Source organism: Ranitomeya imitator, chromosome 1, assembly GCF_032444005.1.
Source record: "Ranitomeya imitator isolate aRanImi1 chromosome 1, aRanImi1.pri, whole genome shotgun sequence".
NCBI classification, from domain to species: Eukaryota; Metazoa; Chordata; class Amphibia; order Anura; family Dendrobatidae; genus Ranitomeya; species Ranitomeya imitator.
Window position 1 is genome coordinate 1,006,995,345 of NC_091282.1, and position 144,179 is coordinate 1,007,139,523.

The following is a 144,179-nucleotide window of genomic DNA, read 5'->3' on the forward strand; positions in this document are numbered from 1 at the left end:
GTATATATACAGGGTAGTGGTACTGTGCAGTGTATATATACAGGGCAGTGGTACTGTGCAGTGTATATATACAGGACAGGAGGAGCAGTACTGTGCAGTGAATATATACAGGACAGTGGTACTGTGCAGTGTATATATACAGGGCAGTGGTACTGTGCAGTGTATATATACAGGGCAGTGGTACTGTGCAGTGTCTATATACAGGGCAGGAGGAGCAGTACTGTGCAGTGTATATATACAGGGCAGTGGTACTGTGCAGTGTATATATACAGGGCAGTGGTACTGTGCAGTGTATATATACAGGTCAGTGGTACTGTGCAGTGTGTATATACAGGACAGGAGGAGCAGTACTGTTCAGTGAATATATACAGGACAGTGGTACTGTGCAGTGTATATATACAGGGCAGTGGTACTGTGCAGTGTCTATATACAGGGCAGGAGGAGCAGTACTGTGCAGTGTATATATACAGGGCAGTGGTACTGTGCAGTGTATATATACAGGGCAGTGGTACTGTGCAGTGTATATATACAGGACAGGAGGAGCAGTACTGTGCAGTGAATATATACAGGACAGTGGTACTGTGCAGTGTATATATACAGGGCAGTGGTACTGTGCAGTGTATATATACAGGGCAGTGGTACTGTTCAGTGTATATATACAGGACAGGAGGAGCAGTACTGTGCAGTGAATATATACAGGACAGTGGTACTGTGCAGTGTATATATACAGGGCAGTGGTACTGTGCAGTGTATATATACAGGGCAGTGGTACTGTGCAGTGTCTATATACAGGGCAGGAGGAGCAGTACTGTGCAGTGTATATATACAGGGCAGTGGTACTGTGCAGTGTATATATACAGGGCAGTGGTACTGTGCAGTGTATATATACAGGGCAGTGGTACTGTGCAGTGTATATATACAGGGCAGTGGTACTGTGCAGTGTATATATACAGGACAGGAGGAGCAATACTGTTCAGTGAATATATACAGGACAGTTGTACTGTGCAGTGTATATATACAGGGCAGTGGTACTGTGCAGTGTCTATATACAGGGCAGGAGGAGCAGTACTGTGCAGTGTATATATACAGGGCAGTGGTACTGTGCAGTGTCTATATACAGGGCAGGAGGAGCAGTACTGTGCAGTGTATATATACAGGGCAGTGGTACTGTGCAGTGTATATATACAGGGCAGTGGTACTGTGCAGTGTATATATATACAGGGCAGTGGTACAGTGCAGTGTATATACTTCAGCAGCCGCCCAGGCCCCCAGCACCTGTCCTGTATATATATTATATATACTGTCATGCAGGCTGTACAGATACAGTATATACATATACAGGACGGGTGCTGGGGGCCTGGGCGGCTGCTGAAGTATATAATATACAGTATATCAGCTGTGGCCGCCCCAGGTCACCCAGACTGTCAGAATACCTCAGGGCGGCAAGGAGCTCCTCCAGAATCTGCCTGTCCTGATAAGTTCAGCAGCCAGCGAGGGGCGGGCGGGAGAGCAGAGCAGGAGAACTCTCCGCCCACAAACAATGTCACACTGGCTGCGTTCTTAACCCCTATGTGCCTGCACTGCCTGAAAAGATGCTTGTGCCAGCAGGGCTAGATGCCCGCCCCCTGCATTGTGCCGCCCGGGGTGGTAGCTGCCGCTGTTTGTTGGCCTAGGTCTTCAGTGTGTTTTTGTAACTCCACCGCGTGCCTGGTCCGCACATGTTTCCACATATTTGTGGTATTGAGGTTGCTGACACCTTTACCTCTTTTGACTTTCTGATGACACAGCTTGCATTTGACAAAACAAATGTCATCTGCAACTGTGTCATAAAAGGACCAGGCACTGCAAGTCTTGGGAGCGCCCTTTTTGGCTTTTGGAAGAGACAAGCTCCTAACGGGTGCCAAAGTGGAGGCTACAGGCTCCGCAGTCTTCCCCCTCCCTCTCCCTCTTTGGCCCGTTAGAGGAATCTCTTCCTCAGAGCTGCTCCCACCACCTTCCTGTTCCTCACGCCACGATGGGTCAAGGACTTCATCATCTCCACTACCCTCTGCCACCAACTGCTCCTCCTGGGTAGTCTCGGCAGCACAGTACGCACCAGAAAGCGGCACCTGAGTTTCATCATCAGATGCGTACTGTGCTGTGGTCACCTGAGGCACTGGCCTACCCGCCTCTTCAGAGTCAGAGAGACAAAGCTGTTGGGCATCACTGCACACTGCCTCTTCTTCCATTTCTCCAATGCTGCTTGGCTGGCCCCCTGTTTCCAAGCCAAGAGATTCAGAGAACAGAAGTAGAGACGGCTCCTGTCCTGGGCTCTCTGACTGCCTGGCCAATTTGGCAGGTGGTGAAGAGACAGATGGCTGCTTTCCAGTGGTCTGTGCCTGAGAGGATGTGGCACTAATTGAAGTCGATGCCGATGCGTCAGCTGCCATCCATCCGACAACGGCTTCAATTTGATCTTCACACAGCAGCGGTGCACGGCGCTCTCCGACAAAGCTGTGCATGAAGGACTGTTCCCTGCTGAAACTGAGTGATGATGAGTCACCCGCAGCAGGCACAGAATCACCACATCCTCTCCCTGCTCCTCTCCCTGCTCCCACGCCCACATGCCTTACTCCCTGCCCTCTTCATCTTGGTTCACAGATAAAGATAAGCAGAAAAGTACTAAGGCCTTAGTGTGCTTATTCCTGAAATGCTCCTCCTAACAGGTGTAAGAAACACTAATGTTGTAAAGTGTGGACTAGACTTTATTTTTGATCAAATGTGGCCTACACAAGTGTTAAGTGGTGTTTGGTGAACTTTACTTTTTTTTTTTCTGCAGATCGGGCTACAGAGCAAGTTTAACTCCCACGGGGACCGTACAGACAGCCGTAAACGGAGCTGCAAGGCCCAAAAACACTCCTCTAGGTTATCCTATGTAGTGTTTTTCCACAATTTAGCTGGAGACGGGTGGAAAGACACTAATAGGAAATTTTAGAAAAAATTTGCAGCAGGCTGCACTATTTGCAAAAAAGGACAAGTTATTTTACGGTATGAGGCAGTGACGCACCCTGAGCTGAATACAACCGGCTGTGGCTGCACACAGACTACAGGGCGAGCTGCGCTCACACGGAGACCGTGCAGACAGCCGTAAATGGCGCTGCAAGGCCCAAAAACCCTCCTATAGGTTATCCTATGTAGTGTTTTTCCACAATTTAGCTACAGACGGGTGGAAAAACACTAATAGAAAATTTTAGAAAAAATGTGCAGAAGGCTGCACTATGAGCGAAAAAGGACAATGGATAGAACAGTATGAGGCAGTGTGAACCCCCCCTGAGCTGAATACAACCGGGTATATGGCTGCACACAGACTACAGAGTGAGCTGCACACACACACACACACTGAGAGAGACCTTGCAGAACGCTGTTAAAACAGCGCTGCAAGGCAAGAGCAAGGTGAACACACAGCGTTTGCTAAATTAGCCTGGGAAAAGCGCAATGAAGCAATTCGCTATCTCAACTGGCCCTCAGTTAGAACACAGCGTCCTGTCCCTAACTGAAATCACAGCAGAGTGAGCGCAATGTGGCGGCAGCGTTTTTTATAGTGCAGAGTGACATCATTCCAGCAGCCAATCACAGCCTTGCCAGTACTTACATGCCCACCATGCTAAACAGGATGTGCCCACACTTCCAATCATTCCTCATTGGCTGCTGCGTGCAGTTTTGAATTCTGGGAACTTCCGATTCCGGTATCCGATACGCGGGAAATATCGTAATTCGGTATCGGAATTCCGATACCGCAAATATCAGCCGATACCCGACACTTGCGGTATCGGAATGCTCAAGTCAACACTAATCCTAACACAGTTGGTTCTGAGCTTCCGATATAAGCAGGCTTTACCACGTTATTAGCCATAGGTAAGTGTTCACACTAGGCAGTCAGCTCAGGTACCCATCCGTTCTGAGATTACCTTGACGATTGGTGGATGGGCTCACAACTTTTGGCCAAATCTTGTGCTAAGAATATCATGTGTTTTTTCATAAATTTCACAAGCCATTATGCTATTCCCATTTCATGTATCGCACATTTCCTTGCTCTAGCACAGATTAATTTTGAGTGCAGCCATTAATCTATTTGCTATATGACTTTTTTGGTTATGCACCAGTTCAGATTAGATTGCTGTTCGGCCAGTTTTTCTATATTTACTATGTACTATTTTTTCTGACTTGAACGCCACACCCTTCACCATGCTGTGATTTTAATTACATCCTAACACAGTTGGTTCTGAGCTTCCTATATAAGCAGGCTTTACCACGTTATTAGCCATAGGTAAGTGTTCACACTAGGCAGTCAGCTCAGGTACCCATCCGTTCTGAGATTACCTTTATGATTGGTAGATGGGCTCACAACTTTTGGCCAAATCTTGTGTTAAGAATCTCATGTGTTTTTTTTCATATATTTCACAAGGCATTATGCTATTCCCATTTCATTTATCGCACATTTCCTTGCTCTAGAACAGATTAATTTTGAGTGCAGCCATTAATCTATTTGCTATATGACTTTTTTGGTTATGCACCAGTTCAGATTAGATTGCTGTTCGGTCAGTTTTTTTATATTTACTATGTACTATTTTTTTCTGACTTGAACGCCCCGCCCTTCACCATGCTGTGATTTTTATTACATCCTAACTAGTGTTGAGCGATACCTTCCGATATCGGAAAGTATCGGTATCGGATAGGATCGGCCGATATTCAAAAAATATCGGATATCGCCGATACCGATACCCGATCCCAATGCAAGTCAATGGGACCAAAATATCGGAATTAAAATAAACCCTTTCTTGCCTTGTAGGTTCATTCTACATGAAGGAAAACAACTAAGAATAATGTAGGATGTATTGTGGGAGGTGGCGGAGACATTAAAGGCAATGAGGTTTAGCCCAATCAAATAGAATAGCATGTTTTTTTTTTTTTTTAAGACGTTCGGAGTGAAAAAGATATTGAGTATGTAAATTTTTTTTTATTTTGTCAGATATTGATGTTTCACTATTCCACGCCCTTCCCCTTCTTTTTTTTTCTTTTTTTTTTTACTTTTCCCACACTTTCATCTTCATCATCATCAGCATCTTTGATATCAACTTCTTCTTCACCTTATTCATCTTCTTCTTCATCTTCTACCTATTTTTTTTTTATTACATTCTTCATATTCATTTTATTCAACTATTATTATTCTTCCTATTCTACATATTCTTTTTATTCCACTGTTATTATTCTTCCTATTCTACTTCTTCATCATATTCTCATTTGTGACAGGCATTCCCGTAGTTGTTATCTATAAAAGTTGGAAGATTACACCTTCCGTTCTGCCAGTCACAAAAGTTACATTTGTCCGCGTTCAGTTTGGCCTGCAGCATCAGGCTTTATCCAGGGGCACCACGAGGAGGAACGGACTCACCCCCATACACTGCTTAGTCTTCTTCAGCATATAATTTAGATAATATCTTTTGCTCTGATATTAAGTCTTATGCTTAATGTTCTTCTGCTCTTTGTTCTGCAGCCTCTTGTTCTTCTGCTTCTCGGTCTTCCATGTCGTCGTCTCCAGGGTCGTCGTCTCCAGTGTCGTCATCTCCGCCGTCGTCGTCTCAGCCGTCGTCGTCTCCGCCGTCGTCGTCGTCGTCATCGGGGTGGTCTTCCGGGTCGTCGTCGTCGTCATCGGGGTGGTTTTCCGGGTCGTCGACTTTAGGGTCTTCAACTTGGAAATGTAGCAGAAGGTACAAGAAGGCTGAGAAAATGCCAAGAACCAGCTGATGGAACTGGAACTCGGATGGCTACCCGAAGGTTCAAGAGCCTATGGAACTACCGAGGACCAGCTGACGTTACTGGAACCCGGTAACTAAGCAGGAGGTACCCGTGCTAAAAAGCACTACCAAGGACCGCCTGACGTTGGCGGAACTCGGATACCCAGAAGGAGGCACCTAAGCCAAAGGCTCTGCCCGAACCAGCTGACGGTACTGGAACCAGGATGGGGAGCAGAAGGTACAAGAGCAAAAGACACTGCCGAGAACCAGCTGACGGTACTGGAACCCGGATGGGTAGCCGAAGGTCCAAGAGCCAATGGAACTACCGAGGACCAGCTGACGTTACTGGAACCCGGTTACTAAGCAGGAGATACCCGTGCCCGAAAGCACTACCAAGGACCACCTGACGTTGGTGGAACTTGGATACCCAGAAGGAGGCACCTAAGCCAAAGGCTCTGCCCGGAACCAGCTGACGGTACTGGAACCAGGATGGGGAGCAGAAGGTACAAGAGCAAAAGACACTGCCGAGAACCAGCTGACGGTGCTGGAACCAGGTGGTGGACCTGAAGGTCCACAGGAGAGGAGAGAACAGCTAGGCCGCGAGGCAGCCGCAGTTACCGAACCCCAACAGTCCTACAGGGGGAGCTGGGCCTACTGGCACTACAGAACCAGCCTTGACTACCAGTTCACGCAGCCCACATAGGAAGCTCCTAAACTGGAGGCACCCTGGAGTTGGCTAACCCGACCGCACCACGACGGGGCAAGCATAGGCGTCTCAGTGAGCTTGACACAACCCGGAAACAGCTGGCGGTGCTGAAACCAGGCTTGGCACGAGGGAGTACCTGTGACAAGAACACTGCCGAGAACCAGCTGGCGGTGCTGGAACCCAGATGCGTTGCCCCAGTGTGCAAGAGCCAATGGCACGACCGAGGACCAGCTGGCGGTGCTGGAACCCGGTTACTAAGCTGTAGGTGCCCGCGCTTAAAAGCACTACCAAGGACCGCCTGACGTTGGCGGAACTCGGATACCCAGGAGGAGGCACCTAAGCCAAAGGCTCGGCCTGGAACCAGCTGACGGTGCTGGAACCAGGTGGTGGACCCGAAGGTCCACAGGAGAGGAGAGAACAGCTAGGCCGCGAGGCAGTCGCAGTTACCGAACCCCAACAGTCCTACAGGGGGAGCTGGGCCTACTGGCACTACAGAACCAGCCTTGACTGCCAGTTCACGCAGCCCACATAGGAAGCTCCTAAACTGGAGGCACCCTGGAGTTGGCTAACCCAACCGCACCACGACGGGGCAAGCATAGGCGTCTCAGTGAGCTTGACACAACCCGGAAACAGCTGGCGGTGCTGAAACCAGGCTTGGCACGAGGGAGTACCTGTGTCAAGAACACTGCCGAGAACCAGCTGGCGGTGCTGGAACCCAGATGCGTTGCCCCAGTGTGCAAGAGCCAATGGCACGACCGAGGACCAGCTGGCGGTGCTGGAACCCGGTTACTAAGCTGTAGGTGCCCGCGCTTAAAAGCACTACCAAGGACCGCCTGACGTTGGCGGAACTCGGATACCCAGGAGGAGGCACCTAAGCCAAAGGCTCGGCCCGGAACCAGCTGACGGTGCTGGAACCAGGTGGTGGACCCCAAGGCCCACAGGAGAGGAGAGAACAGCTAGGCCGCGAGGCAGCCGCAGTTACCGAACCCCAACAGTCCTACAGGGGGAGCTGGGCCTACTGGCACTATAGAACCAGCCTTGACTACCAGTTCACGCAGCCCACATAGGAAGCTCCTAAACTGGAGGCACCCTGGAGTTGGCTAACCCGACCGCACCACGACGGGGCAAGCATAGGCATCTCAGTGAGCTTGACACAACCCGGAAACAGCTGACGGTGCTGAAACCAGGCTTGGCACGAGGGAGTACCTGTGACAAGAACACTGCCGAGAACCAGCTGGCGGTGCTGGAACCCAGATGCGTTGCCCCAGTGTGCAAGAGCCAATGGCACGACCGAGGACCAGCTGGCGGTGCTGGAACCCGGTTACTAAGCTGTAGGTGCCCGCGCTTAAAAGCACTACCAAGGACCGCCTGACGTTGGCGGAACTCGGATACCCAGGAGGAGGCACCTAAGCCAAAGGCTCGGCCCGGAACCAGCTGACGGTGCTGGAACCAGGTGGTGGACCCCAAGGCCCACAGGAGAGGAGAGAACAGCTAGGCCACGAGGTAGCCGCAGTTACCGAACCCCAACAGTCCTACAGGGGGAGCTGGGCCTACTGGCACTACAGAACCAGCCTTGACTGCCAGTTCACGCAGCCCACATAGGAAGCTCCTAAACTGGAGGCACCCTGGAGTTGGCTAACCCGACCGCACCACGACGGGGCAAGCATAGGCGTCTCAGTGAGCTTGACACAACCCGGAAACAGCTGGCGGTGCTGAAACCAGGCTTGGCACGAGGGAGTACCTGTGTCAAGAACACTGCCGAGAACCAGCTGGCGGTGCTGGAACCCAGATGCGTTGCCCCAGTGTGCAAGAGCCAATGGCACGACCGAGGACCAGCTGGCGGTGCTGGAACCCGGTTACTAAGCTGTAGGTGCCTGCGCTTAAAAGCACTACCAAGGACCGCCTGACGTTGGCGGAACTCGGATACCCAGGAGGAGGCACCTAAGCCAAAGGCTCGGCCCGGAACCAGCTGACGGTGCTGGAACCAGGTGGTGGACCCCAAGGCCCACAGGAGAGGAGAGAACAGCTAGGCCGCGAGGCAGCCGCAGTTACCGAACCCCAACAGTCCGACAGGGGGAACTGGGCCTACTGGCACTACAGAACCAGCCTTGACTACCAGTTCACGCAGCCCACATAGGAAGCTCCTAAACTGGAGGCACCCTGGAGTTGGCTAACCCGACCGCACCACGACGGAGCAAGCATAGGCGTCTCAGTGAGCTTGACACAACCCGGAAACAGCTGACGGTGCTGAAACCAGGCTTGGCACGAGGGAGTACCTGTGAAAAGAACACTGCCGAGAACCAGCTGGCGGTGCTGGAACCCAGATGCGTTGCCCCAGTGTGCAAGAGCCAATGGCACGACCGAGGACCAGCTGGCGGTGCTGGAACCCGGCTACTAAGCTGTAGGTGCCCGCGCTTAAAAGCACTACCAAGGACCGCCTGACGTTGGCGGAACTCGGATACCCAGGAGGAGGCACCTAAGCCAAAGGCTCGGCCTGGAACCAGCTGACGGTGCTGGAACCAGGTGGTGGACCTGAAGGTCCACAGGAGAGGAGAGAACAGCTAGGCCGCGAGGCAGCCGCAGTTACCAAACCCCAACAGTCCTACAGGGGGAGCTGGGCCTACTGGCACTACAGAACCAGCATTGACTACCAGTTCACGCAGCCCACATAGGAAGCTCCTAAACTGGAGGCACCCTGGAGTTGGCTAACCCGACCGCACCACGACGGGGCAAGCAAAGGCGTCTCAGTGAGCTTGACACAACCCGGAAACAGCTGGCGGTGCTGAAACCAGGCTTGGCACGAGGGAGTACCTGTGTCAAGAACACTGCCGCGAACCAGCTGGCGGTGCTGGAACCCAGATGCGTTGCCCCAGTGTGCAAGAGCCAATGGCACGACCGAGGACCAGCTGGCGGTGCTGGAACCCGGTTACTAAGCTGTAGGTGCCCGCGCTTAAAAGCACTACCAAGGACCGCCTGACGTTGGCGGAACTCAGATACAGAGGAGGAGGCACCTAAGCCAAAGGCTCGGCCCGGAACCAGCTGACGGTGCTGGAACCAGGTGGTGGACCCCAAGGCCCACAGGAGAGGAGAGAACAGCTAGGCCGCGAGGCAACCGCAGTTACCGAACCCCAACAGTCCGACAGGGGGAGCTGGGCCTACTGGCACTACAGAACCAGCCTTGACTACCAGTTCACGCAGCCCACATAGGAAGCTCCTAAACTGGAGGCACCCTGGAGTTGGCTAACCCGACCGCACCACGACGGGGCAAGCATAGGCGTCTCAGTGAGCTTGACACAACCCGGAAACAGCTGACGGTGCTGAAACCAGGCTTGGCACGAGGGAGTACCTGTGACAAGAACACTGCCGAGAACCAGCTGGCGGTGCTGGAACCCAGATGCGTTGCCCCAGTGTGCAAGAGCCAATGGCACGACCGAGGACCAGCTGGCGGTGCTGGAACCCGGTTACTAAGCTGTAGGTGCCCGCGCTTAAAAGCACTACCAAGGACCGCCTGACGTTGGCGGAACTCGGATACCCAGGAGGAGGCACCTAAGCCAAAGGCTCGGCCTGGAACCAGCTGACGGTGCTGGAACCAGGTGGTGGACCTGAAGGTCCACAGGAGAGGAGAGAACAGCTAGGCCGCGAGGCAGCCGCAGTTACCAAACCCCAACAGTCCTACAGGGGGAGCTGGGCCTACTGGCACTACAGAACCAGCCTTGACTACCAGTTCACGCAGCCCACATAGGAAGCTCCTAAACTGGAGGCACCCTGGAGTTGGCTAACCCGACCGCACCACGACGGGGCAAGCATAGGCGTCTCAGTGAGCTTGACACAACCCGGAAACAGCTGGCGGTGCTGAAACCAGGCTTGGCACGAGGGAGTACCTGTGTCAAGAACACTGCCGAGAACCAGCTGGCGGTGCTGGAACCCAGATGCGTTGCCCCAGTGTGCAAGAGCCAATGGCACGACCGAGGACCAGCTGGCGGTGCTGGAACCCGGTTACTAAGCTGTAGGTGCCCGCGCTTAAAAGCACTACCAAGGAACGCCTGACGTTGGCGGAACTCGGATACCCAGGAGGAGGCACCTAAGCCAAAGGCTCGGCCCGGAACCAGCTGACGGTGATGGAACCAGGTGGTGGACCCCAAGGCCCACAGGAGAGGAGAGAACAGCTAGGCCGCGAGGCAGCCGCAGTTACCGAACCCCAACAGTCCGACAGGGGGAGCTGGGCCTACTGGCACTACAGAACCAGCCTTGACTACCAGTTCACGCAGCCCACATAGGAAGCTCCTAAACTGGAGGCACCCTGGAGTTGGCTAACCCGACCGCACCACGACGGGGCAAGCATAGGCGTCTCAGTGAGCTTGACACAACCCGGAAACAGCTGACGGTGCTGAAACCAGGCTTGGCACGAGGGAGTACCTGTGACAAGAACACTGCCGAGAACCAGCTGGCGGTGCTGGAACCCAGATGCGTTGCCCCAGTGTGCAAGAGCCAATGGCACGACCGAGGACCAGCTGGCGGTGCTGGAACCCGGTTACTAAGCTGTAGGTGCCCGCGCTTAAAAGCACTACCAAGGACCGCCTGAAGTTGGCGGAACTCGGATACCCAGGAGGAGGCACCTAAGCCAAAGGCTCGGCCTGGAACCAGCTGACGGTGCTGGAACCAGGTGGTGGACCTGAAGGTCCACAGGAGAGGAGAGAACAGCTAGGCCGCGAGGCAGCCGCAGTTACCAAACCCCAACAGTCCTACAGGGGGAGCTGGGCCTACTGGCACTACAGAACCAGCCTTGACTACCAGTTCACGCAGCCCACATAGGAAGCTCCTAAACTGGAGGCACCCTGGAGTTGGCTAACCCGACCGCACCACGACGGGGCAAGCATAGGCGTCTCAGTGAGCTTGACACAACCCGGAAACAGCTGGCGGTGCTGAAACCAGGCTTGGCACGAGGGAGTACCTGTGTCAAGAACACTGCCGAGAACCAGCTGGCGGTGCTGGAACCCAGATGCGTTGCCCCAGTGTGCAAGAGCCAATGGCACGACCGAGGACCAGCTGGCGGTGCTGGAACCCGGTTACTAAGCTGTAGGTGCCCGCGCTTAAAAGCACTACCAAGGACCGCCTGACGTTGGCGGAACTCGGATACCCAGGAGGAGGCACCTAAGCCAAAGGCTCGGCCCAGAACCAGCTGACGGTGCTGGAACCAGGTGGTGGACCCCAAGGCCCACAGGAGAGGAGAGAACAGCTAGGCTGCGAGGCAGCCGCAGTTACCGAACCCCAACAGTCCGACAGGGGGAGCTGGGCCTACTGGCACTACAGAACCAGCCTTGACTACCAGTTCACGCAGCCCACATAGGAAGCTCCTAAACTGGAGGCACCCTGGAGTTGGCTAACCCGACCGCACCACGACGGGGCAAGCATAGGCGTCTCAGTGAGCTTGACACAACCCGGAAACAGCTGACGGTGCTGAAACCAGGCTTGGCATGAGGGAGTACCTGTGACAAGAACACTGCCGAGAACCAGCTGGCGGTGCTGGAACCCAGATGCGTTGCCCCAGTGTGCAAGAGCCAATGGCACGACCGAGGACCAGCTGGCGGTGCTGGAACCCGGTTACTAAGCTGTAGGTGCCCGCGCTTAAAAGCACTACCAAGGACCGCCTGACGTTGGCGGAACTCGGATACCCAGGAGGAGGCACCTAAGCCAAAGGCTCGGCCTGGAACCAGCTGACGGTGCTGGAACCAGGTGGTGGACCTGAAGGTCCACAGGAGAGGAGAGAACAGCTAGGCCGCGAGGCAGCCGCAGTTACCAAACCCCAACAGTCCTACAGGGGGAGCTGGGCCTACTGGCACTACAGAACCAGCCTTGACTACCAGTTCACGCAGCCCACATAGGAAGCTCCTAAACTGGAGGCACCCTGGAGTTGGCTAACCCGACCGCACCACGACGGGGCAAGCATAGGCGTCTCAGTGAGCTTGACACAACCCGGAAACAGCTGGCGGTGCTGAAACCAGGCTTGGCACGAGGGAGTAACTGTGTCAAGAACACTGCCGAGAACCAGCTGGCGGTGCTGGAACCCAGATGCGTTGCCCCAGTGTGCAAGAGCCAATGGCACGACCGAGGACCAGCTGGCGGTGCTGGAACCCGGTTACTAAGCTGTAGGTGCCCGCGCTTAAAAGCACTACCAAGGACCGCCTGACGTTGGCGGAACTCGGATACCCAGGAGGAGGCACCTAAGCCAAAGGCTCGGCCCGGAACCAGCTGACGGTGATGGAACCAGGTGGTGGACCCCAAGGCCCACAGGAGAGGAGAGAACAGCTAGGCCGCGAGGCAGCCGCAGTTGCCGAACCCCAACAGTCCGACAGGGGGAGCTGGGCCTACTGGCACTACAGAACCAGCCTTGACTACCAGTTCACGCAGCCCACATAGGAAGCTCCTAAACTGGAGGCACCCTGGAGTTGGCTAACCCGACCGCACCACGACGGGGCAAGCATAGGCGTCTCAGTGAGCTTGACACAACCCGGAAACAGCTGGCGGTGCTGAAACCAGGCTTGGCACGAGGGAGTACCTGTGACAAGAACACTGCCGAGAACCAGCTGGCGGTGCTGGAACCCAGATGCGTTGCCCCAGTGTGCAAGAGCCAATGGCACGACCGAGGACCAGCTGGCGGTGCTGGAACCCGGTTACTAAGCTGTAGGTGCCCGCGCTTAAAAGCACTACCAAAGACCGCCTGACGTTGGCGGAACTCGGATACCCAGGAGGAGGCACCTAAGCCAAAGGCTCGGCCTGGAACCAGCTGACGGTGCTGGAACCAGGTGGTGGACCTGAAGGTCCACAGGAGAGGAGAGAACAGCTAGGCCGCGAGGCAGCCGCAGTTACCAAACCCCAACAGTCCTACAGGGGGAGCTGGGCCTACTGGCACTACAGAACCAGCCTTGACTACCAGTTCACGCAGCCCACATAGGAAGCTCCTAAACTGGAGGCACCCTGGAGTTGGCTAACCCGACCGCACCACGACGGGGCAAGCATAGGCGTCTCAGTGAGCTTGACACAACCCGGAAACAGCTGGCGGTGCTGAAACCAGGCTTGGCACGAGGGAGTACCTGTGTCAAGAACACTGCCGAGAACCAGCTGGCGGTGCTGGAACCCAGATGCGTTGCCCCAGTGTGCAAGAGCCAATGGCACGACCGAGGACCAGCTGGCGGTGCTGGAGCCCGGTTACTAAGCTGTAGGTGCCCGCGCTTAAAAGCACTACCAAGGACCGCCTGACGTTGGCGGAACTCGGATACCCAGGAGGAGGCACCTAAGCCAAAGGCTCGGCCCGGAACCAGCTGACGGTGCTGGAACCAGGTGGTGGACCCCAAGGCCCACAGGAGAGGAGAGAACAGCTAGGCCGCGAGGCAGCCGCAGTTACCGAACCCCAACAGTCCGACAGGGGGAGCTGGGCCTACTGGCACTACAGAACCAGCCTTGACTACCAGTTCACGCAGCCCACATAGGAAGCTCCTAAACTGGAGGCACCCTGGAGTTGGCTAACCCGACCGCACCACGACGGGGCAAGCATAGGCGTCTCAGTGAGCTTGACACAACCCGGAAACAGCTGACGGTGCTGAAACCAGGCTTGGCACGAGGGAGTACCTGTGACAAGAACACTGCCGAGAACCAGCTGGCGGTGCTGGAACCCAGATGCGTTGCCCCAGTGTGCAAGAGCCAATGGCACGACCGAGGACCAGCTGGCGGTGCTGGAACCCGGTTACTAAGCTGTAGGTGCCCGCGCTTAAAAGCACTACCAAGGACCGCCTGACGTTGGCGGAACTCGGATACCCAGGAGGAGGCACCTAAGCCAAAGGCTCGGCCTGGAACCAGCTGACGGTGCTGGAACCAGGTGGTGGACCACAAGGCCCACAGGAGAGGAGAGAACAGCTAGGCCGCGAGGCAGCCGCAGTTACCGAACCCCAACAGTCCTACAGGGGGAGCTGGGCCTACTGGCACTACAGAACCAGCCTTGACTACCAGTTCACGCTGCCCACATAGGAAGCTCCTAAACTGGAGGCACCCTGGAGTTGGCTAACCCGACCGCACCACGACGGGGCAAGCATAGGCGTCTCAGTGAGCTTGACACAACCCGGAAACAGCTGACGGTGCTGAAACCAGGCTTGGCACGAGGGAGTACCTGTGTCAAGAACACTGCCGAGAACCAGCTGGCGGTGCTGGAACCCAGATGCGTTGCCTATTAAAGATTGTCTTCCTAGAGCCCCAACTAGCGGTGTTGGAGCTAAGGGTAAGCAGGGGGAGCAGAGTGTAGGCCGAAGCCTGCACTGGAGGCAGCTTTGTGTCTGCGTTGCGTTTGCAGGACTCTTTGCCGGCTACACAGTGGGGGAACAGCTGGCGTTGCTGAACCCCACTAACACAATGGCGTGTGTTTTTCTCTGTGCAGCTAGCACTTGCGGTCAAAAACTAGCGATGTTAGAGCCCGTGTTGAAGCAGGAGGAGGAGTAGAGGAGCAGAGTGTAGGCCGAAGCCTATTTGAACCAATTTCAAAGGAAACCTTTAACCCCCCCTCAGGTGTTACAAAGTACAAGAGACACACCTTGTGCAGTATTAATGCTGCACAAGTGAAAGGTTGCTCTATTAATTTGTCTACTTGCACACGCTGAATGAAAGACGTACACAATTTAGCCCATTCTACAGTCAAACTGTAGTGGATGCGTGACTTGGCTTTTTAAGGAGACGCAGCACAGGTGTCCCAAATAACGCCTTGGTGCTTGGCGCAGCTTCCTGAGCGTTGTTATTTGCTGTACAGGAGTCTGCGCTCTTGTGTTATCCCTTGGCAATGCCCTGTTAGAGCTGCCCGTCTTATGACCTCATTTCATGTTGGCCGGTGCGGTTAACGATGGCCATAAATCCCAGACCCACAGTGCCTTTTCATAAAGTCACACTGCGGTGCTGTGATTCGTGGCCTTGAGCAGTAAATATTTTGGCCGCTCACACACGTCCTTACACCTGCTTCAGACTGGGCGGCCTCTGCTGATCCCTTCTCGCATGCCGCGGCCATGAGGCTGCACAGTCTGAAGAAGGCGGAAGGAGATGAGTTAAGACAGGTGAAGATATGCACTGCTCGTGCCCATCAATCACACCCTCGCAGTCAAAATAAGACAACGAGGAGCATTGTTTCAGGCAGGGCGGACGCACAGGTGCAACAAGCCAACCAATGATGTCAGAAGACGGGAAGCGCTACCAAGGGGGGTGCTGCGTATCATTAGAAAGGAAAGTCACACCTCAGGGACAGTGGAATGGTCTCAATGAGACACATTTTGTACGTTTTGAGTTCCACGTGGGCAAGGACAAAAAGTCAGCCACCTTGTACAAATGCAGCAGTACTGCTGTACAAGGTGGCTGTTATACATAGAAACACCTGGGGGTGGGGGGCAGGCTCCCTTCAATTTCAGTTCATGTGCCTGCGTGGCGTTTGCAGGACACGTTGCCAGCTACACAGCAGGGGAACAGCTGGCAGTGCTGAACCCCACTAACACATTGGCTGGTGTTTTTCTCTGTGCAGCTAGCATGTCCGGGCAGAAACTGGCGTTGTTTGAGCCCAGGGTCAGCAGGAGGAGGAGAGGAGCAAAGTGTAGGCCGAAGTCTGCACTGGTGGCAGCTTTTGTTCAGTTGTGCCAGCGTGGCTTGTGCTGGACACGATGCCGACTACACAGCAGGGGAACAGCTGGCGGTGCTGAACCCCACTAACACATTGGCTGGTGTTTTTCTCTGTGCAGCTAGCATGTCCGGGCAGAAACTGGCATTGTTTGAGCCCAGGGTCAGCAGGAGGAGGAGAGGAGCAAAGTGTAGGCCGAAGCCTGCACTGGTGGCAGCTTTTGTTCTGTTGTGCCAGCGTGGCTTGTGCTGGACACGTTGCCGACTACACAGCAGGGGAACAGCTGGCGTTGCTGAACCCCACTAACACATTGACTGGTGTTTTTCTCTGTGCAGCTAGCAGTTCCGGGCAAAAACTAGCGGTGTTTGAGCCCAGGGTCAGCAGGAGGAGTAGAGGAGCAGAGTGTAGGCCGAAGCCTAGTTGAACCAATTTCAAAGGTTACCTTTAACCCCCCCCTCAGGTGTTGCAAGGTACAAGAGCCACACCTTGAACAGCATTAATGATGCACAAGTCAAAGGTTGCTCTATTTAATTTTGCTCCTTGCACACGCTGAATAAAACACGTACACTATTTAGCCCATTATACTGTCAAACAGTAGTGGAGGCGTGACTACTAGTCTTTTTAAGGAGATGCAGCACAGGTGTCAAAATTTACTCCTAGCTGCTGTGCGCAGATTCCTGAGCGTTGTTATTTGCTGTACAGGAGTCTGCGCTATTGGGATCCCTTGGCCATGCGCTGTGAGCGCTTCCTGTCTTCTGACCTCATTTCATTTCGGCCGTTGCGGTTAGCGATGGACATGAATCCCAGACCCACAGTGTGTTTTCAAAAAATCACACTGCGTGGCTGGGATTCGTGGCCTTGTTCAGCAAATATGTTCACCGCTCACACATGTCCTTACACCTGCTTCAGACTGGGCGGCCTCAGCTGATCCCTTATCGCATGCCGCGGCCATGAGGCCGCACAGTCAGAAGAAGGCGGAACGAGGGGATTGAAGACAGGGGAACATATGCATTGCTCGTGCCCATCAATCACACCCTCGCAGTCAAAATATATGAGACAACGGGGGGCGTTGTGTCGGGCAGGGGGGACGCACAGGCACAGCCAGCCAACCAATGATGTCAGGAGACGGGCAGCGCTAACAATGGGGGTGCTGCGTGTCATTAAAAAGGAAAGTCACACCTCAGGGACATTGCAATGGTCTGTAATGAGACACATTTTGTACTTGTTGAGTTCCACGTGTGCAAGGAGAAAAAGTCAGCCACCTTGTACAAATGCAGCAGTACTGCTGTACAAGGTGGCTGTTATACATAGAAACACCTGGGGGGGTGGGGGGCAGGCTCCCTTTAATTTCAGTTCGTGTGCCTGCGTGGCGTTTGCAGGACACGTTGCCAGCTACACAGCAGGGGAACAGCTGGTGGTGCTGAACCCCACTAACACATTGGCTGGTGTTTTTCTCTGTGCAGCTAGCATGTCCGGGCAGAAACTGGCGTTGTTTGAGCCCAGGGTCAGCAGGAGGAGGAGAGGAGCAAAGTGTAGGCTGAAGCCTGCACTGGTGGCAGCTTTTGTTCAGTTGTGCCAGCGTGGCTTGTGCTGGACACGATGCCGACTACACAGCAGGGGAACAGCTGGCGGTGCTGAACCCCACTAACACATTGACTGGTGTTTTTCTCTGTGCAGCTAGCATGTCCGGGCAGAAACTGGCGGTGTTTGAGCCCGGGGTCAGCAGGAGGAGGAGAGGAGCAGAGTGTTGGCCGAAGCCTGCACTGGTGGCAGCTTTTGGTCGGTTGTGCCAGCGTGGCTTGTGCTGGACACGATGCCAACTACACAGCAGGGGAACAGCTGGCGGTGCTGAACCCCACGAACACATTGACTGGTGTTTTTCTCTGTGCAGCTAGCATGTCCGGGCAGAAACTGGCGTTGTTTGAGCCCAGGGTCAGCAGGAGGAGTAGAGGAGCAGAGTGTAGGCCGAAGCCTAGTTGAACCAATTTCAAAGGTTACCTTTAACCCCCCCCTCAGGTGTTGCAAGGTACAAGAGCCACACCTTGAACAGCATTAATGATGCACAAGTCAAAGGTTGCTCTATTTAATTTTGCTCCTTGCACACGCTGAATAAAACACGTACACTATTTAGCCCATTATACTGTCAAACAGTAGTGGAGGCGTGACTACTAGTCTTTTTAAGGAGATGCAGCACAGGTGTCAAAATTTACACCTAGATGCTGTGCGCAGATTCCTGAGCGTTGTTATTTGCTGTACAGGAGTCTGCGCTATTGGGATCCCTTGGCCATGCGCTGTGAGCGCTTCCTGTCTTCTGACCTCATTTAATGTCGGCCGTTATGGTTAGCGATGGACATGAATCCCAGACCCACAGTGTGTTTTCAAAAAATCACACTGCGTGGCTGGGATTCGTGGCCTTGTTCAGTAAATATGTTTGACGCTCACACATGTCCTTACACCTGCTTCAGAATGGGCGGCCTCATCTGATCCCTTATCGCCTGCCGCGGCCATGAGGACACCCAGTCTGAAGAAGGCGGAAGGAGATGAGTGAACACAGGCAAACATATGCACTGCACATGCCCATCAATCACACCCTCGCTGTTCAAAAAAATAAGACACCGAGGGGCGTTGTTTCGAGCAGGGCAGACGCACAGGCGCAGCCAGCTAACCAATGATGTCAAAAGACGGGCAGCGCTAACAAGGGTGGTGCTGCGTATCATTAGAAAGGAAAGTCACACCTCAGGGACAGTGGAATGGTCTCAATGAGACACATTTTGTACGTGTTGAGTTCCACGTGGGCAAGGAGAAAAAGTCAGCCACCTTGTACAAATGCAGCAGTACTGCTGTACAAGGTGGCTGTTTTACATAGAAACACCTGGGGGTGGGGGGCAGGCTCCCTTCAATTTCAGTTCATGTGCCTGCGTGGCGTTTGCAGGTCACGTTGCAAGCTACACAGCAGGGGAACAGCTGGCGGTGCTGAACCCCATTGACACATTGACTGGTGTTTTTCTCTGTGCAGCTCGCATGTCCGGGCAAAAACTGGCGGTGTTAGAGCCCAGGGTCAGCAGGAGGAGGAGAGGAGCAATGTGTAGGCCGAAGCCTGCACTGGTGGCAGCTTTTGGTCAGTTGTGCCAGCGTGGCTTGTGCTGGACACGATGCCGGCTACACAGCGGGGGAACAGCTGGCGGTGCTGAACCCCACTAACACATTGGCTGGTGTTTTTCTCTGTGCAGCTAGCACTTCCGGGCAGAAACTGGCGGTGTTTGAGCCCAGGGTCAGCAGGAGGAGGAGAGGAGCAGAGTGTAGGCCGAAGCCTGCACTGGTGGCAGCTTTTGGTCAGTTGTGCCAGCGTGGCTTGTGCTGGACACGATGCCGACTACACAGCAGGGGAACAGCTGGCGGTGCTGAACCTCACTAACACATTGACTGGTGTTTTTCTCTGTGCAGCTAGCAGTTCCGGGCAAAAACTAGCGGTGTTTGAGCCCAGGGTCAGCAGGAGAGGAGCAGAGTGTAGGCCGAAGCCTAGTTGAACCAATTTCAAAGGTTACCTTTAACCCCCCTCAGGTGTTGCAAGGTACAAGAGCCACACCTTGTGCAGCATTAATGCTGCACAAGTAAAAGGTTGCTCTATTTGTTTTGCTCCTTGCACACGCTGACTAAAACACGTACACTATTTAGCCCATTATACTGTCAAACAGTTGTGGAGGCGTGACTTGTCTTTTTAAGGAGACGCAGCACAGGTGTCAAAATTTGCACCTAGGTACTGGGCGCAGATTCCTGAGCGTTGTTATTTGCTGTACAGGAGTCTGCGCTATTGTGATCCCTTGGCCATGCGCTGTGAGCGCTTCCTGTCTTCTGACCTCATTTCATTTCGGCCGTTGCGGTTAGCGATGGACATGAATCCCAGACCCACAGTGTGTTTTCAAAAAATCACACTGCGTGGCTGTGATTCGTGGCCTTGTGCAGTAAATAGGTTTGCCGCTTACACATGTCCTTACACCTGCTCCAGACTGGGCGGCCTCAGCTGATCCCTTATCGCCTACCACGGCCAGGAGGCCGCACAGTCTGAAGAAGGCGGAAGGAGATGAGTTAAGACAGGCGAACATATGCACTGCTCGTGCCCATAAACCACACCCTCGCTGACAAAATAAATATGACAACGAGGGGCGTTGTTTCTAGCAGGGCGGATGCACAGGCGCAGCCAGCTAACCATGATGACAAAAGACGGGAAACGCTACCAAGGGGGGTGCTGCGTATCATTAGAAAGGAAAGTCACACCTCAGGGACAGTGGAATGGTCTCAATGAGACACATTTTGTACGTGTTGAGTTCCACGTGGGCAAGGAGAAAAAGTCAGCCACCTTGTACAAATGCAGCAGTACTGCTGTACTAGGTGGCTGTTATACATAGAAACACCTGGGGGGGTGGGGCCAGGTTCCCTTTAATTTCAGTTCATGTGCCTGCGTGGCGTTTGCAGGTCACGTTGCCGGCTACACAGCAGGGGAACAGCTGGCGTTGCTGAACCCCACTTTCACATTGGCTGGTGTTTTTCTCTGTGCAGCTAGCACTTCCGGGCAAAAACTAGCGGTGTTTGAGCCCAGGGTCAGCAGGAGGAGGAGAGGAGCAGAGTGTAGGCCGAAGCCTGCACTGGTGGCGGCTTTTGTTCTGTTGTGCCAGCGTGGCTTGTGCTGGACACGTTGCCGACTACACAGCAGGGGAACAGCTGGCGGTGCTGAACCCCACTGACACATCACCTAGTGTTTTTTCTGTGTAGACAACACTTCCAGGTGGCAACTGACAGTGTTGAAACCCAGGGAATCAAAGAGGAGCAGAGTGTAGGCCGAAGCCTGCAGTGGAGCAAGTGTAAAGGGAACCTTTAACCCCCCCCCCAGGCATTTGTTGCTGAAAGTGCCATCTTGTACAGCAGTAATACTGCACATGGAAAATGGTGGCTCCGAAAATTATGCTCCTTGCAAACGCTGAAGTACACACTCATATAATGTGTCCCCTCACACCGTCAAACCATCCTGGAAGTGGGACTTTCCTTTGTAATGTGACACAGCACAGCCGTCATTCCAACCCCCTTGGTGCCAGGCGCCACCTCCTCAACGTTGTTTGGTTCTGTCACGGAGCCCGCGCTGTAATGTTATCCCTTGGCCATGCACAGTTAGCGGTGCCCATCTTCTGACATCATGTAGGTGTCAGGCTGGCAGTGCCTGTGCGTCCAAGCTGCCCGAGATCCAACCTTGCAGTGTCATCTAATGTAGTCCCACTGCGGGCCAGGGATCCATGGGCATGCGCAGTGCATATCATCGCCTCTCACTCACCTCCTTCCTGCTTCTTCAGACTGTGCGGCGTCACGGCCGTGGCATGCTATTAGGGATCAGCTGACGCCGCCTAGTCTGAAGAAGCGTGAAGAAGGGGAGTGAGAGGCTAGTATATGCACTGCGCATGGCCATGGATACCAGGCCCACTGTGGGATCACATTAGACGACACTGCGAGGTGTGATTTCGGGCAGCGTGGACGCACAGGCGCAGCCAGGACGACAACAAATGATGTCAGAGGACGGGCAGCGCAAACTGTGCATGGCCAAGGGATAACATAACAGCGCAGGGTCCATGACGGAATCAAACAACGCTAAGGAGGCAGCGCACGGTGCCAAGGGGGTAGCAATGACGGCTGTGCTGCGTCACATTACAAAGGAAAGTCCCACCTCCGGGACGGTTGGACGGTGTGAGGGGACACATTACATGAGTGTGTAGTTCAGCGTTTGCAAGGAGCATAATTTCAAGAGCGACCTTTCCCTTGTGCAGTATTAGTGCTGCACATGGTGGCTCTTTCAGTAACAAACGCCTAGGGGGGGGGGGGACAGGTCCCCTTACATTTTAGTTGTGCCAGCGTGGCGGTCGCATGACACGTTGCCGGATACACAGCTGGGGATCAGCTGACGTTACTGAACCCCAATAACAGAGGAGCGACTGTTGACTGTGCACACAGCACTTCCAGGCACCAACTGGCGGTGTTAGAGCCCAGGGACAGCAGGAGGAGCAGATTGGAGGTATTGCCGCACACACAGCTGGGGATCAGCTGATGTTACTGAACCCCAATAACAGAGGAGCGACTGTTGACTGTGCACACAGCACTTCCAGGCACCAACTGGCGGTGTTAGAGCCCAGGGACAGCAGGAGGAGCAGAGGAACAGAGTGTAGGCCGAAGCCTGATTGGAGCAAGTTGAAAGGAAACCTTTTACCCCCCCCCAAGACGTTTGTAGCTGAAAGAGCCATCTTGTGCAGCACTAAGGATGCAAAAGGAAAAGGTTGCTCTTTTAATTATGCTCCTTGCAAACACCGAAGTAAACACTAAAAATGTGTCCCTTTATACCGTTAAACCGTTCCGGAGGTGCGAATTTCCTTCGTAATGGGACACAGCACAGCTGTCATTCCTATCCCCTTGATGCCGTGCGCTGCCTCCTCAGCGTTGTTTTAAGCTGTCACGGAGCCTGCGCTGTTCTGTTAGCCCTTGGCCATGCCCAATTAGCGCTGCCTGTCTTCTGACATAATTTGGTGTCAGGCTGTCAGTGCCTGTGCGTCCACGCTGCTCCAGATCCCACCTCGCAGTCTCGTCTAACGTAATCCCACTGCGGGCCTTGGAACCATGGGCATGCACAGTGCATAACCTCGACTCTCACTCCCCTCCTTCCCTCTTCTTCAGACTGTGCGGTGTCACGGCCGTGGCATGCTAGGGATCAGCTGACGGCGCACAGTCTAAAGAAGGCGGAGGGAAATGAGCGAGAGCCCGAGGGGAAGATATGCACTGCGCATGCCCATGGATCCCAGGCCCGCAGTGTGACTCAATCAGAAGACACTGCGAGGCGGGATCTCGGGCAGCGCGGCCGCACAGGCGCAGCCAGCCTGACACCAAATTATGTCAGAAGACAGGCAGCGCAAATAGGGCATGCCCAAGGGATAACAGAACAGCGCAGGCTCCGTGACAGCTTAAAACAACGCTGAGGAGGCAGCGCATGGCACCAAGGGGGTAGGAATGACGGCTGTGCTGCGTCACATTACGAAGGAAAGTCCCAGCTCCGGGACGGTATAACGGTATCAGTGAACACATTTTATAAGTGTTAAGTTCTGCGTGTGCAAAGAGCTAAAAAAAAAGAGCTACCTTTTCCTTGTGCAGCATTACTGCTGCACAAGATGGCTCTTTCAGTAACAAACGACGGGGGGGGGGGGACAGGTTCCCTTACATTTAGGTTGTTGTGCCAGCGTGGCGGTCGCAGGACACATTGCCGGCTACACAGCTGGGGATCAGCTGACGTTACTGAAACCCAATAACACTGGGTCGTATGTTTTTACTGTGCAGCCTGCACTTCTGAGCCGCAACTGGCGGTGTTGGAGCACAGGAATAGCAGTTCAGGTGGTAGAAAGATGAACACAGCAGGAGACCTGGATGACACCCAATTACTTAATCAGGCAGAGGAGTGGCAAATTCCTGCGAGATCCAGGCCTGGTTCATTTTCAGGAAAGTAAGCCGGTCAACGTTATCGGAGGATAGTCGCATGCGACGGTCTGTTAGTACACCACCTGCGGCACTAAAGACACGTTCCGATAAGACACTAGCCGCAGGGCAAGCTAGCACCTCCAATGCATACTGGCTTAGCTCTGGCCATGTATCCAGCTTAGAGACCCAAAACTTGAACGGGGAAGAGCCGTCTGGGAGTACAGTAAGAGGGCAAGCCATGTAGTCTGTCACTATCTGACGGAACCGTTGCCTCCTGCTGACTGGAGCCGCCGGTGATGGTGTAGACATTTGGGGCGGGCACACAAAAGTGTGCCAGAGTTGTGCCATACTGGGCTTGCCTTGGGCAGAGGCACTGCTTCTGCTCCCTCTTTGGGCAGAGCCTCCCCCACTGCCTCGACGCACTGAGCTGCTTTGTAAAGCACTAGCAGCACTCCTCTCAGTTGGACAGGAGAAGATGATGGAATTCACCAGTGTGTCGTGGTACTCCCGCAATTTACGCTCCCGGGTCAAAGCAGGGATGAGGTTTTGGACGTTGTCCCGGTAGCGAGAATCGAGGAGGGTGAACACCCAATAATCAGGCATGTTGAGAATGTGGTCGATGCGGCGGTCGTTTCTCAGGCACTGCAGCATGAAATCCACCATGTGCTGCAGAGTGCCAACTGGCCCAGAAACGCTGTCCCCTGCTTGAGACATGATCTCTGCCCGCTCGTCATCACCCCACCCTCGCTGTACACACTGACCACTGGACAATTGTGTCGCTCCCTCCTCTGGACGGAGCTCTTCCTCCTCCATTGACTCCTCCTCATCCTCCTCACAAATTGGCCCCTGCGTACCCCTTTGTGAGGAACCACGTGGCGCTGACTCTCCAGAAGCTGATGGAAAAGGTGACTCCTCATCCTCCACCTCTTCCACCACATCATCCCTTAACCCTTGCAAAGTTTGCTGAAGCAGGCAGATAAGGGGGACAGTCATGCTGACTAGTGCATCATCTGCACTTGCCATCCGCGTGGAATAATCAAAAGGACGCAAAACCTGGCAGACGTCCTTCAGAGTGGCCCACTCTGTGGTTGTGAAGTCTGATCGGCGCTGACTGCGACTTCTTTGCACCTGATGCAGCTGGTACTCCATAACTGCTTGCTGCTGCTCACACAACCGCTCCAACATATGTAACGTGGAATTCCACCGGGTAGGTAGGTCACATATGATGCGGTGTTCCGGAAGGCGGAATCGGCGCTGCAGAGCAGCAATGCGGGATCTGGCCAAGCTGGAACGCCGCAAGTGAGCACACTCTAGGCGGACCTTGTGCAGCAGGGCATCAAGATCCGGATAGTCCCTCAGAAAACTCTGCACAACCAAATTGAGCACATGTGCCAGACATGGGATGTGAGTGAGGTTGCCAAGGGCCAAAGCTGCCACCAGATTTCGGCCATTGTCACACACTACCATGCCTGGCTGGAGATTCGCTGGCAATAACGACACATCGCTCTCCTGCTTGATGGCATTCCAGAGCTCCTGCGCTCTGTGGCTTCGATGCCCCAATGAAACTAGTTTCAAGACGGCCTGCTGACGTTTGGCCACGGCTGTGCTCATGTCGGTCATAGGTAAACGTTCACGGGTCCATGTGGAGGTGGACTGTGACGGATCCTGCAGAGAGGAATCAGAGGAACTGGTGTAAGAGGAGGAGTCGATGCGTACAGACTGGATTCCTGCAATCCTTGGAGTGGGCAGGACACGTCCTGCGCCACTCGCACGATCTGTACCTGGCTCAACAACATTAACCCAATGGGCAGTGAGGGAAACATATCGCCCCTGTCCATGCTGACTGGTCCACGCATCGGTGGTGAGGTGGACCTTGCTACTGACGGTGTTCAGTAGCGCATGTTTTATGTTTGCCTCAACATGCCTGTGCAGGGCAGGGACAGCCTGCCTGCTGAAGTAAAAGCGGCTGGGCACCTTGTACTGTGGGACTGCCAATGCCATCAAGTCACGGAAGCTGTCAGTCTCCACCAGCCTGAACGAGAGCATTTCCAGGGACAACAGTTTGGCAATGCCTGCATTCAGAGCCTGTGCTCGGGGGTGGTTGGCCGAGAATGCCCGCCTTTTCTCCCATGCCTGGACTACCGATGGCTGTAGAGTAGACTGGGAGTGTGAGGATGACTGGGAAGGTGGTGCTGTGGGTGGAATTACACTAGGTCTCTGGACAACAGTGGAGGAAGAGGCAACACGAGATGAAGAGGTGGTAGCTGCCGCTGTTGGTTGGCCTACGTCTTCACTGTGTTTCTGTAACTCCACCGCGTGCCTGTTCCGCACATGTTTCCACATATTTGTGGTATTGAGGTTGCTGACACTTTTACCTCTTTTTACTTTCTGATGACACAGCTTGCATTTGACAAAACAAATGTCATCTGCAACTGTGTCAAAAAAGGACCAGGCACTGCAAGTCTTGGGAGCGCCCTTTTTGGCTTTGGAAAGAGACAGGCTCCTAACGGGTGCCAAAGTGGAGGCTACAGGCTCCGCAGTCTTCCCCCTCCCTCTCCCTCTTTGGCCCGTAAGGGGAAGCTCTTCCTCAGAGCTGCTCCCACCACCTTCCTGTTCCTCACGCCACGATGGGTCAAGGACCTCATCATCTCCACTACCCTCTGCCACCAACTGCTCCTCCTGGGTAGTCTCGGCAGCACAGTACGCATCAGAAAGCGGCACCTGAGTTTCATCATCAGATGCGTACTGCGCTGTGGTCACCGGAGGCACTGGCCCACCTGCCTCTTCAGAGTCAGAGAGATAAAGCTTTTGGGCATCACTGCACACTGCCTCTTCTTCCATTTCTCCAATGCTGCTTGGCTGGCCCCCTGTTTCCAAGCCAAGAGATTCAGAGAACAGAAGTAGAGACGGCTCCTGTCCTGGGCTCTCTGACTGCCTGGCCAATTTGGCAGGTGGTGAAGAGACAGATGGCTGCTCTCCAGTGCTCTGTGCCTGAGAGGATGTGGCACTAACTGAAGTCGATGCCGAGGCGTTAGCTGCCATCCACCCGACAACGGCTTCAAGTTGGTCTTCACGTAGCAGCGGTGCACGGCGCTCTCCGACAAAGCTGCGCATGAAGGACTGTTCCCTGCTGAAACTGAGTGACGACGAGTCACCGGCGCCCGCAGCAGGCACAGAATCACCACGTCCTCTCCCTGCTCCTCTCCCTGCTCCGCGCCCACGCCCACGTGCCTTACTCCCTGCCCTCTTCATCTTGGTTGACAGATAAAGATAAGCAGAAAAGTACTAAGGCCTTAGTGTGCTTATTCCTGAAATGCTCCTCCTAACAGGTGTAAGAAACACTAATGTTGTAAATTGTGGACTAAACTTTATTATTTTTCAAATGTGGCCTACACAAGTGTTAAGTTGTGTTTGGTGAACTTAACTTTTTTTTTGGTGCAGATCGGGCTACAGAGCTAGTTTAAATCACACGGAGACCGTGTAGACAGCCGTAAACGGCGCTGCAAGGCCAAAAAACCCTCCTCTCGGTTATCCTATATAGTGTTTTTCCACTATTTAGCTGGATACGAGTGGAAAGACACTAATAGGAATTTTTTTTTTCAAATTTTAAACAGGCTGCACTATTTGAAAAAAAGTAAAATTTTTCTCAAGGTATGAGGCAGTAACGAACCCTGAGCTGAATCCAACCGGCTATGGCTGCACACAGACTACAGGGCGAGCTGGGCTCACACGGAGACCGTGCAGACAGCCGTAAACGGCGCTGCAAGGCCAAAAAATCCTCCTCTAGGTTATCCTATATAGTGTTTTTCCACTATTTAGCTGGATACGAGTGGAAAGACACTAATAGGAATTTTTTTTTCAAATTTTAAACTGGCTGCACTATTTGAAAAAAAGGAAATTGTTTTTCAAGGTATGAGGCAGTAACGCACCCTGAGCTGAATCCAACCGGCTATGGCTGCACACAGACTACAGGGCGAGCTGCGCTCACACAGAGACCGTGCAGACAGCCGTAAACGGCGCTGCAAGGCCAAAAAACCCTCCTCTAGGTTATCCTATATAGTGTTTTTCCACTATTTAGCTGGATACGAGTGGAAAGACACTAATAGGAATTTTTGTTTTTCAAATTTTAAACAGGCTGCACTATTTGAAAAAAAGTAAAATTTTTCTCTAGGTATGAGCCAGTAACGAACCCTGAGCTGAATCCAACCGGCTATGGCTGCACACAGACTACAGGGCGAGCTGGGCTCACACGGAGACCGTGCAGACAGCCGTAAACGGCGCTGCAAGGCCAAAAAACCCTCCTCTAGGTTATCCTATATAGTGTTTTTCCACTATTTAGCTGGATACGAGTGGAAAGACACTAATAGGAATTTTTTTTTTCAAATTTTAAACAGGCTGCACTATTTGAAAAAAAGTAAAATTTTTCTCAAGGTATGAGCCAGTAGCGAACCCTGAGCTGAATCCAACCGGCTATGGCTGCACACAGACTACAGGGCGAGCTGGGCTCACACGGAGACCGTGCAGACAGCCGTAAACGGCGCTGCAAGGCCCAAAACCCCCCCTCTAGGTTATCCTATGTAGTGTTTTTCCACAATAGAGCTGGAGACTGGTGGAAAAACACTAATAGGAAATTTGAGAAAAAATGTGCAGCAGGCTGCACTAAGAGCAAAAAATGACAACTGTGTGAGGCAGTGTGAACCCCCCCTGAGCTGAATACAACCGGGTATATGGCTGCACACAGACTACAGAGTGAGCTGCACACACACACACACACAGAGACCTTGCAGAACGCTGTTAAAACAGCGCTGCAAGGCAAGAGCAAGGTGAACAGTGAAGAACACACAGCGTTTTGCTAAATTAGCCTTTGGAAAGGAAAATAAAGCAATTAGCTAGCTCGACTGGCCCTCAGTTAGAACACAGCGTCCTGTCCCTAACTGAAATCACAGCAGAGTGAGCGCAAAATGGCGGCAGCGTTTTTTATAGTGCAGAGTGACATCATTTCAGCAGCCAATCCAAGCCTTGCCAGTACTTACATGCCCACCATGCTAAACAGGATGTGCCCACACTTCCAATCATTCCTCATTGGCTGCTGCGTTCAGTTTGAATTCTGGGAACTTCCGATTCCGGTATCCGATACGCGGGAAGTATCGGAATTCGGTATCGGAATTCCGATACCGCAAATATCGGCCGATACCCGATACTTGCGGTATCGGAATGCTCAACACTAATCCTAACACAGTTGGTTCTGAGCTTCCTATATAAGCAGGCTTTACCACGTTATTAGCCATAGGTAAGTGTTCACACTAGGCAGTCAGCCAAGGTACCCATCCGTTCTGAGATTACCTTGACGATTGGTGGATGGGCTCACAACTTTTGGCCAAATCTTGTGCTAAGAATCTCATGTGTTTTTTTCATATATTTCACAAGCCATTATGCTATTCACATTTCATGTATCGCACATTTCCTTGCTCTAGCACAGATTAATTTTGAGTGCAGCCATTAATCTATTTGCTATATGACTTTTTTGGTTATGCACCAGTTCAGATTAGATTGCTGTTCGGTCAGTTTTTCTATATTTACTATGTACTATTTTTTTTGACTTGAACGCCCCGCCCTTCACCATGCTGTGATTTTAATTACATCCTAACACAGTTGGTTCTGAGCTTCCGATATAAGCAGGCTTTACCACGTTATTAGCCATAGGTAAGTGTTCACACTAGGCAGTCAGCTCAGGTACCCATCCGTTCTGAGATTACCTTGACGATTGGTGGATGGGCTCACAACTTTTGGCCAAATCTTGTGCTAAGAATCTCATGTGTTTTTTCATATATTTCACAAGCCATTATGCTATTCCCATTTCATGTATCGCACATTTCCTTGCTCTAGCACAGATTAATTTTGAGTGCAGCCATTAATCTATTTGCTATATGACTTTTTTGGTTATGCACCAGTTCAGATTAGATTGCTGTTTGGTCAGTTTTTCTATATTTACTATCTATAGCAGGGGGTTATTTTTCTGGCATATTTCTGCTGTTATACTTTTAGAGCCATCCTTATAGAGACAGACCACCAGACATTTGACAAGGTTCGAAAAAAAGATTTTTGTTTGAAATAATAATTTTCTCTTTCAAACTTTGCTTTTGTCAAAGAATGCTCCCTTTGCAGAAATTACAGCATTGCAGACTTTTGGCATTCTAGCAGTTAATTTGCTGAGGTAATCTGGAAACATTTCACCCCATGCTTCCAGAAACCCCTCCCACAAGTTGGTTTGGCTTGATGGGCATCTTTTGCGTACCATACGGTCACGCTGCTCCCACAACAGCTAAATGAGGTTGAGTCCTGGTGACTGCGCTGGCTACTCCATTGCAGATAGAATACCAGCTACCTACCTTTTCCCAAAACTGCCCTTGCATAATTTGGAGGTATGCTTTGGGTCATTGTCCTGTTGTAGGATTAAATTGGCTCCAATCAAGCACTGTCCACAGGGTATGGCATGAAATGGAGTGATAGCCTTCCTTATTCAAAATCCATTTTACCTTGCATAAATCTCCCACTTTACCAGCCACAAAGCAACCCCAGACCATCACATTTCTTCCACCATGCTTGATAGATGGCGTCAGGCACTCTTCCAGCATTTTTTCAGTTGTTCTGCGTCTCACAAATGTTCTACTGTGTGATCCGAACACCTCAAACTTGGATTCGTCTGTCCATGACACTTTTTTCCAATCTTCCTTTCTCCAATGTCTGTGTTCTTTTGCCCATATTTATCTTTTCCTTTTATTAGCCAGTCTCAGATATGGCTTTTTCTTTGCCACTTTGCCCTGAAGGCCAGCATCCCGGAGTCACCTCTTCACTGTAGACGTTGACACTGTCGTTTTGCGTGTACTATTTAATGAAGCTGCCAGTTGAGGAACTGTGAGGCATCGATTTCTCAAACTACAGACTCTAATGTACTTGTCTTGTTGCTCAGTTGTGCAGCGGGGCCTCCCACTTCTCTTTCTACTCTTGTTAGAGCCGGTTTGTGCTCTCCTCTGAAGGGAGTAGTACACACTTTTATAGGAAATCTTCAGTTTCTTTGCAATTTCTCACATGGAATAGCCTTCATTTCTAAGAACAAGAATAGTCTGTCGAGTTTGACATGAAAGTTTTTTATTCTGGCCATTTTGAGAGTTTAATGGAACCAACAAATGTAATGCTCCAGATTCTCAACCAGCTCAAAGGAAGGTCAGGTTTATAGATTCTCTGATCAGCCAAACTGTTTTCAGTTGCGCTAACATACTTGTACAAGGGTTTTCAAGGGTAATCTAACCATCCATTAGCCTTCTTACACAGTTAGCAAACACAAATTACCATAAGAACACTGGAGTGATGGTTGTTAGAAATGGACCACTATACACCATGAAGATATTGCATTACAAATGATGTTTGCAGCTAGAATAGTCATTTACCATATTACCAATGCATAGAGTGTATTTCTGAACCATATAATGTTAGCTTCATTGGAAAAAAAAATGTTTTTCTCTCAAAAATAAGGAAATTTCTAAGTGACCCTAAATTTTTGAACAGTAGTGTATGTGGGCATTCATAGAGCGGGTCTGAGAATGTCCACTTTATCTCCTCTTTTGCAGAGCTCACAGAACCTGTGTGAGATCATAATCAGATGGTTAGACACATGATGGAAAGAGTCACATGTTCTGGGGTTTAAATAACTGAGCTGTAGAGGCAGTCTTTGTTCAGCAAGACTTAAGAGAGCATTCTCCATTGTTTTTTGTGTCTTGTGAGACAGTGTTCTTATTTTCTACCTCTGTTTACCGTCACATGAGTCGAACTACCAAATTACCTACCAACACGATTCTCCAGGTCATTTTAATGCAACAATGTTTATTGATATCAGTTTGGGGTGCACTGCACAACATTTTAATAGCTTTTTATCATAATTTTAGTGGGTGTGAGGCAACCAAATAAATGTTTATCTCTCTGCCTAGTCCTCAAGAAGAAGGCACAAATTTACCTCCACTTTTACTTCAGCTTCTATATGATATACCATTGTGGGTCTGCAGTAGCCTACAGCTATTGAAACTAATTGTTGTGATTTTGACAACATCGCCAGGTGAGCATTTCCTCCGCCTTTGACATTCTTTTTAACTTGGATAAGACCTTATTGCCCTCCATATTTTCCTTTATAATCATAATCCTATTTTCCATAGAGGCTGAGGCATTATTGTTTAAAAATGTTTATGCTTCTGTCAGAGAAGGTTTGTTTGTGGTTTCTTCTTTTGGGTATAAAATTTGGAGTATTTGCATACACCCTACATAGATTGAATGTATTATTTAGTCATTAGAGGGGTTTACTTTTGGATATTCACTCCTCTCATATATTCTGAAGCATCTGATCACATTTGATCTACGCTAACTGCCTAGTCTATTGTGGATTCCGGGGTGGGTACTATTGGTATTATCTGTTTTAAATGTTTGTATGTGTTTGTTTTCTATGATGTTCAATAAAGTGAAATATATTTTATATTCATTTTTATGTGTGCTCATCACTTATGTACTGTCCTTCCTCTCCCCATTTACATGTAATCTAATACTTTACTTGACACAGCACCCTGTCTGCACTCATCAAAGTGACCAATGACCTTCTGACATGTAATGGAGAACACTTTCTGCTCATTCTTCTCGAACATTCTGCAGCTTTTAACAGTGTTGACCACCATCTCCTACTCTCTAGGCTCCAGTCACTAGGCATTAAGGACACACTGCCCTCTCCTGGTTCTTCTCCTATCTTTCTGACAGCTACTTCAGTGATTTGTTCGCTGGCTCAACTTCATCCCCTATTCCTCTCACTGTTGGGGTACCTCGGGGTCCAGTTCTTGGCCCCCTTCTCTTCTCTCTCTACACAGCCCCAATTGGACAGACCATCAACAGATTTTGCTTTCAGTACCACCTTTTTGCTGATAAAACACAACTATATACTTCTTCCCCTGACTTTACCCCTGCTGTACTACAGAACGCCAGTGACTGTCTTTCCGCAGTCCCAAAACTGAACTTCTCCTGGTCGCGCCGTCTACTTACCACCCTAAATCTGACATTGCCCTCTCCATGGGTGGCACCGTAATAACACCCGTCAGCAGCCACGCTGTCTGGGTGTTACGTTTGACACCAATTCTCTCCTTCACCTCCCATATACAATCTCTTGCCCACTCTTGCTGCCTACACCTAAAGAACATCTCTAGAATCTGCCCTTTTCTCACCATGGAAATAACAAAAACCCTCACTGTTGCCTTGATCCACTCCTGCCTGGACTACTGTAATGCTCTGTTAATTGGCCTCCCCCTAACTCGACTTTCCCCTCTCCAGCCTATCCTTAATGCAGCAGCTAGGGTGGTCCATCTGGCTAATCGGTACTCGGACTCTTTGCCAGTCATTACACTGGTTGCCCATTCACTACAGAATCCAATTCAAAGTACTTGTTCTCTCCCACAAAGCTCTCAACAGTCTGGCACCCCCTTATGTCTCCTCCCTTATTTCTGTCTATCGGCCTAGCCGATCGCTGCGCTCTGCAAACGACTTTTGGCTAACCTCTGCATTAATCCGTACCTTCCACTCCCAACTCCAAGACTTCTCCTGTGCTGCGCCAATCCTCTCAAATGCTCTACCCCAAGAAATTAGGACCATCCACAACTTGCATAGTTTTAGGTGCTCCCTCAAAGCACATTTGTTCAGAGTGGACTATCACGTTCCCTAATCAAAGTCATTTTATGTGTGAGTGTGTGTGTGTGTGTAACCCATTCCCTATCTCTCTGTCCCCCACTCCCTCAAGATTGGTGGAGCATCATTGTAAATGCAAACCTGTACTTTGTATCTCCCCCACCTCATTGTAGATTGTATTAGCTCTCACAAGCAGGGTCATCCTATTTTGCTTCAATTATTGGATTGTTAACGTTGTTACTTATGACTGTTGTGTTTGAAAGTTAAACTGTAAAGCGCTGCGGAATATGTTGGTGCTATATAAATAAAGATAATTATTATTATTATTATTATTATTATTATTATTATTATGCCTGCATTTTGTGGTACAATATGGGTACCATCACATTAAGCGACGCTGCAGCGATATAGACAACGATGCCGATCGCTGCAGCATCGCTGTGTGGTCGCTGGAGAGCTGTCACACAGACAGCTTTCCAGCGACCAACGATGCCGAGGTCCCCGGGTAACCAGGGTAAACATCGGGTTACTAAGCGCAGGGCCGCACTTAGTAACCCAATATTTACCCTGGTTACCTAGAAAAAACAAACACTACATACTTACATTCCGGTGTCTGTCGCGTCCCTCGCAGTCAGCTTCCCGCGATCTCACAGCAGGATCCTGATCGCTGCTGCGTGTCAAACACAACGATATCGCTATCCAGGACACTGCAATGTCACGGATCGCTATCGTTATCGTTCTAAAGTCGCTCAATGTGAAGGTACCTTATGTTCTATACATAGTCAGGTGAGCAATCACTGCACATTGTCAAGCACATCAAAGGAACTTACTTGTCAATTAATAGGTGTGAGCCAGATAATGATTCCCATTTTTCCATACTCCCAGGGGAGGGAAATATGCAGGTCCACAGACAGCTGAACAAACCCTCCTTATTCTACTGGTTTAGGAATTGGTGTCATACTAACACCTCAGCAGTTGAGATGACACTGATACTTACACTTCTGCAGCACAGGTGACATTGAAAATTACACCTCAACCCCTGATTCCTGTGGAGGAGTTAGTTTAGCTCATTATTAGCATTAGCACATTATTTGAAAGAGTGAGTGCTCTGCTTTGGATGTCAATTAGCTGATCAGTGCATAACTGTGTTAGGGCAGGAGGATAAAGGGCCTTTCATCACATGCCAATGTGATGTGGCCCTTTGGAGGATACATTTTCTCGGTGGGCCAATCCATGCCTGAATAGGTGGAATAACCCAACATCAAATTCCATTACATAGTAAGGGGATAAATGATAAAAAGGGCTTACCAAAACTTTAACCCCTTTGCAATCTGAAACGTATCCATATGTCCCTGTGAGCTGGGAAGTAATAATAATAATAATAATCTTTATTTTTATATAGCGCTAACATATTCCGCAGCGCTTTACAATTTTTTAGCACACATTATCATCACTGTCCCCGATGGGGCTCACAATCTAAATTCCCTATCAGTATGTCTTTGGAATGTGGGAGGAAACCGGAGTGCCCGGAGGAAACCCACGCAAACACGGAGAGAACATACAAACTCTTTGCAGATGTTGTCCTTGGTGGGAAGTATGGATATGTCCCGGCAACTTTGCACGCACATGGGCTCACACGATCGATCACTCCTGGGTGTCAGCTGATTCTGACAGCTGACAACTGGCACTCAGTGCCAAGAGCAGTCCCGCGCTGCTCCTGGCACTTTAACTACCTAACCTCCATTTCTATCAAATTTCCATTGTTTAGGTACATCAGGGGCATTTTGTCTGTTTATGATACCTGCAAATTTAACATTGGAAAATTCAAAATTCAAACTTCCCTTCCAAGCCCTGATGTGTGCCCAAACAGTAATTTTCTCCCACATTTGTCGTATTAGCATACTAAGGAGAAATTGCACAACAAATTTTATGGTGCAATTTCCCCTGTTATCCTTATGAAAATGCAAATCTTGGTGCTAAAATAAAATTTATGTGGGGAAAATGTAATTTTTTTTTCACTGCTCAACGTTAGAAACTTCTATAAATCACCTGGGGTTAAAGATGTTCCCCAACATCTAAATACATTCCTTGAGGGTTCTAGCTTCCAAAATGGGGTCATTTGTGGGTAGTTTCCACTGTTTAGGCACATCAGGGGCTCTCCAAATGTGACATTGTGTCCGATCTCAATTCCAGCCAATTTTGCATTGAAAGCACTCCTTCCCTTCCGAGCTTTACCATGCGCCCAAACAGTGATTTACCCCCACATATGGGGTATCAGTGTACTCAGGACAAATTGTACAACAACTTTTGTGGTCGAATTTCTGCTACTACCCTTGGTAAAATAGAACAAATTGGATCTGAAGTAAAACATTTTTGTGAAAAAAGTTAAATGTTCATTTTTTAAAAAAATATTCCAAAAATTCCTGTGAGGCACCTGAAGGGTTAATAAACTTCTTGAATGTGGGTTTGAGCACCTTGATGGGTACAGTTTTTAGAATAGTGTCACATTTGGGTATTTTCTGTCATATAGATCCTTCAAAGTGACTTCAAATGTGATGTGGTCGTTAAAAAAATGGTATTGTAAAAATGAGAAATCGCTGGTCAAATTTTAACCCTTATAACTTCTCAACAAAAAAAAATTGCAATTCCAAAATTGTGCTGATGTAGACATGTGGAAAATGTTACTTATTAAGTATGTTGTGTGACATATCTCTGTGATTTAAGAGCATGAAAATTCAAATTTGGAAAATTGTGAAATTTTCAACATTTTCACCAAATTTCCATTTTTTTCACAAATAAACGCAAGTCATATCAAAGAAATTTTACAACTAACATGAAGTAAAATTTGTCATAAGGAAACATTGTCAGAATCATCAGGATCCATGGAAGCATTCCAGAGTTATAACCTCATAAAGGGACAGTGGTCAGAATTGTAAAAATTAACCCGGTCATTAACATGCAAACCACCCTTGGTGGTTAAGGGGGTAAGTGAAAACATAAGAAAACCAGACAACTCATATTTTTATCCATCATATTATGGAAATATACTAAGTTTTTAATCTACGGTCAAGAGTTTAGGAGTCTCTAAATTCAAATCCACTCATACTTTCATGTCCCATTTTTAATTTAGTGAGAGTACATTAGCCAGAGCTTCACTGTTACATTTAGGGCTGCACTACTCATTTGAAACGCAAAATATTCCCTAAAAGTCTAAGTTATAGTAAATGCTAAAGGAGTTAAATAAAAAAATATTTTGCTTAACATGATTTACGCCTTAGATTAACTAAGCTACATGATTTCATAAAACTTTTTCTGAACGTCAACAACTTTTTATATATATATATTATGTTAGACTGCTTTAGCTTGAAAATCCAACTCTTTTTGCAATATTTCTTCAAGGACATAACATAACAATCAGTAAACGCAATGACACAATTGAGCTTGTAAAAAGGTACTTCAAGACATATAGTATCAAGCATCCAATTCCAATCTTAAAAAAGTATAAATGTCAAGCTGGCCTGATCTGTGAAGTTTGGCCTTGGAATGCCTAAACTACCTGCCAAGATGCGTAACTTTTCAATGTATGCTTATCACAGCAGGAAGCCGTTTAACTGACACAGGATCAAAACTGATTCCAGAAAATGTAGACTGTCTTTCAAGCTTTAAAGTTAAACTGCATATGTTTTTATGAAGTTGAAGTTTTAATCATGAACTTGAGGGACATCAGATAAACTACATTAATGTGTTATGTAAATCAACACAACAACAATATTATAATGGAAAATGATAATGCAAATGTAAACATTGCAACTGTGTGATTATTAGAAGAGAAAATCTACAATACTTCCGAACATGAATAATGCTTAAATATATACTATAGGTTTTCATCATTTACAGTATGTATTTGCTTTAAAAATGTAAATGCACAAGTAACTGTGGAGAACACAATTTCTAAGTAACAATAATAATAATAATAATAATACTACTAATAATAAGAAGAATGTACTTTGGTTGCCCATGGGAAATTCATGGTTCTGAATGCATTGAATCATTTGTTTACCCAGCAACATCTGTATGATCCTGAGGTCTATATATTTAATTTCCACTAAAATCCTTTAACATGTCACTTCTCCTGGTATTTGAACATTTAAAAGAAATCTGTGACAAGCTTTTTCTACCCCAAGAATAGCATGATGAAGAAACAGAGACCAGATTCCATCAATGTTACTTGCTGCTAGTGTTGAGCATTCCGATACTGCAAGTATCGGGTATCGGCCGATATTTGCGGTATCTGAATTCCGATACCGAGTTCCGATATTTTTGTGATATCGGGAATCGGTATCGGGATTAAGATTCAGGTGTAAAATAAAGAATAAAAATAAAAAATATTGATATACTTACCCTCGGACGCGCCCTGGTTGTCACCGCTGCAACCGCCATGCTTGCGTTCCTAAGAATGAGCGCGTTAAGGACTTTCGATGACGTCGCGGCTTGTGATTGGTCGCTGAGCGGTCATGTGACCGCTCACGCGACCAATCACAAGCCGCGACGTCATCGAAGGTCCTTAACGCGCTCATTCTTAGAAAGGGAAGCATGGCGGTTGCAGCGGTGACAACCAGGGCGCGTCCGAGGGTAAGTATATCAATATTTTTTATTTTTATTCTTTATTTTACACATGGATATGGATCCCAGGGCCTGAAGGAGAGTTTCCTCTCCTTCAGACCCGGGGAACCATAGAGGATACCTTCCGATATTTGTGTCCCATTGACTTGTATTGGTATCGGATATCGGTATCGGTGATATCTGATATTTTTCGTATATCGGCCGATACCATCCGATACTGATACTTTCAAATATCGGACGGTATCGCTCAACACTACTTGCTGCAGTTCTGATAAAATCACAGTTTTATGTAATTTTGGATTTTTTTTTCCCTTAATAATACAGACCTTCATTTAAAAACTGCATTTTTTATTTTCTTGTGTTATCTTTGTCTTATATTTACATTTGTTTGGTGATCTGAAACATTTAAGCGTGAAAAACAAGCAAAAGAATAGGAAATCAGGAGGGAGGCAAACACTTTTTCACACAACTGTATGTGAGACGGGCTCAAGCTGAGTAATATAGAATACAAGACTTTGCAGGAAACATCAGAGTACCCCAAATCTATGTCACTGATCGAGTACTGCTGCCAATAGGTAGGAGCAAGAGCAATATGATGAGAATCTGGCATGACGGGAAATGTAGTCTCATTACGAGAACCAAATAAGAGCGGTATAAGGAGTCACATGACAGATTAACTGAGAAAGTTGTATATATAGTCAAGACGTTTAATAAACCTATACATTATTCTTTATTAACCCTAATTCATATTGCAATAAAAGGCAAAAAAGCTAAAGTTCGGTTGTCATAGTACAAACAAATATAACAAACTTTGCAATATATCTTATTAGAGAATCATGCTTTCTTATTTAATTATGAACCACTTCTCTTTCACATTGCATCCTGAACTGATCATTCACTGAGAAATATAACTTGGATTTTACCATTTAATATGATGAAGAAATTGTCAGTCTTTTTTTCTGACTATATAAACATTTTCTTCAGGAACCTAACATATCGGTGTCTGCTGTTTAAAGAAATATTCCGAAACAAAATCTTTATCTCCTAAAATATGTTTGGGATATAGTGTAGATGCAATAAAGTACTTACCTATCACCATGTTCCCTGATTTCCAGCATTGCCCCGGTCCTCTTCTGGACCACTTGTTCTTTACCAGTTCATACCGGGACTTCTGGGATGATGCTACCTCCACCAAGATAAGCCAATAGAGTCTCAAAACATGGCTTCATAGCCGCACATTGTGAATGCAACTTTCGGTCAACACATAAATTCCCATGTGACCTGGTTAGGTTAATTTAAAGGACATGTTAACTAGTTCAGTATTTGGTCAGTATTTCACATCAGTATTTAAAAACCAAAACCAGGTGTGGGGAAAAAATGCAGAAGTGGTGCACGTGTTTTTGTTATAATTTTCCTCTGATTCTACCTGATTTGGGCTTACAAATACTAATGTAATATACTGACTAAATACTGAATGCGTGAACATAGCCTAGGTCGTGTGATCCAGAAATTGACCATAAACCATGTAAAAATGGTGATTGGTCAGTATTTTAGTGCACCTACACTATACAATACACACATTTAGAATAATTTGGGTGTACAATTTTGCTAGGAGATCTTTGATTTTGATTTTGCATTGACATAGACTGTTAATTAGAAACATGCTAAATTTATTTTCTGATAAGTTTATAATCTCTTTACACAGAGTAGAATTACGACTGTTTCATTTTGCAGAAATGGATTTCTTGCATTAATTTAACTAACTGCTCGTACTTTAGTTTAGACTGGTTTGAAAATGTATTATCACATTGAAGAATTTACCGAACATTGTTAAGATCATCACAGTTAGGGCAAGTTCAAATGTATTCCAGCCCCATTAGTCAGTTTGATTTTCTGCTGCTTCTTTAGAATTTCAATTGTTTCAAATGACCTTTCTTAAAGTTTACTTGTCTTATAAATCCTTAAAATGACCTTTCATAAAATGTAGACAACTCATAAAGCTTTGTAACAAACAAAAAAGGTTGGAGATATATAAAATTCAAGAAAAACAAATAGAAAGGTATCAGGATGTGTGAATGTATGTGAGAACAGTAATCATTTATGCACAAAGCCAAAATTAATTAACCAATAAATGCTTGAACAGTGAATGCAATGACAATGTTATATATTATGATGTTATAAATTACTTTCAATGTCTGTGAAAATACTATCTGAATAGTAGTGCTTGCCACTTTGAGTTAGGCTACCTTCGCACATCTGTTTTTTTTTGTCCTTATGCGGTCAGATTTTTTAAGGACTGCAAATAAGTACATATGCGCACCTATTCTATTTAATGGTGGGGCACACCTACGGTCCGTGTGAAAAAATGCAGACATGTTCTTTTTTTAACTCAGAATGGACAAAATGCGTGCTGCACACGTGAACATTGATGACACATGGATTACATCCATGTGTCATTAATGTGACATGATTCGGCACCTGGGAACAGCGTGAACTGTACTGCTTATCCGGGGCGCCGAATCGTGTCACACTGATGATGGATGCTGAATCCAACTATCATCATCTTCACTTGGTCGCACTGTGATCAGCAAAACCAGATGAGTCTGATGACAGTTTTATTTAGCCATCTGTTTCTAGCTCTGACTACAATTGTCATCATTGTTGCCTGGTCTCCCTGCAATCAGAGAGACCAGGTGGGTCTAATGATAGTTGTAGTCAGCACCTGCAGTCTGTGTATCGCACGTATTAATTTTTTATATTTAAAATGGCGTGGGGTCCCCTTTAATTTTCCTAACCATCTGAGGGAAAGCCAATGGCTGGGCAATGATGGTAATATTCTGGAAAAAAGGGACAATAGCCTTAAAGGTTGCCAGGCTATTAATTTAACCCTGCTGTTCTGTTCGGTCTGGGGAGACCTATTTTGAACTTTGGTATTTTTTGGGGTGTTCAAGATGCGGTTCTGAAACTTGTGGTTGATTGACTTAAATGAGGATGGGTCGGTCGGCCACGGGTTTCAGAGCCGCATCTTGAATATTTTAAAGAATATTGAAGTTCAAAGTCGGTCATTTTTGACCAACAGAACAGCAGGGTTAAGATCACAGCTGTTTGCTTAGCCTTTACTGGTTATTATAGGGAAGACCCGATGAAAAAATGTTTGTGTTGTCCCCTATATTTACTAATCAGCAAAGGCTATGCAGATAGCAGACAGCTGCAGACTGATATTAATAGCCTAGTAATGGGCCATGGATATTGGCCCCCTGGCAGACTAAGAACATCAGCCCTCAGCCACCCCATGTTGCATTCATTAGATGTTCCAATTCAGGCACTTAGCCTCTGCTCTTCCCACTTGCCCTTTATTTTCATTAAAGTACTATACTCTGTGTTTGTGTTTATTTTATTTGAATTTGGGGTTAGTAAAGGGGGTGTCTTATAGATGCCTCTCCATTACTAATTCCTGGGCTTGATGTCGGCAGCCATAAAACAGCTGACATCAGCCTCACAACTATAACCCACTTGCCACCGCAAGAGAGCAAGTGGGAAGATCAGAGGCTAAGCTCCAGAATTGACTCATCTAATGGATGTGCCATTTCTAGGGCAGCTGAGGGCAAATGTTCTTAGTCTGGGAGGGGACAATATTTATGGCCCATTCCTAGGCTAATAATATGAGCCCGCAGCTGTCTGCTTAGACTTTGCTGGTTACTAAATATAGGTGGACCCCACATCATTTTTTCGATTTCTTCCCTATAGTAACCACTAATGGCTAACCAAACAGCTGTGAGCTGATATTCATAGCCTGGGAAGCTTAGCTGTTTGCTTTCAATTAACTGGTTATGAAAATAACAGGGTGTTAGAGCTAGCGGAACACACCAAATTATAAGAGAGATGGTATAGGTGCGTTCGCAGCCCGGGGTCCACCGTGCAGAGATGGAACCTGCTGCTGAGTAATGATGAACTATGTGGCAGTACAATGTGGATACACACACGGGTTAACTTCACCCAGTGTGAAGGAAGCAAACCCTGTTGCATCACAGGGCCGCGGTACCGCACCAAGAGTGCAGGCAAGGAGTTTCAGGACTCTATCCCAAGGCACAGAGTACGTTCAGACCATTTGCGCTCGACACCGCAACTGGGGTGTCAGAATAACTGAAAATATAACTTAAATGCACTGTGCCGCTCTGGCGGACGCCACTAACCACCCAGACTTGGCATAGGAAAGCGCTCTAATAGTGCACGGCGCCGCACTGGTGGTCACAGCAATTAGACGCTGTTTCGTGTGTTTAATGCTGATAGCTCAGCCGGGCGCTAGATAGCAGACTTCCACCTTACGCGAGCAGTCATACACAAGGGAGGGGATGATTAAAGAACAACTTGCACTCATCGACACACACACGTTTTAAAATGTACACTAGCCAATGGCCGAGCGGCCATGCGAACCTTTTATAGCAGAAGTGGTACAAGACCTTTCAGATGGACCAATAGGAGCCGCAACAGGACCTGAGCATGTGAGCCCCGACTTCCAATGGGAAGTCGTCCCATGGGCATGCTCAGTATGGGAAAAGCAGGACTTAGTCCCAGAAAGACCTGCTCGCTGCTGAGCATTGCTGGGTACAAGGACAGAGCCTGGAAGGGCAGTAGTAACCAGTCATCCAGTATCAGCCTGAGCTAGACACTGGGACCAACATCTCCGCTGAGCAGACTCCACTGTGGCTTGAGAAGAATGGGAGACCGCAACAGAGATGGTTTGATGATTCCCTCTGTGCAGAGGTGGGAACTTGACACCTAACTCTGGGGTCCCCATGACATTTTATTTCATTATTAAAAAATAAATACAAGTACAGAAAAATAAGCACACTGACAACACGCTGAAATATTTATATCTATCTATCTATCTATCTATCTATCTATCTATCTATCTATCTATCTATCTATCTATCTATCTATCTACTATGTTCCTCATCACTATCTATTCTTATCTTTGAACATCTTTAATACATAATAATAATAATAATAATAATTTTTATTTATATAGCGCCAACATATTCCGCAGCGCTTTACAAATTATAGAGGGGACTTGTACAGACAATAGAGATTACAGCATAACAGAAATACAGTTCAAAACAGATACCAGGAGGAATGAGGGCCCTGCTCGCAAGCTTACAAACTATGGGGAAAAGGGGAGACACGAGAGGTGGATGGTAACAATTGCTTTAGTTATTCGGACCAGCTATAGTGTAAGGCTCAGGTGTTCATGTAAAGCTGCATGAACCAGTTAACTGCCTAAGTATGTAGCAGTACAGACACAGAGGGCTAATACTGCATAAAGTGTATGAGAACATGATGCGAGGAACCTTTTTTTTTTTTTTTTTTTATTATAAATAGGCCACACAGGGATCGTTAGGTTAATGCATTGAGGCGGTAGGCCAGTCTGAACAAATGAGTTTTTAGGGCACGCTTAAAACTGTGGGGATTGGGGATTAATCGTATTAACCTAGGTAGTGCATTCCAAAGAATAGGCGCAGCACGTGTAAAGTCTTTGAGACAGGAGTGGGAGGTTCTGATTATTGAGGATGCTAACCTGAGGTCATTAGCGGAGCGGAGGGCACGGGTAGGGTGGTAGACTGATACCAGAGAGGAGATGTAGGGTGGTGCTGAGCCATGGAGTGCTTTGTGGATGAGGGTAGTAGTTTTGTACTGGATTCTGGAGTGGATGGGTAGCCAGTGTAATGACTGGCACAGGGTAGAGGCATCGGTGTAACGGTTGGTGAGGAATATGATCCTGGCTGCAGCATTCAGGACAGATTGGAGCGGGGAGAGTTTTGCAAGAGGGAGGCCGATTAGTAGAGAGTTACAATAGTCCAGACGAGAATGAATAAGTGAAACAGTCAGAGTTTTTGCAGAGTCGAAAGTAAGAAAAGGGCGAATTCTAGAAATGTTTTTGAGATGCAGGTAAGAAGAGCGAGCCAGTGATCGGATGTAGGGGGTGAATGAAAGGTCAGAATCAAGTAGGACCCCAAGGCAGCGGGCATGTTGCTTTGGAGTAATGGTGGAACCGCACACGGAGATGGCAATGTCAGGCAAAGGTAGGTTAGTAGAGGGAGAGAACACGAGGAGTTCAGTTTTTGACAGGTTTAGTTTCAGATAGAGGGAGGACATGATGTTAGAGACAGCGGTAAGACAATCACTGGTGTTTTCTAAAAAGGTCGGTGTGATATCGGGAGCAGAAGTGTATAATTGGGTGTCGTCAGCATAGAGATGGTACTGGAAACCAAATCTACTGATTGTTTGTCCAATAGGGGCAGTATACAACGAGAAGAGTAGGGGGCCTAGGACTGATCCTTGAGGAACCCCAACAGTAAGGGGAAGGTGAGAGGAGGAGGAACCAGCAAAACATACAGTGAAGGATCGGTCAGAGAGATAGGAGGATACATAAAATTCATTGACTTTTATACTGCTTTTCATTCCTTATGTGTCACACTGAAAGAACACTGACAGCACACGAACACATGGACACAGACTTTACATGGGCACACAGATGTAACATGGATAGCACATGGACTCAAACCATGGATTTCACCAGTAATGGTTTTTCTAGTACAGAAATCACCAGGATGTGTGAAGGAGTCTTTACTGTACATTTTCTTTTCACAAAGGGCAGAGTTACAAGGGCCAAATATCATGAACAAGTATTCCCAGGAATGCTTAATTTCCAGATAATCACACAGTCTAAACAGGCTGCCAAACATCCAACAAAAGAGAAAGAAAAATTTTTGTCAGGTGTAAATTACTTTTGGACTGCACTCAGAAACCTGCTCTCAGCAAAGAGTCATCCTGAATAAACAGAACCTGTGCAGACAGATAATTCAGTACATATCTGAAGTGTGGTCTACTAGAGAAATCAGGCTTTTATTAAATGATCACTGATTAGCAAACAAGGAGATGATGAGCGGTCATTTAGCATCAACTGTTGACTTATGTAAATGGTCCCTTTTACCCCCATACAATAATCAGCTTTTTGCAGCCATCATTCAATCAGTCACTGAATATAACAGAACAGACATGAATCCCTTAAGGTACCGTCACACTCAGCGACGCTGCAGCGATATAGACAATGAGCGGATCGCTGCAACGTCGCTGTTTAGGTTGCTGTAGAGACGTCAAACACGTCAATACCAGAACGATGCAGGAGTGATCCAGTGACGTAACGGCGACTCACTTATCGTTCTCGCTGGTTGTTAGCTCCATGTAAAAACATTGCTGGCATCGTTGCTTTTGCTGTCAAACATGACGATACACGCCGACCTGACAACCAAATAAAGTTCTGGACTTCTAGCTCCAATCAGTGATGTCACAGTGGGATCCAGATCGCAGCTGCGTGTCAAACACAACGAAATCGCTATCCAGGACGCTGCAACGTCACGGATCGTTGTAATTCTCGTTGTAAAGTTGCTGAGTGTGAAGGTATCTTTAGAGAAAGGAAAAGAAGATAACAGGAGATTGTCAGGAAAATAGCAAGTGTAGGGCAGCACTTCACCACAAATTAATTAATGTGTAAATAGTGGTTGCAGTTATGCCAAAAATGGTATGATCGTAAGCGTCCATAAGATCCAAAGGCTGAAGGGAACAACTACAGCATCCATTATAGCAAAAAGTATCTTTTTTTTAACTATTACATCACAAAATAAAGGGAAGCAGCAATGTTTTGACTGATATGGGTGAACCCGAACAGTAAAGTTCTGCGTCCGTACCAAACACCTACTGTTCAGGCATGGACACCAAACTCGGACTTCACTAGGAAGTCCATGTTACTGTTCGAGTTTGACTACCCGATCACTGGGTTTGTTGTGCTGTCATGTGCATGACAGTGTGGCAAACACCGCTTCTGATCACAGGTGAAATCATTCCTGCCAGTCAGAGAGCCTTGGTTCCCATGCTGTCAAAAGACAGTGTGAGAGCTCAGTTGTGATTGGAGGTATAAAGATTACCTCCAGTCACTGGTGTCAGCCGATGGGACAACTGCTCCCATCATCCAACACTTGCTGCGGCTAGCAACAGCGAGAGCAGGAGCGGTGGATGGGAGTATTTATTAACCACTCTTCCTCTGTAAATAAATCTAATAGATGTCCCTTTTCTGGGCAGCTGCGGGCTGCTATTTTTAGGTTGGGGAGAACCCATATCCTTGGCCCTTTACCAGCTTGAGAATACCAGTCCCCAGCTGTCTGCTTTAGCAAGGGTGGTTGTCAAAAATGAGGGGGACCCCACACTGTTTTTTTAAATTATTTATTTAACCCCTTAGTGACAGAGCCAATTTGGTACTTAATGACCAGGCCAATTTTTGCAATTCTGATCACTGTCACTTTATGAGGTTATAACTCTGGAACGCTTCAACAGATCCCGCTGATTCTGAGATTGTTTTTTCGTGACATATTGTACTTCATGTTAGTGGTAACATTTCTTCGATATTACTTGCGATTATTTATGAAAAAAACGGAAATATGGCGAAAAGTTTTAAAATTTTGCAATTTTCAAACTTTGTATTTTTATGCCCTTAAATCAGAGAGATATGTCACGAAAAATAGTTAATAAATAACATTTCCCACATGTCTACTTTACATCAGCACAATTTTGGAAACAAAATTTTTTTTTGTTAGGGAGTTATAAGGGTTAAAATTTGACCAGCAATTTCTCATTTTTACAACACCATTTTTTTTTAGGGACCACATCACATTTGAAGTCATTTTGAGGGGTCTATATGATAGAAAATAACCAAGTGTGACACCATTCTAAAAACTACACCCCTCAAGGTTCTCAAAACCACATTCAAGAAGTTTATTAACCCTTTACGTGCTTCACAGGAACTGAAACCATGTGGAAGGAAAAAATGAACGTTTAACTTTTTTTTGCAAACATCTTAATTCAGAACCATTTTTTTTATTTTCACAAGTGTAAAAACAGAAATGTAACCATAAATTTTGTTATGCAATTTCTCGTGAATACGCCAATACCCCATATGTGTGGGTAAACTACTTTTTGGGCGCACCGCAGCAGAACTTAGAATTGAAGGAGCGCCGTTTGACTTTTTCAATGCAGAATTGGCTGGAATTGAGATCGGACGCCATGTCATGTTTAGAGAGCCCCTGATGTGCCTAAACAGTGGAAACTCCCCACAAGTGACACCATTTTGGAAACTAGACCCCTTAAGGAACTTATCTAGATGTGTGGTGAGCACTTTGAACCCCCAAGTGCTTCACAGAAGTTTATAACGTAGAGCCGTGAAAATAAAAAATCGCTTTTGTTTACACAAAAATGATTTTTTCGCCCACAAATTCTTATTTTCACAAGGGTAACAGGAGAAATTAGACCACAAAAGTTGTTGTGCGATTTCTCCTGAATACGTCGATACCCCATATGTGGGGGTAAACCACTGTTTGGGCGCACCGCAGAGCTTGGAAGTGAAGGAGTGCCGTTTTACTTTTTCAATGTAGAATTGGCTGGAATTGAGATCGGACGCCATGTTGCGTTTGGAGAGCCCCTGATGTGCCTAAACAGTAGAAATCCCCCACAAGTGACCCCATTTTGGAAACTAGACCCCCCAAGGAACTTATCTAGATGTGTGGTGAGAACTTTGAATGCCCAAGTGCTTCACAGAAGTTTAGAATGCAGAGTCGTGAAAATAAAAAATATTTTTTTTTTCACAAAAAAGATATTGTAGCCCCCAAGTTTTTATTTTCACAAGGGTATCAAGAGAAATTGGACCCCAGAATTTGTTGACAAATTTATCCCGAGTACGCTGATGCCCCATATGTGGGGGTAAACCACTGTTTGGGTGCACGGCAGAGCTCAGAAGGGAGGGAGCACCATTTGACTTTTTGAGCGCAAAATTGGCTGTCGTGTTTGGAGACCCCCTGATGTACCTAAACAGTGGAAACCCCCTAATTCTAGCTCCAACCCTAACCCCAACACACCCATAACCCTAATCCCAACCTGATCCATAATCCTAATCACTAACCCTTACGATAATCCCAACCCTTAACCCAAAACAACCCTAATGTCAACCCTAACCATAACCCTAATCAAAACCCTAAATCCAACACCCCTAATCCTAATCTCAACACTAACCTCAAACCTAACCCTAATCCCAATACACCCCTAATCACAACCCTAACCTTAACCCTAATCCCAAACCTAACCCTAATCCCATAAAGGCACGGATGATTGACCTCGTGGAGACCAAAACATCCAACACCGCGGAGACACCATCACGTGTTTCTCAACGCAGTGATCCAGAACACTGCCCCCAAAAATCCTAATCCCAAGTGTAACCCTAATGCCAACCCTAACCCTAATACCAACCCTAATCCAAACCCTAACCCTAATCCCAGCTCTAACCCTAACTTTAGCCCCAACCCTAGCCCTAACTTTAGCCCCAACCCTAACCCTAGCCCTAAGGCTACTTTCACACTTGCGTCGTTTGGCATCCGTCGCAATCCGTCGTTTTGGACAAGAAATGGATCCTGCAAATGTGCCCGCAGGCTGCGTTTTTTGCCCATAGACTTGTATTGCCGACGGATCGTGACGGATGGCCACACGTCGCGTCCGTCGTGCACTGGATCAGTTGTGTTTTGGCGGACCGTCGGCACAAAAAAATGTTCAATGAAACGTTTTTTTGTACGTCGCATCCGCCATTTCTGACCGCGCATGCGTGGCCGTAACTCCGCCCCCTCCTCCCCAGGACATAGATTGGGCAGCAGATGCGTTGAAAAACTACAGCTGCTGCCCACGTTGTGCACAATTTTCACAACGTGCGTCGGTATGTCGGGCCGACGCGTTGCGACGGCCCCGTACCGACGAAAGTGTGAAAGAAGCCTAACCCTAAATTTAGCCCCAACCCTAACCCTAAATTTAGCCCCAACCTAACCCTAAATTTAGCCCCAACCCTAGCCCTAACCCTAGCCCTAACCCTAGCCCTAACCCTACCCCCACCCCTAACCCTACCCTTACCCCTACCCCTAACCCTACCCCTAACCCTACCCCTAACCCTACCCCTACCCCTAACCCTAACCCTACCCCTACCCCTAACCCTACCCCTAACCCTACCCCTACCCCTAACCCTACCCCTAACCCTAACCCTACCCCTAACCCTACCCCTAACCCTAACCCTAACCCTACCCCTAACCCTAACCCTAACCCTACCCCTAACCCTAACCCTACCCCTAACCCTAACCCTAATTTTAGCCCCAACTGCTGTTCTCCTGCCGGCCGGCAGATGGAGACAGATGGCGGGCGCACTGCGCATGCGCCCGCCATTTTCTTCTGCCGGCGGCCAGGAGGAGCAGCAAGAGGATCCAGGGACACAGGTGAGTATTGTAGGGTCCCCGAATCCCCCTACTTCTCTGTCCTCTGATGTGTGATCACGTCAGAGGACAGAGAATTACACTTTACTTTTTTTTTTGCAGTCGCCGGTAAACAGTTAATTACCGGCGATCGCAAAACAGGGGTCGGTAAAACCGACCCCGATCATGCTCTTTGGGGTCTCGGCTACCCCCGGCAGCCGAGACCCCAAAGATTCTCGCGGGGCCGGCCGGCGGGCGCACTGTGCATGCGCCCGCCATTTTTAAGATGGCGGCGCCCACCGGGAGCCACGAGGAGCATCGGGGGAGCTAGGTGAGTATTGGGGGGCCACCTGGGACCCCTTTTCTCTGTCCTCCGATGTGCGACCACATCGGAGGACAGAGAAATTAAAAAGAGATCGCGTTTTTTGTTTTTTTTTGCGATCGCCGGTAAACGGTTAATTACCGGCGATCGCAAATGTGTGGTGGGTTAAAAACCCCCCGAATCATGTTCTCTGGGGTCTCGGCTAACCCTCGGCAGCCGAGACCCCGGAGAAAATCGGCCTCAGGGGGCACTATTCACTTTTTCCACAGCGCCGTTAATTAACGGCGCCGTTGTTTTAAGTACCTTTAGCGACCGCCGTTAAAAGGCGTATCGGCGGTCGCTAAGGGGTTAAATAATTAAAAAATATTGCATGGGGACTCCTTTGTTCTTGATAACTAGCCTTGCTGAAGCTGACAGCTGAGGGTTCAAGCCCACAGCTGTGAGTTTTGCCTGGCTGGTTATCAAAAATAAGGGGCAGCCACACCATTTTAAAAAAAAAATATTTATCTACAGTGCAGGAGCGTCAGATGAACACTCCCATCCACCGCTCCTGCTCTCTCTGTTATTAGCGGCAGTAAGTGTCGGAAGATGGGAGCAGTTGACCCATTAACTGACACCAGTGACCAGTGGTAAAATTTATACCTCCGACCACAGGTAAGCGCTTCACGCTGTCTTCTGACAGAGTGGGAACCATGGCTCTCTGACCGGCGGGGATGATTTCACCGTCAATCAGAAGCGGTGTTTGCCGCGCTATCTTGCACATTACAACACAGCAAATACTGGATGTTTGGGCCCCCCTTTCAAGTGAATGGTGTCCGGGTTTGGGTTCAGGTCCGTGTACTGTTCTGGTACCCGAACACAAACTTTTTGCAACAGTTTGGCCAAATCCACCGGACCCGAACATTCAGGTTTCAGCCCATCTCTAGTTTTGACCTAACAAGGTGGATAGATCTTTAGCAATCCATTGTAAGGTCAATTGTTTGTTGACTTGCTATGTTCTATGATGTAATGATAAAGAAGACACTTTTTTCTACTGTGGATGATTTTGTCTCTCTCTTTACCTTAAGAGATAGTCTGGAATCGCAGCAGTCAGATAACTAATGGAAAAAGTGGATAAAAAAAGCACACAGTTTTGTCCCCAAAAACTGCACACTCTATTATTTATGAAAATCATTTTGTGCATGGCCCTCAGGAGCTCAGGCATTATTGTGCAGACATGTCAGTCATGTGAAATTTCAAACACTACTCTGTTGATGCATGTAGCTGAGGATAATCCTTTGCAACATACCTCAAAAGATCAGTATTTGCAGTTGCACTTAATTTCTCAATAGGCAAAAGGCACAGCTCAGCAAGTCTCAGCCATTGGACATGGAGTGATATACAGCAGTATATGTATCCTCTCAGCCCACTGTGTACATCCTATCCTGCAGTATATCTTTCCTTTATAACCCCTCTATAGAAAGTCTACCCCAGAGTATCTAACATTTTTGCCCCCACTATATAAAGCCCATCCCGCATTATATATTTCCTTTCAGTTCCATCTACAGTGCACAGCAACACAAACCTTTGAAAAGTAAGATTCACTAACCACTCATGCTCTGTAAATAAATTGTATTAACCCTGCTGTTCTGTTGGTCAAAAATGACCGACTTTGAACTTCAATATTCTTTAAAATATTCAAGATGCGGCTCTGAAACCCGTGGCCGACCGACCCATCCTCATTTAAGTCAATCAACCACAAGTTTCAGAACCGCATCTTGAACACCCCAAAAAATACCAAAGTTCAAAATAGGTCTCCCCAGACCGAACAGAACAGCAGGGTTAAAAAACCCGATGTGTTCCCCCTATTTTTGATAACCAGCCAGGCAAAACTCACAGCTGGGGGCTGCAACCCTCAGCTGTCAACTTCAGCAAGGCTAGTTATCAAGAATAGAGGGGTCCCCATGCCATGTTTTTTATTATTTAAGTAAATAATTTAAAAAATGGTGTGGGGTCCCCCCATTTTTGAGCCTTCCTCAATCAGACAGCTGGGGGCTGGTATTCTCAGATAGTAAGGAGCCATTGATATTGGCTCCCCAGCTGAAAATAGCAACCGGCAGCTGCACAGAAAAGGCACATCTATCAGGCCGGCCTCACACTAGCGAGTTTTTCGGACGTATGAGAGGTGCAGAAAATACAGATTGCATACGGTACAATGATTCTTTATGGCCCAGCTCCTATCTGCCATATTTTACTGATCCGTATTATACGGTCTTCAACGGTCATAGAAAATCGCAGCATGCTGCGTTTGTCACCATATTGCGCAAAAAATACACCAATGAAAGTCTATGGGGGCGAGAAAAATACAGATTACACACGGACCAACAGTGTGACTTGCGAGAAATACTCAGCGGTGTTCTATAGAAAAGCCGGCAATTCAGTGCAGTGTACAGTAAAATCACACTGACAGGTTAGAATAGAATAGCTAAGATAATGTGTATATATATATATATATATATATATATACAGTGGGGCAAAAAAGTATTTAGTCAGTCAGCAATAGTGCAAGTTCCACCACTTAAAAAGATGAGAGGCGTCTGTAATTTACATCATAGGTAGACCTCAACTATGGGAGACAAACTGAGAAAAAAAAATCCAGAAAATCACATTGTCTGTTTTTTTAACATTTTATTTGCATATTATGGTGGAAAATAAGTATTTGGTCAGAAACAAAATTTCATCTCAATACTTTGTAATATATCCTTTGTTGGCAATGACAGAGGTCAAACGTTTTCTGTAAGTCTTCACAAGGTTGCCACACACTGTTGTTGGTATGTTGGCCCATTCCTCCATGCAGATCTCCTCTAGAGCAGTGATGTTTTTGGCTTTTCGCTTGGCAATACGGACTTTCAACTCCCTCCAAAGGTTTTCTATAGGGTTGAGATCTGGAGACTGGCTAGGCCACTCCAGGACCTTGAAATGCTTCTTACGAAGCCACTCCTTCGCTGCCCTGGCGGTGTGCTTTGGATCATTGTCATGTTCAAAGACCCATCCACGTTTCATCTTCAATGCCCTTGCTGATGGAAGGAGGTTTGCACTCAAAATCTCACGATACATGGCCCCATTCATTCTTTCATGTACCCGGATCAGTCGTACTGGCCCCTTTGCGGAGAAACAGCCCCAAAGCATGATGTTTCCACCACCATGCTTTACAGTAGGTATGGATGCAACTCAGTATTCTTTTTCCTCCAAACACGACAAGTTGTGTTTCTACCAAACAGTTCCAGTTTGGTTTCATCAGACCATAAGACATTCTCCCAAAACTCCTCTGGATCATCCAAATGCTCTCTAGCAAACTTCAGACGGGCCCGGACATGTACTGGCTTAAGCAGTGGGACACGTCTGGCACTGCAGGATCTGAGTCCATGGTGGCGTAGTGTGTTACTTATGGTAGGCCTTGTTACATTGGTCCCAGCTCTCTGCAGTTCATTCACTAGGTCCCCCCGCGTGGTTCTGGGATTTTTGCTCACCGTTCTTGTGATCATTCTGACCCCACGGGGTGGGATTTTGCGTGGAGCCCAAGATCAAAGGAGATTATCAGTGGTCTTGTATGTCTTCCATTTTCTAATTATTGCTCCCACTGTTGATTTCTTCACTCCAAGCTGGTTGGCTATTGCAGATTCAGTCTTCCCAGCCTGGTGCAGGGCTACAATTTTGTTTCTGGTGTCCTTTGACAGCTCTTTGGTCTTCACCATAGTGGAGTTTGGAGTCAGACTGTTTGAGGGTGTGCACAGGTGTCTTTTTATACTGATAACAAGTTTAAACAGGTGCCATTACTACAGGTAATGAGTGGAGGAAAGAGGAGACTCTTAAAGAAGAAGTTACAGGTCTGTGAGAGCCAGAAATCTTGATTGTTTGTTTCTGACCAAATACTTATTTTCCACCATAATATGCAAATAAAATGTTAAAAAAACAGACAATGTGATTTTCTGGATTTTTTTTTCTCAGTTTGTCTCCCATAGTTGAGGTCTACCTATGATGTAAATTACAGACGCCTCTCATCTTTTTAAGTGGTGGAACTTGCACTATTGCTGACTGACTAAATACTTTTTTGCCCCACTGTATATATATGTCAGTGAGACACATATATGTATATATATTAATATTTCATACAGCGCTAGATTGCTTAAAAGCCGGTAATTCAATTGCCGGCTTTTCCTATCTCCTTCTCAAACCCGACATGATATGAGACATGGTTTACATACAGTATTATTATTATTATTATTTATTTATATAGCACCATTGATTCCATGGTGCTGTACATGAGAAGGGGTTACATACGAATTACAGATATCACATACAGTAAACAAACTAACAATGACGGACTGATGCAGAGGGGTGAGGACCCTGCCCTTGCGGGCTTACATTCTACAGGATTATGGGGAAGGAGACAGTAGGTTGAGGGTTGCAGAAGCTCCGGAGTTGGTGAGGCGGTAGCTTCGATAGTGATGAGGCGGCAGCGGTGTCAGTGCAGGCTGTAGGCTTTCCTGAAGAGATGAGTTTTCAGGTTCCATCTGAAGGATCCGACTGTGGTTGATAGTCGGACGTGTTGGGGGCAAAGAATTCCAGAGGATGGGGGATATTCGGGAGAAGTCTTGGAGGAGATTGGATGAGGAGCGAATAAGTGTGGAGGAGAGAAGGAGGTCTTGGGAGGACCGGAGATCACGTGAGGGAAGATATCGGGAGATTAGTTCAGAGATATATGGAGGAGACAGGTTATGGATGGCTTTGTAGGTCAGTATTAGTAATTTGAACTGGATACGCTGAGGGAATGGGAGCCAGTGAAGAGATTTGCAGAGGGGGGAAGCGGAGGAGTAGCGAGGAGAGAGATGGATTAGTCGAGCAGCAGAGTTAAGGATGGACTGGAGAGGTGCAAGAGTGTTAGCAGGGAGGCCACAGAAAAGGATGTTGCAGTAGTCAAGGCGGGAGATGATGAGGGTGTGCACAAGCATTTTAGTAGATTGGGGGTTGAGGAAAGGACGGATCCTGGAGATATTTTTGAGCTGGAGGCGACAGGAGGTGGAAAGAGCTTGGATGTGCGGTTTGAAGGACAGGGCAGAGTCGAAGGTTACTCCGAGGCAGCGGACTTCGGGTACGGGGGAAAGCATGATGTCATTGACTGCGATAGATAGGTCAGGTAAGGAAGATTTGTGGGATGGAGGAAAGATGATGAGTTCAGATTTGTCCACATTGAGTTTGAGGAAGCGATAGGAGGAGAAGGAGGAGGATATGGCTGATAGGCACTCTGGGATTCTGGACAGCAGAGCGGTGACATCTGGGCCAGAGAGGTAGATCTGAGTGTCATCAGCATAGAGTTGGAACTGGAATCCATGGGACTTTATGAGTTGTCCCAAGCCAAGTGTATAGATTGAGAAGAGTAGGGGTCCTAGAACAGAGCCTTGGGGGACTCCAACAGAGAGAGGGTGGGATGAGGAGGTAGTATGGGAGTGGGAGACGCTGTAAACCATCTCATATCCCTTTTTTTGCATATTTCACACTACTAATGTTAGTAGTGTGTATGTGCAAAATTTGGGCGCTCTAGCGATTAAATTAAACGGACCCGCAAAAAACGAGCTGCCACACAGCATCATCAGCTAAAAAATAAAAAAGTTACAGTCCTCAGAAAAAAGCGATGCAAAAATAATTATTTTTTCTATAAAATAGTTTTTATCATATAAAAAGTGCCAAAACATAAAAAAAGTTATAAATGGGGTATCGCTGCAATCGTACTGACCTGAAGAATAAAACTGCTTTATCCATTTTACCAAACGCGGAACGGTATAAACGCCTCCCTCAAAAGAAATTCATGAATAGCTGGTTTTTGGTCATTCTGCCTCATAAAAATCGGAATTAAAAGCGATCAAAAAATGTCACGTGCCTGAAAATGTTACCAATAAAAATGTCAACTTGTCCCACAAAAAACAAGACCTCACATGACTCTGTGGACCAAAATCTGGAAAAATTATAGCTCTCAAAATGTGGGAACGCAAAAAATATTTTTTGCAATATAAAGCGTCTTTTAGTTTGTGACGGCTGCCAATAATAAAAATCCACTAGAAAACCCTATAAAAGTAAATCAAACCCCCCCTTCAATACCCCCTTAGTTAGGGAAACATAAAAACATTTAAAAAATGTATTTATTTCCATTTTCCTATTAGGGTTAGGGCTAGGGTTAGGGTTAGGGTTGGGCCTAGGGTTGGGCTTAGGGTTGGGGCTAGGGTTAGGGCTAGGGTTAGAGCTAGGGTTAGGGTTGGGGCTAGGTTTGGGGATAGGGTTGGGACTAGGGTTGGGGCTAGGGGTAGGATTGGGGCTAGGGTTAGGGTTGGGGCTAGGGTTAGGGCTACAGTTAGGGTTGGGGCTAAAGTTAGGGTTAGGGCTGGGGCTAAAGTTAGGGTTGGGGCTAAAGTTAGGGTTAGGTTTGGGGCTAAAGTTAGGGTTGGGGCTAAAGTTAGGGTTAGGGTTGGGGCTAAAGATACGGTTGGGGCTAAAGTTAGGGTTAGGGTTTCGATTACATTTACGGTTGGGATTAGGGTTAGGGGTGTGTCAGGGTTAGGGGTGTGGTTAGGGCTATGGTTGGGATTAGGGTTAGGGGTGTGTTTGGGATAGGGTTTCAGTTAGAATTGGGGGTTTCCACTGTATAGACACATCAGGGCTTTCCAAACGCGACATGGCGTCCGATCTCAATTCCAGCCAATTCTGCGTTGAAAAAGTAAAACAGTGGTCCTTCCTTTCTGAGCTCTCCCGTGCACCCAAACAGGTATTTACCCCAAGATATGGGGTATCAGCATACTCAGGACAAATTGGACAACAACTATTGGGGTCCAATTTCTCTTGTTACCCATGGGAAAATAAAAATTTGGGGGGCTAGAAAAACATTTTTGTGGGAAAAAAATTATTTTTATTTTCACGACTCTGCGTTATAAACTGTAGTGAAACACTTGGGGGTTCAAAGCTGTCAAAACACATGTAGATAAGTTCGATGGGGGGTCTAGTTTCGAAAATGGTGTCATTTGTGGGGGATTTCTACTGTTTAGGTGCATCATGGGCTCTGCAAATGCAACATGATGCCTGCAGACCAATCCATCTAAGTCTGCATTCCAAATGGCGCTCCTTCCCTTCCGAGCACTGCCATGCGCCCAAACGGTGGTTCCCCCCTACATATGGGGTATCATCATACTCAGGACAAATTGGACAACAACTTTTGGGGACAAAAGTCTCCTGCTATTGTTGGAAAAATACAAAACTGGGGGCTAAAATATAATTTTTGTGGAAAAAAAATGATTTTTTATTTTCATGGCTCTGCGCTAAAAACTGTAGTGAAACACTTGGGGGTTCAAAGTTCTCACAACACATCTAGATAAGTTCCTTGGGGGTCTAGTTTCCAAAATCGTGTCACTTCTGGGGGTTTCTACTATTTAGGTGCATTAGGGGCTTTGCAAATGCAATGTGACGCCTGCAGACCAATCCATCTAAGTCTGTATTCCAAATGGCGCTCCTTCCCTTCTGAGCTGTGCCATGCGCACAAACGGTGGGTCCCCCCACATATGCGGTATCAGCGTACTCAGGACAAATTGGATAACAACTTTTGGGGTCAAATTTCTCCTGTTACCCTTGGGAAAATACAAAACTGGGGGCTAAAAAATAATTTTTGGGAAAAAAAATAATTTTATTTTCATGGCTCTGCATTATAAATAGTAGTGAAACACTTGAGGGTTCAAAGCTGTCAAAACACAGCCAGATAAGTTCCTTAGGGGGTCTAATTTCCAAAATGGTGTCACTTGTGGGGGTTTCAATATTTAGGCCCATCATGGGCTCTCCAAACGGGACATGGTGTCCCATCTCAATTCTAGTCAATTTTGCATTGAAAAGTCAAACAGCCTCCTTCCCTTCCGAGCTTTGCCAAGCGCCCAAACAGTGGTTTAACCCCACATGTGTGGTATCGGCATACTCAGAACAAATGGCACAACAAAGTTTGGGGTCCAATTTCTTCTTTTACCCTTAGGAAAATAAAAAATTGGGAGCGAAATACCATATTTGTGAAAAAATATGATTTTTTATTTTTACGGCTCTGCATTATAAACATCTGTGAAGCACTTGGTGGGTTAAAGAGCTCACCACACATCTAGATAAGTAACTTATGGGGTCCATTTTCCTAAATGGTGTCACTTGTGGGGGGTTTCAATGTTTAGGCACATCAGGGGCTCTCCAAGCGCAACATGGCGTCCCATCTCAATTCCAGTCAATTTTGCAATGAAAAGTCAAACGGCGCTCCTTCCCTTCCGAGCTCCGCCATGCGCCCAAACAGTGGTTTACCCCCACATGTGGAGTATCAGCGTACTCAGAACAAATGGCACAACAAGTTTTGGGGTCCAATTTCTTCTCTTACCCTTGGGAAATTAAAACAAATTGGAGCTGAAATAATTTTTTTGTGAAAAAAAGTTAAACGTTAATTTTTTTTTAATCATTTCAAACATTCCTGTAAAACACCTGAAAGGTTAATAAACTTCTTGAATGTGGTTTTGAGCACCTTGAAGGGTGCAGTTTTTAGAACGGTGTCACACTTGGTTATTTTCTATCACATAGACTCCTCAAAATGACTTCAAATGTGATGTGGTCCGTAAAAAATATTGGTGTTGTAAAAATGAGAAATTGCTGGTCAACTTTTAACCCTTATAACTCTCTAACAAAAAAAATGTTGGTTCCAAAATTGTACTGTTGTAAAGTAGACATGTGGGAAATGTTAATCCAATAAATAACCACTTGTATGTAAAATATATGTCATGCACCACTAAAATTGAATAATCCAAAACAGAAAAGTGCAATACACAGACACAGTATTAAAATAATTTTTATTAATAATAATAATAATAATATTAAAAAATAATACAGTACATAATAAAGCTGATAATTATCAAACACACTACAATAGCATGATGGAGCACCTCAACATATATCAAATATGAAATATAGACCCTGTATTCATATAATACAATTATATTGCACTAGAAAGGACTGATGAATACAAATAATGAAAAAACTATACAAGTGTAAAATGAAAAATCCCTATTCGCTAAAAAGTGAAAAATAGTGTATTTTAGTAAAAATTGCAAATAATGTGCAATGTATATATATAATAAAAATTTATATGTGACAATAAACCGAAGTAAATAGCGCTAAATGTACCCAATAAATTGCACTCGAAAAATATATAGAATAAATAATGCAAAAAGTAAGACCACAAAAATATATAAACGTGTATAACAACTAAGAAGGGATAACAAACGCTAAATATATCTCATATATTGCACTACCCAAACTACAATATATATATAAATATATATAAATATATATATATATATATATGTGCACAATAGTGCTAAAAAGTGCTAAATAAATAACTATAAATAACAAAGGCAAAGGAAAAAAGGGTGTAACAAAATTTGTATTCAATATAGCAATCCCTGCATATAAATAAGGTATACCGCTATAAAGTGCACATGTGCAAATGCTAATGACCAGTATTGAGTCTCTATATTGCACCAATACCACACTGGGCCACAGGACAAGTAGTGCAGCAAAAAATATAGCAGCATAAATAGGATAAAAACAAATTACTGACAGAGGCTCCACATACCTATAGGTGCTCAGTCCCTACGTACGTTTCGGCTAATGCCTTCTTCCGGGGGCGTGTATTGTGGCTTAATTAGGGTCTGTTTATATAGCGTACTGATTTCTCCTGAGCCGACACAGCTGAGCGGCACGTCGGCGCATGCGCAGCCGCCCAGCCCATGGCCCCATCCACCCGGCGTCATCCTAGCAACGCGCACGCCACCAAACCCCGCCCACGTGATTCACGTGATAGGGGAAGGCGGCGCACACGTCACCAAGGAGAGAGACGCCGGGCTGAATGAGGGCACGGACAAGGAAAACCGCGCACGCGCACAGCCGCCAAGCTGCAACCACAGGAATGCAAGATGCCGCAAGATAACAGACTAAATATTACGATTACACTGTGCTCAGATATACTCTAAAAAGAACAAGAGAATAGAATAACTATAACGATTTGCACTGTGCACACTCTAACAAAAGTCCGAAGAGATCATATATTACGATTACACTGTGCTCAAATATATTTTAACAAGAACAAGAGAATAGAATGATTGTTATAATTTGCACCGTGCACACGGTATATATTTTAACAAAAGTCCAAAGAGATCATATACATATATATACAATAACACATAGAATAATTAGCTATACAAGCAGAATATAATAAAAACACTGACAAAAAATGTGTATATATATATATATAATACAATATTGCACAACTGGTCCATCCTCCAGCAATTTTCTTTTTATTCTCATGCAAGAGGTTTCCAATATTATTTCTGCATAGATAAACGGTCCGATATATTAGATTAGGACAAAACACTGTAAAATATATAAAATTAGAGTTATTAGCAAAAGCACACATGAACAACCATTAACGCATTGAATTTAATATAATCAATAAAATCAAAACAGACAAAATAAAAAGAAAATAAAGATAAATATAAAAATAACAGGATGATCCGAGAAATGATGAATAACTTAATGCCTCATTGAGACCCAGAGGTTGAAGGGTACGGAGAGTCCATATCCATCTACTCTCTTTTTGAGCTAGCCTACGACTGACATTCCCTCCATGTAGATCGGTGATGATCCTATCTATACCCACCACACGAAGACCAGTTGGATCACATCCATGATGGATCTTAAAATGCCGTGGTAACGTCTTTAGGTGTTCCACAGTTTCTTCCTTCTCTGCTGCTCTGATATCTCTTACATGTTCACGCACGCGTAATTTCAATGGTCTAGTAGTAAGCCCAATATAGATTTTCGAACACGGGCATGTTGCGTGATAAATAACTGCTTTAGTATTGCACGTGATGGTCTGCGTAATCTTATATTGCTTATTATCAGATCCAACGAAACTGGTAGCACAATCTATATTGGTACATGCAATGCAGTTACCACACGGAGAGCAGCCCCACTTCTCAATAGGTTTAAGGACAAGAGATGGAAAGAGTAGTGACTGATCATTCACGGGATAAAAACTTTTTGTAAGATGGTCTTTTAGACTACGTGCACGCCGAGCTGTAACACATGGTCGTTCGGGTATATATTGTTTTAAAATTGGATCACTCGTAAGTATAGACCAGTGTTTAGATAGAGTATTACGCATCAACTCCCAATGAGAGTGATATTCCGTAATAAATCTAATTTTAGCTTCCTTCTGAGGCTTGCTGGTAGAAAAAATTAAATTATCTCATTCTGTTTTTAAAGCACGAAAGTAAGCTCTCTTCACACATCTGTGGCTGTACCCACAATCCAAAAATCTTTTCTTCATTTCCTCTGCTCTCAATTTAAAATCCTCAAAAGATGAACACACCCGTCTAAGCCTTAAAAATTGTCCAATCGGTATAGCATTAATAACATGTTTTGGGTGTGAGGAGGACGCATGCAGCACTGAATTTACAGCTGTTTTTTTACGGAATAAGTCAGTCTGCAGTGTTCCAAAATTATCACGTTTGATGGTAATATCCAAAAAATCCACGGAGTTAGTATCAAAATGACATGTCAATTTTATGTTGAGCTGATTCGTATTTAAAAATTTTATAAAATTTAAAAGTTCAACCGAAGTGCCACGCCAGATAAAAAATATGTCATCACTAAAACGGGTCCAAAAAACCACCCGATCCATGGCATCAGTAGAAAAAAGCTCCCTCTCCCACAGCCCCAGGAACAGGTTTGCGTAAGAGGGTGCACATGCTGCACCCATAGCTGTTCCCTGGAGCTGCAGGAAGAAGGAGCCGTTAAAAGTAAAAAAATTGTGTGTTAAAACAAATTTTAAAAGCAAAATAATAAAATTTATTTCCTCAACTTTAAAATTTAACATGCTTAAAAAATATCTAGATGCCTTGAGACCATCCTCATGTTTTATACTTGTGTATAGTGCCTCAACATCACAAGTAACGAGTAGCATGTCGTCGTCAATCACCATGGATTCAATCTTACGAAGAAGGTCAGTAGTGTCACATAAATATGACGGTAAAGTTTCGACAAGCGGTTTCAAATGTGAATCAATATATCGACAGGCATTCTCAGTCAAAGCTCCAACACCAGATATAATAGGCCTACCTGGGGGACATAGGGGGTCTTTATGGATCTTCGGTAATAAATATATAGTTGGTATAGCTGGTTCCTTAATGTTAAGTAGATCCTGTATTTCCTTAGTGATAAGATTTGAATCCCTTGCATTCTGTAAGAGCGCCCCAAGTTGTGATCTATAAGATAGAAGGGGATTAAATGTCAACTTCTTATAGCATTGGCGATCTCTCAGTTGTCTATTCATTTCTTGCTCATACATAACACAGGGCCAGACTACAATATTACCCCCTTTATCGGCTGGTTTAATTACTATATTTTTCTTCCTTTTTAAGGATATTCAGAGCTACACGTTCTTCCCTAGATAAATTATCTGAGTAAATATTATGGGGAATTTTCGCCAGTTCCTCAGAAACCGTACGGACAAACACGTCGACACTAGGACATATAGATAGTGCAGGAAATCTTTGAGACTTCTGTTTAAGAGTGTTAGGGACCTTACCCAGTGGTGTCACATTATGTTCCTCTTGCAATTGTTCGAGTATATCAAGTACTTCTTGATCATCCAGCCGTTTATCCTCTTTATTATGAAACCACTTCTTAAATATCAAAGATCGAGCAAAAATATTGAGATCTTTTACTGCTGTAAAATGATCAAAGCGAGAGGCAGGTGAAAATGACAACCCTTTAGATAATAAAGAGATCTCACCATCTGAGAAAATCTCTTCAGACAAATTAATCACCTTCGGTGTGTTGGTGTTGGATTCCACAGTAGCCTGCCGTTTATTGTAACCAGGTTTTCTGTCCCATTTCCTCTTCTGTTTGCCAAAACGGGTAACCATCACAGATGAATCAGACAATTCACCGGAAGAAGACACGGAATGGGAGGATGTTTGCTCCCAGAGCTCTTTTAAATTTATGGAGCTCTTAATTGGACTCAACACGAAATCTTTAATAGCATTGGATGCTCAAATTGATATAGCACAAACTACTTTGAAATCAGTGTGCTCTAGTGATGAATTAAATTCATTCACATTAAAGATGAATAAGCACTTTGATGAATGGGAGGCACAGATACGTGATACACATTCCAAAAAATTATCTAGGGACACCTATGATTATAAACAGAAGAAAGTCTACAGATGGAAACGGTCAAATGTGAACTCCCAGAGTGAAAGGTCATTCTCAGTCTCATCCGTGTCTTCTTCCGGTGAATAACCGTGGACCCTCCTATTAATATTTGCCCTCAGTCACTGGCTTTACTACTCTGGCTGAGAAAATTGCACGGGAGCCCACGCCAATTTTTTCTGCCATTTAACCCTTTAATTTAGTAGATAGAACGGCCAAATTTTGCATATACACACTACTAACATTAGTAGTGTAGAATATGCAAAAAAAAGGGGGATATGACATGGTTTACTGTATGTAAACCATGTCTCTAATCATGTCGGGTTTAGGAAGGAGAGAGCAAAAGCCGGTAATTGAATTACCGGCTTTAAAGCTATCTCGCGCTGGAAGAAATATTAATATATATATATATATATGTGTCTACTGACATATATATATATATATATACAGTATATATATATATATATATATATATATATAGACAGTATATATATATATATATATTTTTTTTTTTGGTGACACATGGATCCCTTCTATAGCGGTATGTTGGTTCTGCAAGCCTGCGAGAAAAACACGCAGTACGGATGCCATACGGATTACATACGGAGGATGCCATGCGCAAAAAACGCTGACACACCCTGCCTACGGAGGAGCTACGGACCACTATTTTGGGGACTTTTCAGCGTATTACAGCCGTAATATATGGACCGTATTGTTTTACGCTGTGTGTGACGCCGGCCTTAGGGGCATAAAAATTCAAATTTGGAAAATTGCAAAATTTTCAAAATTTTCGCCAAATATCTTTTTTTTTTTCACAAATAAACGCAAGTTATATCAAAGAAATTTTACCACTTTCATGAAGTACAATATGTCATGAGAAAACAGTGTCAGAATCGCCAAGATCCGTTGAAGCGTTCCAGAGTTATAATCTCATAAAGGGACAGTGGTCAGAATTGTAAAAATTGGCCAGGTCATTAACGTGCAAAACACCATTGGGGGTAAAGGGGTTAAGCTATCTAGCGCTGAATGATATATTAATATATATATATATATATATATATATATATATATATATATAGACAGTATATATGTTTTTACGATTATTTGAGCCCATGGATCCATTGTATGTCCGTATGTCGGTTTTGCAAGCCTGCGAGAAAATCTCACAGTACGGATGCCATACGGATTACATACGGAGGATGCCATGCGCAAAATACGCTGACACACCCTGCCTACGGATGACATACGGATCACTATTTTGGGGACTTTTCTGCGTATTACGGCCGTAAATAACGGACCGTATTTTATACACTGAGTGTGAGGCCAGCCTTAGCTGTGCCAGTTCTGGCGCTTTGCCCTGCTCTTCCCACTTTTCCTGTAGCAGTGGCAAGTGGGTTCATATTTGTGGGGTTGATGTCACCTTTGTATTGTCAGGTGACAGGCATCAAGCCTGCGGGTTAGTAATGGAGAAGAGTCTATAAGACATCTATCCATTACTAATCCAATAGTTGTATGGTAAATAAAGACAAAGCTAGAATAAAGTCATTTATTAGAAATAAGACTAAACACAGTTTTCCATTTTATTTAAAAATAACAAACACAGTTATACTTAACTAACTCCTATTCCACCGAAGCCCTCATTCTCCTGTAACAAAACTAAATTAAAAAACAACAATATCCCTCACCTGTCGGTCATTCTTTCCCATGCCGTAATCCATGTCTGGGGAGAAATAGTTTTCAATCTGGATGGTGCCAAGATGCGACCATCCAGGCTTAAATCAACTGGTGAATGAGCTCCTGGGAGCACAGCATTAGTGACCGGAGGTGACCTTGATGACGTAACCGCCGGTCACTGAGTCTGCACTCGCAGTAGCACATTCACAATCTACAATGAGGTGGGGGAGATACAAACCACAGGTGTGAATTTACAATGATGTATTTACAATGATGGTCCAGACTTCTTCAGAGGGTGGGGTATAGATGGGGATAGTGAATAGGCTACACACACACACACAAACATAAAATGCCGCTCTGAACAAATGAGTTTTGAGCGAGCGCCTAAAACTATGCAAATTGTGGATGGTCCTAATACCTTGGGGGGCATTCCAGAGGATTGGTGCCACACAGGAGAAGTCTTTGAGTCGGAAGTGGGTGGTACAGATTAGCGCAGAGGTTAGTCGAAAGTCATTTGCAGAGCGCAGCGGTCGGTTAGGCCGATAGACAGAAATTAGGGAGGAGATGTAAGGGGGTGCCACACTGTGGAGAGCTTTGTGGGAACAAGTACTTTGAATTGTATCTTGTAATGAATGGGCAGCAAGTGTAATGACTGGCGAAGAGCGGACGCGTCCGAGTAACGATTAGCCAGATGGACAACCCTGGCTGCTGCATTTAGGATGGACTGGAGAGGGGAAAGTCGCGTGAGGGGGAGGCCAATTAATAGAGCATTACAGTAGTCCAGACGGGAGTGGATCAGGGCGACAGTGAGGGTTTTTGTTATTTACATGGTGAGAAAAGGGCGGATTCTAGAGATGTTCTTTAGGTGTAAGCGGCACTAGCGGGCAAGAGATTGTATATAGGATGTGAAGGAGAGATCGGAGTCAAACATAACACCCAGATAGCGCACCTGCTGCCGGGGCGTTATTATGGTGCCACCCACAGAGAGGGAAATGTCAGATTTAGGGAGGTTAGTAGATGGCGGGAGCAGAAGAAGTTCAGCTTTGGAGAGGTTGAGTTTCAGATAGAGAGCAGGCATGATGTTGAAGACTGCAGACAGACAGTCAGGGGCTTTCTGTAATACAGCTGGGGTAAGGTCAGGGGATGATGTGTATAGTTGTGTGTCATCAGCATAAAGATGATACTGAAAGCCAAATCTGCTGATGGTCTGTCCAATTGGGGCTGTGTAGAGGGAGAAGAGAAGGGGGCCAAGGACTGAGCCCTGGGGCACCCCGACAGAGAGAGGAAGAGGAGAGGAAGTGGAGCCAGAGAACAGAACACTGAAGGAGCGGTCAGAAAGGTAGGAAGAGAACCAGGAGAGAGCAGTGTTCCAAATGCTTTGTGACTGGAGCCTAGAGAGTAGGAGAGGGTGGTCAACAATGTCAAAAGCTGTAGAAAGGTCAAGAAGAATGAGCAGTGAGTGGTCACTGTTACGTTTTGCTGTCAGAAGGTCATTGGTCACTTTGATGAGTGCAGTTTCAGTCGAATGTAGGGGGAAGAAACCGGACTGTGAAGGGTCTAGGAGGGAGTGAGTGGAGAGGTAACAGGTAAGGCGGCAGTATATCAGGCGCTCCAAGAGTTTAGAGATGAAGGGGAGATTGGAGACTGGTCTGTAGTTATTTGAGCAGGATGGGTCGAGAGCGGGTTTCTTTAGTAATGGAGTAATGATAGAGTGTTTGAAGGAGAAGGGGAAAATGCCAGAGGAGAGGTAGAGATTCAAGATTGTAGTTAGGTGAGTTGTGACAGCTGAAGAGAGAGACTGGAAGAGGTGTGAGGGAATGGGGTCGGTGGTGCATGTAGTCGGATGAGAAAAAGAGAGGAGCCTGCAGACTTCTTCTTCTGTTATGGGATCGAATGTGGAGAGTGAGCCAGGGGAAATGCAGGGAGGGATGGGAGTCACTGAAATTGGTGATTGGGAGTGGATTTCCTGACAGATATTGTCTATTTTCTCTATAGAGTGGGAGGCCAGGTCATCAGCACAGATGTCTGTGATAGGGGCTTGTGCTTTTGGCCTCAGGAGGGAGTGAAAGGTGTCAAAAAGTTTATTGGGGTTGTTGACTAGTGAGGAGATCAGGGTGGTGAAGTAGGTCTGTTTGGCGAGGTGAAAGGCAGAGTTATAGGTCCTTAACATAAATTTCAAGTGTATGAAGTCTTCTGGTGTGCGAGTGTTCCTCCATAAGCGTTCAGCACACCTAGAGCATCGCTGGAGAAATCGGGTTTGCGATGTGAGCCAGGGCTGTTTCACACTGTGTTTGGAGGTTCTGAGGGTGAGGGCTGCTTGGTTAAGGCTGCTTCTAAGAGTGTCATTGAAGTGATGTACAGCCAGATCAGGACAGGAAAAAGAAGAGATTGCGGACAATGATGAGTGTAGGGAGTCTGAAAGTGTATGAGGGTTAATGGCATGTAGATCTCTGAATGTGCGGTAGGTAGGAGTGTGCTGGGGTGGGTGAGGATTTGTGAGTGTGAAGGAGAGAATGTTGTGGTCAGAGAGGGGAAGCGGTGAGTTATCTAGGTAGGAGATTGAGCAGAGCCTGGCGAAGACCAGGTCATGGGGGTTGCCGTCCTTGTGTGTCTCAGAGGTTGAGAGCTGTGAGAGGCCTAGAGAAGTGGCTAGTGATAGAAGCTGGGATGCAGATGTGGAAGTGGGGCTGTTTATGGGGATGTTGACGTCTCCCAGGATAAGGGTTGGTAGTACTGAGGACATGAAGCGCGGCAGTCAGGCAGAGAAATAGTCCAGGAAGTAGGTGGGTGAGCCTGGGGGCCGGTATATGACCGCTACTCTGAGGGAGAGGGGACAAAAGAGCCTGATGGTGAGACCTCAAAAGAAGGGAATGACTGTGATGGAGCTGGGGGGATGACCTGGAAGGTACTTTGTGGAGAGAGAAGTATGCCGACTCCACCACCATGTCTGTTTGTGGGTCTCGGGGAATGTGAGAATTGTAAGCCATCATGGGAAATGGCAGCAGGAGAGACCGTGGCAGAATCCTGAATCCAGGTTTCCGTGAGGGCCAACAGATTCAGAGAGTTTTTCAGAAAGTAATTGTGTAGGAAAGGAAGCTTGTTGTATACAGACCGTGGATTCCCAAGGGCACAATTAAAAGAAGGAGATGAAGGAGTGCAAGTAATATTAGTAAGATTTTTAATGTTTCTATGTGAGGTAGGGTATGGGTTGAGGTTGGTGGATAGTGGACCGGGGTTGGGGGAGATGTCCCCTGAAATCAGTAGGAGTAGGAAGTAGGGTTGAGCGAAACGGGTCGTTCATTTTCAAAAGTCGCCGACTTTTGGCAAAGTCGGGTTTCATGAAACCCGATCCGACCCCTGTGCGGGGTCGGCCATGCGGTACGCGACTTTTGCGCCAAAGTCGCGTTTCAATGATGCGAAAAGCGCCATTTCTCAGCCAATGAAGGTAAACGCAGAGTGTGGGCAGCGTGATGACATAGGTCCTGGTCCCCACCATCTTAGAGAAGGGCATTGCAGTGATTGGCTTGCTGTCTGCGGCGTCACAGGGGCTATAAAGGGGAGTTCCCGCCGACCGCCATGTTACTGCTGCTGATCTGAGCTTAGGGAGAGGTTGCTGCCGCTTCGTCAGAAGCAGGGATAGCGTTAGGCAGGGTCCATTAACCACCAAACCGCTTGTGCTGTAGCGATTTCCACTGCCCAACACCACCTTCGGTGTGCAGGGACAGTGGAAGCTACATTTTTTTTTTCCCCCTCAGCGCTGTAGCTCATTGGGCTGCCCTAGAAGGCTCCCTGATAGCTGCATTGCTGTGTGTACGCCGCTGTGCAAACCAACTGCTTTTTTCAAAGCACAAATCCTCTTGTTCCTTCCTTTCTGCACAGCTATCTTTTTGGTTTGTACACACTTTTTATTTAATTTGTGCATCAGTCCACTCCTTATTGCTGCCTGCCATACCTGGCTGAGATTACTGCAGGGAGATAGTAATTGAAGGACACTCCCTGTTTTTTTTTTTTTTTTTGTGGGAGATTAAGATTGACATTTCTGCTAGAGTGCCATCCCTGTCTGTGTCATCTCTCACTCAGTGGGCCATAGAAAGCCTATTTATTTTTTTGCTTGATTTGGGTTATAAAATCTACCTGAAAAAATCACTACATCAATCAGTGGGAGAAAAATATTGGCCTCAGGGCTTGTGTGCCACTCTTGACTCCTGTGTGCATCATCACTCACTCAGTGGGCCATAGAAAGCCTATTTATTTTTTTGCTTGATTTTGGTTCTAAAATCTACCTGAAAAAATCACTACATCAATCAGTGGGAGAAAAATATTGGCCTCAGGGCTTGTGTGCCACTCCTGACTCCTGTGTGCATCATCACTCACTCAGTGGGCCATAGAAAGCCCATTTTTTTTTTTTTGCTTTATTTGGGTTCTAAATTCTACCTGAAAAAATCAGTAAATCAATCAGTGGGAGATTAATATTGGCCTTTGGGCTTGTGTGCCAGTCCTAAGCGTGCCATCTCTCTCTCTCAGATAGTGGGCCATAAAAAGCCTATTTATTTATTTTTTTTTTTATTGGGTTTATAAATTTTCCCTGGAAAAAAAAAAAAAAGTGGGAGATTAATATTGGCCTCTGGGCTTGTGTGCCAGTCCTGAGCGTGCCATCTCTCTCACAAATAGTGGGCCATAGAAAGCCTATTTATTTATTTTTTTTTGGTTTTATAAATTCTCCCTTACAAAAAAAAAGGGAGATTAATATTGGCCTTTGGGCTTGTGTGCCAGTCCTAAGCGTGCCATCTCTCTCTCTCAGATAGTGGGCCATAGAAAGCCTATTTATTTATTTTTTTTTTAATTGGGTTTATAAATTTTCCCTGGAAAAAAAAAAAAAGTGGGAGATTAATATTGGCCTCTGGGCTTGTGTGCCAGTCCTGAGCGTGCCATCTCTCTCACAAATAGTGGGCCATAGAAAGCCTATTTATTTTTTTTTTTTTGGTTTTATAAATTCTCCCTTACAAAAAAAAAGGGAGATTAATATTGGCCTTTGGGCTTGTGTGCCAGTCCTAAGCGTGCCATCTCTCTCTCTCAGATAGTGGGCCATAGAAAGCCTATTTATTTATTTTTATTTTATTGGGTTTATAAATTTTCCCTGGAAAAAAAAAAAAAATGGGAGATTAATATTGGCCTCTGGGCTTGTGTGCCAGTCCTGAGCGTGCCATCTCTCTCACAAATAGTGGGCCATAGAAAGCCTATTTATTTATTTTTTTTTGGTTTTATAAATTCTCCCTTACAAAAAAAAAGGGAGATTAATATTGGCCTTTGGGCTTGTGTGCCAGTCCTAAGCGTGCCATCTCTCTCTGTCTCTCAGATAGTGGGCCATAGAAAGCCTATTTATAATTTTTTTTATTGGGTTTATAAATTTTCCCTGGAACAAAAAAAAAAAAGTGGGAGATAAATATTGGCCTCTGGGCTTGTGTGCCACTCCTGACTCCTGTGTGCGTCATCTCTCACTCAGTGGGCCATAGAAAGCCTTTTTTTGTTTTATTTGTTTTCTAAATTCTCCCTGAAAAAATCATTTTATTTTATTTGGTTTCTAAATTGTTCCTGAAAAAATCATTTTATTCTATTTTTTTTTCCTAAAGTCTCCCTGAAAAAAAAAAAAAAAAAAACAAATCAGTGGGAGATTAATATTGCCCTTTCTGCTTGTGTGCCAGTCTTGACTCCTGGGTGTGCCGTCTCTCTCTCTCTTTCTCTCTCTCTCTCCAATTGTGGGCCATAGAAAACCTATTATTTTTTTTAGCTTGATTTGGGTTCCAAAATCTACCTGAAAAAATCACTACATCAATCAGTGGGAGATAAATATTGGCCTCTGGGCTTGTGTGCCACTCCTGACTCCTGTGTGCGTCATCTCTCACTCAGTGGGCCATAGAAAGCCTTTTTTTGTTTTATTTGTTTTCTAAATTCTCCCTGAAAAAATCATTTTATTTTATTTGGTTTCTAAATTCTTCCTGAAAAAATCATTTTATTCTATTTTTTTTTTTTCCTAAAGTCTCCCTGAAAAAAAAAAAAAACCAAACAAATCAGTGGGAGATTAATATAGCCCTTTCTGCTTGTGTGCCAGTCTTGACTCCTGGGTGTGCCATCTCTCTCTCTCTCTCTCCAATTGTGGGCCATAGAAAGCCTATTATTTTTTTAGCTTGATTTGGGTTCCAAAATCTACCTGAAAAAATCACTACATCAATCAGTGGGAGATAAATATTGGCCTCTGGGCTTGTGTGCCACTCCTGACTCCTGTGTGCGTCATCTCTCACTCAGTGGGCCATAGAAAGCCTTTTTTTGTTTTATTTGTTTTCTAAATTCTCCCTGAAAAAATCATTTTATTTTCTTTGGTTTCTAAATTCTTCCTGAAAAAATCATTTTATTCTATTTTTTTTTTTCCTAAAGTCTCCCTGAAAAAAAAAAAAAAATCAAATCAGTGGGAGATTAATATTTACTTTTGTGCTTCAGTGACAGTCCTGCGTGTGTGGCATCTCTCTCATTTGTTGCCACCAACAACAGAGTGTGTAACATTGTGCCTGATTTTCGTTGTGGTCTCACTCACCTGTAAAGGGGTAGCTAAATCATACTGAAGTTATAGCTCACCGTGTAATTTGTGTGACAGCAACAAATACCGTTAGTTTGTTTACGTTTTTAAAACAATGAGGAAGTATGGTGGAAGAGGTCGTGGCCAGGGGCGTTCATTGTCAGCTGGTAATGAGGGTAGTGGTAGTGGTGGAGCATCAGCTGGTCGTGGGAAAAAAAATATTGGACCTAAGTCTGGAGCTGTGGAGCCAGGTTCGTCGTCTGGCTACACAAGGCCTCGAACGCTCCCTTTTCTGGGAGTAGGAAAATCGCTTTTAAAGCCGGAGCAGCAAGAGCAAGTTTTGGCTTATCTTGCTGACTCAGCCTCTAGCTCTTTTGCCTCCTCTCATGAAACTGGTAAATGTCAAAGCAGCGCGTCGTTAGTGGATGTTCACGGTCAGGGACAAGTCGCTTCCTTGTCCTCTTCAGCAAAAACAACAACAGAGAAGAATGCAGCAGGCGACACAACGGGTTACTCCATGGAGCTCTTTACACATACCGTCCCTGGCTTAGAAAGTGAAGCAGTTAACAGTCCATGCCCATTACAAGTTGAATCTGACATGGAGTGCACTGATGCACAGCCACAGTCAGACTACTATGCTGGTCCTTTGACTCAGACCACAACATTGCCCTCGCAGGGTGCTGATCAACAATCAGACCCTGATGAGACTATGTTGCCCCATCACGAACGCTATACCACCGACCGACACGGTGACACAGACGAAGTTGCACACGAGCTACAAGAAGAGGTAATAGATGACCCAGTTCTTGACCCCGATTGGCAGCCATTGGGGGAACAGGGTGCAGGCGGCAGCAGTTCTGAAGCGGAGGAGGAGGGGCCGCAGCAGGCATCAACATCGCAACAGGTTCCATCTGCCGGGCCCGTATCTTGCCCAAAACGCGTGGCAAAGCTAAAACCTGTTGGAGGACAGCGTGGCCATCCGGTTAAAGCTCAGTCTGCAATGCCTGAAAAGGTATCCGATGCTAGAAAGAGTGCAGTCTGGCATTTTTTTAAACAACATCCAATTGATCAGCGCAAAGTCATCTGTCAAAAATGTTCAACTACCTTAAGCAGAGGACAGAATCTGAAAAGTCTCAATACAAGTTGCATGCATAGACATTTAACCACCATGCATTTGCAAGCCTGGACTAACTACCAAACGTCCCTTAAGGTTGTAGCACCCTCGGCCAATGAAGCTAGTCAGCAACACAACATCCCTTCCGGCAGTGTAGGGCCACCATTTTCCGCACCACCTGCAGTATCTGTGCAGGTTTCTTTGCCAGGCCAAAGCCGTCAGGGTCAGGGAATCACCAGTTTCGTAGTAGGAAACACTGCATCTAGGGCACCGGTGGCAACAATACCATCTCCCACCGTCTCTCAGTCTGCCGTGTCCACCGGCACCCCCGCTAGTTCCACGATCTCCAGCTCTCCAGTCCAGCTCACCCTACATGAGACTATGGTTAGAAAAAGGAAGTACTTAGCCTCGCATCCGCGTACACAGGGTTTGAACGCACACATAGCTAGACTAATCTCGTTAGAGATGATGCCCTACCGGTTAGTTGAAAGCGAAGCTTTCAAAGCCCTGATGGACTACGCTGTACCACGCTACGAGCTACCCAGTCGACACTTTTTTTCCAGAAAAGCCATCCCAGCCCTCCACCAGCATGTTAAAGAGCGCATCGTCCATGCACTCAGGCAATCTGTGAGCACAAAGGTGCACCTGACAACAGATGCATGGACCAGTAGGCATGGCCAGGGACGTTACGTGTCCATCACGGCACACTGGGTAAATGTGGTGGATGCAGGGTCCACAGGGGACAGCAAGTTTGGGACAGTTCTGCCTAGCCCACGGTCTAGGAAACAATTGGCTGTAGCCGTTCGCACCCCCTCCTCCTCCTCTTCGTCCTCCTGCAGAAGCGAGAGCTCGTCCACAGACCGCAGTCGCACAACCACTCCATCCGCAGCTGCCACTGTTGCACACCAGGTCTCCCATTATGGGGCAGCTACTGGCAAACGTCAGCAGGCTGTATTGGCTATGAAGTGTTTGGGCGACAACAGACACACCGCGGAAGTTCTGTCCGAGTTCTTGCAGAAAGAAACGCAGTCGTGGCTGGGCACTGTAGATCTTGAGGCAGGCAAGGTAGTGAGTGATAACGGAAGGAATTTCATGGCTGCCATCTCCCTTTCCCAACTGAAACACATTCCTTGCCTGGCTCACACCTTAAACCTGGTGGTGCAGTGCTTCCTGAAAAGTTATCCGGGGTTATCCGACCTGCTCCTCAAAGTGCGTGGACTTTGCTCACATATCCGCCGTTCGCCCGTACACTCCAGCCGTATGCAGACCTATCAGCGTTTTTTGAACCTTCCCCAGCATCGCCTAATCATAGACGTTGCAACAAGGTGGAACTCAACACTGCACATGCTTCAGAGACTGTGTGAACAGAGGCGGGCTGTTATGTTTTTGTGGGAGGATACACATACACGGGCAGGCAGTAGGATGGCAGACATGGAGTTGTCAGGTGTGCAGTGGTCGAAGATTCAAGACATGTGTCAAGTCCTTCAGTGTTTTGAGGAATGCACACGGCTGGTTAGTGCAGACAACGCCATAATAAGCATGAGCATCCCCCTAATGCGTCTGCTGATGCAAAGTTTGACGCACATAAAGGATCAGGCGTCTGCAGCTGAGGAAGAGGAAAGCCTTGATGACAGTCAGCCATTGTCTGGCCAGGGCAGTGTACAGGACGAGGTAGCGGGCGAAGAGGAGGAGGAGGACGAGGAGGATGATGGGGATGATTATATTTTTAATGAGGAAGCTTTTCCGGGGCCACTGGAAATTGGTGGCGCGGCAAGGCCGGGTTCTGGTTTTTTGAGGGACACAAGTGACGTTGATTTGCCTGAAACTGCCCCTCAACCAAGCACAACCGCAGATTTGAGAACTGGAACTTTGGCCCACATGGCGGATTATGCCTTACGTATCCTCAAAAGGGACACACGCATAACTAAAATGATGAATGATGACGATTACTGGTTGGCCTGCCTCCTTGATCCTCGCTATAAAGGCAAATTGCAAAATATAATGCCACATGAGAACTTGGAACTAATATTAGCAACCAAACAATCAACTCTTGTTGACCGTTTGCTTCTGGCATTCCCTGCACACAGCGCCCGTGATCGTTCTCACACGAGCTGCAGGGGCCAGCAGACCAGAGGAGTTAGAGGGGCAGAAATCAGAAGTGGCGTTGGCCAGAGGGGTTTTCTGACCAGGTTGTGGAGTGATTTTGCTATGACCGCAGACAGGACAGGTACTGCAGCATCAATTCAAAGTGACAGGAGACAACATTTGTCCAGTATGGTTACAAACTATTTTTCATCCCTTATCGATGTTCTCCCTCAACCGTCATTCCCATTTGATTACTGGGCATCAAAATTAGACACCTGGCCAGAATTGGCAGAATATGCATTGCAGGAGCTTGCTTGCCCGGCAGCTAGTGTCCTATCAGAAAGAGTATTCAGTGCTGCAGGTTCAATACTAACAGAAAAAAGGACTCGTCTGGCTACCCAAAATGTAGATGATCTAACCTTCATTAAAATGAACCACAACTGGATTTCGAAATCTTTTGCCCCACCTTGCCCGGCTGACACCTAGCTTTCCTATGAAAAGGTCTTGCCTGTGGACTATTCTGAATGCCTTTTCCAATCTCACAATTTTCTGCACCTGATTGTCCAGCATACGACATGTTTACACCTCACTAAATGGCCAAACTCCCCACACGGGGCCGTGGTATCGACACTTGGCGACAGCACCCGTGAGAGTGCAGTTTGTCTGAAGAGGTGGGTGAGCCCGCTTTTGGTCGACAGCACTGCCACTGGGTCCCTCCTAGTACAATAAAGTGTCTCTGGCGGTGGTGGTGCGCACCCAACGTCAGACACACCGTTGTAATATGAGGAGCCCTGGGCCTGTACCGCCGGCCACAAGACAGTTTCCCCCCACCCCAGCTCAAACAGTGCTCTACCACTTGCAAAATTATCTCACAGCTCCACCAATGTTTAGTCTATGCGCTGACATCCTTCAATGCCTGCCACTGACAATACCATTGTATTGACATTTTTGTTATGTTAGGCCTTCGATGCCTGTCTGTGGTCACTCCTTCCACTAGGCCTCCACTGACCACACCACTGCTGCCCGTGTACCCCTGGAACCAATTTAAAATTGCCTACAGCCATGTGTTATTATTTTAGGCCTTCGATGCCTGTCTGCGGTCACTCCTTCCACTAGGCCTCCACTGACAACACCACTGCTGCCCGTGTACCCCTGTAACCAATTTAGAATTGCCTACAGCCATGTGTTATTATTTTAGGCCTTCGATGCCTGTCTGCGGTCACTCCTTCCACTAGGCCTCCACTGACCACACCACTGCTGCCCGTGTACCCCTGGAACCAATTTAAAATTGCCTACAGCCATGTGTTATTATTTTAGGCCTTCGATGCCTGTCTGCGGTCACTCCTTCCACTAGGCCTCCACTGACCACACCACTGCTGCCCGTGTACCCCTGGAACCAATTTAAAATTGCCTACAGCCAGCCCAATTTTTTAATTTTAGGCCTTCGATGCCTGTCTGCGGTCCATTCTTTCAACTACTACTACACTGACCAGGGCACTGCTGCCCGTGTACCCCTGGAACCAATTTAAAATTGCCTACAGCCATGTGTTATTATTTTAGGCCTTCGATGCCTGTCTGCGGTCACTCCTTCCACTAGGCCTCCAATGACCACACCACTGCTGCCCGTGTACCCCTGGAACCAATTTAAAATTGCCTACAGCCATGTGTTATTATTTTAGGCCTTCGATGCCTGTCTGCGGTCACTCCTTCCACTAGGCCTCCACTGACCACACCACTGCTGCCCGTGTACCCCTGGAACCAATTTAGAATTGCCTACAGCCATGTGTTATTGTTTTAGGCCTTCGATGCCTGTCTGCGGTCACTCCTTCCACTAGGCCTCCACTGACCACACCACTGCTGCCCGTGTACCCCTGGAACCAATTTAGAATTGCCTACAGCCATGTGTTATTATTTTAGGCCTTCGATGCCTGTCTGCGGTCACTCCTTCCACTAGGCCTCCACTGACCACACCACTGCTGCCCGTGTACCCCTGGAACCAATTTAAAATTGCCTACAGCCAGCCCAATTTTTTTATTTTAGGCCTTCGATGCCTGTCTGCGGTCCATTCTTTCAACTACTACTACACTGACCAGGGCACTGCTGCCCGTGTACCCCTGGAACCAATTTAAAATTGCCTACAGCCATGTGTTATTATTTTAGGCCTTCGATGCCTGTCTGTGGTCACTCCTTCCACTAGGCCTCCACTGACCACACCACTGCTGCCCGTGTACCCCTGGAACCAATTTAAAATTGCCTACAGCCATGTGTTATTATTTTAGGCCTTCGATGCCTGTCTGCGGTCACTCCTTCCACTAGGCCTCCACTGACCACACCACTGCTGCCCGTGTACCCCTGGAACCAATTTAAAATTGCCTACAGCCATGTGTTATTATTTTAGGCCTTCGATGCCTGTCTGCGGTCACTCCTTCCACTAGGCCTCCACTGACCACACCACTGCTGCCCGTGTACCCCGGAACCAACATCAGAAAATATAAAAATAAGTATTTTGCTTATAAAAAAGAAAATACTGGAGAGATATCAAATACAGACATTTTAACATTAAAAACAATCACATACAACAAAAATCTGGTACAGTACTAAAAATGGCCACCAGCTACAATAACTTTCTCCTGCAAGTAGTTAACTGAAAGGTTTTTTCAATTTTAAACACAGATAAGGCATCCACCGAGTGTTGTCCTGTCGCTTCTTCTTTATATTATTGCCAAGAAGATGCAAAACAATGAAAATAATAAAATCATTATTTACCAAAAAAATAGAGTAAGTCAAAACCACATTGCAAATAAACATTCATTACAAATAAAGAAGCAGGGCGCGTCCGAGGGTGAGTATATACCTAATAAGAATATAATCACCCTCGGACGCGCCCTGCTTCTTTCCGACAGCCTTCCTTCCTAAGAATCAGCCCTTCCGTGGTGTAGAGAGAGGGTTTGTTCCACTCCAAGGTGTTCCCCAGGTTGCCTTTCCTGAGCTTCGATCTTCCGGCTCTCGTTTAGTAGTTGTTGGAAACTACGCTGCATTAGGCCTACAAATTGGGTATGGGGTGTAGATAGATGGTGTGTTCCACTGTAGAGAGATGGTGTGTTCCACTCCAAGGTGTTCCCCAGGTTTCCTCTCCATTGCTTCGATCTTCCGGCTCTCGTTTAGTAGTTGTTGGAAACTACGCTGCATTAGGCCTACAAATTGGGTATGGGGTGTAGAGAGATGGTGTGTTACACTCCAAGGTGTTCCCCAGGTTTCCTCTCCATTGCTTCGATCTTCCGGCTCTCGTTTAGTAGTTGTTGGAAACTACGCTGCATTAGGCCTACAAATTGGGTATGGGGTGTAGAGAGATGGTGTGTTACACTCCAAGGTGTTCCCCAGGTTGCCTTTCCTGAGCTTCGATCTTCCGGCTCTCGTTTAGTAGTTGTTGGAAACTACGCTGCATTGGGCCTACAAATTGGGTATGGGGTGTAGAGAGATGGTGTGTTCCACTCCAAGGTGTTCTCCAGGTTGCCTTTCCTGAGCTTCGATCTTCCGGCTCTCGTTTAGTAGTTGTTGGAAACGACGCTGCATTAGGCCTACAAATTGGGTATGGGGTGTAGAGAGATGGTGTGTTACACTCCAAGGTGTTCCCCAGGTTTCCTCTCCATTGCTTCGATCTTCCGGCTCTCGTTTAGTAGTTGTTGGAAACTACGCTGCATTAGGCCTACAAATTGGGTATGGGGTGTAGAGAGATGGTGTGTTCCACTGTAGAGAGATGGTGTGTTCCACTCCAAGGTGTTCCCCAGGTTTCCTCGCCAATGCTTCGATCATCATGCTCTCGTTTAGTAGTTGTTGGAAACTACGCTGCATTAGGCCTACAAATTGGGTATGGGGTGTAGAGAGATGGTGTGTTCCACTCCAAGGTGTTCCCCAGGTTTCCTCGCCAATGCTTCGATCATCATGCTCTCGTTTAGTAGTTGTTGGAAACTATGCTGCATTAGACCTACAAATTGGGTATGGGGTGTAGAGAGATGGTGTGTTCCACTCCAAGGTGTTCTCCAGGTTGCCTTTCCTGAACTTCTATCTTCAGGCTCTCATTAAATTGTGGTTAAACGGAACAACTGCATTTGGCGTACTAGTTGGTTTGGGGCCTACTATCGGTGTCTGCCGCTCCTTGCTGTTCTCCTGGTTTCCTGTCCTGAAATTCCATTTTCAGGCGCTCGTTAAGTAGTTGTTAATGTTAGACTGCATTTGGCCTACTAGTTGGGTTGGGGCCTACTATCGGTGTCTGCCACTCCTTGCTGTTCTCCTCCACTGAACAAAGCTGTGCCGCCTGTTTACTACTGTTGCCAATTTTGAACTGCATTTCGACTACTTACTGATTTGGGCCTACTCTCTGTGTCAGCCTCTCATTCCAGTTGTCCTCCACTGCAATGCCCCCTGATTAGTCCTGTGTTACCAATTTTGAACTGCATTTAGCCCACTTTATTCTTTGGGCCTATATCTGTGTTTCCTCCTCATCCTGCCCATTGCCCAGCCAGTGATAGATGAGTCTGCTGGTACATTGACCCATAACGCAACATTTCCCGTGCACGCTACACTGCAAGATTGTGACCCTGCTGAAAGTCAGGTCCCCCTTCCCGCATACCATACCACCTTACACGGGGACAAACAGGAAGGTGCAGATGAAAGTGCAGGTTCCTTCATCAGGTGGGGGGAGGAATACTAGTTGGCGACGTCACTGGCACAGGGCCTCTCATGGTACGCAAAAGTGTTGCTGCCGGTGGGAGGCGCCCCCGCCGTGCAAACACACCGCTGTACTTTGAGGGGCCCTGTGCCAGTGCCAATGCCAACGAGTGGGCCCCCCCTGCTTGCTCAGGTTCACAGCACTTGCAAAGTTGAAATACTTACCTCTCCCTGCTCCACTGCCGTGACGTGGTCCAGATTTCCTGGGCCCACTAATTACTTGAACCAGCCCTACCCACCACAACTTTAGCCAAATGACCCCCAATTTCAAATGCCTTCCAATTATTATAAGGTAAATTACGCTTGACAAGCTTCATTAAGAAGAATGGATGGTTTTGACATTAAAATGGGCACTCTAGGTGTTTTCCTGGCCCCCACTCACTGCCGACTATGCTGCCCCATTGACTTGCATTGGGTTTCGTGTTTCGGTCGATCCCGACTTTACGTCATAATCGGCCGATTTCACTCGACCCAACTTTTGAGATAGTCGGGTTTCGCGAAACCCGGCTCGACTCTAAAAAGGTCAAGGTCGCTTAACTCTAGTAGGAAGATAACAAGCAAGTAGTTTTTGGAATTGTATGAAGTTTTTTTGTGCATAGAGTTTGGGCAAGATGGGCTGAGGTTTTTCAGAAAGGTGAGAAGTGCATGGGAGAGGGAAGGAGTGAGGAGCTGATGTATATGAGTCGTGATGGAGGGGGTATTAGGTGGTGAAAGTGGATTGCAAGGGAACATAGGAGGATAGGAATAAAGCACATGGATAGAGGTGATTGCAGAGTGTGGGTTACCTGACTCCTGCCGTGACTAACTGCCATGGAATAACTGCTGTAAAAAAGGTTATAAAAGAGGCATCGCTGTAACAGTAATGACCTGAAGAATGAAACTGCCATTATCAATTTTAGCACATGCAGAATGACATAACCCCCCCAAAAAAAACTGAAATGCTGGTATTTGTTCAATCTGCCTCCCAAAAATCAGAATAGAAAGCGATCAAAAAATATCATGTGTTTGACAATTGTAAAAATTAAAACGTCAAATTGTCACACAAAAAACAAGCCCTCACGTGACTCTGTGGGCTAAAATATGGAAAAATTATAGCTCTCAAAATATGGTGATACAAAATACTAGTTTATGCAAAAAAAGCATATTTTAGTGTGTGACAGCAGCCAAACATAAACACCCGATATAAATGTGGTATCGCTGTAATTGTACTGACGCAAAGAATAAAGTTGCTAATCACTTATACCGCTCGTGGAGCGGTGTAAAAAATAAATAAAACAAATTCTTCACCTGCTGTTGTTTTTTTCATTCTGCCTCCCAAATATTGCAGCAAGGCTCAGCTCACATTTTTCCTGCATTCTGAATTGGGGTTTCCTTGTAAATATCTGAAATCTTGTAAATCTCTGAAATACATAATTCAGATGGAACTCTCGACGGAAGATTCCCAATAAAGAGGCAAATTGAGGCATTGTGAATGTCCTCTGACCTGTGATCTGGCGATGTTTATCTTTTTAGGCATGCAAAAAAGTGCCATTGGCCACAGTTTTATGCACTTCTGATAAGAAGGACATCGCTGAACAGAGGCCAGACAGAGTCCAGAGTAATTCTGCTGCCTCATTATAGTGAATTTATCCCTTAGGGTTTTCACCTGAATCACATCATTCAACGATTTAGATGGAAACCTCAAAGTAAACGCTCAGCGTAGAGCGGTCCCAAACATTTTGTAAAATGTTCCCAATAAAAGCTTCAACTCAATCCACAAAAAAGCAAGTCCCCACTCAGATGTGTCATCTGTTAACGGAAATATAGGAGGTTTCCATGTTACTGGTAGTACAAAGGCTCTAGAAAAGTGATATGGCTCCTCATTCGCCAAAAGAAATGTAGCAAATTCTCAGCTCCGAAAACCAAATGTCCCATCCCTTCTGAGCCCCACAGTGTACCCAAACCACATATAGTGTCCACATTTCTGAAGCGATGAGAGCCCACCTAACTTACGGATTCATGTCTCCAGAAGCATGGGCAGGGAATAGCTTATTGGTGACTGCAACATATTGGTCATTACAGCCTACTGCTCTACAATGGAAGTTTGCAATTTTCATTCGTCAACATTCATTGCTGCTGGTTTCTGGAAAACATCCATGGAGTCAAAATTGGCACTACAGATGTAGATAAATTCCCAAATTGGTATAATTTCCCAAATGGGGTCATTTGAGGGACGTTCTGCTCTTCTAGCAATTAGTGGCTCTGTACATGGAGACTGCAAACTGTTCTGTGAAAATCTGCTCTCCAGCAGTCAAATAGCACTCCGTTCCTCCCGAGTCTATGGCTAAGTAGTATTGTACAGACACATATGGGGTATTGCAACCTTCACTAGAAATTGCGGGACAAATTCTGGTGCTATTTTTACTCTCTTCTAATGTAAAATTAGGGGCTAAAACTAAATTTTGGTGGTGAAAGTGTAGTTATTTTTTCTTCACTGCCAAATAGTATAAAATTGCATGACACACCCATGGTGTCAATATGATCATTCCACCCTCAGATTAATTCATTGAGATGTGTAGTTTGTAAAATGGGGTCACTTATTACATGTACTGTAGGGTATTAACGCACTCAGGAAAAAATGGACCTATTAGTCCTAAGAAAAATAAAACTTGGTGCTAAAACAACATTTTAGTGGTAAAAAGTAATTTTTCTTTCTTTACAGCTCAATGGTATAAAATTCTCTGAGGCACATGTGCTGTTAATATGATCATTGTACCCCCAGTTGATTTAATTGGGGAGTGTAGTTTGTAAAATTAGTTTGCATATATGGGGTTTATGAACTCCAATATGGCGCCTCTTCCTTTCTGAGCTTTGCACTTTGCCTGAAAAGTAAGATTCCCTACATATGGGGTATTAGCGTACTCACTATTCGGAAGGAATTGCACAACAAATTGTATGGTGCAATTTCTCCTATTGCCCTTATGAAAATGCAAAATTTAGTGCTAAAATAATATTTTTGTGTAAAAATATGATTTTATTATTTTCATGGCTCAACATTATAAACTTTTGTGAACCACCTGGGGGTTCAAGATGCTCACCACATATCTAAATACATTCCTTGAGGAGTCTAGTTTCCAAAATGGGGTCACTTGTGAGGGATTTGCACTCTCTAGGCACATCAGGGGCTCTGCAAATGGGACATGAAGTCCGCTAATGATTCCAGGAAATTTACCATTCAAAAAGTCAAATGACACTCCTTCCCTTCTGAGCCCTGCCATGCGCCCAAACAGTACTTTTCTCCCTTGGCATTGACATACACAGGAGACATTGCACTACAAACTTTATGGTGCAGTTTCTCCTGTTTCCTTTATGAAACTGCAATATTTTGGGCTAAAATTTGTGGAGAAAATGTGTTTTTTTTTTTATTTACACGGCTCATCATTATACAATTCTATCAAGTACCTGAGGGTTCAATGTGCTCATCGCACATTAAGTTCAGTTCCCTGAGCTGTCTAATTTCCAAAATGGTTTTACTTGTGGGGGATTTTCTCTGTTTAGGCACATCAGAGGCTCTCCAAATGCGACATGGCATCCGCCAATTGTTCCAGCAAAATATTTGCATTCAAAAAGTCAAATTGCACTCCTTCACTTCCAAGCTTTGCCATGCGCCCAGACAATGGTTTTCTCCCTCATAGGGTATTGATATGCTCAGGAGAAATTACACAACAATTTTTTTAGTCCATTTTTTTCTGTTACCCTTGGATAATAGTACACCAAGAAGGAAGCAAAGAAATGCAGATGTGGTATAATATGCATCTTCCTTTTCTCCATATAAATCACTGGGAAGGAATATAATGATCTCAAGGGACCATCCAAATGGTTTCAGAGAGGCCAATTTATTCAGAAGCTGAGTAGAATGGATGAGCACAAACTAAAAGAGACAACAAATAACAAGTAAATACATAATAAATAAAAGCAAGGTGGCTATACCCCTCACAGGAGAACGGAGGAAACCTAAAAGATACTATTAATAAGATATGCATACCAAAGCCATGGTGGAATTAGAATACCCAAAATACATCATATATATATAACCTATAAATGGGCCAAAGGGGGCACAAGTAACAAGAAGGGAACAAAACTTAATTTCTCATTTACTCCTTTCGGAGCAAGGGTATCAAGGGTGACAATCCACCTGCAACTCGCTCAAGTTGCCACCCCTGATACCACCATGAATGTTTTCGATCCCCCTCACCTTCAAACCACTGGGATCAGACCCATGACATGCCTTGAAATGTCTGGGCAATGTTTTCAATACTGACATATCCACTACCTCCCTGGCAGCCATGATGTCCCGTACGTGTTCCCGTGTCCTGACCTTCAGTTCCCTCGATGTAAGTTCCACGTACATGCGAGGGCAAGGGCACGTGGCATAGTAAATTACATGCGTAGTGTTGCATGAGATAGAATCTCGAATTTTGCATACCGTATTCCCATCGGAGGAAGCGAAGGTCCTACATCTATGAATATTTGGACACGCAACGCATGAGCCACAGGGGAAACAACCATGCTTCGGATCGCCAGAGTTAAAAATAGTCTTCTGTTTCACCACATAGTGGCTCCTAAAGCAGATATCCCTCAAATTCCTACTTCTATGTTGCGTCATACACGGTAATGGTGGCAACATGGCTGCCAGGGCACCGTCAGTACGCAGCACAGGCCAATGTTTAGTCAGGATCTCCCGAATCCAATCCCAGTGGCAGTTGGAGGTATAGATAAACCTAACAAAAGATTCTTCTGTCTGTTTATTTCTTCTAGATTGTATAAGTGAATCTTCCCTCCTTGTAGCTTTGGCCTGTCAATAGCCCGCCTTAATGCACCGCTGACTATACCCCCTGGCCTGAAACCGATCCACCAGGAAAGCAGACTGTCTCTCAAAGCGTTCTTCTGTAGAGCACACCTGTCTGTTCCTGAGAAATTGGTCAACTGGAATGGCCTTAATGGTTGAATAGTTGTGTGCCGAGGATGCATGCAGCAACGAATTCTCCAATGTATCCTTACGGATAGGTCAGTTACTATAGCTCCCTCATCCCAAACACACATACTAAAGTCAAGAAAATCAATCTTGCTGGTATGCCAATTATAAGTGAGCTTCAAATTAAAAGGATTGTCATTGAGTTGCCGCATAAACCTGGACAGTTTGGCATCGTCACCATTCCAAATTAACAACACGTTGTAACGAAACCAGCCTGTCACTGGGTCAGCGGCGTGTGCTTTGTCCCCCTGGAAGACCCAGCTCTCCCAGAACCAGAGAAAAAGGTTAGCATGGGAGAGAACACATGCCGCGCCCATGGCAGTCTCCTGAGTTTCTAAATAAAATCTATCCTTAAGCACAAAATAATTGTGAGTTAACACAAATTCAAGCACATCCAAAATGAAATCAGTAAGGTGGCCATCCCAGTTGGTTGTCTCCAGGAAAAAGCGGGCCACCCTAAGACCATCTTCATGCCTAATTGAGGTATACATGAATTCAATGTCAATGGTGACCAAAAACATACCTTTTTTGAGAAGCAGCCCATTGACTTTGGTCAATATATCAGTAGTGTCTCTGACATAGGAGGGGAGTGTCTCCACTAGTGGCTTCAAGTAATGATCAATAAATTTGCACACATTGTTACTCAACCCTCCTATGCCAGAGATGATCGTTTGGCCAGGGGGATTAACAGTATGCTTATGCACCTTCGGCAAAAGATAAAAGGTCACAATTTTTGGAAATGTAGGCAGAAGTCCATCCAGGACCTTCCCTGGGACAATACCAGACTACTTGACACAAAACAAAATATGTTCCAGTTCACTGGAGAACAACTATGTCGGATTTTTATGTAATATTTGGTACGTCTCTTTATTTCTCAATTGGCGAAATACCTCTTTTTCATATTTTTCAATTGGCCAGATCTATTATGAAAAGGTAATTCAGTACCACAATGGACATAGAGGTCAGAGCACATACAGTGACCTGACAATAACCCAAAAACATAGAACGAGCTCTGAGACGTGGGAACTCTGCTGACCGCAATCCCTAATCCTCTCCAACCACACTAGAGGCAGCCGTGGATTGCGCCTAACGCTCCCTATGCAACTCGGCACAGCCTGAGAAACTAGCTAGCCTGAAGATAGAAATAAAGCCTACCTTGCCTCAGAGAAATACCCCAAAGGAAAAGGCAGCCCCCATATATAATGACTGTGAGTTAAGATGAAAAGACAAACGTAGAGATGAAATAGATTTAGCAAAGTGAGGCCCGACTTTCTGAACAGAGTGAGGATAGGAAAGGTAACTTTGCGGTCAACACAAAACCCTACAAAAACCATGCAAAGGGGGCAAAAAGACCCTCCGTACCGAACTAACGGCACGGAGGTACACCCTCTGCGTCCCAGAGCTTCCAGCAAGCAGGAAAAAACAAATAGACAAGCTGGACAGAAAAAAACTGCAAACAAAATAGCAAAGCAGAACTTAGCTATGCAGAGCAGCAGGCCACAGGAACGATCCAGGAGGAAACAGGTCCAATACTAGAACATTGACTGGAGGCCAGGATCAAAGCACTAGGTAGAGTTAAATAGAGCAGCACCTAACGACTTCACCACATCACCTGAGGAAGGAAACTCAGAAGCCGCAGTACCACTTTCCTCCACCAACGGAAGCTCACAGAGAGAATCAGCCGAAGTACCACTTGTGACCACAGGAGGGAGCTCTGCCACAGAATTCACAACAGTACCCCCCCTTGAGGAGGGGTCACCGAACCCTCACCAGAGCCCCCAGGATGACCAGGATGAGCCATATGAAAGGCACGAACAAGGTCGGGAGCATGGACATCAGAGGCAAAGACCCAGGAATTATCTTCCTGAGCATAACCCTTCCACTTAACCAGATACTGGAGTTTCCGTCTTGAAACACGAGAATCCAAAATCTTCTCCACAATATACTCCAACTTCTCCTCCACCAAAACCGGGGCAGGAGGATCAACAGATGGAACCATAGGTGCCACGTATCTCCGCAACAATGACCTATGGAATACGTTATGTATGGAAAAAGAATATGGAAGGGTCAGACGAAAAGACACAGGATTAAGAACCTCACAAATCCTATATGGACCAATGAAACGAGGTTTAAACTTAGGAGAGGAAACCTTCATAGGAATATGACGAGAAGATAACCAAACCAAATCCCCAACACGAAGTCGGGGACCCACACAGCGTCTGCGATTAGCGAAACGTTGAGCCTTCTCCTGGGACAAGGTCAAATTGTCCACTACATGAGTCCAAATCTGCTGCAACCTGTCCACCACAGTATCCACACCAGGACAGTTCGAAGACTCAACCTGCCCTGAAGGGAAACGAGGATGGAACCCAGAGTTGCAAAAAAACGGCGAAACCAAGGTAGCCGAGCTGGCCCGATTATTAAGGGTGAACTCAGCCAAAGGCAAAAAGGACACCCAGTCATCCTGATCAGCAGAAACAAAGCATCTCAGATATGTTTCCCAGGTCTGATTGGTTCGTTCGGTCTGGCCATTAGTCTGAGGATGGAAAGCCGAGGAAAAAGACAAGTCAATGCCCATCCTACCACAAAAGGCTCGCCAAAACCTCGAAACAAACTGGGAACCTCTGTCAGAAACGATATTCTCTGGAATGCCATATAAACGAACCACATGCTGGAAGAACAATGGTACCAAATCAGAGGAGGAAGGTAATTTAGACAAGGGTACCAAATGGACCATCTTAGAGAAGCGATCACAGACCACCCAAATGACTGACATCTTTTGAGAGACGGGAAGATCCGAAATAAAATCCATAGAGATATGTGTCCAAGGCCTCTTCGGGACCGGCAAGGGCAAAAGCAACCCACTGGCACGAGAACAGCAGGGCTTAGCCCGAGCACAAATCCCACAGGACTGCACAAAAGAACGCACATCCCGCGACAGAGATGGCCACCAAAAGGATCTAGCCACTAACTCTCTGGTACCAAAGATTCCAGGATGACCAGCCAACACCGAACAATGAACCTCAGAGATAACTTTATTCGTCCACCTATCAGGGACAAACAGTTTCTCCGCTGGGCAACGATCAGGTTTATTAGCCTGAAATTTTTGCAGAACCCGCCGCAAATCAGGGGAGATGGCAGACACAATTACTCCCTCTTTGAGGATACCCGCCGGCTCAGATAAACCCGGAGAGTCAGGCACAAAACTCCTAGACAGAGCATCCGCCTTCACATTTTTAGGCTCCGGAAGGTACAAAATCACAAAGTCAAAACGGGCAAAAAACAGCAACCAACGAGCCTGTCTCGGATTCAACCGCTTGGCAGACTCGAGATAAGTCAAGTTCTTATGATCAGTCAAGACCACCACGCGATGCTTAGCTCCTTCAAGCCAATGACGCCACTCCTCGAATGCCCACTTCATGGCCAGCAACTCTCGATTGCCCACATCATAATTTCGCTCAGCAGGCGAAAACTTCCTGGAAAAGAAGGCGCATGGTTTCATCACCGAGCAATCAGAACTAGGGTTGAGCGAAACGGGTCGAAATTGTTCAAAAGTCGCCGACTTTTGGCAAGGTCGGGTTTCATGAAACCCGACCCGACCCCAGTGGGGGGGTCGGCCATGAAGTCGGCGATCTTTTGAATCTGGAATCGGAATTCCGATCCCGATTCCCGATATGTTTAAGATATCGGGAATTGGTATCGGAATTCAGATTAAAGTGTAAAATATAGAATTAAAATAAAAAATATTGCAATACTTACCCTCTGACGCGCCCTGGTACTAACCGGCAGCCTTCCTCCTTCGAATCCGCGCTTCTAGGACCTTGCCGTGACGTCGCGGTGACGTCGCGGCTTGTGATTGGCCGCGCGGCCGCCCATGTGACCGCTCGCGCGGCCAATCACAAGCCGCGACGTCACCCGCGACGTCACCGAAGGTCCTGGAAGGGCTGATTCTCAGGAAGGAAGGCTGTCGGAAGGAAGCAGGGCGCTTCCGAGGGTGAGTATATACCTAATAGGAATATACTCACCCTCGGAAGCGCCCTGCTTCCTTCCGACAGCCTTCCTTCCTAAGAATCAGCCCTTCCAGGACCTTTGGTGACGTCGCGGGTGACGTCGCGGCTTGTGATTGGCCGCGCGAGCGGTCACATGGGCGGCCGCGCGGCCAATCACAAGCCGCGACGTCACCCGCGACGTCACCGAAGGTCCTGGAAGGCTGATTCTAAGGAAGGAAGGTTCCCGGTTAGTACCAGGGCGCGTCAGAGGGTAAGTATAAGGATATTTTTTATTTTAATTCTATATTTTACACTTAAATATGGATCCCAGGGCCTGAAGGAGATTTTCCGCTCCTTCAGACCCTGGGAACCATGGAAACCCAATGCACTGCATTGGGTTTCGAGTTTCGGCCGACCCCGACCCCGACTTTTTTATAGGATCGGCCGATTTCACTCGACCCGACTTTTCCAAAAGTCGGGTTTCGTGAAACCCGACCCGATCCTATAAAAGTGAAGGTCGCTCAACCCTAATCAGAACTTCTCTGCGACAAAACAGCCCCTGCTCCAATCTCAGAAGCATCAACCTCGACCTGGAATGGAAGCGAAACATCTGGTTGACACAACACAGGGGCAGAAGAAAAACGATGCTTCAACTCTTGAAAAGCTTCCACAGCAGCAGAAGACCAATTGACCACATCAGCACCCTTCTTGGTCAAATCGGTCAATGGTTTAGCAATACTAGAAAAATTGCAGATGAAGTGACGATAAAAATTAGCAAAGCCCAGGAACTTTTGCAGACTTTTCAGAGATGTCGGCTGAGTCCAATCATGGATGGCTTGGACCTTAACAGGGTCCATCTCGATAGTAGAAGGGGAAAAGATGAACCCCAAAAATGAAACCTTCTGAACCCCAAAGAGACACTTTGATCCTTTCACAAACAAAAAATTAGCACGCAGGACCTGAAACACCGTTCTGACCTGCTTCACATGAGACTCCCAATCATCCGAGAAGATCAAAATGTCATCCAAGTACACAATCAGGAATTTATCCAGGTACTCTCGGAAGATGTCATGCATAAAGGACTGAAACACTGATGGAGCATTGGCAAGTCCGAATGGCATTACTAGATACTCAAAATGGCCCTCGGGTGTATTAAATGTAGTTTTCCATTCATCGCCTCGCTTAATACGCACAAGATTATACGCACCACGAAGATCTATCTTGGTGAACCAACTAGCCCCCTTAATCCGAGCAAACAAATTAGATAACAACGGCAAGGAATACTGAAATTTAACCGTGATCTTATTTAGAAGGCGGTAATCTATACAAGGTCTCAGCGAACCATCCTTCTTGGCTACAAAAAAGAACCCTGCTCCTAATGTCGACGATGACGGGCGAATATGCCCCTTCTCCAAGGACTCCTTCACATAACTCCACATAGCGGCGTGCTCAGGCACAGATAAATTAAACAGTCAACCTTTTGGGAATTTACTACCAGGAATCAAATCGATAGCACAATCACAATCCCTATGCGGAGGTAGGGTATCGGACTTGGGCTCATCAAATACATCCCGGTAATCAGACAAGAACTCTGGAACCTCAGAAGGGGTGGATGACGAAATAGTCAGAAATGGGACATCACCATGGACCCCCTGACAACCCCAGCTGGACACAGACATGGATTTCCAATCTAATACTGGATTATGGACTTGTAGCCATGGCAACCCCAACACGACCACATCATGCAGATTATGCAACACCAGAAAGCGAATAACCTCCTGATGTGCAGGAGCCATGCAGATGGTCAGCTGGGTCCAGTACTGAGGCTTATTCTTGGCCAAAGGCGTAGCATCAATTCCTCTCAATGGAATAGGACACTGCAAGGGCTCCAAGAAAAGCCCACAACGCCTAGCATACTCCAAGTCCATCAAATTCAGGGCAGCGCCTGAATCCACAAATGCCATGACAGAATACGATGACAAAGAGCAGATCAAGGTAACGGACAGAAGAAATTTTGACTGTACCGTACCAATGGTGGCAGACCTAGCGAACCGCTTAGTGCGCTTAGGACAATCAGAGATAGCATGAGTGGAATTACCACAGTAGAAACACAGCCCATTCAGACGTCTGTGTTCTTGCCGTTCAACTCTGGTCAAAGTCCTATCGCACTGCATAGGCTCAGGTTTAAGCTCAGGTAATACCGCCAAATGGTGCACAGATTTACGCTCATGCAAGCGTCGACCGATCTGAATGGCCAAAGACATAGACTCATTCAGACCAGCAGGCATAGGAAATCCCACCATGACATCCTTAAGGGCTTCAGAGAGACCCTTTCTGAAAATAGCTGCGAGCGCACCTTCATTCCATTGAGTGAGTATGGACCACTTTCTAAATTTCTGACAATATACCTCTATCTCATCCTGACCCTGACACAGAGCCAGCAAATTTTTCTCTGCCTGATCCACTGAATTAGGTTCATCGTACAGCAATCCGAGAGCCAAGAAAAACGCATCAATATTACTTAATGCAGGATCTCCTGACGCAAGAGAAAATGCCCAGTCCTGAGGGTCGCCACGTAAAAAAGAAATAATGATCCTAACTTGTTGAACTGGGTCACCAGAGGAGCAAGGTTTCAAAGCTAGAAATAGTTTACAATTAATTTTGAAACTCAGAAATTTAGTTCTATCTCCAAAAAACAAATCAGGAATAGGAATTCTCGGTTCTAACATAGAATTCTGAACCACAAAGTCTTGAATATTTTGTACTCTTGCAGTGAGAAGATCCACACATGAAGACAGACCTTTAATGTCCATCGCTACACCTGTGTCCTGAACCACCCAAATGTCTAGGGGAAAAAAAAGGCAAAACACAGTGCAGAGAAAAAAAAATGGTCTCAGAACTTCGTTTTTCCCTCTATTGAGAATCATTAGTACTTTGGGCCTCCAGTACTGTTATGATAAGGTAATTCAGTACCACAATGGACATAGAGGTCAGAGCACATACAGTGACCTGACAATAACCCAAAAACATAGAACGAGCTCTGAGACGTGGGAACTCTGCTGACCGCAATCCCTAATCCTCTCCAACCACACTAGAGGCAGCCGTGGATTGCGCCTAACGCTCCCTATGCAACTCGGCACAGCCTGAGAAACTAGCTAGCCTGAAGATAGAAAATAAGCCTACCTTGCCTCAGAGAAATACCCCAAAGGAAAAGGCAGCCCCCACATATAATGACTGTGAGTTAAGATGAAAAGACAAACATAGAGATGAAATAGATTTAGCAAAGTGAGGCCCGACTTTCTGAACAGAGCGAGGATAGGAAAGGTAACTTTGCGGTCAACACAAAACCCTACAAAAACCACGCAAAGGGGGCAAAAAGACCCTCTGTACCGAACTAACGGCACGGAGGTACACCCTCTGCGTCCCAGAGCTTCAAGCAAGCAGGAAAAAACAAATAGACAAGCTGGACAGAAAAAAACAGCAAACAAAATAGCAAAGCAGAACTTAGCTATGCAGAGCAGCAGGCCACAGGAACGATCCAGGAGGAAACAGGTCCAATACTAGAACATTGACTGGAGGCCAGGATCAAAGCACTAGGTGGAGTTAAATAGAGCAGCACCTAACGACTTAACCTCATCACCTGAGGAAGGAAACTCAGAAGCCGCAGTACCACTTTCCTCCACCAACGGAAGCTCACAGAGAGAATCAGCCGAAGTACCACTTGTGACCACAGGAGGGAGCTCTGCCACAGAATTCACAACACAGATCATCACATTCCCTCCCTTGTCTGCAGGTTTGATCACCACTGAGTCCAATGATTGTAACTCTTTTAATCCATTTCTTTGTGCACCCGTAAGATTGTCTCTGCGCACTGTATTAGGTATTTTTTTCAGATCCTCGGTAACCAATTTGCAGAATATCTCAACCTGTGAACAAATGGACAAGGCTGTTATATGGTACGTTTACGTTTACTGAACAAGTTCTGTCATAGATATTGTATTCTAGAATACCCATTGTGTTAAAATTGGGCAACCGTCTAGTTAATGAATAAACATGCAAGAAGTTGTGTACCTGCTATCCTGTGTACCTAGTTTTCATGCAATGGCTGTTTAGTAAAGTGTAATTTGTTAAGAACTAGTGGTCTCCTTTCATGAACTGGGTAGCATTATGTCCTGACCAACCAGCAACATTGGTTACATGTGGCCTGCACGGGCATAGCGCCCTAAATGCACAAGTCCACACATCGAGCCAGTGCCTCCACCTTCAGGTATCATGCCGAGGAAGAAGAGATGAGTACCTTGCCCAAGGCCACCACCCCACACCACATTATACAAGTGCCATAAAAAATTGACGGAATGTAGAGCAATGCCAATACAATATTGCTGTGCTCATGTTCCATGTTATGTCAATTAACCTCTTTAGGGCTTGGGAAACTTAAAGCAATAAACAGAAGCAAATCATTCATTTGTTGGACATTTTTCATTAGGAAAATGCTCACCACACTCAAAAGTACAGTGAAAAAGCATTATTGGTAGAGATTCCACAAAATAAAGATGCAAAGATGCCAGTCTATACTGCATTCCCTTACACAGGGTATTGGTTTCGCCCACAGTTATTCTGTTTTGATCCCTACTGTTAATAATCCTACAGTATCTGTCAGAGCAACCACTAGTATGTAATTGACACATATTAACTTCCGTGTCACAAAATTAATGTAACGCAATTACACAAATAAATTTTAATTTTTCTACGGTGTTTCACAGGTCAGAATGGTTGCCATGTGGCCATCTGTTTATGTTCTATTTTGCATGCTTATTATCAATGAGATGCACATGTGCACAGTTTTGACCTCTACAACTTGAAAATGAAATGTGATAATACATAGTGTTTAAAAGCATCATTCAATAATTTGTGTTTCAATGAGAGCTCCTCAACTTCAAAATATTACTATTATTTTTTTTTAATATTAAATTATAATTTGCTTTTACATGAAAAATACTATATCCTGGTCATGGAAATGCTTGAATAATAACTTTTTTTAAACAAAATTAAATAAATGCATTTCTATAATCTTACTTAAAATGTCACAGCATAAGGTTCCTTAGTAGTGCTTAGCTTTTATTTTAAGTGCTGACAATAAAAATAAAACTATTATTAAATATAACCATCCATATAAAACTATTATGCAGAAACAGTGCAATATCTATTGTTTAATAGTTATTTCACTCAGTGAGGTCAATTCTCTAGTGAGAAAGGCATTACTACATTAATGACTGGTTTCAAGGGCAGCTGAATTAAGTCTGAATGACTTTTTGAAAATTGTCCGTTTCCTTGCTGGTAATGAGTGATTGTCTACAAATCGACAGGCAAGGCATGTTCTGCTAGATTTATATTGAGAATTAACATACAATGCCCCTGCAAATAATAATTATAGTAGAAGCAGTCAAGTTAAACCTTTTGACCTTTAGAAAACCAAAACTTTAGAATTCCAGCACAATGATCACATTTGCAGATTAGTTAGCCATCTCTAGGAATTTTTCTCTTTTTAAACAAAAGTAACCTGGTTTCACACTTTAAATCTATTAAAAGAATATATTGCATTAAATGAAGGGATTCATAATGTTGATATACTGTAAGTGTACTGTAGTGAACTCATGTTACTGGAATTCCGCTGCTGGTTGAATGATATTCATGTTATTGCTGGAAAACTTCAAACAGAAGAAGAAATCAGCAAGACTTACATGTTCATCATGATATTATTTACCATTATTTTACTATGTCTTTCTTTTGGAATTATAGTAAAATAATTCTATGCTATCAAGGTTTTGGCTGGAGAAAAACAAGTGATCTCTCAGGAAATTACCATATTTTTCAGTCTATAAGAAGCACTTTTCCCCAAAAACAATTGGGAGAAAAGTGGGGGGTAGAGAGTCTTATAGTTTGATTGTAGCTTTCCTGGGGGGTGGAGGTGATGGAGCGTGATCACAGGAGACAGGGTCCCTGCTGCTGAGATCTCTATCTGTGCATGGGCTGCCTCCAGCTGACATTTTCCTGAAGCCCACTGCTGGGAAATCAATGAGCATGGCTGGGCCTCCACTCCTGCCTCATAGTCAACATTTTATTGAAGCTTAGGGATCCCCAGCCTCATTTGTTGGTACAGCCCCTCATCACAGCCCAGGGCCTTGCCACACTCCTGCCACCATCAGCATCCTTTTTGCAGGGACCTTGCCACCTCTGACCCTGCTTCACCGCTAACCCCCCACCCGGAAAGATACTGTAAAGTTAAGCTATAAGTCAGACTCCAATATAATACAACAAAACGTTATTGTTCTCTTCCACCCCAAAACTTAGGTTGCTTCTTATGGTCCACTGAGTCTTATAGTTCGCAAGCTAACAAGTTAAATGCCACTGTCAATCTCTGAACGTGGCTTTTACATATGCTGCATGGAAGCACATCACAAGACCCACTCATCAGCGACACTGTCATAGTAACGTAGTTATTAAGGTTGAAGGAAGACTTTAAGTCCATCTAGTTCAAGCCATAGCCTTACCTAACATGCCCTAACATGTTGATCCAGAGGAAGGCATGTGATTGTGGGGCGTAGACCTCCCCCCTACCTATAGATAGATAGATAGATAGATAGATAGATAGATAGATGTCCTTGAGATGCAAAATTATTGCCATGAATGCATAGTTTATTGTTCATGCATTTAGCTAATAAATGAATAAAATATGTGACGTGTGGTCCCCCTTAATTTTCATAACCAGCTAACGAAAAATGGACAGCTGTGAGCTGGTCTTATTATGCTGGGAAGGGCCCCATAACCATGGACCTTTCCAGCCTTTAAATATCAGCTGACAGACGTTTACTTTGACTTTACTGCCTATTAGAAAAGGGGGACCTTAAAAAAATGAAGTGGGGTCCTGCTCATCATTCCAGCTCTCGCGCTGCACAGAGTTAGACCTGACAGCTGTGAACTGAGTTAACCATACTGACGTCACCTCAGTTCACAGCAGTTGGGTCTCGAGTAGTACAGGGTGGGACCCAGTTTCATTATCTCAAAAAGGCTCCAAACACTGGAAGAAGAAGATGAGGATTTTTTTAACTATTTAATTGGTTTAATAATGACAAATACCCTTTAGTGCCACATAAAAGTCATTAAAGAGTGCAAGATTATTAGATGTAGAGGGCTTGCAAAATTACATATCTGAAGGAAATGTCTGTCTATATTAAATCTAAGATGTTTCTAGCATCTACCTATCTACCTATTGTTATAATTTTTTAATTTAAAATTTAAAAACAGAGTTCTTAAGTTCTTGTTATGTTGGCCTGCCTTAGTAATGTTAGTTTTGTTGATTAATAAACATATAATATGTAGAATCAATGTTATTTTGTGTTTGATCCTATTTGTGATGACATTCATAACTAAGTAAAATGTATCACAAAGCAATCAAACGCAATGACAATGAATTTCAACAAAAAAATTGTAACCAGAACTGGAAAACAAATATGACACCTCTCACCATATTTGGAAAATATGGTGGACCATATATTTTGAAAAAAGGAAAATCTTGACTAAATAATTAAAAAACGTTTTGTAAACTTAAACATAAAAAACATAAATTGAAAAAGCTGGGTGGGAATCCAGATGATTTTAGGAAGGATGATGGTGGGCTGATTAGTAACATGAGGAAAGAAAAGATGAGGAGTAGGGATTTTTGAAAAAAGAAAGGACACATATGATGTGACTGTTGTGGCATTCAGAATGGGTTGCAGTGGCCAAAATTGTCAGCATGCAGGTCAATTAATAGGTCCACAGAGTATGGCATGTGTCTCATGTTGAATGGTTGGCTATGTGCTTGGGGGCACAATTGCCCAGACTGTCTTTGGTGAAGGTGCTGTGGTTCAGCTACTTGGCTAGTTAGTGCTGTGTGAGGCTAAAGGCCCCTTCACATTAAGCGACGCTGCAGCGATACCGACAACGATCCGGATCGCTGCAGCGTCGCTGTTTGGTCGCTGGAGAGCTGTCACACAGACCGCTCTCCAGCGACCAACGATGCCGGTAACCAGGGTAAACATCGGGTAACTAAGCGCAGGGCCGCGCTTAGTAACCCGATGTTTACCCTGGTTACCATCCTAAAAGTAAAAAAAAACAAACACTACATACTTACCTACAGCCGTCTGTCCTCCAGTGCTGTGCTCTGCTCTCCTCCTGTACTGTCTGTGAGCACAGCGGCCGGAAAGCAGAGCGGTGACGTCACCGCTCTGCTTTCCGGCTGACCGACGCTCACAGACAGTACAGGAGGAGTGCAGAGCACAGCGCTGGAGGACAGACGGCTGTAGGTAAGTATGTAGTGTTTGTTTTTTTTTACTTTTAGGATGGTAACCAGGGTAAACATCGGGTTACTAAGCGCGGCCCTGCGCTTAGTTACCCGATGTTTACCCTGGTTACCAGTGAAGACATCGCTGGATCGGTGTCACACACGCCGATCCAGCGATGTCTCCAGGGAGTCCAGCGACGAAATAAAGTTCTGGACTTTATTCAGCGACCAACGATCTCCCAGCAGGGGCCTGATCGTTGGTCGCTGTCACACATAACGATTTCATTAACGATATCGTTGCTACGTCACAAAAAGCAACGATATCGTTAACAATATCGTTATGTGTGAAGGTACCTTAAGCTGCCTAAATTGGTGCTAATTTTTCCGCAAATAGTAGAGTGCCAGACTTTTACAAAAACCCACCTCCTCATCATCAGCCATGCTGTGACATAGAAGGTGATATCCGCTTCTTGTGACCTGTGCCTTGGACTGATTATGGGAAGGGGCATTCTTCCTCTGCCTCAATGTGGCCTTTGTTCAACTACAATGTAGGTGTTAAATGGCCCTCAGTCACGTTGGCTTTGCTCTTGACCCTGCTGCAGATGCCTCCTCAACGTTAACGAAGGGAGCCTAGTAAGCCTCTGCCTGTGAGTCATTGTCCCTCTCTAGTGTATTTGAAACTGATCTGCAAGTGACAAACGGGATTTAAATGCTTTACATAACTAGACATTAACCTTCGTCCGGCTGAGTAGGTACAATTGTAACTATTCTGTTTTTGTTTTGTTTTGTTTTGTTTTTTTAAGCCAATATTGGAAGAAAAATGCAACGGTTATTACATCAGGATTAGACTATTCCAGTTTACAGAGACAAAAGCATAAACAGTACTGTATAAAAAAGTTTTTGTTTTATAGCTTCTTGCTCCTCTTTTGGGTATCTTGGTGATACGGATACATCTACCCTTAGATGTGTGACCGGGTTGCATTATATCTTGTTCAATCTATGTTTCATTAGTCTTAACTATCCCATATTACAGGCCTCTCCTTAACCAGCTGTATCAACTTTGCAACATCCATCTTTCTACACATCTTCTCAGTCTCCGAGGAGATGCATTTGACTTTTTTCTATTGGTTGCCATAACCATGAGAGGTATGAACTTCCTGGGCTTGGTGTACAGTCCATTTTCTCACACAACCAATGAATCATTTGTGAGTCTCATAGCATCCCACTATTTTTAAAAACCATCAAAGGCAAGGCAGACAGCTGGGGATTGCTAATAATAGGTTGGGACTGTGCATGTAAAGTGTCCATTTCCCAGCACAATAAGACAAGTTCACAATTGTCAGTTTTCCCTTGACTGGGAAATCCTCCACCTTTTTAAATGTATTTATTAGTTTTTTCAATTATTTATTTATTGATAATAAATAAATAATAAAAAGTCCTATGGTCCCCCTATTTTTAAAAAAACAGCTATGCGAAAGCAGACAGCTACGGGCTGATATTAATAGGCTGGAAATGCCCATGAAAATTTGCCAATTCCCAACCTACAAATATCAGCCTGCAGCGGCCTCAGAAGTGTTGTATCTTAATAATAATGTACAAATTCTGGCGCATAGCAACAGCTCTTTTCGATTGCACTAGTTCGTTGGCAATCTAGGTAATAGTAAATTGGGGTTAGTCATTGAGAGTTGTTAGTTAGACACCCTCATTACTAACCCAGTAGTAAAAATAAATAAAAACATAATCACAAAAAATATATATTTGAATGAAGACTCCCCACACTAGCCCTTGTTCACTTACTTATTAATGAAATGATTCCACAAAGTAATCCACGTCCATCTTCTTCTTTGTCTCTGGTGCCTGTTGATAGCAGTAAAACTACTGCTATGCACTGGTGCTGGCTGATGAATATTCTCATCAGCATTGCGTGCTCTCACTTCTACCAACGAGAGCAGGTGATGCTGATGACATTAGTCATCAGCCAGCGCCTGACCAGCGATAACCTTGTCTTTGCCATTCACAGCAGCTGCACAACCCTCTGTATGACAGCGTGGGAACCACAACACCTTTCAGCTGTCACTGGTGGTAACTGCAGTAAGGTTACCACCGGTCAGAGGCACTGTTTCCCACAGTTTCCCATCCTGTCATGCAGAGGACAGCATGGGAACTGCTGCTGGGTTTCGGATTTCGGATTAAGCTAGGGTACCGTTCTGGCACCCGAACTGAACTTTTTTATAAAGTTTGGCCAAACTCGAGGGACCAAAATATCCACGGATTCACCCATCCCTGCTCACAACTCCTTGCCTCCTAAAAGAAAGACAAAATTCTACTCTCCAAAAACTAAATGCTCCCTCTCTTCTGAGCCCCAGTGTAATGATTGGACTGGCGGGTAAACTGGGACCAGGGGCACCTTTCCTGGCCCTATCTCTAGGGGGCACACTAACTCGCCCTGTTCCCCGGGATACTTCAGATAGTGAGGATGCTGGGGCCTCTGCCCTCGCCCTGTCTCCTGACTGCCACCCTGCGTCTGTCCCCCTCTCCACTCGGGGAAGAGAGGCGCTACCGTGTACAACAGTACACCAACCCGACAAACAGGGGAACAAAGACAAGGGTAAAAAGAAAACTCCACTCACGCAAAATATGCTCTCACAAATAACAAAGGTATCCACCAGGGTGTAAAGGACGGGAAGGTAAATAAAGCAGGTAAGGATGAGGAATTTTCCAAGCGTACAAACCATACAACTGTCGCACAATAAATTCCTCCAGCTCTCCAAACACCAGCTCCTCACTTCTCCAGGTCTATCAAGCAAGTGCTATCTCAGACAAAGATCTGACCAGAAGGCCTAGCTTTTATAGGAGGGAGGAGTGGCTAACCGAGCACAGCTGAAAGCAGGAATTTCCACATGGCCTATTAACCCCTGTCCTGCTGAAAGAAAGCAAAACACCTTTAATACACAGGAGAAGAAGCAGAAGCCGTCAGACGCCATGGTCTTCTGGTACTGCTCTGTCGCGGTAACTCCGTGACACCCAGGGTGTCTGAATCACATTTATTGTCCAAAGTTTTCTCATTTCTGTAGCAATGAGAGCCCACTTATTTTATGGGGTGAGTGTCCAAAAGCATGAGCTGGGCATAATGTATGGGAACTACAGTATAATAGACTGAGCACTACAATGTGTGAATGCTACAACATACGTACACTCCAAAGGCACTTTTGCAATTTTTTGCTCAGTAACATCCGCTGTTGCTCTTTTTGGGAAATAACTCATGGAGTCAAAATCATCACTACACCTCCAGATAAATTCCCAGAGTGGTGCAATTTAAAAATGGTGTCACTTGAGGGATGATTTTTATTTTTTGGTATTTAGTGGCTCTGTGTATGGAGTCTGCAAACTATTCTAAAAAAAATATTCTCCCAGAGTGAGCTCTGTTCCTCCTGAGTCTCACAGCATAGCTAAATAGTAATGTCCAGCCACATATTGGGTATTGTCACGTTCATGGAAAATTGTATAACAAATTTTGTTGCCATTTTTAGCTATTTATTCTTGTGAAAATGTAAAATCAAAAACAAAATTTTTGTGGTAAAATTACAATTATTTTTTATTCACTGAAAAAGGAATAAAATTCTGTGACAAACCCGTAATGAAAATATAATTGGACCCGTAGATTTTATTCAGAGATATAATTTGTAAAACGGGGTCACATATGAAGGGGTTTGACTGTTCTGTCACCTCAGGTGCTTTTCCAGTTGGTCACGGCACTCACAAACCATAAGAGAAAAATCTGCACTACAATAAGGTAATTCTTCTCTTTTTGGCTTTCCACTTTTGCTGAAAATTAGTTTTTTGATTACATGTAGTGTATTGTTGCACAGCAAACTGTTTGGTCATGCTTTTTTCCTATTAGCACTTATAAAAAGAAAACCTTGGGGCTTAAACAACATTTCAGAGTTTAAAATTAAATCATTTATTCATCTTTCACTGTTTTCTTCCACTTTGCTTTAACCCCTTAATTATGCCGATATGCCTTTTATCGGGCCACTGGCATCTTCTTCTGGGAGAAAACGGCAGGCGCTTGCGCAATGCCGAGATCCGTCAGCCAGCACCCGGAGACAATAGGACGTTTTTCCTATTGGTTCATTTTGATCACAGTTATAGACCCTACCAAAGTGATCAAAATAAAAAAGTAGCAAATCAAACCCTCCTTTATCACCCGCTTAGTGTTAGGAGTCTCGATCCGTCTCCGCTGCGGTCTCCCATTCTCCTCCAGCCGCAGTGGAGTCTGCTCAGCAGGGACGTCGCTCCCAGTGTCTTGCTCGCTCTCACTCTGTACAGAGAGTTACTGCTGCTTCTTCAGCTCCTGCCATTAAAGTCAGTGCTGGTCAGCGGCGAGCGGACTTCCCTGGGACTAAGTCCTTGTTTGCGCACACTAAGCATGCCCAGAGCAAGATCTCCCATTGGAGATCGAGGATCATGTGCTCTGGCTCTGCAGTGCATTCCATTGGTCCTCTTGGCAGGCCCTGGAAGGGCAAAGTTTCTGTGGCCACTTCCTGTCCTGCAATTATATAAACTGCGCATGACCGCACGGCCATGCGCTAGTGTACAATTGAATACGTGTGTTTGTTGTGAGTGCAAGTCGTTCATTAAATACCCCAACCCTATTGTATGACTGTTCGCGTATGGAGTATGGCTGCTATCTAGCGCCCGACAAATCACTCAACGTGTCACACACGTATCAGTGTCTATTGCTGTGACCGCCAGTGCGGCGCCACGCGCCAGTAGTGCGCTTCTGGACACAAGTCTGGGTGCTTAGTGGTGCCTGCCAGCACGGCACAGTTCGCACTTCGGTGCTCTAATTATAAGAGTTGCCTAACACACCCTGTTGCGGTGTTGTGCCAGCAAGTGGTCTAATCGGACTTCAATCCTAGTTGGGGTTAAGTTCGCTGACTGCTCGCTCGCCTTCTATGTGCGGTACCGCGATCCTGTGACGCAACAGGATCCCTTCCTTCACGTTGGGTGAAGTTTAACCCACGCGAGTATACTTATGAGTACCGCCATATAGTCCGTCATTACTCAGCAGCAGGTTCCATCTCTGCACGGTGGACCCCGGGCTACGAACGCACCGTACACTATCAGTCTTATTATTTGGTGCGTTCCACTAGCCCTAACACTTTGTTAGGTGAAAATAATAAAATTAAAAAAATTACTTATTTCCATTTTGCCATTAGAGTTAGAGTTGGGCTAAAGTTAGAGTTGGGCTAAAGTTAGGGTTAGGGTTGGGATAAAGTTAGGGTTAGGGTTGGGCTCGGGTTGGGGCTAGAGTTAGGGTTGTGGTTATGGTTGGGATTACGGTTAGGGTTGGGGATGAAGTTAGGATTGGGCTAAAGCTAGGGTTGGGCTATGGTTAGGGTTTTGGTTATTGTTGGGATTAGGGTTAGGGGTGTGTTAGGGTTAGGGATGTGTTAAGGTTAGGTTTGTGGTTAGGGTTATGGTTAGGGTTGAGATTAGGATTAGAGGCGTGTCGGGGTTAGGGTTGTTGGTTAAGGTTATGGTTATGTTTATGGTTAGGATTAGCATTAGGTGTGTGTTGGGGTTAGAGTTGGAGTTAGAATTGGGGGTTCCACTGTTTTGGCACATCAGGGGGTCTCCAAGCACGACATGGCACAACCATTGATTTAAGCCAATTTTGTGTCCAAAAAGTCAAATGCTTCTCCCTCCCTTCTGAATCCTGCCATGCACCCAAACCGGGGTTTTTCCCCACATATGGGGTATCAGCGTACTCAGGAGAAATTGCTCAATAAATTTTTTATCTTTTTTTTCTGATACTCTAGTGAAAATAAAAAAATCATTCCAAATTAAATTTTTTGCAAAAAAAAGTAAAATGTAAATTTTTTCCTTCCACATTGCTTTAGTTGTCACCAAGCACCTGAAGAGTTAATAAACTTCTTGAATGTGGTTTTGCACACCATGAGGGGTGCATATTTTAGAATGATGTCACTTCTGGGTATTTTCTGCTATATTCACTTCAAATGTGAGGTTGATAGGGTGGCAGATTGCACTAAATAAATATAATGATAAAGTGCAATCCCAACCCGGGGTCCACTGTGCAGAGATGTTAAACTGCAGCTTATATGAACAATGGCAGAACACAGAGCGAGCGCTAGCTAGCTCACACTGACTTAAACTTCACTCAATGAATTGCTCACAAGGTTGTGTCACTCACACGCAGTAATAGAAAAGTTGCTCTGCAGTAGAGCTGTGTCACTCACACACAGTAACAGAGCAGGTATGGCGCTCAACACGATCCCTGTTAATCTCACAGGCGTTCAGTTCATGTCCAGTTGGACAGGATCTTGCACGCTGGCCAATCCGGAGCTGCCATATCACCAGAGCAGCTGACGACCGACCACCAATGAGACATCGCCATATCACAAGCATGCTCAGTAGGGTGATTTCTGGATTTAGTCTCCAGAGTGTTAGCTCGTCGCTGCCTACAGCTCGTTACCATAGGCTTGGCTGAAGAGCCAGCAGTAGCCAGACAAATAGCACAAGCCTGAGCAAGATGCTTGGACCTATATCTATGTTCAGCAGAACCCGCTATGACCAAAGCTTAATGGGAGGCCGTAGATGTAGGCAAGGCTTGGGATTTACTCTGTGCAGTAAGAGAATCCCGGCGCCTAACAGAGGTGGTCCCCAAAAAAATGGTTCTGTAAATTTTTTTTTAAAAATGAGAAATCGCTGTTTACCTTTTAACCCTTATAACATCCTAACAAAAAAATATATGTTTCCAAAATTGTGCTGATGTAAAGTTAACAAGTGGGAAATGTTATTTATTAACTCTTTTGAGTGACATGTCTCTCTGATTTAAGGGTACAAAAATAAAATTTTTTTGCCAAAATTCATTTATTTCATAAATAAACACAAGTTATATCAAAGAAGTTTTACCATTATCATGAAATACAATATGTCACGAAAAAACTTTCTCAGAACCAGTGGGATACATTGAAGCATTCTAGAGCTATAACCTCATAAATTTACAGTAGTCAGAACTGTAAAAATTGACTTTGTCATTAAGTACCAAATTGGCTCTGTAACTAAGGGTTTAATTGCTGTGATAAATCTAATGGGATAATACACTTCTTGAATATGGTTTCGAGCACTAAGAGGGGTGCAGTTTTTAAAATGTTGTCAGTTTTTTTTCCTGTCACATAGGCCCCTAATAGTCACTTAAAATGAGATGCTGTCTCTAATAAAATTGGTTTTGTAAATTTTGTTGGAGAAATGAAAAATTGGTTATTAACTTTTCACCTTTTTAACTTCATAACAAAAAAGAAGTTATGTTTCAAAAATGATGCTTATGTAGAGTAGACATGTGGGAATGTTATTTAACCCCTATCTGACCTTGGACGGGATAGTACGTCCAAGGTCAGATCCCCTGCTTTGATGCAGGGCTCCGTGGTGAGCCCGCACCAAAGCCGGGACATGTCGGCTGTTTTGAACAGCTGACATGTGCCCGTAATAGGCGCGGGCAGAATCGCGATTTGCCCGCACCTATTAACTAGTTAAATGCCGCTGTCAAACGCAGACAGCGGCATTTAACTACCGCTTCCGGCCGGGCGGCCGGAAATGACGTCATCGCCGACCACCGTCACATGATCGGGGGTCGGCGATGTGTCTGGATGGTAACCATAGAGGTCCTAGAGACCTCTATGGTTACTGATTGCCGGTGGCTGTGAGCGCCACCCTGTGGTCGGCGCTCACAGCACACCTGCATTTCTGCTACATAGCAGCGATCAGCAGATCGCTGCTATGTAGCAGAGCCGATCGCGTTGTGCCTGATTCTAGCCTCCCATGGAGGCTATTGAAGCATGGCAAAAGTAAAAAAAAAAAGTTGAAAAAAATGTTAAAAAAATAAAAAAATATAAAAGTTTAAATCACCCCCCTTTCGCCCCAATCAAAATAAATCAATAAAAAAAATATCAAATCTACACATATTTGGTATCGCAGCGCTCAGAATCGCCCGATCTATCCATTAAAAAAAAGCATTAACCTGATCCCTAAACAGCGTAGCGGGAAAAAAATTCGAAACACCAGAATTACGTTTTTTTGGTCGCCGCGACATTGCATTAAAATGCAATGACGGGCGATCAAAAGAATGTATCTGCACCGAAATGCTATCATTAAAAACATCATCTCGGCTCGCAAAAAATAAGCCCTCAACCGACCCCAGATCACGAAAAATGGAGACGCTACGAGTATCGGAAAATGGCGCAAATTTTTTTTTTTTTTTTTTTTTTAGCAAAGTTTGGAATTTTTTTTCACCACTTAGTTAAAAAATAACCTAGTGATGTTTGGTGTCCATGAACTCGTAGTGACCTGGAGAATCATAATGGCAGATCAGTTTTAGCATTTAGTGAACCTAGCAAAAAAGCCAAACAAAAAAACAAGTGTGGGATTGCACTTTTTTTGCAATTTCACTGCACTTGGAATTTTTTTCCCGTTTTCTAGTACACGACATGCTAAAACCAATGATGTTGTTCAAAAGTACAACTCATCCCGCAAAAAATAAGCCCTCACATGGCCAAATTGACGGAAAAATAAAAAAGTTATGGCTCTGGGAAGGAGGGGAGTGAAAAACGAACACGGAAAAATGAAAAATCCCATGGTCATGAAGGGGTTAATAACTATTTTGCATGGTATAATTATCTGGTTTAAGTGCATAATAGTTCAAAATTTGAAAATGCTAAATGTTCACATTTCTAATTAACTTTTTGAAATTTTCAGAAATGCAAATCATACATACCAAAAGTTACCATTATCATGAAGTACAACATGTCACTAAAAGACAATCTCAGAATCACGGCATAATAAAGTGTTCCAGAGATATTACCTAATAAAATGACGTTAATCATAAGACTGGGGTCACACTTGTGAGTGCATTGTGAGAAATTCGCAGGAGCCTCTCCCATCAATATCCGGCTCTGCCGCCGCCACTCGGCACTGGAGCGTACGGCTGCATGTTTTTCTATGCAGCATGAACGCTCCATTCCTGAGTGCCGGTGGCAGTGCTGGGTATTGATGCCAGAGACTCGTGCGAGTTTCTCGCATTGTACTCTTATGTGTGACCCCGGCCTAATTGTGAAATTTGGCTTTGTCAGGAAGGTGAAAAAAGGTTTGGATGTGACTGGGTTAAATACACTGGAAATGTTGAGTAGTGCATGACACGAGACCAATTTTTCCATCATTAAATGTTGTTTGTGACATCAGAGGAATTAAAACAGATTGCCTCCTAGACAGTTTTATTTGTTCTCTTTCTTGGGGTTAGAGAGCAAGAACAGCTTCACCAGAGCGTTATACAAGTATTCCATACCATCATTTAGTTATTATGCTGTTAGAGCTATTTACAGTGTAATTGAGCATTTCTACATGACAGTGTTAAGTTTCTTTAAGTTGACTTAATAATGACCCTGCACTCGGGTCTCTAATTGATTTGTTGACTGCTAAACCATGTTCTCTATTCACACCATCCCTGTCATACTACTTGTTGAAATAGATTCAATGATGCGCAAGATTTTTCTTACACGCAGATCATAACCATCAGCTTTTGACTTTACGTGACTTTATGCAATGACAGTAAGGGAAAAGACTTGGGCAGTGCTGTCAAAATGTATCCCTTTTCCCCAACAATGGTTCTATTATTCTGAAGGGTGTTTTGTGTAGAATTTTCCATACACAAAGATATGGCACTCGCTTCCCAAAAGAATTGCGAGCAGAGGTTTTTTTTATATATATTCACTTTCATCAATATCACATTCTGGGACTTGAATCTACCTTAATCTTAAATCACTTTGAGCTGTGAACTGAAGCCAAGTTCATTTTTGACAGGCACTTTCATCTAGTCAAACTTCCCTGCTTTGTTCACGCTGAGATTGTGCAAACTACAAATGAATTTAAATTTCTTAGTTATTCTGGGCTACATGTCTTCAAAAACTGTTGTACTCAATAGGCCTATACAGACACTGTAACATATTTGGAAGTGTTATATAAAGCAAATTACATAAAAATTATTAATTTATATTACTATTGAAGGCTACAGTTAATTACAATTTACAGTACATTTAAATTACTGATTAATTAGAATATTAAAAGCATGGCCCTATGGTGCAATTGCTGCAGCTAAGTTTGCAGCTGGACTTTGGGGGTCCGTCCCTAAAGAGATATTCAAACAGGGCAATTGTGCTGCATTTTTTTCTCCATTTATACGAATGAATTTCATGACCAATAAATTGAAAACATATAATATATATATAGCGATAGACACAGAGAGATGTTAAATAATGCTTCAGATAAATGGTTGTCACAATTTAAAGAAGCACTGCAGTATTTTTATTTTTGACTACATTGTGCAGCATAAGGAATTATTAAAAACTAATGTAAATTTTTATGTCTGCTTTGTATAGTTGATGTGTCATGCTTGGATTGTTTGCCACTTTAATTATTTTTAAAAAAAATCCCCTATGATTTCAAAATCTCTTTATATCACTTGTAGAAATGTGTTCTCAGCTGCGGTTGAGGTAGGTACAGGAAGGGGTATTGCTGAAATTTCCAGGTAAGTTTATTTAAAACTTCATAAATCACTATATGTGCTGGAGCATGCATCCGAGCTCACCTCACAGCAGCTAATAACCGCAATGGCACATATCTCCCCTCAAGGACCCACTCTATAATCAAGCAGAATCTCAGTGTTTCCTATGTGTTGTATATACCAGAGTCTTAGTGTATCCTATGTAATGCATAGTACTGTGCAAAAGATTTAAGATGTGGAAAAAAATCTGCAAACTAAGAAGGATTTAAACATGTGCGTGGTAGTAGTTTGTTTTAATCAAATAAAAAAATGCAAAGCGAATTGGCAAAAGAAAAATCTAAATCAAATAAACATTTGGTGTGATACCAGTTTGTCCCCAAAACAGCATCAAAGCTTTAAACAGTCTGAAGACATACTGATAGGGAATTTAAATTGTGAACCCCAATAAGGACAGTTATGCTGCTGTCTGAAAAACACTGGAATTAATGGTGTTATATAACTGAGTCAAATAACAAATTATAAAGTCTTCTAGAACCAAGTCCAGGGTTTTCCCATCTTGGTATCTGTTTTGATCTATATGTTTATTGTTATCCTGTCATGTCTATTGCATGTACAAATCTCCTCTAAAATGTAAAGTGCTGCGGAATATATTGGCGCTATAGAAATAAAATTATTTTTATTATCTTCAAGTGTGGGAATGTTAGTAAGCTGTGAAAAGCCCAAAGAGGAGATTATAGATAGTAGATAAGTGGCAGATCATGAGAGTGGATTATCAATTGAGATGTTAAAGTCCAAAATAATGAGAGTAGCAATTTCACAGGATAGAAAGTGAAGAAGTCTGGTTCTAAAATAATCGAGGAACTTGTTGAGATGACCCAGAATGAATGCATACCCAATCTCCAATGGAAAGGGTAGAAAAATGTGACCGTGTTTATCTCAAAAAAGCTGAATGTAAGAAGGGAAACTAAGGGAATAATCCAAAAAGCACATTTTGATGAAAGAATAAGACCATTATGTCTACCTTGCCTGTTTTTAGATCTGAGTGCATGGAAAAATGAAGCCAACGATTCAAGAGAGCAGCAGAGGTGGTGGTGTTCTATTCTTGGATCTAGGTTTCATCTAGAACCAGAAGGCTAAGATGGTTTGAAAGAAATAAGTTATGAATGTGTAACACAGGCACACGGATGCAGTGACACAGATGCGCAACGCAATAATTAAACAATTATTCACTTTATCTAAACAGGAATAACCTCCTCGCAGGGAGAAAACAAGGGAAATACAGTTAAAGGGCCGAGGGTTAAACAGGGTAACAGTTATTCAGAGTAGCAGTCTATCAGTTTCCCTTATCGTGACTCAGTCGTCCATTTCTCTCTGAGTCCGATGGCTGTTTGGCTGCCGTCTGAGGCTGGTCCTGAGTCTTCTGGCTTCCCTGCCTATCAAATGGTCCTACTTCTGTAGGCAGCGGGCGGTCACCGGTTTTCCTGCTGAGCCCCTAGTCCATCTAACTGCAGAGCTGAAGAGTGAAGCTCTCCGCAATATTCCAGTCGGCGTATGTGCCTCTGAGCAGCTGCCATCACCTGGATATCCGCACTGCAGCGCTCTGCCCAGCGCGTGTCTCCTTCCACTCCTACTGGTACTTGGATTTTTACTGCACCCATTCTGGATATGTGCTCTGCGGCCTGGAGCCTTTCCCCAACAAACTCCCACTTGGCGTGCTCTGACCTGCATGCTCGGCGACGCTCCCCGGGTCCTTACTGCACCCGACAATTATCACTGCCACATGGCCTATCTCTGCTCGGGACACGGCACAGGTCCTCTCTCACTTAGCCCTCTGGCTGGAAGCCTCTGTCTTTTCCCACACAGAGCTCCTTATAATCTCCTGACTCACCACACCTCCTCTCTGCAGGTCATGGGTCTCCTCCATTCTCAGCTTCCTTCCCCCCTGCAACAGGAGGCTTGGCCACAGCAGTTCTGGACCCGGCGCTTCAGCAGAACTTTCAGGCTGATTCCCTCCTCTACAAATGTAAGGGAGTTTGTTACACACTCAAAGAAATTTTCAGAATGTTTAGATAAAGGAGGCAAAAAAAGACGTGGAAATAGAGATGAACAGATCGATTCTTGATGGACTGAGCTAGATTCAAATTTCGGCAAAGAAAAACAAATTCCATGCACCATTTCCCACGCTACTGAAGCATAGAATGGGTCAAAGTCTTTTGGGGTGGCCAAGAGGCTTTCTCATTATACCATGCAGCTATGACATATCATCGTTTATCATACATTTAACACTAATACTTAATACCTGAGCCATCACAGATCAACTGTTCCCAGTGCACAAAACTTTTCCATTTCCAGAATCACTGGGATGGGCCCTCTTTCCTTTAGGGTATAAACTTTTATGGTCAGAGGGTTCCTAAAGCTTTTCTGCAGTGTGTAGCTCTTACAGTCAACAGCATTCTCATTTTATCCTATCCCCCCACAAGTATTTTCTAAGAAATTACAAATATTGCTTTATTGAAATTCATGCAAATTTATTCTCCACAAATCAAATTTTTGTAGAACATTGGGTGAGCTTGGCAAATTCTAAAAGAGTCTTCATCTCTGCTTGCAATGAATGTTAATAAAATTAGCAGGCTTCCTGTCTGCAACCGAAAAGGATGATAATTTAGCAGGTGGCCCTGCACAAGGGGAAACGTCTCCTGCTGCAGAAGGGAAGCATATAGAGTGAGTAAATGGTTTAGTGTTTTATCGCAATTCTTGCATTCCATGGTAGGAAGGAACCATTTTGATTGTTTTAAGATAAACCACATGTGCTTCTACTGCATATGTAATAGCTCACTAAGGATATGTTCAGGTAGAGATTTTTTTTATAGATTTTTATAAAGGATATGTTTTAAAATCCTCCTCAAAATTTGCTTTAAAAATGTACTGTAAACTCTTTCTACACGAAATCCATTTTACGGTTTTTAACAGGAGGTTTGGAGTTTTTTTCTGGATTTTTTTGCCTAAAAAGGTTTAGACAAATGCCTGGTAGAAATAAAAGAGCAGTTGAGCTCTTTGAAACAGTTTCTGATGGAATCTGCTTCAATTTAATTATTGTCATATGAAAATTGGCAAAAACAGCTTCAGGAGAAAAAACTTTGAGAACTCTTCAAAACAACTTTAGGACATGCATCAGGAAAATAAAAAGTCTTACAAAAACTCCCCAAAAAGGCACAATTCCTGAGTTGATTTCCACTTGAAAAGTAAATGTTTTTGAACCTCAAAAAAACTTTAAGTGAACTATGTTAAAATTTAACAGTAGAATAGCTAATAATACAGTTATCAGCATAATTTTCATTTTACAGTATCAAGTGCTAAATTTTTAACACTTCAGAGTGCATAGGGTAATATATACATGTAAACCTTTTATATTGTTGCCAGTACAGGTCTCAATTGTGTGGGGCTTCAAGTATGAGGATCTTCAGGTAGTTATGCAAGAAGAAGGGATAAACTGATAGTTGGCAGTTTGTTGAGGAGACATTTTATTAAGGACTAGATGGTAACCCGATTCTAATGCATCGGGTATTCTAGAATATGTATATAGTTAATTTATGAAGATTTTAGAACAATACATTGAATACACAGGATTTGGCCGGCCGCGACCAATTAGCGAAGCATGGCTCAACTCCCGCGCCAATTCGCGTGTAGACTGCGCCTGTCGCTGATTGTTTGCGGCTGGCTACATAGTATATAGCACAGCCACGTTGTATAGAACAGCCCATGTAGTAAATATTACAGCCACATAGTATATTGACAGCCACATAGTATATAGCACAGCCCACAGAGTATATAGCAGAGCCACGTAGTATATAGCACAGCCACGTAGTATATAGCACAGCCCATGGAGTATATAGCACAGCCATGTAGTATTGAGCACAGCCCACGGAGTATATAACAACCCACATATCATATAACACAGCTCATGTAGTATATAACAGCCCACGCACGTAGTGTATAACACAGGCCACATAGTGTATAACACAGGCCATGTAGTGTACAACACAGGCCATGTAGTGTATAACACAGGCCACGTAGTGTATAACACAGGCCACGTAGTGTATAACACAGGCCATGTAGTGTATAACACAGGCCACGTAGTGTATATAACACAGCCTACACAGTATATTGCACAGCCCGCGTAGTATATTGCACAGCCCGCGTAGTACATTGCACAGCCTGGGTAGTACACTGCACAGCCAGCGTAGTACAATGCACAGTCCATGTAGTACATTGCACAGCCCGCGTAGTATATTGCACAGCCCGCATAGTATATTGCACAGCCCGCGTAGTATATTGCACAGCCCGCGTAGTATATTGCACAGCCCGCGTAGTATATTGCACAGCCCGCGTAGTATATTGCACAGCCCGCGTAGTATATTGCACAGCCCACGTAGTATATTGCACAGCCCGCATAGTATATTGCAATGCCCGCATAGTATATTGCACAGCCAGCATAGTATATTGCACAGCCAGCATAGTATATTGCACAGCCCGTATAGTATATTGCACAGCCCGCGTAGTATATTGCCCAGCGCACGTAGTATATTACACAGGCTGCGTAGTATATTGCACAGCCCGCGTAGTATATTGCACAGCCCGCGTAGTATATTGCACAGCCCGCATAGTATATTGCAATGCCCGCATAGTATATTGCACAGCCAGCATAGTATATTGCACAGCCAGCATAGTATATTGCACAGCCCGTATAGTATATTGCACAGCCCGCGTAGTATATTGCCCAGCGCACGTAGTATATTACACAGCCTGCGTAGTATATTGCACAGCCCGCGTAGTATATTGCACAGCCCGCGTAGTATATTGCACAGCCCGCATAGTATATTGCACAGCCCGCATAGTATATTGCACAGCCAGCATAGTATATTGCACAGCCAGCATAGTATATTGCACAGCCCGTATAGTATATTGCACAGCCCGCGTAGTATATTGCCCAGCGCACGTAGTATATTACACAGCCTGCGTAGTATATTGCACAGCCCGCGTAGTATATTGCACAGCCCACGTAGTATATTGCACAGCCCACGTGGTATATAGCAATGTGGGCATCATATCCCTGTTAAAAAAAAGAATTAAAATAAAAAATAGTTATATACTCACCTTCTGTTGGCCCCCAGATCCAGGAAGCGTTTACCAACGCTCCTTGCGTGCTCTGGTCTCAAGAGTCCATTGCGGTCGCACGAGATGATGACGCAGCAGTCTCGTGAGACTGATACGTCATCATCTTGCAAAATTGAAATGCATGGAGCAGTCACCGGCGCATCGTGAGGAGCGGGAAAGGCCTGTTGTGGATCCGAGGGGCCGACGGACGGTGAGTATATAACGATTTTTTATTTTTTTGAAATATTTTTAACATTAGATCTTTTTACTATTGATGCTGCACAGGCAGCATCAATAGTAAAAACTTGGTCACACAAGGTTAATAGCAGCGTTAATGGAGTGCGCAAGACCACGGCATAACGCGGTCCCTTAGCGCTGCCATTAACCCTGTGTGACTGGAGGAGAGTATGAAGCAGGCACTGACTGCGGGGAGGAAGGAGCGGCCATTTTGCTGGCGGACTGTGCCTGTCGCTGATTGGTCGTGGCAATGGTTGTGGGCATTTTGCCACGGCCAATCAGCGTCTTAGATTTCCATGACAGACAGAGGCCAATGAATATCCGTGACAGACAGACAGAAGGACAGACAGAAAGACAGAAGTGACCCTTAGATAATTATATAGTAGATGGTTGTTAGTTTGATAATGGAGAAACTTCTGATTTGATTGGAGATTTTGGTCTTTAATTTATTCTATAAGACTGCAGTGGCTGTCCAAAATCTCAAAGAGGAAAATAAATACACCAAATCAGAAAGGTTAAAGAAAACAATGCAGATATCAACAACACCAACACACAAAAAAGCAAATAACAGCAGCAGTAGCGTAGCTACCGGGTGGGGCAGAGGGGCCCCGGGCCCCGAGCTCTGAGGGGGCCCACCAGGAGCAACGCTACTGCAACTGCATTGGCGCGCAGCGTGCCAATGCAGTTACATTCTGCGGCAGAGCAGGGAGAATCGATCTCCCTGCTCTGCCGCTATGGGGCCCCGGATCAGGCGGGGGGGCCCGGTGCCAGCAGTGGGCCCCCCGCCCATCATCGCATGGTGAGCTGTATCGGCATCTAACTGATACAGCTCACCGCAGTGATGATGAGGGAAGGAGCGCTGCTCTCCTTCCCCCATCATCACCCACACTGTCTGACAGCGGGCGCGATGATGTCAGCGCCCAGCGCCCGCTGTCAGATGAGTGGGAGCAGGAGCAGGAAGCACCGCTGGAACAAGGAGTTAGAGAGGTGAGTATTTATTTACTGTGTTTTTATGGGGGCTGCCTTATTCTACAGGATCTGCGTATAGGGGGGAGTGCTGCCTTATTCTACCAGATCTGCCTATAGGGGCAGTGCTGCCATATATACAGGATCTGCCTATAGGAGAGGGAGTGCTGCCTTATATGCAGGATCTGCCTATAGGGGAGAGTGCTGCCTTAAATACAGTATCTGCCTATAAGGGGGAGTGCTGCCTTATATACAGGATCTGCCTATAGGTGAGGGAGTGCTGCCTTATATGCAGGATTTGCCTATAGGAGAGGTAGTGCTGCCTTATATACAGGATCTGCCTATAGGGGGGAGTGCTGCCTTATTCTACAGGATCTGCCTATGGGGGGAGTGCTGCCTTATTCTATAGTATCTGCCTATGGGGTGAGTGCTGCCTTATTCTACAGGATCTGCCTATGGGGGGAGTGCTGCCTTATATACAGGATCTGCCTATGGGGGGGGGGGGGAGTGCTGCCTTATTCTACAGGATCTGCCTATGGGGGAGTGCTGCCTTATTCTACAGGATCTGCCTATGGGGGCTGCTGCCGTATTCTACAGAATCTGCCTATGGGGGGAGTGCTGCCCTATTCTACAGGATCTGCCTATGGGGGGAATGCTGCCTTATTCTATAGTATCTGCCTATGGGGTGAGTGCTGCCTTATTCTACAGGATCTGCCTATGGGGGGAGTACTGCCTTATATACAGGATCTGCCTATGGAGGGGGAGTGCTGCCTTATTCTACAGGATCTGCCTATAGGGGCTGCTGCCTTATACTACAGGGTCTGCCCAAGGGGGGGCTTTAAACTACAGGGTCTGCCTATAGGGTTGCTGCCTTGTGCTATATTGAGGACTATCTGGCACATTATACTATATGGTGGTTATCTATGGGGCCATCATACAGTGTGGGGATTACAATGTTGGAGCCATCAAACAGTTTGAAGGCTACTAAGGGGTCAGTATACTGTGTGGGTGGTACTATACAGTTAGGGGGCATTATACTGTGTATAGGGGAGCTGTACGGGGGGAGACTCGGGACATTATTACATTTAAAGTGGGCACTTATTGTAATAGGGGAACTCAGGTTACTGTGACTATTAAAGGAGCAAACAGAGGGCATTATTACTTTCTAGGTGTGACGATCTGACTGCACTCTGATGTAATCTGAGCGCAGTCCTATAGTGACCGTGAGAACGGAAGACTGATACAATCTGACTGCACTCTGATGAAATCTGAGCGCAGTCCTATAGTGACCGTGAGGACGGAAGACTGTGACAATCTGACTGCACTCTGATGAAATCTGAGCGCAGTCCAATAGTGACCGAGAGAACGGAAGACTGTGACAATCTGACTGCACTCTGATGAAATCTGAACGCAGTCCAATAGTGACCGTGAGGACGGAAGAACCGGACAGAGAGTGGACCCTCTGGGTCACGGTACTGATACACCCAGGGACGAGCGAACCCGCGATGACAACCCCTATACAGGGATAGTTGGGGAGCAGGCCCGAGGGGAACAATACCGCAACAGCTGGCACCAAGAGGGACGGCTCTGGAAAGGACAGAAGGGACGAACCAAGGGAGACAGGCTGGGAAAACAGAGGGAAGACAGGAGGAGAATGAGCCTAAGAACATGGACCAGACCGGAGCAGAAAAGGATCTGAACCAGACAGGGCCAAACGAAGGTACAAACTGCACACAACAATCAGGCACCTCCATTATGGAGGCGAGGCCTGATATAGCCCAAAGAAGTAACTGATTGGAGGAGACAGGAGCAGGGAGGGTCCGAAATGGTTAACTGGAGGAAGAAGTGCACGCCCGCGTCCTAAGGCGCATGTGTGGAGCAGGTACAGGATGGGAGGGAAGAGGAGCGCGCACCCCACGCCGAAATCCCCGAGCAGCAGAAAGAGGACGCGGGGAACTGGTGCGACACTGAGGGCGGCGAGGAGAAATGGAGAGAGCGGGACTGATAGGAGAAGCGGCCGCAGCATCAGAGGAGGCCGGTATGACAGTACCCCCCCTCCTAAGACTCCCCCCTCCGAGACTGGCTGTGAATCTTCTCAGAATCCGTGGAGCATTAACGTTCTCCCTAGGCTCCCACGACCTCTTCTCAGGACCAAACCCCTTCCAATCAATAAGATAGAAGACCCTTCCTCTAACCCTCTTCATGGCCAGAATATCCTTTACTTCAAAATCATTGTCAATGCTAAAGGGCTAAGGGGAGTCCATGGGTGCAGGAGAGAATCGATTAAGAATGAGAGGTTTCAAGAGCGAGACATGGAAGACGTTAGGGACTCGGAGAGAAGCCGGCAATCTCAATCTATAGGCCACGTTGTTAATACGTCCCAAAATCTCGAAGGGACCGATGTATCGAGGACCCAACTTGTAGGAAGGAATCTTCAAGCGAATGTGTTTAGTCGAAAGCCAGACCTTGTCACCAGGATGATACGGTGGAAGATCCCTCCTCCTTTTGTCGGCGTGTCTCTTCATCTGGGCTGCAGTCCGAACGAGAGCCTCCTTGGTCTCTCTCCAAATTTGGGAAAATTCAGAAGAAAAGGCGTCTGCTGCAGGCACTCCAGAAGGGGAAGACATAGGAAGAGGTATTCCCGGGTTCAGACCAGAAACCACAAAGAATGGAGATTTAGAAGTTGCCCCACTAGGATGATTATTATGGGCAAACTCAGCCCAAGGAAGAAGAGTTACCCAGTCATCATGATGAGCGTTGGTAAAATTGCGGAGGTAGGAGGTCAAGATTTGATTTATCCGTTCCACTTGCCCGTTGGTCTGAGGATGATAGGCGGAGGAGAAATCCAGCGAAATGCCCAAGAGCTTACAAAGTGCTCTCCAGAACTTGGAGGTAAATTGGACCCCTCGATCCGACACAATTCGCTGAGGAAGTCCATGTAATCTGAAGATCTGATGGATGAAAATTCTTGCCAATTTTGGAGCCGAGGGTAATCCAGGCAATGGAACGAAATGGGCCATCTTGGAGAACCGATCCACCACCACCAGGATGGTTGTGCATCCAGAGGAACGAGGCAAATCTGTAACGAAATCCATAGCTATTTGTTGCCAAGGGGCCTCGGGAACGGGTAACGGATGCAGGAGACCGGAAGGTAGCCCTCTAGGTACTTTGTTTTTAGCACAAGTCGTGCAGGAGGCCACAAAATCCGAAGTATCTTGTCGGAGAGATGGCCACCAATAGTACCGGGAGAGAAGAGCAAGAGTCTTCTTGGTGCCGACATGTCCAGCAACTTTGGAAGAATGTCCCCAATGCAATACCTCTGTTCTCTTGTCACACGGGACAAAAGTTCTGCCAGGGGGAACAGAGAGGAGGTTAGAGGGAGCCACCATGATGATTTTGGCAGGATCAATAATATGTGAAGGACCTTCTTCTGTCTCGGGAGATTGCAAGGATCGGGAAAGTGCATCCGCTTTAGAATTCTTATCTCCGGGTCGAAAATGAAGCTTAAAATCAAAACGAGAAAAGAACAAAGACCATCTGGCCTGTCTGGAATTAAGTCTTTGGGCGGATTGAATGTAAGCCAAGTTTTTGTGGTCTGTGAAAATTTTAAAGGGATGAATGGCCCCTTCCAAGAGATAACGCCACTCCTGTAGAGCCATCTTTATAGCAAGTAATTCTCGATCTCCAATTGAATAATTGCATTCCGCGGGCGAAAATGACTTCGAGAAGAACCCACAAGGAACCAGACGACCGGAGAGAGATCTTTGGGAGAGAATTGCCCCAGCACCCGAAGAGGAGGCATCCACTTCAAGGATGAAAGGCCTGCTGGCCACAGGCCGATGAAGAACAGGAGCAGATGTGAAGGCCCTTTTTAGGGAGAGAAAGGCGTCTTCTGCCTCCGGAGGCCAAACATTGTGAACTGCTCCTTTCCGGGTAAGAGCGGCAAGAGACTTGGTCACAGAAGAGAAATGCGGAATGAATTGTCTATAGTAGTTAGCGAAGCCCAAAAATCGTTGGATGGCCTTCACTCCAATAGGACGAGGCCACTTAAGTACAGCAGATAGTTTCTCAGGATCCATCTCCAACCCCATGTCAGAAATAATATATCCCAAGAAAGGCAAAGAAGTCTGTTCAAACAAACACTTCTCGATCTTTGCGTAGAGGCGATTCTCCCGAAGACGCTGTAGAACCAGACGAACACTTCTTCTGTGAGAGGACAAGTCGGGTGAAAAAATAAGGATGTCGTCAAGATATACCACCACACAAGAATACAGTAGATCACGGAAGATCTCATTTACAAATTCCTGGAAGACCGCTGGAGCGTTACAGAGACCAAAGGGCATGACCAGGTATTCATAGTGGCCATCCCGGGTGTTGAAGGCAGTCTTCCACTCGTCTCCAGCGCGAATTCGGATCAAATTATAGGCTCCACGTAAATCTAGTTTGGAGAAAATTCGGGCTCCTCTCAGTCGGTCGAAGAGTTCAGGAATCAGCGGTAGGGGATACCTATTCTTGACTGTGATGGCATTCAGACCTCGGTAGTCTATACATGGCCGAAGGGATCCATCTTTCTTCCGGACAAAGAAAAAACCGGCTCCAGCTGGAGAAGAGGACTTCCGGATGAAACCCTTGGCTAAATTCTCTCGGATGTATTCTTACATGGCTAAGGTCTCTGCCGGAGATAACGGATAGGTTCTTCCCTTGGGAAGGGTAGATCCAGGAATTAACTTGATAGGGCAGTCATAGGCTCGGTGTGGAGGAAGAGACTCCGCCTCCTTTTTATCAAAGACATCGGCAAACGAGAGATAGGCAGAGGGAAGACTAGGAAGATTGACGGGTGCTTGGGGAAGACCTGGACGGGAGACGGACAGCAGACAACGTTCATGACAACCATGACCCCAGCGGAGTATCTCTCCAGAGCGCCAATCAAGAACTGGCTCGTGCGACCTGAGCCAGGGTAGACCCAAGAGCAGAGCGTGAGAAAGATTAGGCAGAACATAAAATGCTATCTTCTCCTGGTGTAGAGCTCCAATCTGCATGTCCAACTCGAGAGTGACCATCTTGATGGAAACAGGTAGGGGTCTGCCATCCACTGCAGAAATAAAACGCGGAGTCTCAAGAGTAACCACAGGTATCCGAAATTTGTTCACCTCCTCCTGCCGAATGAAATTACCAGCGGCACCCGAGTCCACATACGCCTCCACAGACCTACGCTCAAGACCTACAGAAATCAAAGCTGAAATAGTTAGGGGTAGAGAGGAATTTGAATCACCTAGGAAGGCCTCTCTTACCTGGCCTAGGTGGAGGAGTTTCCCGGCCTCTCTGGACAGGAACGCAAGAAATGATTTACCCCTCCGCAATAAAGACAAAAGCCCTGCGCCAACCTCTCCTTGCGACGCTGCTCCGACAACCTAACTCGATCCACCTGCATAGGTTCAGGAGCGGAAGAAGCAGAGGACTTGACCGAGGAGGAACAAGGCACCCAATTAGTCCTAAAGGATCTCCTCTCCCTGACTAATTCTCGAGAGCGCTCCTGGAAACGTAAATCAATACGTGTGGCCAGGGATATAAGGTCTTCCAGGATAGTAGGGGTATCCCGACCTGCGAGCTCATCCTTAATCTTGGACGAGAGCCCTCTCCAAAAAGCCCCTACCAGTGCCTCGTTATTCCACCCAAGCTCAGAAGAAAGTGTCCGGAAGCGGATGGCGTATTGTCCAACAGTAAGGTTCCCCTGTTGAAGATTAAAGAGGGATTCAGTGGTAGATGCCACCCGACCTGGCTCATCAAAGACCTTACGAAATGTGTCCAGAAAAATCTGTATACTGGCAACTACCGGGTCATCCCGCTCCCATAAGGGGTTAACCCAGGACAGAGCTTCTCCCTCGAGATGGGACATAATAAAGGCCACCTTAGCACGATCAGAGGGATATTGCTGGGGTAGGAGCTCAAAGTGTAGACGGCACTGGTTCAAAAAACCGCGACACAATTTGGGATCGCTGCTGTATCGAGGGGGCTTTCCCAAACGAGGAGGACAAAGGGGTACAGGATCTCGATGAGAGGCAGAAGCAGCGGCGGCAGACTGAAGAGAGTGAAGGCGGTCGTCAACAGACGCCATGTAAGTAAGAATATGGGACTGGGTATCTCGCTGCTGTGCAAGCTCCTGCTGGAGTCCCACCAGCAGAGGGGCGTTACCAGGATCCGAAGTCTGTAGGGCGGTTAAACGAGAGTCCATAGACTTCATAACAGACATAATACGGGTCTGATTCTCCCGTAAGAACAACAACTCCTTCTGGGTTGCTGCGGAGGCACCAGCGGGGTCCATGGCCTGATTGTACTGTGACGATCTGACTGCACTCTGATGTAATCTGAGCGCAGTCCTATAGTGACCGTGAGAACGGAAGACTGATACAATCTGACAGCACTCTGATGAAATCTGAGCGCAGTCCTATAGTGACTGAGAGAACGGAAGACTGTGACAATCTGACTGCACTCTGATGAAATCTGAGCGCAGTCCAATAGTGACCGTGAGGACGGAAGAACCGGACAGAGAGTGGACCCTCTGAGTCACGGTACTGATACACCCAGGGACGAGCGAACCCGCGATGACAACCCCTATACAGGGATAGTTGGGGAGCAGGCCCGAGGGGAACAATACCGCAACAGCTGGCACCAAGAGGGACGGCTCTGGAAAGGACAGAAGGGACGAACCAAGGGAGACAGGCTGGGAAAACGGAGGGAAGACAGGAGGAGAATGAGCCTAAGAACATGGACCAGACCGGAGCAGAAAAGGATCTGAACCAGACAGGGCCAAACGAAGGTACAAACTGCACACAACAATCAGGCACCTCCATTATGGAGGCGAGGCCTGATATAGCCCAAAGAAGTAACTGATTGGAGGAGACAGGAGCAGGGAGGGTCCGAAATGGTTAACTGGAGGAAGAAGTGCACGCCCGCGTCCTAAGGCGCATGTGTGGAGCAGGTACAGGTATTATAGAGGGGTGCTTTAGAATTTAGAGGGTACAGAGAACCACAGAGTAGGTGCAGTAATATGGTCACATACGGCAGCAGAGGCTCAGTATCGGGGTATCAGGTGCAGTAATATGGTCACATACGGCAGCAGAGGCTCAGTATCGGGGTATCAGGTGGAGTAATAGGGACACATACGGCAACAGTTGCTCAGTATCGGGGTGTCAGGTGGAGTAATAGGGACACATATGGCAGCAGCGGCTCAGTATTGGGATATCAGGTGCAGTAATAGGGACACAGATGGTAGCAGCGGCTCAGTATTGGGGTATCAGGTGCAGTAATAGGAACACATATGGCAGCAGCGGCTCAGTATTGGGATAGCAGGTGCAGTAATAGGAACACATATGGCAGCAGCGGCTCAGTATTGAGGTATCAGGTGCAGTAATAGGGACACATACGGCAGCAGCAGCTCAGTATTGGGGTATCAGGTGCAGTAATAGGGACACATACGGCAGCAGCGGCTCAGTATTGGGGTATCAGGAGCATTAATAGGGACACATACGGCAGCAGCGGCTCAGTATTGGGGTATCAGGAGCAGTAATATGGTCACATACGGCAGCAGAGGCTCAGTATCGGGGTATCAGGTGGAGTAATAGGGACACATACGGCAACAGTTGCTCAGTATCGGGGTGTCAGGTGGAGTAATAGGGACACATATGGCAGCAGCGGCTCAGTATTGGGATATCAGGTGCAGTAATACGGACACAGATGGTAGCAGCGGCTCAGTATTGGGGTATCAGGTGCAGTAATAGGGACACATATGGCAGCAGCGGCTCAGTATTGGGATAGCAGGTGCAGTAATAGGGACACATACGGCAGCAGCGGCTCAGTATTGGGGTATCAGGAGCATTAATAGGGACACATACGGCAGCAGCGGCTCAGTATTGGGGTATCAGGAGCAGTAATAGGGACACATACGGCAGCAGCGGCTCAGTATTGGGGTATCAGGAGCATTAATAGGGACACATACGGCAGCAGCGGCTCAGTATTGGGGTATCAGCAGGATGAGGGGTTTGTGCAGGTTGGGAATAGATGGTGATGGCTGGAATGTGAGAAGTGAAACGTGTCTTTGTTGTCTTCTCTGCAGACAAGTTGTAGCTTGAAGAAGTTGTCATGTCGGTCTGAGCCAGATGGAAAAGACAGGAAAATTGACGATTCCATCATAAAGAACGTCAATGGTAAGTCATTATCTATAATTGTGCTGTGATCTCTTATATGTTTTGTAGGACTGGTATCTACCACTGACCATATGGCGGTAATATCCATGTTGGTCGTGACATAGAGATTATCTTCAGTAACAGCACGGTCATCTGCTGAGGTTCTCCTCCACTATTAGGGGGCGTCATCGAGTTGTAATCAAGGTTACCTGGTGAGGGGCCCACTCAGACGTTTTGCCCCCCTGGACCAAAACCCTAGCTACGCCTCTGAACAGCAGACAAAGCAATATCCTTTCTGATAACGAAAAACAGTAATTTGAAACAAAGAGCAGCCTGTTCCAGTATACAATAAAATTAGATTTGTTATATTTTATACAGGAAAGAGAGTGAAAGGAGTTAAATGGAAATGTGATGAAACAATTATTACTTTATAAATGAAACATCTGCATTGCGTACAATGACTTGACTAATGCTAAAACCGAGGAAGCTAACTTCATCTTTCTTGATATTTTAGTAAGTGTAAGTCTACAACAGTCAGAGTACTAGAGCTGAGTGCCGCTTTGTCTTTCTTCTGAAGCATAAATCTTAAAGGGAACCTGTCACCTGAATTTGGAGGGATCGGTTTTCGGTCATATGGGCGGAGTTTTCGGGTGTTTGATTCACCCTTTCCTTACCCGCTGGCTGCATGCTGGCCGCAATATTGGATTGAAGATCATTCTATGTCCTCCGTAGTACACGCCTGCACAAAGCAAGATTGCCAAATTCAGGTGACAGGTTCCCTTTAAGTGAATGTTTTAATGTAGATAGCAGCTGCCATTTTAAAGATATTGTCTATTTTCTCTTATTTCTCATATATGTCTTTATTTTCTTTTATATTAGCGTGCAAGAAACTCTTTAAGAAATTCAATAGTATTTTATAAGGTTGCATATATTATGAATTTTTGTGAACAATTTATTTTAGATTTAATTCTATTGTTAATAAATTGAAAGGTTTGCCTATTCTGCATCTCAGTTTGCCATACATTAACCTGTTCCTATTGATAATTCAATCTAGGAAAACTACAGTACCTTAAAAAAATGAGTTGGGTTTTATCCAGTATCAAACACACTATGGGTTGCTACCATGTAGAGATGTTTATGAACTGTATTTAGGGTTACAATGTGTAAGGGCAACATAACACCTAAAATATCAAGAAGCGCACTGTATTTATGAAGCGAGTACTCAGAAACTATTAAACCCTTAATGACCGGAGCTTTTTCCAGTTTTGTGTTTTCGTTTTTCACTCCCCTCCTTCGCAGAGCCATAACTTTTTTATTTTTCCATAAATATGGCCATGTGAGGGCTTATTTTTTTGTGGGACAAATTGTAATTTTGAACAACATCATCGGTTTTACCATGCTGTGTACTAGAATATGGGACAAAAAATTCCAAGTGCGGTGAAATTGCAAAAAATGTTAACTCCCAAACTTGTTTTTTGTTTGGCTTTTTTGCTAGGTTCAATAAATACTAAAACTGACCTACCATTATTATTCTCCAGGTCATTGTGAGTTCATAGACATCAAACATGTCTAGGTTCTTTTTCATCTAAGTGGTGACAAAAATTCCAAACTTTGCTAAAAAAAAATTTGCGTAATTTTCCATTAGCCATAGTATCTCCATTTTTCGTGATCTGGGGTTGGGTGAGGGCTTATTTTTTTGCATAGCGAGCTGATATTTTTAATGATACCATTTTGGTGCAGATACTTTCTTTTTATTGCCCGTTATTGCATTTTAATGCAATGTCGTGACTTAAACTTTTATATATTTTTTTTAATTTTGTATATTTTTAACCTCTTTCTGACCTCGGACAGGATAGTAACGCGCTTTGATGCAGGGCTCTGGCGGTGAGCCCGCATCAAAGCCGGACATGTCAGCTGTTTTGAACAGCTGACATGTGCCCACAATAGCAGCGGATGAAATCACGATTCACCCGCCGCTATTAACTTGTTAAATGCCGCTGTCAAATGCTGACAGCGGCATTTAACCGGCGCTTCCGGCCGGGCGGCCGGAAATGAGTGCATCGCCGACCCCCGTAACATGATCCGGGGTCAGCGATGCGTCAGAATGGTAACCATAGACGTCCTTGAGACCTCTATGGTTAAAGATGCCGGCCTGCTGTGAGCGCCCCCCCTGTGGTTGGCGAACATAGCACACCTGCATTTCTGCTGCATAGCAGCGATCTGATGATCGCTGCTATGTAACAGAGCAGATCAAGTTGTGCCAGCTTCTAGCCTCCCATGGAGGCTATTGAAGCATGGCAAAAGTAAAAAAAAGTTAAAAAAATGTGAAAAAAAGTAAAAAAATATAAAAGTTTAAATCACCCCCCTTTTGCCCCATTCAAAATAATAAAAAAAAAAAAATCAAACCTGCACATATTTGGTATCGCCGCCCGATCTATCAATAAAAAAAAGGATTAACCTGATCGCTAAATGGCATAGCAAGAAAAATTTGAAATGCCAGAATTAGGTTTTTTTGATCGCCGTGACATTGCATTAAAATGCAATAACGGTTGATCAAAAGAACATATCTGCATCAAAATGCTATCATTATAAACGCCAGCTCAGGACGCAAGAAATAAGCTCTCACCCGACCCCAGATCATTAAAAATGGAGACGCTACGGGTATTGGAAAATGGCACAATTTTTTTTTGGTTTTTAGCAAAGTTTGGAATTTTTTTTCACCACTTAGATAAAAGAGAACCTAGCCATATTTGGTGTCTATGAACTCATAATGACCTGGAGAATCATAATGGCTGGTCAGTTTTAGCATTTATTGAACCTAGTATAAAAGCCTATCAATAAACAAGTGTGGGATTGCACTTTTTTGCAATTTCACGGCACTTGGAATTTTTTTTCCTGTTTTATAGTACACAACATGCTAAAACCAATGAAGTCATTCAAAAGTACAACTTGTTTTGCAAAAAATAAGCCCTCACATGGCCATATTGATGGAAAAATAGAAAAGTTATGGCTCTGGGAAGAAGGGGAGCAAAAAACAAACATGGAAAAATGGAAAATCCCAAGCTCATGAAGGGGTTAAAACATTTTTTTTACATTTTGGCATGCTTCAGATGTCATAATGTGAGGCTAGAAGCTGCCACAACTCGATCACCTCTGCTACATAGCGGTGATGCTCAGATCGCCCCTATGTAGTAGAATTACACACAGGGTGGCGCGTATAGCAATCCGGCATCAACAACCATATAGGTCTGCAGAGGACCTCTGGTTGTTATGCTGACGCACAGCTGACCCCCGATAATGTGACAGGGGTCAATGGTGTGCGCTTTTCCAGCCGAATGGCTGGAAGAGCTTGTTAAATGCCGCTGTCAGAGTTTGACAGCGGCATTTAACTGTTATGTAGGCAATCCAGTGACACAGTGTGCCAGCAATCAGAGCACATACAGTGATCTGACAATAACCCAAAAACAATAGAACGAGCTCTGAGACGTGGAATCTCTGTAGACCGCAATACCTGAACCTAACCTAAACACAACTAAAGGCAGCTGTGGATTGCGCCTGACACTACCTATGCAACTCGGCACAGCCTGAGGAGCTGACTAGCCTGAAGATAGAAAAACAAGCCTGACTTGCCTCAGAGAAATACCCCAAAGGAAAAGGCAGCCCCCCACATATAATGACTGTTAGCAAGATGAAAAGACAAACGTAGGGATGAAATAGATTCAGCAAAGTGAGGCCCGATATTCTAGATAGAGCGAGGATAGCAAAGAGAACTTTGCAGTCTACAAAAAACCCTAAAGCAAAAAACCACGCAAAGGGGGCAAAAAGACCCACCGTGCCGAACTAACGGCACGGCGGTACACCCTTTGCGTCTCAGAGCTTCCAGCAAAACGAAATGACAAGCTGGACAGAAAAAGTAGCAACAAAAGCAAAAAGCACTTATCTAAGCAGAGCAGCAGGCCACAGGAAAGATCCAGAAGCTCAGATCCAACACTGGAACATTGACAAGGAGCAAGGAAGACAGAATCAGGTGGAGTTAAATAACAAAGCAGCCAACGAGCTCACCAGAACACCTGAGGGAGGAAGCTCAGAAGCTGCAGTACCACTTGTGACCACAGGAGTGAATTCAGCCACAGAATTCACAACATTTAACTAGTTAATAGGTGCGGGCAGATCGTGATTCCGCCCACGCATTTTGCAAGCACATTTCAGCTGTTCAAAACAGCTGACATGACCTGGCTTTGATGCGGGCTCACCACCGGAGCCCGCATCAAAGCGGGTGTTCTGCCATCAGACGTACTATTCTGTGCGATGGCAGAAAGGGTTTAATTAGTTTAAAACATAATTGTAGAATGTGTTCCCTTGACCAAAGTTAATTATCGTCTTATATATTTATTTAAATTAGGGTACTGTATTTTCACATGTGAAAAAAATTCTCACAGATAATAGCAGTAGACCCCTCCCCAAGTTACCCAAAATTACAGCTTTTATCTTTGGGTTTCTTCATGACCATTATGATTTTTTTATGCTATAAGGAATTTATCTAATTAAAAAAAAGATTGTGATAATGGATAACACCCTTATATATTTCTTATTAATTGTTTCCAGTTAAACATGTATACTTCTTTGCATACACTATGTATATGTTATATACTGTTCTGCTGGAGCTGTGATCCTGCAAAGAGAAGTATATGTATGGTGCCTCGATAGCTCGGGCTAACATTGAGCACCGCGGCGATTAGATGCATGTGGCAACTCGTGGCAAATACGTGAGAGCTGACACCTTGTAGCAATGCCCACGATCGGTGCTACAACTGATCGTGGACGTTTAAACCCTCTGATGCTGCTGTCAGTGACAGCGACAGCAAGGAGCATCGCACCGGGAAGGATCTTCCTGTCTGTTCCCATTAGCACAACACAATTACATTATGCTGATGGTCTCCATGGTTACCCCTGGCTGCAAAATGGCCGCAGGGTCCTTCAGGGTCCTGCAGGAAATATGGCTTGCGACTGCCTGCTATAAGCCTTTCAAAAGGCAGATGCCCTGCAGTGCAGAAGCATTGCCGAGTATCAGATCAGCAACCTGTCACTATATAGTGATATCCCATACTGGGGCAATGTAAAAAATTTATAAAATTGCGCTCCAGGATGCAAATAACTCTCACTTCCTCCTGAGTCTTGCTGTGTGGCTAAGCAGTACCGTCCAGCCATCTATAAGGTATTGCCGCCTTCAGTAGAAATTGTGGGACAAATTTTGGTGCCATTTTTACCCATTTCCCAGTATGAAAACATCAAATTTGGTGACAAAGCACAATGTTGGTGGTAAAAATATAATTTTTTTTTTCAATGCCCAATGGTATAAAATTCAGTGACACACCTGTGGTGTCAATATGATTACTGCACTCCTAATAGAATTCATTGAGAGATGTAGTGTCATGCCTTTTATGGTGATAAAGGGGCAAGACGGCATACTGTAAACTACACCTGTCCCTGCCACTATAAAGGGGCCCTGGCTTTCCTTTATCTCAGGGTACCTATAATGGTTAGGAGGCCTGAGCCGCCAGCGTATCCCTGTCTCCTGTGCAGGCCCTATCAGTGGCCCTCTCTCCCCACCAGGGAGGAGGACTGCACCATTGTATAAATATGACAAGTAAACAGGGTATGCAGACAAGGAAACTAAAATCTCAAACTCACCAAATGCTCACACAGCCACAGAGGAAACACAGAGAAGGGAAGAGGGGGAAAAAACTAGGAAGGAAAACAGGTTTAACATGCAACCAAAACAGCAGACAACAATCTCTGTAGATAAACCTCAAAGCTCCAACACCACGCTCCTTCCCACTTCAAGCCAGGCAGCAGAACTGATCACTGACAACATTTGTAGTCAAAGCTGAGTCTATATAGGAGAGGAGATTACAAAAATCAATTCAGCTGAGAGACCAATCTCTCAGCAACTTCAGCAACTAGGTTTAACTCCTGTCCTGCTGGCACAAGACAGCCAGATCAGAATTCAGGAGAAGAGCTTCTGTTCATCGTGTGTGAATGAGGCCCAGAGCACTGCAGTTCTCTGGAACCTCTCTGTCGCAGTTGCCCCGTGACATATAGTTTGGAAAATTGGGTCACTTGTGGGGTTCTAATGTTCTGGCATCTCAGGGACTCTTACAGTTTGACATGGCACCCTCAAACCAGGGCAGCAAAATCTGCACTGTAACATGTACTTCTTCCCTTCTTTGCACTATTCCTCAAAAGTAGTTTTCAACCACATATGGGGTATCCATGAACTCATGTGAAATTACAGGTGAAATTTTGGGTCCATTTTCTCCTGTTACCCCTGTGAAAATGCAAAATTTGGGGCTTAACCCCTCCATGACCTTGGGATTTTCCATTTTTCCGTGTTCGTTTTTCGCTCCCCTCCTAGCCAAAGCCATAACTTTTTTATTTTTCCATCAATATGGCCAGGTGAGGGCATGCTTTTTTGTGGGACAAGTTGCACTTTTGAACAAAATTATTGGTTTTAGCATGTCGGATACTAGAAAACGGGAAAAAAATTCCAAGTGCGGTGAAATTGCAAAAAAAGTGCAATCCCACACTTGTTTTTTGTTGGACTTTTTTGCTAGGTTCAATAAATGCTAAATGTGACAGGCCCTTATGATTCTCCAGGTCATTATGAGTTCATAGACACCAAACATGTCTAGGTTACGTTTTATCTAAGTGGTAAAAGAAATTCCAAACTTTGCTAAAAAAAAAAAAAAAAAAGCCCAATATTCCAATACCCGTACCGTCTCCATTTTTCGTGATCTCGGGTTGGGTGAGAGCTTATTTTTTGGGTGCTGAGCTGACGTTGTTAATGATACCATTTTGGTGCAGATATGTTCTTTTGATTACCTCTATTGCATTGCCATGTCACGGCGACCAAAAAAATGTAATTCTGGCATTTCAAATTTTTTTCTTGCTACGCTGTTTAGTGATCAGGTTAATGCTTTATTTTATTGATAGATCAGGCAATTCTGAATGCATCGATACCAAATACGTGCAGGTTTGATTTTTTTATTGTTTTATTTTGAATGGGGCGAAAAGAGGGTGATTTAAACTTTTATTTTTTTATTTCTTTCATTTTTTTTACTTAATTTTTTTACTTTTGCCATGCTTCAACAACCTCCATGGGAGGCTAGAAGCTGGCATAGCCTGATTGGCTCTGCTACATAGCAGAGATCATCAGATTGCTTCTATGTAGCTGAATTGCAGGAGTGCTATGAGCGCCGACCACAGGGTGGCACTCACAGCAAGCTGGCATCAGTAACCATAGAGGTATCAAGGAGACCTCTGGTTACTATGCCGATGCATGGCTGACCCCCGATTATGTGACGGGGGTCGGCAATGCGCGCCTTTCCTGGCCCATTAGCCAGAAGCACCGTTTGAATGCCACTGTCAGCGTTTGACAACGGCATTTAACTAGTTAATAGCGGCTGGTGAAATCGCGATTTCACCCGCCACTATTGAGGGCACATTAGCTGTTCAAAACAGTTGACATGTCCTGCCTTTGATGCGGGCTTACCGCCAGAGCCCACATCAAAGCAGGGGATCCGACCTCCGCAGTATTAGTATGGCTGAGGTCGTTATGGGGTTTAAAACATTTTTGTGGGAAAAATGTGATTAATTTATTTTAGTATATCAATGTTATAAACTTTTGTGAAGCACCTGGGATTTCTAGATCTAGATAAGATCCCTTAGGGCAAGGATGGGGAACCTCAGGCCCCAGGGCCATTTATGGCCCTAGATGACCTTTTATCAGGCCCCCGAGCAGATTCTCAGGGACCGCATTCTTGGGCAGAGAGCTGTATTTTGATTGCCACAAGCTCCTTAATTTCTTCTTGCTCTGTTGGCACAAATATGCAGTGTTCAATACTGAACATTGAAGGGCATGCAATGAAAGATTATGTCCTGAAACCAGTGCCAGTCAGGATGTACTTAGTGGGTGGAGTTTGTATGGCCCCCGAAAGATGGTATAAATATCCAAATGGCCCTTCGCAGAAAAAAGATTCCCCACCCCTGCCTTAGGGGGTCTAATTTCCAAAATGGTGTCACTTGTGTTTTTTTCACTGATTAAGCACATCATGGACTCTCCAAATGTGACATGGTGTCCGCTACTTATTCCTGCAAGTTTTACATTCAAAAACTCAAATGGCGATCCCTCACTTCCGAACCTTGACATTCATTCAAACATTGGGGTATCGGCATGCTCAAAAGAAATTGCACAATAAATCACATGGTGCAATTTCTCCTGTTACTCTTGTAAAATGCTAAATTTGGAGGTAAAAATTATTTTTGTGGGAAAAATGTGACCTTTTTATTTTTACTCAACGTTACAAAGTTCTGTGAAACACTTGGGGGATTAATATTCTCAGTATACATCTATATAAGGTCCCGGAGGGGTCTAGTTCCCAAAATGGTGTCACATGTAGGGGATTTACACTGCTTAGGGACATTAGGGGCTCTATAAATGTGGCTTGGCGTCTGCTAAATATTCCAGCTAATTTTACATTCAAAAGTCAAATGGCGCTCTTTCCCTTCCGAGTCCTTCCATGCACCCAAACAGTGGTTTTCCCTCACATATACTGTATGGTATTGGCATTTTTAGAAAAAATTGCAAAACAAATTGCATGGTGCAATTTCTCCTATTAACTTTATAAAAATGCAAAATTTGGAGTAAAAAACATTTTTGTGGAAAAATGTAACATAGTAACATAGTTAGTAAGGCCGAAAAAAGACATTTGTCCATCCAGTTCAGCCTATATTCCATCATAATAAATCCCCAGATCTATGTCCTTCTACAGAACCTAATTGTATGATACAATATTGTTCTGCTCCAGGAAGACATCCAGGCCTCTCTTGAACCCCTCGACTGAGTTCGCCATCACCACCTCCTCAGGCAAGCAATTCCAGATTCTCACTGCCCTAACAGTAAAGAATCCTCTTCTATGTTGGTGGAAAAAACTTCTCTCCTCCAGACGCAAAGAATGCCCCCTTGTGCCCGTCACCTTCCTTGGTATAAACAGATCCTCAGCGAGATATTTGTATTGTCCCCTTATATACTTATACATGGTTATTAGATCGCCCCTCAGTCGTCTTTTTTCTAGACTAAATAATCCTAATTTCGCTAATCTATCTGGGTATTGTAGTTCTCCCATCCCCTTTATTAATTTTGTTGCCCTCCTTTGTACTCTCTCTAGTTCCATTATTGTCATGATCCCAATGGCAGGGAATCACCAAAGGACAAGCACAGATACAAACAAGCTCTAGGGCGATGGAACCTGAGCTGACCGCGACCCTGAACCTAACACACAAATAAAAGTAGCCGGGGAACGTGCCTACGATGATCCTAGACGTCTCGCTCCAGCCGAAGATCTAACTTCCCCTATTAGTAGAAACACAGACCTCTCTTGCCTCCAGAGAAATCCCCCACAGAAATAGCAGCCCCCCACATATAATGACGGTGAAATGAGAGGAAAGCACATACGCAGTATGAAAACAGTTTCAGCAAAATGAGGCCCGCTAAAGCTAGATAGCAGAGGATACAAAAGTGAACTGCGCGGTCAGCGAAAAACCCTTCAAAAAACCATCCTGAAATTACTTGAACTCATGTGCCAACTCATGGTACATGAGGAGCAATTTCAGCCCACTAGAGCAACCAGCAGCAAGAATCACATATCTGCAGGCTGGACTAAAAACCAAATAAAGCAAAACACCAAAACAGGAAAATCCAAACTTAGCTTGACCAGAAGGTTCTAGGAGCAGGGAGCAGAGGTAACAAGACACACTGGATACATTGATAACCGGCGAGGAAATGCCAGCAAAGCCAGGTTAAATAGGAAACTCCCATATGCTGATGGATCAGGTGGAACCCTGAAACCCAGGAAAGACAAGTCACCCAGTACCATCAGTAACCACCAGAGGGAGCCCAAAAACAGAACTCACAACACATTATATCCTTCCTGAGCACCGGTGCCCAAAACTGGACACAGTACTCCATGTGCGGTCTAACTAGGGATTTGTACAGAGGCAGTATAATGCTCTCATCATGTGTATCCAGACCTCTTTTAATGCACCCCATGATCCTGTTTGCCTTGGCAGCTGCTGCCTGGCACTGGCTGCTCCAGGTAAGTTTATCATTAACTAGGATCCCCAAGTCCTACTCCCTGTCAGATTTACCCAGTGGTTTCCCATTCAGTGTGTAATGGTGACATTGATTCCTTCTTCCCATGTGTATAACCTTACATTTATCATTGTTAAACCTCATTGTTTTATTTTGTTTGATTGTTTTATTTTCATAGCTCAACATTATAAACTTCTGTGAAGCACCTGGGGGTTCAAGGTACTCAATGCACATCAAAATAAGTTCCCTGGGGTTCTAGTTTCCAAAATGGGTCACCTGTGGAGGGTTTCCACTGTTTTGGTACATCAGGGGCTCTCCAAATGCGACATGGCTTCCACTAGAGTTAAAGGGACTCTGTCACCTGAATTTGGAGGGAACAATCTTCAGCCATAGGGGTGGGGTTTTTGGGTGTTTGATTCACCCTTTCCTTACCCGCTGGCTGCAATATTGGATTGAAGTTCATTCTCTGTCCTCCGTAGTACAATCTTGCCTTGCGCAGGCGTGTACTATGGAGGACAGAGAATGAACTTCAATCCAATATTGCAGCCAGCATGCAGCCAGCGGGTAAGGAAAAGGTGAATCAAACACCTGAAAACCCCGCCCCTATGGCTGTAGATTGTTCCCTCCAAATTAAGGTGACAGAGTCCCTTTAATATACTTCTTGAATGTGGTTTTGAGCACCTTGAGGGGTGCAGGTTTTAGAGTGGTGTCACGTTTGGGTATTTTCTGTCACATGGTCCCCTCAAAATCTATTTAAATTTGATGTGGTCCCTAAAAAAGGTTTTGTAAATTTTGCAGCAAAAATGAGAAATTGCTGGTCAATTTTTAACCCTTATAACTTCTAACAAAATAATTAATCTTCAAAAATTGTGCTGTTGTAAAGTAGACATTTGGGAAGTATTATTTATTAACTATTTTGTGTGACCTGATTTAAGGGCATACAAATTAAAAGTTTGAAAATAGTAAAATGTTCACAATTTTTGCCAAATTTCTGATTTTTCCACAAATAATCATAAGTCATATCAAAGACATTTTACCACTATCATGAAGTACAATATGTCACAAAAAAAAACAATCTCAGAATCAGCGGGCTCAATTGAAGCGTTCCAGAGTTATGACCTCATAAATTGACAGTGGTTAGAATTGACAAAAATTTGCCTGGTCAGGAAGGTGAAAACAGGTTTCAGGGCGAAGGGGTTAAAGGGACTCTGTCACCTGAATTTGGAGGGAACAATCTTCAGCCATAGGGGCGGGGTTTTTGGGTGTTTGATTCACCCTTTCCTTACCCGCTGGCTGCATGCTGGCTGCAATATTGGATTGAAGTTCATTCTCTGTCCTCCGTATTACATGCCTGCACAAGACAATCTTGCCTTGCACAAGCGTGTACTATGGAGGACAGAGAGTGAACTTCAATCCAATATTGCAGCCAGCAGGTAAGGAAAAGGTGAATCAAACACCCAAAAACCCTGCCCCTATGGCTGAAGATTGTTCCCTCCAAAATCAGGTGACAGAGTCCCTTTAACGATTTTGGGTGTCAAATCAATTTCACAAGTTTACTGATGATAAACATTTTGGGGAAACAGTTGACAAGTAGTTACTTTTCTTTGTGGCAGAGAAATATAAGGAAAATTATATCCTGTAAATGCTTTTTTAAGAGAATGAGCTACACCTTTAATGAAATGCCAATCTGGGGAAAGGAAGGCAGTAGTAAAGACTTTACAGCATTAACCATATACATTAATGGGTCATGTAAAATGAATTTTTCTAGTTGAACCAAACTGTAGCAAATCATATTATATATTGTATATTGCAAAAATATTTGTAGTCAGTTAAGTAGATTTTAAACTTTATAATTTCACAAAAAAAGTTATTTGCTGCCATTTTCCTATTTAATATGATTTCACACTAATTCACTTTTTAAAAATCTGTAGTCCTAATGAAACTCCAGAATTTAAAGACATATGGCAAGTTAATAAACTGTAAACTGCAAAAGCAACATCTGTGTTCTGTATTATGTCGTCTTGCATCCTTTCAAATCTTATTAATTGATTTCTAACTAATCATGTAGTTTTACATCTGATTACACAAAATGCAGAATTTTGGACAAATGACTAAATCTTATTTTTAATAACATCTTCTATAATGTTCATTGCAGCATTTTTGGCATGTCTTAGCAATCCCTTTTAATAAATATTAAATCATGAAACTAAATAATTTCATGGCAAATCTAGGCAATTTTCATAAAGAAAAAGTTTACGCAAGCAATATAATTTTATAAAAAGGAAAAAAAGAAGTCAATATTCAAAATCACTTATTTTGTATTATTAATTTTTTATTGCTGCTGTGCAATACTTTTTGGCAGCCCAATTATTCGTGGAGAATGGTAATATAGTCAAAACCCACCTGTCTCAGCCAGTGCTATGCAGCTACAGTCCCTGACAGAAGTTATGTCGCTTTTGCATGGTTATGTAAATAAAAGTGTTATAGAACCCCCCAGCACCAAGAATGTTATGCAGTATATGTATCTATATATATAATTGTCTAAGGGTTTTTCCGTCTGTGTGTCTGTCTGTCTGTCTTTCTGTCTGTCTGTCTGTCTGTCTGTCCTGGAAATCCCACGTCTCTGATTGGTCGAGGCCGCCAGGAATCGACCAATCAGCAACAGGCACAGCGACGATGATGTCATAAAGGACGTAGAAATCCCTCGTTTCTGATTCAGCGACGGGCACAGTATCGACGTAGATGTCATAATTGTTGCCATGGCGACGATGATGTCATAAAGGTTGCCTCGACCAATCAGCGAAGGGCACAGTCTGCCGCAAATTCTGGAATCATCATTGTCCATATACTACGGGGACATGCATATTCTAGAATACCCGATGCGTTAGAATCGGGCCACAATCTAGTATATATATATATATATATATATATATATTGTTCTTAGAAAAATGAGTACACCTTAGCAGATTTGTTGCAGATGCGTCCAAACTTTTGGTCTGTACTGTATGTGTATATATATATCTATATATATAATTGTCTAAGGGTTTTTCCGTCTGTCTGTCTGTCTGTCTGTCCTGGAAATCCCACGTCCCTGATTGGTCGATGCTGCCAGGCCTCGACCAATCAGCGACTGGCACAGTATCAACGTAGAAATCCCGCATCTCTGATTGGCGACGATGATGTCATAATGGTTGCCATGGCGACGATGATGTCATAAAGGTTGGCTCGATCAATCAGCGACGGACACAGTCTGCCGCGAATTCTGGAATCATCATTGTCCATATACTACGGGGACATGCATATTCTAGAATACCCGATGCGTTAGAATCGGGCCACAATCTAGTGTATAATAGTTTCCATGTGAAATTCATCAGTCCACCGGCTGCGCCCCTGGACAAGATATTCTCTTTCTGACCTCCCCCCACCTTTGTAATTCCCACAGTAAATATTGGCAGGCTCCGGCCCCCTGCAGCTATTGTAATGTAGGTCTGGCCTGCTGTGTTTCTATTGGCCTGCCCTGTGTATCTGTGTTATATATTCTGTGTGCTGTAAATAAAGTGTGTTCTTTTAGACTGGAAATACGTGGAATAGCAGTCAGCTTTTATATGCTCTCACGTAATCAAGGAATTCCAGCCTGAAACACGGGGTGGTACTGAAAGAGGTACCCCAGCTTAGTAGACCCCGTTACAAAAAGCTTATAACCTGACTTTAAATTCATCCATTGGTTGTATAACTTATTCTTTTGAAAGCTGAAACCCTCCAAAAAGTCGTTTAGGTTAAGAAAATAAATTGGCATCAATGCAGAAATATTGATCAGTTAATGGACACAGAATGGTCTGGTTTTGGCAAGACAAAAGTTTTGTCGCCTGGTCATATAATGCACCCAATCCTAGTTTACATCCTCACCTGTGCTCAGTAAATGATCAGTTAATTAGTGTGTGTATATAAAAAGAAACCCAGCACCCCAGACTTTTTACTTGAACTGCAACTTGAGTTCTGACAACATGCCAAAAATCCACCCTGCGACCAAAGCCTGGATTATCAAGAGGCTGAAGACCAGATCCACTGCAGAGGTGGCTGGCACCTTTAATGGTATCCTTGCACAGTTGATGCATTATGTGCTTGGGTGCAAAATGAATTGTACAATGTTTGCAATACAATTGGACTTCTAATAACTTAAGTTTTTTTGTTTAACTTTTATATCCTTTAAAAATACTGTGTGTATCTTTTACTTTACATAAATTGCGTTAACTGAAACTATTTGTCATGATACTAATGCAATACAATATGATCGATGATGGATGGCATTTGCTATGGCCTTTATTGGAGATATACTGTGCTTTTTGTGTCTGCTTGAAGAGATTTTCCACTTTTTAAAATATTACCTCCAAACATTTCCAGTAATGGAACATAACAAAGAAAAAGTATTCACTCTGTTCCACTCCAGCAGCAGGAATAGTTGGAGTGTAGGAGGGTTAGTGCAATCCATAACTGTTTTTTTTTGCATTCCATAAGTTGTTTGGGATCCACTTTTCTAAAAGTAGAAGAAAAGTTTAATATCTTTTGTACTACACATGTGGGTTTGTTGAATTTTGAGACAATGTAAAGGGTTGGCCCCTACTTTTTATTGTTGTCCTTTACTTAGAATTGACATTCAATATCTGATCATTGGGCACTAGCTGACAATTCTCAAAATGGCCTCCATGGTTGAATAACTGCCCAGAAGCCCACACTAAGCAAAAGGTGATGGGCCCATATATTCCTTCTAACAAAAGGGGCTGCATATAATGCTCCATACAGAATAGGCCCCATATAATGTTGTATACATTATATGATGGACCCCATATATTGCTCCCAACATAATGAACCTCATATAATGTGCCAAACAAAATGAACCCCATATGATGATCCATATATAATGGGCCCCATATATGAAGCTTCAGTGTATGTTGGTCCCCATATATTGCTCCAAACATTAAAAAAAGAAATACTCACCTCTCCTTGCTAGCTGTTGCTCTGCTCCAGACCGCTTAGCATCAGCATCTTCTGCTTTGTGCACTGTGACTGTTCAGGCAGAGGGTGCACAGATGTGATGTCACCGCGTCCTCTGACCTGAAACATCACAGTCAGAAGAAGCGGAAGATGCCGCAGCAGTGGAACGGGAAGAGGTAATTATCGCAAGAGCTGTGGCCCTTGAGCAAGCTGGCAGTGGCACTGGGCCCCCAGAGCATGTCCTCGTCCTCGTTGGTGAGGGGTCCCCGGCACTTTACCAGATGCGCTGGGTGCTGATGCCAGTCCTGATTGTGCTCTTGCATCTTTTGCATCAAAATATCGACTAATGCCTCATATTTGTTATGTGTATTGTTCTGCACATTACATTGACTTTTATGCAGTGTGCAGCTGAGCCCGTCAATTTCAGCATTGCAAACTTGGGTGACTTCAACTATGAGATGCACTTATGCAGTGCTGGGCAGCCGGACTAATCTAATATTATTGGCTGCCACTAGTAGGCGGTAAGCCAGACACTCCACTATATCTGTGTGACAGGCATATAATGCTTATCAGTGAGGCCACCCGCTAGTGTGCTCTGCAACTGTACTATTACAAGCACACAAAGTATATTATCCACCATCATTTTTCAGGATAATCAAAATAGTAGACATTAACATTGATTCTTGATTAGAAGGTACAACTACATTAATGATTTTTTCTATGAATATGTGTGAAAAAAAAATCACAGCACTAGTTTCTTTCATAAATCAAATGAGAGTTGACCATTGAAGTCTGTGGGTGCAAAAGAAAAATCGGATGTGAAAGTACAGTATCCGATTTTTACAGATACATTGCCATTAGGTAACATAGGAAACTGTAAATGGTCTTGTAAATGATTAGTAGCAGCTGCTGTAAAAATAAATGGATCACATATGGACTGCATACGGATAGCGCATGGATGACAAGTGAGAAAAAAATGACCCACTTTTCAGGATAAAATTCTGATGATTTTTTAATTTGGCTGTGTGAACTTACACTTGCAGGGATTTGAAAGAGATTCAATGCATTTTTATGCAGATATTCAAGGGCATCTACAAATAACCAGCACGGTGGCTCAGTGGTTAGCACAGTTGCTATGCAGCATTGGGGTCCTGGGTTGAAATCCCACCAAGAACAACATCTGCAAGCAGTTTGAATGTTCTCCCCGTGTTTACATGGGCTTCTTTCATGTACTCTAGTTTTCTCCCACTCTCCAAAAACGTACTAATAAGGATTTAGATTTTAAGCCCCCATGGTGATAGCAATGATGATATCAGTAAAGCGCTGTGGAATTAATGGCAAAATATAAGTAACATAAATAAATAAAAAAATCAAAGCTGAGATCTATTATTACATTCATTGTTGAAATTAATAGAACATAATTATAGTTGTTTCACATTGGGTCACTTTATGTACTATAGAAAGCTCGATGACGACCTATTTGTAGTTTAATATTTGTTTATTTTACAGTAGAGTAGCTTTTGTTAGTTATTAATTGGCACCACAAAACTCAGCAGATTCAAGTCAAAACAGCAATGGGTCTGGTTAGAGATTAGCATCTTATGCACAAAGACAATCTAATATATAATTGCCTAGAATACTACTTCCTGCAATTTGTGCCAACTTCCGTGGCTTTGTCCGGAGCTAATGTCCGGAGCTAATGTCCGGAGCTAATGTCCGGAGACAAGTGACGTCAACAGTGTCCAGTGTCTGATTGGTTGCCGCCTGCTGCGAGCGACCAATCAGAAACGTGCCGTACTGTGACACACTCCGCCCGCCATTTTGGTGTGATTTTTGAATTTTTACCTCACAGCAAGTTTCTACTGCGTGGAGGCGGGCCCAGTGACGTTGCTCTTCAAGCTCCTGCCGAATTTCGTCAAAAAAATGATAATACCATTTGCCAAAACTATATATATTTAGTTGTGAAGTGGTTCAGTGACATTTTCACACCAATTTTGAACTTTTGTTTGGTGTTTTCTCCATATACTGCCTATTATTTTTGTTCTTTCTTACTATTATTTATTAATTGTATTATTCTTACATTTGAATAAATAAAGTATATATGGATTCTAGACTCCCGATTCTTTAGAATCGGGCTGCCATCTAGTACTATATAAACCTTTAGTTCAGCAAAATGTAAACACAGTCAAATTTACATCAAATAATCTCTTTATTATTATTGGAGGGTTGTACGATTGTTTTCTTTTGACCTTCTGATCTTATCCTTTTTTTTGCGATTTTATATGAATTAAATATCTGATAAAAATTGGTAGTACAAGAAGGTTATATAATCACATATCTCCATACTATATTAACTCCTCATGAAAAAAAATCGTAAAAACCATAAATGTGGGAATATTATTGATAGGTGCAGTCCGATATCTTGCTTCTTAACATTGATTTGAACACCAACACAAGTTGCAAGGCTTCATTTATCTATTGCCATAAATTATCGAGATACTGCAATGTCCTATCTGCAGTTTTCTATACGACCACAAATAACCTGCTAATGTATTGAATTATTACTGTATAATGTGAAGAAATATAATATAAATTCTTCATAAAAATGTTTTAAAAGTCATAACTAAAATTCTAGTACTGTAAAATAATAATAGTAATAATATAAACCAAAGGTTAGTGCATTACTTTGAAATATATACACTTGTATAACAGGATCACATTTCACATATGTTCCAACTCTGTCACATTTATTGTAAAATACATTATCCACACTATTTCACTACAGGACCTAAATCTATCTGTGTTTATTTGATTTTCTCTCAGCTACTGATAGTTTCTTCAGAAGAACAGGTGGAATATTAAATTTAGATTAAAATCAATTTTTTCTTCATCATAGATATTGCGTGCTAAAAGTAGTGCCTTTACACAGTTATTGCTTTGAGCAGATGACATGATATATAGCTCACAATATTATGCATATAGGATAGACATACAATATTTGAGAAGATAAAACTAATGAGAAATTCTAGAAATAAGCCTGGAATAGCAAGACAGACACATTATTTTAATCCTCAGCTATAGTAACTGGGAGAAACTAAATCCTGGTTGTTCAAGATCAGCTACTTGTAAACACTTTGATCGAGCTTAAAAAATCCCCTTAAAAGTATAAACATGGTATAGTATAAACATATACAGCATTTCTAATTTTCTGATAAAATGTTAGGTTATAGGAGGACTTATTTTTGGTAATTCATGGTTAGTTATGATTAAAAAAGGATAATACAAAGGTTCAAAGCTATAATCTTTATCCTATTTGCAGACTGGAAAAGATTGTTCTCAAAGATCTACTGAATTAAAGTTAGATAACCTTAAATAGGACTGGTTTGTTCTCCTAATCCTTCCACTTACTTTAATCTAACAATTTTGTACTGCTTATTACTCTTTCTAAAAATGTATATTTTTGAAATATATTGTAATTGATTATGATTTTCTGAATATCATTGCAAAATTGTTGACCATAAAATCAGTTTTAAACACTGTGTGTGACCCTATTCACAATTATGACACAGATTAAGGCATAGATTCTGCTCTTAAATATTTGCAGTCACATAAAATCTACTTATAATGAGACTGAATGGGGTAGAGCAAATAGTACAGCTGAATCAGTGTCCGGTCTACTGATACACATGATCAGTAACTGTACAGTAAATTATCACTTGTTAGAGAAGCAGATAATAACAAGAATGCAGTTTGGTGTCTTGCAGCATGGCAACTGTTAATAGCAGTGATCTAAGGCTACTTTCACACTAGCGTTGTGTGACGTACGTCGCAATGCGTCGTTTTGGAGAAAAAGCGCATCCAGCAAAGTTGCCCGCAGGATGCGTTTCTTTTTCATAGACTTGTATTAGCCGACGCATTGCGACGTATGTCCACACGTCGCATCCATCGTGCGACAGATGTGTCGTGTTTTGGCGGACCGTCGGCACAAAAAAGTTGCACGTAACTTTTTTTGTGCGTCGTGTCCGCCATTTCCTCCCCGGACCTTACAATGGGGCAGCGGATGCGTTATAAAACTGCATCCGCTGCCCCCGTTGTTCATTTTTTTGCAGTTTGCATCGGTACGTCGGGCCGACGCATAGCGGCGGCCCCATACCGACGCTAGTGTGAAAGTAGCCTAAGAGGGAATGTTTCTTCTTGGGGAAAATGCCAAGCCAGAGTAAGGAGACTTAAGGTACCTTCACACATAACGATATTGTTAACGATATCGTTGCTATTTGTGACGTAGCAACGATATCGTTAATGAAATCGTTCTGTGTGACAGCGACCAACGATCAGGCCCCTGCTGGGAGATCGTTGGTCGCTGAACAAAGTCCAGAACTTTATTTCGTCGCTGGACTCCCTGGAGACATCGCTGGATCGGCATGTGTGACACCGATCCAGCGATGTCTTCACTGGTAACCAGGGTAAACATCGGGTAACTAAGCGCAGGGCCGCGCTTAGTAACCCGATGTTTACCCTGGTTACCATGCTAAAAGTAAAAAAAAACAAACAGTACATACTTACCTACAGCCGTCTGTCCTCCAGCGCTGTGCTCTGCTCTCCTCCTGTACTGTCTGTGAGCCGGAAAGCAGAGCGGTGACGTCACCGCTCTGCTTTCCGGCTCACAGACAGTACAGGAGAAGAGCAGAGAAGCAGAGCGCAGCGCTGGAGGACAGACGGCTGTAGGTAAGTATGTACTGTTTGTTTTTTTTTACTTTTAGCATGGTAACCAGGGTAAACATCGGGTTACTAAGCGCGGCCCTGCGCTTAGTTACCCGATGTTTACCCTGGTTACCGGCATCGTTGGTCGCTGGAGAGCGGTCTGTGTGACAGCTCTCCAGCGACCAAACAGCGACGCTGCAGCGATCCGGATCGTTGTCGGTATCGCTGCAGCGTCGCTTAATGTGAAGGGGCCTTTAATTGGCTTGCAATGCTCATATGTAAATTTAAAAATGCAAATAGCCTTTTCAAAAGGAAAACCACTTTCTCTCTGGTGCCACATATTGGATATAACAATCGTAAAAGTCAATATTTATCCTTTAACAAGCCACATGACTTACGGTAAAAAGCTAAAAATGTTTCAGGGTGTTGCCCTATACTCAGAGCAGAGCAGGAGATCTAAATTACTTAGGTCGGAGGTCTATTGAAGGAGCAACATTTCTTCTTGCAGACAGTGACAAGTTGGTGTAAGGAGACTTGCACACGTGGTCAAATTGTTGATACCCCTCATTTAATGACAGAAAAACCCACAATAGTCACAGAAATAACTTGAATCTGACAAAAGTAATAATAAATAAAACATCTATGAAAATGAACAAATGAAGGTCAGACATTGCTTTTCAACCATGCTTCCACATAATTTAAAAAAAATAAAACTCATGAAATAGGCCTGGACAGAAATGATGGTATCCCTGAAAATAATGTGACAAAAGGGACATGTTAAATCAAGGTGTGTCCACTAATTAGCGTCAGAGGTGTCTACAATCTTGAAGTCATTGTGTGGTCCTGTATATAGAGCTATATATACTCATTGTGCTGTTTGGTGACATGGTGTGTATCACACTCAACATGGACTAGAGGAAGAGATGAAAAGAGTTGTCTCAGAAGATTTGAAAGAAAATTATAGGCAAAGATGTTAAAGTTTTAAGTAGTGTTGAGCATTCCGATAACGAAAGTATCGGGTATCGGCCAATATTTGCGGTATCGGAATTCTGATACTGAGTTCTAATACTTTCAGTATATCGGATACCGGAATTAGAAGTTCCCATAATTCAAAGAGCCAGAATTCAGCCAATGAGGAATGATTAGAAGTGTGGGCACATCCTGTTCTGCATGGTAGGCATGTAAATACTGGCATGGCTGTGATTGGCTGCTGAAATGATGTCATGATGCACTATAAAAGTCGGCGCCAACATTTTGGGTTCACTCTGCTGTGAATTCAGTTAGGGACAGGATGCTGTGTTCTGACTAAGGGCCAGTTTTGAGATAGCGATTTGCTTCATTGTGCTTTACCCAGGCTAATTTAGCAACCGCTGTGTGAGAACCTTGTTTTTGCCTTTGTCTGCAAGGTCCCTGTGTGAGTGCAGCTCAGGCTGTTGTCTGTTCTACAGCCACCGCTGGTTGTAGTCAGCTCAGCATGCGTCACTGCCTCATATGTTGTGAATTCTGTTGTCGGGCTCCCTCCTGTGGTCATGAATGGTACTTCGGCTGGTTCAGTCCATGGACTTCCTCTGGTGGGTGTTTCTGAGTTTCACAGGTGACGAGGTTAATTCGTTAGCTGCTGCTCTATTTTACTCCACTTAGATCTTTGCTCCATGCCACCTGTCAATGTTCCAGTATTGGTCTGTTCACTCCTGGATCATTCTTGTGACCTGTCTTCCCATCGGAAGCTAAGTTCCAGCTTGTATTTCTTTGGTTTGCTATTTTTCTGTCCAGCTTGCTATTTAATTTGTTGTCTTGCTTGCTGGAAGCTCTGGGACGCAGAGGGAGCGCCTCCGCACCGTGAGTCGGTGCGGAGGGTCTTTTTGCGCCCTCTGCGTGGTCTTTTTGTAGGTTTTTGTGCTGACCGCAAAGTAACCTTTCCTATCCTCGGTCTGTTCAGTAAGTCGGGCCTCACTTTGCTAAATCTATTTCATCTCTGTGTTTGTATTTTCATCTTTATTCACAGTCATTATATGTGGGGGGCTGCCTTTTCCTTTGGGGAATTTCTCTGAGGCAAGGTAGGCTTTATTTTTCTATCTTCAGGGCTAGCTAGTTTCTTAGGCTGTGCCGAGTTGCATAGGGAGCGTTAGGCGCAATCCACGGCTATTTCTAGTGTGTTTGATAGGTTTAGGGATTGCGGTCAGCAGAGTTCCCACGTCCCAGAGCTCGTCCTTATTATCAGTAACTATCAGGTCATTCCGTGTGCTCTTAACCACCAGGTCCATTATTGTTCTGACCACCAGGTCATAACAGTACAGGTGGCCAAAAGTACTAATGCATCTCAATAGAGGGATAAGAGAAGTTCTGAGACCATTTTTTTTCTTTGCAGTGTGTTTTGTCTCTATTTTCCCCTTTACCTCTGGGTGGTTAAGGACACTGGTGTAAACATGGACATTTAAGGTCTGTCCTCTTGGATGGATAATCTCACTACAAGGATACAAAACATTCAAGATTTTGTGGTTCAGAATCCGATGTCAGAGCCTAGGATTCCAATTCCTGATTTGTTTTTTGGTGATAGATCTAAGCTCTTGAATTTCAAAAATAATTGTAAATTGTTTCTTGCCTTGAAACCTCGCTCCTCAGGTGACCCTGTTCAACAAGTAAAGATCATTATTTCTTTGTTACGTGGTGACCCTCAAGACTGGGCATTTTCCCTTGCGCCAGGAGATCCGGCATTGCGTGATGTTGATGCGTTTTTCCTGGCGCTTGGATTTCTTTATGATGAACCTAATTCAGTGGATCAGGCAGAGAAAATCTTGC